Here is a 135,420-nt window from a genome sequence, read left to right as displayed (position 1 = left end):
AACGGTGCGGGGCTGTGGGCCGGGGTGCAGAACCACGTGCATTTACTTCCATAGCATCGAGGGTGGGAGGCCTACCTCTCTTCTGTCCTGACCCAAGCTAGCTGGGCGCCCCCTCTGCCGTCTGGCCTCCGGATGCATAGTCCTGTCCTTTCTCCTGTCTGCGAACTGTCCTGAATGGCCCAGAGAGATCCCTCACCCCTGGTGCTCGCCGCGAGCTTATCCCTAATGCGGGGTCTCCTTTCCAGGGAGCCAGTGGATGAGGTGCTGCAGATCCCCCCATCTCTGCTGACATGCGGCGGCTGCCAGCAAAACATCGGGGACCGCTACTTCCTGAAGGCCATCGACCAGTACTGGCACGAGGACTGCCTCAGCTGTGACCTCTGCGGGTGCCGGCTGGGCGAGGTGGGAAGGCGCCTCTACTACAAGCTGGGCCGGAAGCTCTGCCGGAGGGACTATCTCAGGTAGCCCCCCTCCACGCCCCGGGGCCCTGAGCAGGGAGGGGGACAGGCTGGGGTCGGCGAGATAGCAGGGTCTCCGTCTAGCCCTTCCGCTCCTGCCACCTGCCCAGATGTCCAGGCGGGAGGTTGCGTCTCAGCTGCCACCTGCAGAGAAGTAGTTGGCATCTCTTCCTGTATGAGAGGGCGTATTCTCAGGGACACATTCCCTTGTGGTCAAATACTAAGTTCTTAGAGATGACAGAGTGATAAACACAAAATTCAGAAGAGTAGTTGGGGGGGCAGCCACGAGGGGAGGGGGCTGGGGAGGGATACACCACTGGGCGCTCCAGAGGAACCAGGAACGTTGGAGTTGACCAGTTGGACGGTGGGTTCTTAGGTGCGCACTTAATGCTTCAAAACCTACATATAGGTTATAAAAGATTCTCTTGTAGGAATCTAATATTCTGTGATTTAAAAGGCCCAAGCTTTTGACTCTGAAGTCAGCTGTGGGTTGGAGTCCCAGCACCATAGCTTTCTTCGCTCTGTGACCTTGGGCAAATTCCTTAGCCTTCCTCAGCCTTGATTTCCTCCCCTATAAAAATGGGGTTAATAACAGCACCTGCCTCCAATGAGGAGGTGAGGGCTTGATGGGGTAACACATGGAAACTACTTGGCTTGGTGCGTTACCACCAGTTAGATGTTAGCTGCCCTTGTCACTAACCTTCCTGACATTATCATTAAGTCGTTTCCCACCTAATGAACAAGGATATGGAAGAACGGAAGGAAAAAAATAGGAATGCTACAACACCCCATGAGACAGCAGCTGAGGACATGTCTGATGCTCCGGGTCATACTGTTGGCCATGTGAATTTTCCGGCGCTCAACGAGTGCCTTTGCCCGGAATGATCTAGCATTTCCAGTTTCATATTAGCTGCTGCGGAGGTAACTCTGTGCCCTCTACTGTCAGACCTGCTCAGCTGTAGAGCTGTCAGTGTTTTGCCATCTTCCTGTGGCAGAGGGTCTGTCGAGCATGCAGCCCTAATGCATTAGGACCACCCAACCCAGGGAAGCTTGTTTAGACTTCAGTGCCCTTGGCTGCCAGGCTGCTTCTTCCTCCCAAACCTGCCCTCAGAGCATTTTTACATTAAAAAAAAAAAATGAAGGCAATTCCACGGTGAAGGAAGCTTATCTGTTTACCCAGAGACAGATAGAATACGCCTCCCCCCCCCACCAAATTCTCTGATAAAGTCCTTGCAAATTTGTTGGTTCAGAGAAAATAAGTAGAGTTTTCAATGATCATGATTATAATTTTGGTCCATTTTTTATTAAGTTACAAGAAAATGGAACTGGGATACATAGAGACCTGATTTTGCTGGCTACCAGTTTGCCAAGTCCATGCAGAAAGCAGACGGGTAAATGATTCCCATTGGGCCCCCTGACTACATCCCTGTCAAATCATTTGAATCTTATTAAATGAAGTGCAGATAGAGTAAGGTCAGAAGAGCCCGGCTTCTCCCTACCTCTATGGTTTTATATAACGTTCAGGAATAAACCCGCTGCCGCCTGGTCTTGTTCATCTTTTGCATTTTTAAAAAGAAAGAGAAAAAAATTGTCTGGGAGAACCCAGTGTTAATTAACTTGCGTCTTGGTGACATGAAATAATTCTTCTCCTTGCTACATTCCTAGGCAACATGTTAATTAACTCTGTGTTAGTGCAGGCGTTTCCAGCCATCCTTTAATATTTATATTATTGTTATTAAAATGGGCAGGAGAAAGCTTAAGACATTGACACCTCTTGACAGAGGAGAAAAACCGTTGTGTGTGTGTGTGTGTGTGTGTGTGTGTGTGTGTTGCTTCAGGGATGGTCCTTTAGCAATGGAGTTGCTTACTTACATTCTTAACATATCTGGCAGCATCTTTTAAAAAGGCGATAGTGAATAAATGGGGGGTCCTCTGATGGGGTTCAGTCCTTCTCCCCCACCCTCAGGGAACTTCTCCTGAGGATTGCCCACGGCTGACCCGCCCATTATAGTCCTTTTCAGACTCAAATATTCATGAGATCCCAGTGCAGAATCTAAAGCCTGCTGCTCACTGCTGCTGGATTGTGTTACTGGGAACCTAACAGTAGCTGTTCATGTCAGTCCAGGGCCCCCAGATTCCATCGGATCCCTTTCTACCAATTTTTGTGCGCAGTGCACCCTACCTCCCAGTGGTTTTAGTTGCAACAGCCAACACCTGCATCTGTTGGAGATGAAGTGTGCCCACTGCCCCCACACTGCCAGCGGACCTTAACATTGACCAATGACCGATGATTGGCACTGTAGGAGCACCAAAGCCTTGCAGCCTTGCCCAGAGCCAAGCGGGCTTGGAGGAGACGTAACTTACACACGCCTCCGAGGCCCTGTGCCACCCTCCCCGCGCTCCCCTCTGAGGGCCTCTGCTGCAGATGGCAACTTTGCTTGCCTTCCTCCCCTTCCATCCAGCTTCTTGCCTCTCACTGGCTTCCCCTGAGAATATATCCTTAATAATTCCTCTCTTCATGGTCTGCTTCGGGAATCTCCAGCCTACGGCACCAACTCCTGGTGCCAGAGGTGAATGCTGAAATTAGATGTCAAGCCCTGGCTGATTTTTCCCCTCAGGAGAATCTCAGGATAGTAGAGCTGGGAGGGGCTGCAGGGGGCCTTTTCTCCCAGCTTCCGTGCTGTACAGCTTACGATACAGAATCCGAAGGGAGGATGTCATTTGCTCCGGGGTACCTGGCTAGTTAGAGGGACCTGAACTTGCCCCCCAAAGTCCTTCCCCTCATTAACTGGCTGACGTGCATTGTAATTTACCCCCAACTTCTCTTTAATAAATGCTCTCCTTCCTTAAGGGTCACACACCCCATGTGTTGGCTCCAAGCCATGCACACTGTTTCATTGAGTCATTTATCCTTGCTCGGTACCAAACTCAACTTACTGAGCAGTCGGGAAACCAGAAGGGGCTTTCGCCTCTGTGACCTCCAAGGTGGCAGCTTCCTACAGCTACTCCGTCTGCTAGGTTGGGACAAAATGCCCCCCCCGCCCCAATGAGTTTGCTCCCAGGTGTTGCCTCGAAAACACTGAGAGATCCGCAAAGGCAAAGCAGGAATCAGAAATTCGCGGGCCCTGGCTCTCACTGTCAGCCCTCTATCCACAGATGGCTTCTTCTTGATTCCGTTAACTCTGCCCAGATGTTTCCAAATTTGTCAGCGGCCCCTGTCTCCCCTCCAGCCTCTCAGAATGTTCCCATCGATTCTCTGCTATCCTGAGGTGAATAAGAACTTCCAATAAGAAGCAGCATTAACCTAAAACTGTCCTAAAGGTTCGATGTGGAAGGGACGTGTTGTCAGGCACGTGTGAAAGTGCATTCCTGTAGCGAGTGCACCTGACCTGTGCTGGAACACAGCCAGTGTTGGTTAGCCTTTGATGGTCGGCGCTTTGACAATGCTCCGTTTGATCCTTCTCGTGGCCCCGTGACGTAGCTGCTATGATCACTGCCACTCCAGAAGCTCAGAGGAGCCCGAGGTCCCACCGTGCTCGCTCCGTCCTCAGGGCTAGTCCTGGTCGTGCATGATTCCACTCTGGCAAGCTGATTGCAAAACTTCAGCGTGCATTGGACTCACCTGGAAGTGCTGCTTCACACACCGGCCTCACCGCCAGAGTGTCTCAACCGGGAGGCCTGAGAATGTGCATTTCTAGCAAGCCCCCAGGTGTGCAAATGCTGCTGGTCCCAGGACCGAAGCTTAAGCACCACCGCGCTGGGCCCCACCGAGTTGCCTCTCCCACCTTGACACAGAATATTGCTTGAAATAAGTGACTGACTGAGACAGGGGATTCTTGATTTCAGTGTCAAAAGAGAACTTTCTCCTGAGACTCACGCCAATGGGGCAGCCAAGGACCTTGAAGTAAACCCTTCCGTTCAATGTGGAGAGATGCTGTTGGTCTCCCAGATCTCTGAGGCACGGTTCACGGCACCGAGTGTCTTCTGTCAAATCCCTTGTCTCCTAGAAGCTGGGGCCCCAACCAACAGTCACATGGGGGTGGCCGTTGCAGCTTGTGGAGGACTTGGAGACCAGCCCTCCCCACGGGTGGGAGCAGTGGCTGTCGCCATGATAGAATCTGGGAACCTCGGGGGCGCCTGGGTGGCACAGCGGTTAAGCATCTGCCTTCGGCTCAGGGCGTGATCCCAACGTTATGGGATCGAGCCCCACATCAGGCTCCTCTGCTATGAGCCTGCTTCTTCTTCCCCCACTTCCCCTGCTTGTGTTCCCTCTCTCGCTGGCTGTCTCTATCTCTGTCAAATAAGTAAATAAAAAATCTTAAAAAAAAAAAAAAGAATCTGGGAACCTCAGAAAGGTGCCCATTTCACCGCATTCCTGCTCAGCTCCCCCTCAGAGGGCCCCCAGAGATTTACTCCAGCTCTTCTTCTAAAATGAAAGCTCCCCTGGGAGGGGACACACAGTACATGCTTAACCTCTTAATTCACATCACTTCAGCGAAGTCACGTCTTCACAGACGAGGGGCCCCAGGGCAGCCTAGAGCAAGGAGAGCTCAGCAAAGGGGCAGGTTGTGCAAATACAGATGCCACGGGTTACGGCCTCATCCCAGAGGAGCCCCTTCCCTCTAGGAAAGATTCCGCCAGCCTCCCTGGACCCACCTCTCCCTTGTTTCCTGACAGGCTGGCAGGGAGCCTCCCTTATGGAACCCATCCTTGAGCCCTTTCTTCCAGTTTTGTTTCTGCCAATGTCTTCTTTTTTTAAAAAAAAAAAGATTATTTATTTATTTATTTGACAGAGAGAGACAGCCAGCGAGAGAGGGAACACAAGCAGGGGGAGTGGGAGAGGAAGAAGCAGTCTCCCAGCGGAGGAGCCTGATGTGGGGCTCGATCCCATAACGCCGGGATCACGCCCTGAGCCAAAGGCAGGCGCTTAACCACTGTGCCATCCAGGCGCCCCTCTGCCAATGTCTTCTTAGCTTTTCTTTCCGTTTCTCCCCCAGGCTTTTTGGCCAAGACGGTCTCTGCGCGTCCTGTGACAAGCGGATCCGGGCCTACGAGATGACGATGCGGGTGAAAGACAAAGTGTATCACCTGGAATGTTTCAAATGCGCCGCCTGTCAGAAGCATTTCTGTGTGGGCGACAGATACCTCCTCATCAACTCCGACATAGTGTGTGAACAGGACATCTACGAGTGGACTAAGATCAATGGAATGATCTAGGTCAGAGTCCCCCAGCATCTCTTGAGGGGGGGCGTATCTCACTGAAGTCAGTGTCTCCGTGGGGTCTTCACTCTTGGGCACTCTGGGGATATGAGGGTGGGATGAGGCATTTCTTAGGGGATGGTGGAACCTCCCTGGGCACCAAGACCCGGCATCCAAATGACAAAAATGCAAGGGACAAGACTTAAATCTGACAGCCTTTAGGGAGACCTTATGGACAATGGCCACAGCCTAGCCATAGTAACTGCCACAGTTCGTGAAGGAAAGGAGTGTTGGGGGGCAGGCGGGCGCTTGCCTTCATCCTAGAACCCCACATCTACAGAGAGGGACTTGTGTAAAGACCCCTTAGGACCTTGACCCTTGAAAACTAGAGATGTGCAATTGATTTCTTTTCTTCCTGGCTTTTATGACAACCCTGCTCCAATCACTGTCCTCCACACAAAGGAAGGACAGAGAGGAGAGCGGCCATCCTTTTTCCTTGGCCACCTTCCCAAGGCCTTCAGCTTTGGACCCAAGGGAAACTGCATGGAGACACATTTCAGTTGAGAATGGAAATGGCAACTTTTAACCAAACAATTATTTAAAGCAATGCTAATGAATCGCTGTTTGTAGACACCCTGGTTGGGAGGTGAGGAGTTCCACAGATTGTTTCTATACAAATGTAAATCTAAAAGCAAAAGTTGTTCAACTATTTTATTATCTTAGATTATATCAAAGTATTTGTTGTGTGTAGTTAAAAAAAAAAAAAACCCTCTGAGGACAATAAAAATGACAGACTGAAATGAAGTGTTGTTTACTTGATTAGACTCCTAATTTGGGACGGCAGGAAAATGGCTTTTTTTCATACTGTAAAGGAGAAGTAAATAAGCGATTTACTTTGAGGTCAAATAAAAGCTTCCATTTACTGCTAGGGTTTATACGAGGCAGGCACATTTCTGTATTACTAGCAATTATATAACAGGTCATCGTGTACCTCAGAGGGATGTGGAATAATTAAATTGTTATTGTAAAATGTGCATTTCACTTCTGCGTTGTATAGAATGAACGGAAGGCAAGATCATTGCCTTTGGGAAACCTGTAACCTAGAAAGGACACAAATACATAAAACAGATTCCCTTTGGGAGAGAAGGTAATTACCTAGCTTGAAATGTGGCAAAGATGCTGAGCTTGACACTTCGATTTTCCAAGACGTGTGTCTCAGGGTATTTTATGACAAGTGGTTAAGAGGACCTTACTTTGAGGATTTAAAGCAAGCCATCTTGGTTTGTGCCTTCGCCTTCCACCCTATTCGGGCCCCCATGAACTGACTCAGAGCGCCACCTGCCGCTCTCCGCTCGCTAGTTCAAGCCGGTCCCAAACCTAGATGGATATACTTCTCAATTGTTTCATAAAATTATTGGCGAGCACCAAGAAGTCTTAACGTGTTTAATTATCAAGACATCAGAAATATGCATCTTATGCTACAGTTCATTAGCCGTGGTATTCCTTTAAAACCTCCATCACTAAGGTTTGTATGGGGTTTTTTTTCTTCTAGAGAAATAATTAAGGGACGGCTCTTGGTCTATCAAATACTAAAAGTGGTTGGGAAATTTGCTTAAGGTGGCCTATTTAAAAGAAATCTAATTATATCGCATTGCAACTCAGGTGGTGGTAACTTGCTGCCGGCGAGGAGATGTTCTAAGTCAACAAAAAGGGATGTGGTTTTCGAATTGTGGTCCCTGAACCAACCGTATCAGCATCACTTGAAATGAAGTGATTTACTAAAATTTGTTTAAATTAAAAGATTAAACTTTATTAAAAGTTATTAATTAAAAACGAAGATTCACAGGTTCTGCCTCAGAAAAAGTGAATCCGAAACTTTGGAGAAAGGGCTCAGCAATCTGGGTCATTTGAAATGACCCTGGACCAGGAAGGGGGTGACAAGGCAAGAGCAAAGACTCAGAGACCTTGACCTTGCAGGGCAAGTAGGCAGGTAAGCCCCGAGTTTTTAGGGTGGTGGTAGGCTTTGTCTGGAGATGGACTGGGGCCCAAGGGGAAATAAATAGAAGAGATGAGTTTTTTTGCAATTTTGAGAACGAGTGGCAAATCAAAATCAAAACCAAGGAACCCGGGGGGGGGGGGGCGGGGAGCAAGATGGGCCTGGAACATCTCATTATGCCAGCAAGCAAGGAAGTACTAAAAAAATGGGGAGGGCGGATATAGGAAAGTCACAAGCACGAAGAAGTCAGGTGGAAGCAGCTATCAGTGGCCAAATCTGGTACAATTTGACTAACAAAATAATTAAGGACAGTAATGAGTTATAAACCACTGGGGGGAAAATAAGAATCTGTGAGTTCATACCAATAGTAAGTAAATAGAGAAAAGGGAAGACTTGCTCACAGCAGAATCTTGAGTGCCAGCTAGTAAATGTGAAGACTATATGGGAGTTGGAAGGTTCAAACAAGAATCACTAATAGTTGCTGAATTTCAACAGAGAAAGAGCAGGATATTTGCATGGTCCTGAAGTGCCTTCCCATATATTTATTAGTTGCAAGGAAAAAAACCAGTAATAACACAGTGGAGAAATTGGGTAACACCTTGACCAGGTGATCAGTGAGGGGCAGATGGACAATGTGCCTCCAGATGTGATTCTCTGTAAGGGACACATCACTCATTTTAGTATTCCGATCAAGAATGCGTAACCTGAATTAAATTATGAGACACGGGGCGCCTGGGTGGCACAGCGGTTAAGCGTCTGCCTTCGGCTCAGGGCGTGATCCCGACGTTCTGGGATCGAGCCCCACATCAGGCTCCTCCGCTAGGAGCCTGCTTCTTCCTCTCCCACTCCCCCTGCTTGTGTTCCCTCTCTCGCTGGCTGTCTCTATCTCTGTCAAATAAATAAATAAATAAAAATAAAAAATAAAAAAATAAATTATGAGACACATTATCACACAAACTCAAAATGATGAACAATGTATTTTTTTAAAAGGTGGGGGAAGAAAGGGGCGCCTGGGTGACTCAGTCGGTTAAGCATCGGACTCCTGACTGAGGCTCAAGTCTTGACCTCAGGGTTGTGAGAGGGAGCCAGCTCTGCGCGCAGCATGGAGTCTGCTTAAGAGTCTCTCCCTCTTGGGGCGCTTAGGTGATTCAATGTTAAGCGTCTGCCTTCGGCTCAGGGCGTGATCCTGGCGTTCTGGGATGGAGCCCCACATCAGGCTCCTCCGCTGGGAGCCTGCTTCTTCCTCTCCTACTCCCCTTGCTTGTGTTCCCTCTCTCACTGGCTCTCTCTCTCTCTGTCAAATAAATAAATAAATAAAGTCTTCAAAAAAAGAAAAAAGAGTCTCTCCCTCTCCCTCTGCTCCTCCCCCCTTGCTCATGCTTGCTCTCTCTCTCTCTCTAAAAAAAAGGCGGGTGCAGAGGTGGACTCTATCCTCAAAAATACCAATGTCATAAAAGACAAAGAAAGGGTGTGGCAATGTCCCAGATTCAAGAACGCTAAGGACACCTGACAACTAAATCTGATACGTGGCCCTTTACTGAATCCAGTCCTAGAGGGAAAAAACACTCTGAAGGACATCATTGGGTCAACTGATAAAAATTGGAATATGAAAGTGTAGGTTAGTTCAAAGTATTGCACAAATATTAAATTTACTCATGTGATAATTATACTGTGGTTATGTAAAAGAATACCCCTACTATTAGGAAATACACACTGAAATGTTTAGGGGTAAAGGGTGATGATGTAACTTATTCTCAAGTGATTGAGAAAAATATATATGTGCGTATGGGGGGGTGAATAAATAGTAAACCAAATGGGGTGAAATGTTAACAGGCGAATATACATAAAAGATATACATGCATAGTATTTTTGCAACTTCTCTATAAGTTTTATATTATTTACAAGTAAAAAGTTTTTTAAAAAACTCGGGAATTTAACCTTTATTTGGGGCTTTTGGTTCAATTAGGAGAATAATAGGAGAGATAAAGAGAGGAAAAAGAGATTTTAAAGTCAGTGATATACTATATCCATTTGTCACAATTTTAATGTACTTTTGACCTTAGAAATAAAGGTCGTGCGTCTCAAGCAAGCAACGACCCCAAACACACACATACAATGTGAATGATATGTGTAGAAGGATTCACTTCACGCCAATTTCGGAAACAGGTTATTTCTCAACCTTCTGAAATGAGCTTACTACAGATTCTGCATTTCCTTTGTAATTAGGATCAAGATTTAATCATCTGGCTCTGAACTGTGTGTATGATAGGACCAGGAAGCTAAGCTGTAATGTTTTGTACACAGATCTAAGAATTGAGTTAAAAGAAGTTTCAAAGCAGTAAGGTCACTTCCGTTCTCTCCCAGTAGCTATGCATTAATTCTCCCATAAAATCATCATTTCTCTGAGTTAATAGAATCTTTGAAGCTAAATCAAGTCAATTTCCATTGTCACATTGTGGAGCTTTTGAACTGCGCTCGCTGAATTATCCTATTTGATGGCTGCCTTGAAGATGGCTTTGTGGGGATCCTAAGAAAACCCCCAGCAGCAGCTTCTGTGTGTCCCAGCCTTTCCACCCCACCCCATTCATCTCATTACTTAATGGCAGCCCAAGGCAAATAAATGCCCACCCCTTAGATATATAGTAGGTAAAACAGATATCAAGGTAATATAATGCGATAGAAAGAACACAGAAATGGGACACTAAAAATCTGATTTTGCCTCTAATGAAGGGTATGTCTTTAAACAGACCTCAGTTTCCTCATTTGCACAACGAGGGACTTACTGTAGATTATCTCTCGGAAGCTGCTACTCAAGATGTGATTTACAGACTGTTAAGTATGGACATTGGGATTAAGGGTTCGGAATAGCCAGTCTCCAAAATGCCCCCCAATGACTCTCGCTTATGTTGTCTCATTCTGCATCACGTAGGGCTAACCTGTCTAACCAACAGGAGGTTGCAGAAATGACGGAGTGTGACTTCTGAGGTTACATCATAAAAGACTTTGTGACTTCTACCATGCAGTCTCTTGGTTCACTTGCTGTGGAGAAAGCCAGCTGTGATGCCGTGAAGATGTTCGAATAGCCCCACGAGCAGGTCCATGTGGTCAGAGACTGAATACTTTAAGTTTGGGAACACGTCAAGGACGCCTACTATCATAACTTCTATTTGACATTGTACTGGAGCTTCTAACCAATGATGTAAGGCAAGAGAAAAGACATAGAAAGCATATAGACCAGAAAAGAAGTAAAATTGTCTTTTCATAAATGGAATGACTGTTTACGTAGAAAATTTGAAGGAGTGTCCAGGAAAAAGAAGGAGGAGGAGGAGGAGAAGAAGAAAGGAAGAAAAAAACCCAACTAGAATTAATAAATTTAGCAAGGTAACAGAGTACAAAAATCAACAGTATTTACATACGCTAGCAAAGAGCAATGAGAAATTGACAATAATTTTAAATACCATTTAAAATAGCATAACAATATTAAACACTTGAGGATAGATTTAACAAAATGTCCAAAACCTACACTCTGAAAACTGCCAGACATTGCTGAGAATAATTAAGGAAGACGCAGGTAGATGCAGAGCGCAATACCATGTTCATGGATCTGAAGATTTAATATTGTTAAGATGTCAACTCTCCCCGAATTGGTGTATACAGTCAACACAATCCCAGTCAAGATCCCAGGAAGCTTTTCAGAGGATAGGAATTCCAAAGTAGTTCTAAAAGTTGCATAAAACGCAAAGCATCTAAATAAAAAAAGAATCCTGGGGGCGCCTGGGTGGCGCAGTCGTTAAAAGTGTCTGCCTTCGGCTCAGGGCGTGATCCTGGCGATCCAGGATCGAGTCCCACATCAGGCTCTTCCGCTGGGAGCCTGCTTCTTCCTCTCCCACTCCCCCTGCTGTGTTCCCTCTCTCGCTGGCTGTCTCTCTGTCACATAAATAAATAAAATCTTTAAAAAAAAAAAAAAGAATCCTGGAAAAAAACAAAACCGGGGACTCACCTACTCATACGTACGCACTCACCAACAGTACGATATTGGTGTAAGGATACAATGGAACAACGTAGACAGCCCAGAAATAGATATACGTATATGGTCATTTGATTTTTGACAAAAATGCCAAGGTGATTCATTAGGGTAATTCAAATGGTGGTGTAATCATTGGAAATCTATATGCAAAAAAGAGAGAGAGAGAGATGTCTCAATCCTTCATGCCATACAAACTCAAAATGAATCATAGACCTAAATGTAACCCATAAAAATATACAACTTCTGTAAGACAACATAAGAGAAAATCTTGCAATCTGGGGGTGGGCAATGATTACTTAGGTGTAATATAAACAGCATGAATCATACAATAAAAAATTGACAAATTGAATTTTATCGACATTTTAAAATTTTGCTTTGGTATCCAAAGACACCATTAAGAAAATGAAAAGGCAAGGTACACACTGGGAGCAAAATACTTGCAAAACATGTATCTGATAAAGGACTTGTATCCTGAATATATACAGAACTCTTTCAATTCAAAAATACAGGACAACTCAACTAAAATGGGAAAAAGATTTGAATAGACACTCGCTAAAGAAGGTATACAATGGAAGACGACTCAGCAGTAAGTAGTTACTGATATATGCCATGTGAATGGGTCTCAAAAGCGTTTATTTTTTCAAAAGCATTGCTTTAAGTGAGAGAAGGCAAACCCACCAATGTATTGATAAACTTTTATCCATTCGTTACCGCTTTGTGACTGTCCGATGTACAAGATAGGGGTGCCTGGATGGCTCAGCCTCCGACTCTTGACTTCCACTCAGGCCATGATCTCAGGTCTTCCGATTGAGTCTGCATTAGGCTCAGTGCTCAGCATGGATCCTGTTTGGGATTCTCTCTCTCCCTCTCCACCTCCCCCCTCCCCACCTCCCACTCTCTCTCTCAATAAATAAATAAAATCCTTAAAAAAAAAAAGAAACAAGGTATATTTTAAATTATTTCTTCCAATTGTAAAATTGGAACAATAAAATTCCCACCTAGCTACATCACGGGGCTGTGAAAATAAATTAGAACAGTACCTGTCACATAGCAAATGCTACGTAAATGGCTGCAATTATTATTTACATGTTCACATTCTGAGAACTAGTTATTAAATTAATAAACAGTCAAAATGATAAATTTGCCAAATTCATCTTAAAGGAGTATGATTTTTGTAGGTGTAGGAAATGTGGAGTCAAGATACCTGGGAACGGTCCATCCTCCTATTAGTAATAAGTGGTCAAATGAGGTACTAGGATCCGGGAACTGGGGACCTAGAGGGCAAGACCAACACTTTCCTATTCTAGATGGAGAAAAGGAAAACCAGAGAAAGAAAGGCTACAATGGCAAACCTGAAATCCTGACCAATAGCTCATGGTCGCTGTCCGGGGTTCCTCTCCAGAATGCTCAGCCATGGGTAAAAAGGCTTTTTTAAAAAGTGCTTCAGAAAAGCCAAACCCACTACACACAAGAGGCAGTGTGAGCGCTGTATTGGGGCCAATAAAGTCCGAACCTGCCGGTCGGTTCCCGGAACGGAAACGACAACGGGCACCAGCAAGATGCCTTGTGGTTTGAAAGGTAACGGGCCCCAGCTCACCAGATCGCCTGTGATTCCTGACGGAATCCTCCCAGCTATTATACGTTGGAAAGACACGAACGTGTTCAGCCAACAAAGACAGATTCAAAAGAGGCAGCAGCAAGTTCTGCTTGCACGGCCACCGATATTCAAATGTGCTCCTCGGAGCTGTGTCTAATGTCAGCATCATGTTTTTAAAGAGACATATCCGTTTCAGTCAAGGCTTTTATTTCACTTTCCCCATTCTTCAGTGCCTGGACTAGGGAAAGGGCCGGGGTGGGGGGGAGAATTACCAGCTACATGACTTTTTAATTTAATGCCCTTGAGTAAGGGCAACGGCACCGGGGCGGGACAGAGATTTCAGGACGGAGAACAGTTGTTAGCACAACATCTTCCATGAATATGGGTTGCAGCAGCTGTCTCGGCCATCATCCTGTCAAGGTAATGCCTTGCTTCCCATTGTCATTGTATCTCTGAATCAAATTATTTGAATTCCAGACACATCGACAGCACACTGAAGGGCCCCTGCCAATTTTTGCAGCTCGCTTGGAAAAGAGCATCATGAAGCATTACTCATTTATACGACTCCCAGGCTCCTGTTGTAAATTCAGCGTGCAGGACTGCCTCCAGGTGCGGCCCTTCAGCTTAGCTCTCTAATCCTGTAACCCTTTACCACCAGCTCCCTCCCATCGATGTGTGCCCCCCTCCCCCCCAAAAAAAACCCGGGCGAGGTCTTCTACCTCTTTGAGCTTCTGTTCGGGCAGATGGAGTCCGGGCTGCCAGTGCTGGTCTAGAGACCGAAGCCGGCTCTGTTGCCTGGGTCAGCCCACAGCGCACTGAACTGTCCCCACAGCCACCTTTCCAGCATTTTCATACAGATAGAATCTGGCTAAAATGAACAACTGTCCTAGAATAGTGAAGCGGCTGATGATGGCCTCATGCCTTGTTGGGATATGAGGGAGCCATTAGCAAGCGTGGGGGTTTTTTTCCTTAAAGATTGTATTTATTTATTTGTCAGAGAGAGAGAGAGAGCACAAGCAGGGGGAGCGACAGGCAGAGGGAGAAGCAGGCTTCCCGCCGAGCAAGGAGCCCCATGCGGGACTTGATTCCAGGACCCTGGGATCATGACCTGAGCCGAAGGCAGACTCTTCACCAACTGAGCCTTCCAGGCTTCCCTGTTTTTGAAAATATTTCTTTTGTGACTTAGGAAAAATCTTACAATAGAAATTCAAAAAATATAATTTGTATAATTCTGAATCTTATGTATGTTTCATATATGCATGTAGGTAGACCTACGTACGTAGTTAACTCGAAGAAAAGACATCAAAATTAACTGATTATTTTTTTCTTCTTTATCTTTTCCTACATTTTCTAAAAGAAATAGGTATGACTTTTATATTCAGGAAAATAAATGCTGCATATAGAGAACATTTCAATCAAGGGTGTTTTTTAAACAAAACGACTGTTTCCAAAAGCTTCACTGCACAGTCGGCCTGGAAGCCCCCTGCATGGAAGAGCTGCCAGGAGGGGGCTCTCCAAGCACAAGTCTGGGGTTCTAGGTCAGAAGCTGTGTCCTGCAGGACCAGCAGTGACCGCATTAGTCCCATCAGATTCTCTCCCTTGAACTGACCCATACAGAGAAAGTAGCAACAGCAGAAGAAGAAAAAGAGGAAGGAGAGAGGCAAAGAATGAGTTACTCGCATGGCTGGAGTGTGGTCGGCTGGAAAGGGAATCGAGAAACTTGATACCCGGAGCTGCCCAAGTCCCGAACTAGCTTTCCATTCTAGGATTCTATGCCATGCAGGCTCACAATTCCTATTTTCCCCATGAGGTCTTGGTGGTTGGTCTTCCTGGGTATCTGGGAGACAGACCCATGGCCAAGAATCCTGTTTCCTTCGTATCATGGGTATCCTTACGACCACCTATGTGGAGGCCAGATTATGTTTTGATTCTTTTAACTGCACAAGACCGGAATCTCAGGCTACAAAACCTTGAACCGGGCAAATGGGTTTCGCCTATTATTTTATTCTTTATTAAGTACACTGTCCAAAGCAGGGCCCCCACCTGGTCCTACGGCATTTTGTACAAGTTCGAAAAAGCTACCCCTTCTTCAAGTTCAAAAAAGTTATATTAAGGGGCACCTGGCTGTCTTAGTTGGTAGAGCATGCCACTCTTGATCTCAGGGTCATGAGTTCGATCCCCACGTTGAAGGTAGAGTTAACTTTTTAAAAAAAGTTATATTAATTATTTCTCAACAGTAACAATTACTAAAGAGAAAGTTATTCTATGTAAATTACACAAGTAAATGATTGAAGCTTAAAGTCACTTGGATCTAATAATCTGTCATAAAATAGACATCTTGCCTTGGAAGAAATAACTGTTTTTGACAGTTCCAATGATTATTTTTTTATAGCTCATATTTTATAGAAATGATCAGATGGGTAGTCATTCTTATGGAATTGTGGACTTCACCTTGGTTTTAACACATTTAATTTCGAGATGCCACTTTCTTCACCGATATTGATATTGGCAAAATTAATTGTACCTTGAAAATTTCAGTTATTTGAAAATGGATCCAGTAAATTATTGTCACAAAACATTGCAATATTTTGGTGGGAGGTAGTAGCTTTTAAAAAGGTAATTTTAGATTGTTAGTTTTTATACATTGATGAAGAATGTCTAAAATTCTTTAATAATGCTCATCAGTCAATTTCAATTACACATTTTCACCCAGCTTTGGTACTTCATATTTATAGTAATTCTCCAAATCATAGAAGAAATCTAGACCCTTGCTACTGCAAGCACCTAGGATCAGGGCATCACCAGGAGCTTGTTAAGGACGCAGAATCTCAGTTCCTACCCCAAAATTACTGAATCAGAATTTGCATGTTTATAAGATCCCTGGATGGTTTGTAAGCACATGAAAATTTGAGAAGTACTGATCTAGGATTCTGAAAGAAACATGATATTCTTTCAGCTATATAAGCCTTTTAGATAGTTTTTGTTACCAATATAGAAAAAAAAAAAGAAACAGATTTTGGATCATAGGTGGATTGATTGTGGAAATAGCATTTGAAATGAATCTTCCTCCCCTCTCTGATATTTTTACTTTGGAGAAGTTGGGGTCAATGTGAAGAAATTGCAATTTGTTTAGTATCAATAATATCTTTCTGTAATTATCTTTCTATAAATTAATTTTTCTTGAGTGATTTTGTCCATTATATGCTTTTAAGGCAATGATATTCATTGACTTTGGGTTCCTGTCTAATTTTGCTAATGTAGTAAGTAGTTCCCCTTATCCGCAGAGGGATATGTTCCAAGACCTCCCAGGGGATGCCTGAAACCGTGGATAGGACTGAACCCTATATACACTATTTTTTCCTATACATATATGCTTATGATAAAGTTTAATTTATTAATTAAGCACAGTTAAGAGATTAATAACAATGACTAATAATAGAACAATTATAACAATGTACTATAATAAAAGTTATAGAACGGTGGTCTCTCTCTCTCTAAACGTCTTACTATACCGGACTCAACCTTCCGATGATAAAATGCCTAGTGATGAGGTGAAGTGAAGGGAGTGATGAGGTGAAGTGAAGGGAGTGATGAAGGTATTGTGACACATCAGAGTTAGGCTACTGTTGACCTGGTGATGAGTCAGAAGGATCATTTGCTTCCAGATGGCAGTTGACTATGGGTAACTGAAACACAGAAAATAAAACCACGGATAAGGAGGGACTACTGTAACTTTTTTTTTTTTTAAGATTTTTATTTATTAGAGAGAGAGGCAGTGAGAGAGGGAACACAAGCAGGGGGAGTGGGAGAGGGAGAAGCAGGCTTCCCGCTGAGCAGAGAGCCCCATGCGGGGCTCGATCCCAGGACCCTGGGATCACGACCTGAGCCAAAGGCAGACGCTTAACGACTGAGCCACCCAGGTGCCCCTACTGTAACGTTAATCTTACCTTCACTCCAAATTAGTCCTGAGCAGTGCATGTTAAAGAGGATATTTTCAAAAGTACACTTTAGACTTGTATTTTTAGAATCTATGTTTTTATTCATATCATCAATATGCACTGCATACTCCCCCTAATTAAGTTTTAGTAGCAAGATGGCATCTACTCAATTTTCCCATCTCATATTCAACAATGATTTTAAATTTTATGTTCCGTAAATGCATTTTCGATATACTTCAACATTTGGTTGAAGCAAAAAGAGTAGTTATATAATTTCTTGGATGATATAAAAAATTCAGTGCTGTCAAAATAGATTTTTGCTGCATCATTTAATACCACATGTAAAGAGGATGCAAAACAAAAAATCTAGAATGCCCTAGAAAATATTGAGGATCTTCTGTAGCGACCCATTGTGTTCTCTACACATGCTTGTGGCATTGTTGTATCCAATTTTTCTTTGGAATCAGGTTTTATAAGTAGTCTTCTGAAAATACATATATGCTTTCTTTTGTCTTGTCATCTCGTTACTCTATAACTCCTTTGTCCAAATATTCATATGTTTACTTTTTGGAAGTCCACAGACCTAATCACATTATATGTTCTAAGTGGCTCATGCCAGGAGCTGTATCTAAAATAATCAAATAATATTTGCATTTCATACCTTTTTCAAAAGTAATTCATTCATTGCATCTGCCATAATTTTAATTACTTGGTTTTATGTTTCATGCCCTAAAAATGTATAATACGATTCGTTAATCGATGTGCCCTTATGTTACTAGATTTTGTATCATTTCTGCCAAAGGAAGACAATTCTCATCATTGTATTTGTAGTTTCCTGGATAATCTTCCCCCTGGTGTTGCCCTGCCAAAAGTGTGTGCTCTCGATGTGGTTTCTCATTTGCATGTATCTTCGTCTGCATCCCTCTCACTATACTGTCTCTCAAATCATATTTCAGGGGCGCCTGGGTGGCACAGCGGTTAAGCGTCTGCCTTCGGCTCAGGGCGTGATCCCGGCGTTCTGGGATCGAGCCCCACATCAGGCTCCTCCGCTATGAGCCTGCTTCTTCCTCTCCCACTCCCCCTGCTTGTGTTCCCTCTCTCGCTGGCTGTCTCTATCTCTGTCGAATAAATAAAATCTTAAAAAAAAAATCGTATTTCAACTTTGAATTCTTAACACTATTGCTGAAATGCATTTTACCTTCTGTTCATTAGTAAAAGGTGATATATATACTGCCAATCCTAGCACACGTTTTCATTCCTCAGTTGATTTTTTCCCCAACTCTGAAGAATTTGCCATACAGATAAATCACAGAAATCACTGAGATAGAATCATATGGAGTTTTTGATCATTAGTTAGAATTTATAAATAAATAATTTCTGAAAAATTCCTACATGTGCTGATGACAGTAATTTGACAAAATGTGGTGAAACCTTGATGAAATTTAATGAAAATAAATTTAAATGAAAAATTAAGTTTCTTACACAAGACAGACAAAGTTCAACCAGATTGATGTTAATATTCAAATTGTTAAAATATTCAAATTATGTAGCCAGGTACCTGGATAGGCAACATCCAGTTTAATGTTTTCTTTTTCCCTTCCACTTTTCCCCAAAATTAACCGGTTATGCTTGGCATAAATATTCATGGTAAACTCACATCCTAATCCAGCAGCCTTTGCCCCCACCCCCATCAGTCTTTTCCAAAAATGTATCCAATGATCTAAATTATTGTTTGTCATTTTCTTCTGTTTTCTGATTCTGAAACTAATTTTCAAAACTCTTCCATAGTGTCTGAGCAAAAAATCAGCAATGAGTATTTTATTTTAGAACTTTTATGTATGTAACATACAAAATACATATCTAACAAGCTGCTAAGTATTGTCAAGTGTTAACATTCTTATTAACAGAATATCCATAACAGTAAGCAATTGCTATTATGTAATTACCAGATCGTTAAATAGATATCTCTGATTTATGTGCATTAATTTATTTTGTGGATTATTTGAGCATATGTAGTTTGCTGGTGATTCATATGTAATGAAAGTCCTTGTAGATTTACACTGGGAACTCAGCAATACCTTTTGAGTACAGCAGATAAACAGCAGAGGACGTGATGCAAATGTGAAACATTAAATTAGCCGGTGTGCTAGTAACAATGGGATTTGTTTTTAAACCCTCGCCTATCAGCATATCAATTAGAAAAGCGTTTTCTTGTTTAGAAGCAGAAACCTTTTCAGATGACGTTAGATCTGTTGTTGGTTTTGATTACTGACTCATTTCTCCTTTGTGCACGGAAGCAGAACAAAATACATTAATCCTCTTAAAACAGATACTTTACTGCCATCTGCCGGGAAGTTGTAATAAACATACAAGTCGCCAATCTTGGCAATAAGCAATATTAATAAACACACAGAAATTTTCAGAATAATAAAGACGTCTGATGTGAATGGTGTCCCCTTGGACGAGTACGTGTGTGGTGCCCAATGGTAAGAATCCTACGTGGCTGCCCCAAACCCCAGTCCACCTAGATTTTATTCTTTTTGCTTTCCAACTTCTGCCAAAGGAGAAAAATTCCAATTGTAAAAACATTCTTGGGGCCCGAGCTGGTGTTGCTTGTTTGTACTATGGGCTGAAAAACACTGGAAAGGGATACAACTTACAATCTGACTTCTACAGAATGACCACTCACTCCAGCAAGTTAGGCTAGGAGTTCAGGGTTTCCGTCACTAGCCCTAGAACAGACGACAGAGTTGTACTTGGTCTCCTTGTGGCTAAAACCATTTGACCCTGTAGGGAGTGGGAGTAGAAGAAGGGCTGAGCCCAGGCAAAACATCAAAGGGAAAAACCTCTTCCTAAAATAAGGGATGAGCCAGCAGGATCCCTGAACAAAAGAACTTTAGGTGGAGGTGAGGGTGGGGAGGGAGCTTTACACGTATTAGTTGTAAGTCTTCAGTACGAACTCACAAGCATCTTGCTAGAAAAGGGTAACAGGACCTCTGGCATGCTTTGCTTAGAGACAATGGTCATGGGGTGCAGCAGTCGTTAGGCGTCTGCCTTCGGCTCAGGGCATGCTCAGGGCATGATCCCGGCATTCTGGGACCAAGCCCCACATAGGGCTTCTCTGCTAGGAGCCTGCTTCTTTCTCTCCTACTCCCCCTGCTTGTGTTCCCTCTCTCGCTGGCTGTCTCTGTCAAATAAATAAATAAAATCTTAAAAAAAAAAAAAAGAAACAATGGTCATAAATCCATTAATATTTTCTATTCTCCGAAGAAGACAATTGCTAAATGACAAGGTGATAAGAAACCCCCATTACACAATCCTATGCTCTTAAAGTAAAATACTGAGTGAGTCTACGTTCCTTGCAACTCAAACAGAAAAATTTAATATTACCAATAACTGATACAAAGCAGCAAGTAGCCCCAGTACCTGGCCCATGAGGAGCATTTATATGTTGAATGAGTAAGAAAAGTTCTACTCCAAAATTACCCAAAATGGGCCAAGTGAGCACAGAGCGTGCAGAACGGGGGGGGGGGGGGGCATGAGGAAGGATTCCAGGAGGAGGTGATAACTGAGTTGGGTCTTGACAAGGATGCAGATTGTTAGCAGGCAGAGATGAGAGAAAAGGCATTCCAGGTAGAGATTAGAGCAGCAGAGAAGCAGGAACATGAGGAGGGCATCCAGCCCGGGAGGGATTGTCAGGAGAGCATGGCGACAGTGTCTAGTGAGGAAGGAGAGTCTGGCAGGGACCACTGGGTCTGGTGACCTCTGAGGGTGGGCGTGAAAGCCAGATTGCAAGGGAGGATGGTGAGTGAGTGGAAGAGGAGGGAGGAGAGGGAATAGACGAGGAAGTTAATTAGGCTACCCTCCCGCTCTTCTTCCGTTAACATTTTATTTTACAAATATATATATATATAGTACAAATACATATATAGTAAGTATTGTATATGTATACATGTATAAATATGTATATGTAAAATGTATAAATATTGCATATTTATTGTACAAATACTTATATAGTATGTACATATGTATAGTACAAATATATATACAAATATACATACAAATATATACACAAATATATAGTACAAATATATATTATACTATATATATTTATATTTATATTGTACAAATATATATATACTTAGTATAAGTTACTATGCTCTTTTATATGTATAATACAAATACACAAATATACACAAATACAAATAATATGAATACACAAACATATATATAGTACAAATATATACACAAATATATATATACATTGTACAAATAAATATGTATTATACAACTATATATATTTATGAATATTATACAAATATATATACACTTAGTATAAGATACTATGCTCTTTTATATGTATAATGTTTATAATAAAATGTTTCCTGCTGTGATATATATCTCATATGTATATCTATATACAGCAAAGTGTACATAGGATACATTGGCAAAAAGCTGCTTTCCTGACTCTTAACAGCATTGATGAGTTTTTAGAGTTACTTTTTTTTTTTTTAAGAAGTAAAAGGAGATGGTAAAACGAGAGAAATGGGATGGTAGCTTGAGTGGTAGCGTCAATGGAAAGAGATTTTTTTAGACTAAAGGATCATTATCTTGACACCAAGGGGAACCAGGTAAGAGGGAGAGATTCGATATTTCAGAGGAAGAGGGTGCTAATGGACATGAAGGGCGTAGGCTCAAGGTAATGGATGCAGTTGATATTGAAAGTAGAGAAGAAACCTCACTCTGGGGCAGCAAGACAGAAGCAGAGGGGTCAGTGGTTGGGCGTGTGGCCCCGGGGGCCAGAGTGTCCTGGTTCCATCTCAGATCTACCATGAACATAGACAGTTAAAGGTTATTCTAGCTCCTTTTCTAAACTTGAATCATCAGGATAACGAATATAACAGCAACAAAAATAGCAGTGACCCCCCCCCCGTTGGAGTCTAATATACCTAGGACCACCCTGAAATGGGACCTGATTTCATATCAGCCTCAGCCAAGCTCCCTAGACTTCTATCCTGACATTCACCCTGTGCCATAATCTTACCAGCCCACTTCTGGTTACCCTCAGAATCTCAGGAAGCATTGTGCCAGCCTCTGGAATTCCAAAAGATATTCTAAAGTCAAGTCAGTCTGGTGTTCTAAGGATAGAAGCTGAAATCCCAGTACTTAAGGGGACCTCGGCCTCCAGGGCCTCCCTGAAGATTACATTCACTAATGGGTGATGCTGGAGGGAGAGGACGGCAGAACTCAGTTGGTCCAAAGACAGAACCTATCATCCATGTTGAGATAACCAGAGCAGAATGTGGCCAGCCAATGTATGTTGCCAAACCCCCTTTCCAAGGCCCACACCAACTTCTTCCAGGGGTCATATGTTTCCCATAGAGATAGGATTGGGTTAAGAATATCTTTGACTTCATCAAACAGTCCCTGAACTCTGACCTCCTGTTGGTCCTGATCTTGCCTGAGAAGCTCTCTCCCTAAAGAAACTGGTGTTTTATGGTTAGGAAAGACTTATAGATGAGGCTGGGCACATCTGGGGCTCTAACCCACAAGGAGTGAGAGAACACTGGATAGAAAGTGAACATAGGGGCGCCTGGGTGGCACAGCGGTTAAGCGTCTGCCTTCGGCTCAGGGCGTGATCCCGGCGTTATGGGATCGAGCCCCACATCAGGCTCCTCCGCTGTGAGCCTGCTTCTTCCTCTCCCACTCCCCCTGCTTGTGTTCCCTCTCTCGCTGGCTGTCTCTATCTCTGTCGAATAAATAAATAAAATCTTAAAAAAAAAAAAAAAAGAAAGAAAGAAAGAAAGTGAACATAAATAGCCACCACTGCAACAAAATCAAAGCCAGACTCTCTAAGGAGGGGACTGAAGGACAGACTGTGGAAGGAAGGCCAGACCACGAGCAGACCCTGGGGGCCACAGATTCCCCTCTCTTCGGGTAACCAACCACTTACTGGTTTTCCTGCCACTCATGTTCTGGCTTCATAGGGGCACTGCTCAGCGTTACTGCTCTCTTAATTCCTTGTAAGGCATCTGAGACAAGACTGGAAAGTTCAAACAGGACCTTAGCAAAGGCTGGCGTAAAATATAAACAGGAAGCAATGTGGGTTATCAATAGGGCCACAATGTTACAGAGATCACAGCATCCAGAGAGGAGGTGAAACTTGCTTCAAGATCTCTGGAATCCACATGAAGTTTCTACTGCCTCGGTTAAATCCAAAAGTTAAAGAAGAAACCCAGCAGAGAAAGAGCAGAATGTGGTGGTTAAGGGGCGAGACCCCAGAGCCAGATGGCCTGGGTTCATCCTCCAGCTCTGACAATTGGGTGACCTTTGGGAAAGATCTAATCCCTGACAGCCTCAGTTTCCCCATCTTAGAAACAAAGGTGTACTTGTGCCTAGAGCATAGAGTTTTTTATCGGGATTAAGTAAATTAATCTGTGTGAAGCACTTAGGACAGTCTTTGTCTCTCAGCAGGTATTAAGTAAGCTTGGAATTTTATTATTGTTATTATGGACATGCTCAATGTGATTAAGGGAAGAGAAGAAGTGGAACCCAGCTGGTAGTTAGGCAAGGAGGCAGGAATGAGACCCAGGAGATGATGGCTACCAGGAATGATGGAGGAAGGAGAGAAAAATGAAATCCAGGGTGGGATGGGTTGGGGGGGGGCGGTAGAGGAGACATTCAGGTAAGTAAGACTGAGATGGGAAACCCAGCAAGAGACCCACGCTTTCCAGAGCTTGGCTGTCCTCTAGACTCGCCATCCTTCCCAATGGGTAAGAAATCCTGGGGGCAAAAGAGTGAGTTCCCCTAGCCTGTGTCCTCCCTTCTGGCTGCTTAGACTCTGGAATTCCCTGTCCAAACTGCACTAACCTATTGCCAGGCTCTGCCTTCTTCTAGCCACATCATCTCCAGGATACAGACTCCCCCCACGTGAGCACACCCCTAGGCTCACAGGTGGCCTAGGGGTAGCTATTTGCAAGAGGGTATGGACCAAGCTTTAACGCAGGAGCTAAGGTGTCTGTCGTGTGTGCGCTTGGGGGGCCCTTATGGTGGTGGATGAAGCTGGGGGCAAGGGTGAGGTGTCCCTGAGGAAGGGAGGGGTCTCGCAGTGCGGGGATAATGTCCCTTGCCCTTCCTCTGAGGTCTTTCTGATAACTTTCGCGCTGACGGAGAGCCGGTGCTTGTTCCCTGTCAATACGCCCCGTCGGACGCGTCCGGAATCACTCAGACCAGTGGCGCCACGAAACCCGGCCGGGGTCTTTCTGTAGAGCTGGGAAACTAAGGGAAATGACAGCGGGGAAACCAGAATCCAAGCACACCTGATTTCCGGGGCGCAGTTTCTCCCGGAGGCTCGGGTTTGCGCGCAGGTGTCTGCGGGGCGGGGCGTCAGGGCATCCCGGGGTGTTGGCGGGGGAGGCTGGGGCCCCCTTTGCAGCACCCACCCCACCCCCGCGTCGGAAGGCCAGGCCGCCGCTCCCACCTGGTAAAACTCCCAGCTTTGCGGCTTCCTGCGGTGAGCCGCGCGGATCAGCGAGGACGCCCCGGAGGTAAGGCAGCCCCGCGCCGGGCTCTTGGGGGTGCGCTGTGGGGACTCCTGCCTGCGGCCCTGGCACTGCAGGCTCCCCGCAGCGTGGCGCTGCGGGGGGGCCGGGAGGCGCCGGCGCCCTGCGCCCTGAACTGCGGCCCCCCTGAACTGCGGCCCCCTCGGCGGCCCCCGGCGTGCAGCCCGCCCTGGACCAGCCGAGACAGCGCCGGGAGTCCGAGCGCGGCCAGCGCCACCTGCCGGATGTCGCCCGTCCCTTAGTCCCGGCGAAAGGGAGAAAGAAACAGGGACCGGAGGGCGCAGGGTGGGGGCAGCGACAAGGGAGCCTGGCTTGTCATCTGAGAGGGCCCGGGAGAGGGGTGGTGATATCACACGGTGCCCAGGAGCCAGGACTCAAGCCCGGGGAGCAGCTCTTCCTCTTTTCCTCCTCTTGTCGCCCGGGCGGCGCGCTCCGGGTGCTTTTCGGACGCCTGTCCAGTACCTCGCCGGATCCCAGGGACCGGGGTTCGCCTGGGGGCTGCTTGGGGATCCCCCAACCGGAGGGGAGGCTGCTGAGGTTGTAGCTGAAGTCTCAGCCCTGGTTTGATAATGATGATGGAAAAGATGATTAATAATAGTTATTAATAATAGTTTAGAACAGCTCCACTTTATGGGGAACTTACTGTGAGCAAATGGTCATGTTAAGCCCTTATCAAACGCGAACACTTATCTTCTCCCTGAACCCGTAAAATATCCCTGTAAGATTTATTCTGGGACTTTGAGAATTTTTTATTACACGTATAATATTTACATATAGTATTACTTACTAATTATTATATAATATATAATAATATGTATATTTGGTTGGTTGGTATTTCATAATGACTATGGAAACCCCTGCTTAGAGCTCAGCTTCCCGTTGTCTCAGGTGGGGAGGCAGCCGGGTGTATATGATCAGGCTAACATATCTGGAATATTTGGAGTCAGCTGGGGAAGCAGAAGTCATCTGAGGAGAAAACTGACAGGGAAACCGGATCCTGCAGTACAAGCTGCCTCCCTTTTGGGAGAGGAACCCGTGGATCCACCTACTTGCCTCTTAATTACATGTAGGTCTGTTGGGTTAGTCCCAGATGAGACGTACACAGAGGTCAGTGGTGTTTGAAGTGTTCAAGAAGATTGGCAGCTGAGAGGAAGAAATTTATATTTATCATATCTTTTCTTACCTATGTCTGCAAACCTCTAGCCGTATCTGCAGTGACCCTCCCCAAATCAGGCGCTATTGCAAGCTATTTTCGTGAATTTTTTTTCTCGCTCAAATATCAGAATAAACCTAAGAGGGATGTATTATACAGAGGGGGAAGCCGAAGCATTAGTTGGAAGTACCTTGCCCAAGGTGGCCCAGCCTTATGACGTAGAGCTGTCAATCAGTCCTGGGCCTCAGGCTCGTGCTATGGATGCACATGCCCCCCAGCCCAGTGGCACCCCTTCTCCTGCCCAGGGCATGCACTGTCTCACTTCCCCTGCTCTGGCAAGGACAGTGACAAGGGGAAAGTATTAGCTGGCCCTGGCAGAGACTGGGACAAATTATCACTTCTCTTTGATGCCACATGCTTTTTAATCAAAAGAGCTAGGTAAGACCAGGCTGGCCACCGGGAGCAACTAGACTAGCCAGAGATGCTCCTGGGGAAGCTGGAAGTTAAAACGAAACTCTTGGGGTGCCTGGAGAGTTCAGTCAGTGAAGCGTCTGCCTTCAGCTCGGATCATGATCCCAGGGTCCTGGGATCGAGCCCCACATTGGCTCCCTGCTCAGTAGGGAGCCTGCTTCTTCCTCTCGCACTCCCCCTGCTTGTGTTCCCTCTCTCACTGTCTCTGTCAAACAAATAAATAAACAAAATCTTTTAAAAAAATCGTCTCTCTAAATGATACATTATGTCACATAGAGAACAAACAAAAAACAGGAGTCAGTTGGATATAACCAATGTTGATATTTTGAAATATTTGCTTCAGAATTCTTTCTCTCTCAGAAATCGCATCGCAGACACAGCTACAGCTAGGTCTGTCCCAAAGAGCTACGACTTCTCCTGAGAGGAAACCACTTCAGTGGAGTTGGTGACTGACTGTTGTACTTTCCTTTTTTTTTTTTTTTAAGATTTTATTTATTTATTTGAAAGAGAGAGCGAGCATGAGCAGGGGCGGTGAGGGGATGGGCAGAGGGAGAGGGAGAAGCAGGCTCCCCGCTGAGCAGAAGCCCGATGCGGGGCTTATCCCAGGACCCCAGGATCATGACCTGAGCTAAAGGCAGACACCCAACCGACTGAGCCACCCAGGTGCCCCAATATATCCAATATATTGTACTACCCTATACAGATGTGAAACCAACAGAAATGTGTCATATGGCTTCCTGTATTTTAATTTTCATAAAGGGCATCATACTATAGATATCCTTTTCAGAATATCTTCTTAATGAACCCTAGGCTCCTTCACTTGTCTGGATATCTATTCCTAAATTGTTGCAAACATGGGCATGAGGGAAAGGATGTGGTCGATAACTAGGTCGGTGACTTATTGCAGACCAAAACCCTTTTTTTTCTTGATTTTTGTCCCCCAAGTGCATTTGGAATGGCAGACACCCAGAATTGAGCTCTCGTTTTCTGTGTCTTTTGTCCACAGTCCAGGTGGATTTTGTGGGACACCATGCAACCCAGAACAGCCTAGAAGGGACCAATCTCTTCCTTTTATCAAGAAGAAACACGCCCAGGGAGGAGAAGTTTCTTGCTTGAGGTCGGAAATCAGTCACTGGAAAAAGAGGAATATTCATCCAATCATTTATTAATTAACTTAACAAATATTAATAGAGTATCAACTGTGTGCCAGGAACATAGGTACCTGGAAAGCCTCAGGGGGTCAAAAGAATGGCATTCCTATCTTTTTGCACTTACATTCTAGTGGGCAGAAATACATAGCAAACTAAAAATATAAATCACTTAATATTCACAGGGGTAAGTGCTATGGAGAAAAGCAAAAGTTGATCACGTTTAGGGGCGGTGGGCCTGTAGGTGGGGAGAGACAGTTTGCACAATTAAATGATATGGTCAAGGTAAGCCTCACGGACATGATGGGATCTGAGCAAAGACTAAAGGAAGTGAGGAAGAGGGAAGAATATTCCAGGCAGAAAGGACCACCAGAGCAAAGGCCCTAAGGCAAGAGTTTGCTGGGAACTTGTCGGGACAACAGGGAAGCCATTGTGGCTGGAGTGGAATACCGGAGGGACTGAGTGAGTGAGAGACTAGGAGGAGAGGGGGCCAAAATGTCAGTGACGGACCACATCGTGTAAGGCCTGGTAGGCCATGAGGAAGATTTCAGGTTTTATTCTGAATGAAATGAGGAATCCTTATAGGGTTTACATAGAGCAGTGACTTGATCTCATTTATGTTGTAGTATGATCACTTTGGCAGTTTTGTTGGGAAGAGACCGTGGTAGAAGAAAGCACAAGCTGGAGGTACGTGGAAGGCGGGCTAGCAATTGAGGCCAGACATGAGGTAGCCTGTCCTGAGGATGAGCAAAGGAATGGTAAGAAGTGAGTGGGTACTGAGCCATCCCATCTACTGTTCCCTTTGCCTTGTGTGCTCTTCCCTGCATATCTGTTTTCTCATCTCATTCAGCTCTCTGCTCAAATAGCACTTGACTAGAGGGGCCTCCTTTGACCAACCTGTGTACTGTGTCAATATCATGCCTATCTATACCCTTCATCCCATCTTTATACTGTCTTTTCTCCATAGCATTTATCACCATCTGGCATATCTCTTTTTTCCCCTTAATTATCTCCCTCCCCTGAACAGAGTAAAAGCTCTGTGATAGTAAAGACTCTGTGTCCTTTGTTCACTGCTGCATTCCTGCATTCAGGATAGTACCCAACCCGACCCGTAGTAGCAGCTCAAAAGTGATGTGTCAAGTGATGGAGTGAATGAGTAGATCTCATTTTCTGTGTTAGTTGCCTACTGCTGCGTAACAAACTATCCCCAAGTCCAGGAGCTTACAGTAACACAGTTTCTGAGGGCCAAAATCTGAGGAGCAGCCTAACGAGACAGTCTGACTCCGAGCCTCTAGTGAGGCTGCCGTAAAGCAGTCAGTCAGCACTGCTGTCATCGGGAGGCTTGACTGGGGCGGGAGGACCTGCTTCAGACATGGATCACTCACAGGGTGTGGCTTTTGGCAGAAGGCCTCATTTCTGTCTGAGTGTTCTTACTTGCCTCAGAGCAAGTTATGGGGGAGAGAGAGAGGCACCCCATTGGCTTTTATAACCTCCCTTCAAAAGTGACATATGATCACTTCTGCCATATTCTCCAGTCCCTCGGACCAGCCTTGAGACAACGTGGAAGGAAACCACGCAGAGGCGTAAATACCAGAAGGCAGCGATCGGGAGGCCCATCTCGGAGGCTGAACACAACGCTCCTTTTTATCAAGACCTTTCTCCTCCCGGCTCCAGCTGATCATAGGCAGCAAACTGGTGACCCACAGCTATATTCAGAGCACGTGTGTGTGTTTTAAAGATTTTATTTATTTGACAGAGAGAGAGACAGAGACAGAGCACAAGCAGGGGGAGCAGCAGGCAGAGGGAGAGGGAGAAGCAGGCTCCCCAAGGGAGCCCAACGCGGGTCTTGATCCCAGGACCCTGAGATCATGACCTCAGCCAAAGGCAGATACTTAACCAACGGAGCTACCAAGTGCCCCAGGGCACATGTGTGTTTTTTTTTTAAAAAAAAGCAAAAATTATTACTATGTTTTAGGTTATTAGGGGCAACATTTCAAAATAAGGGAAGGGCAAGGATGCCAAGGCAACGGCTTGGTGGTGAAGAGCGGGGCTGGATGACAGTTGGGCAGTTGGAATGAAGAGGCCAGGGAGAATCTGAGACAGTTGGAAGGTGGCTCTGACCAGGGTGGAGGGATGTGGGAGACAGAGGGAAGGGATGAGGCAAGCAAAAAATTCCAGAGGCAGGAAGAAAGGATAAGGAATAGTTCTCTGCAGGGAGAGAGGGAAGTCGGGACAGAATACGATCTGAGAGAGAGTTTCATCTGTCTTCATTGTACTCGAGGCAGAGAGAGGCACCACAAGGACAGGGTCCTGCCTTCTGGGAGCTCACAGCCTGGTGAAGGAGGCAGGCATGCCACAAGAAACTAGCCTGCAAGGCTGAATGAAAGAAATTTGCCCAGAAACCTGCAAAATCAAGTCACTCAGTAGCAGAAGAAGGGGTTTGAAGTAAGTCTGGGGCTGAGATGAAGGCGGGCCATCAGGAGGGCAGTGTCTGGCAAGCTCAGACGTGGGGCTGGGATAGGACTGAGACTGGGGGAAATAAATACACAAAACTTTTTGAATAAATCAATCAGGGAAAGGGAGAGTCGCTGGAGGAGGAACAAGGAGTCCACGGCTCAGCCTGGAGCACTTGGAGAGCTGGAGACAGAATGGTGGAGGGGTTTCAAGCAAGGGGCCTGGAGCCAGACGGCTTGAATTTGAGCACCATTTCTGCCCCTGGTTGGTTGTGTCTTCTTGGGTGGTTATTATCTACTCTGGGTTTTAACACGTCCATCTGTTGACTGGCTACCCATGGTGAAAACAACATCCAGGGATGAAGTAAAATGGGGAGATGATAGCGTGGTACCAGGTAAGGGCTCAATCGATGCTAGGCGGCTCCGAGTGCATTAGAGGCGGAACAAGAGCAGCCAGAGAGGCTCCCAGCAGCACCATGGTAGTGCAACATCACTGACCTTCCGGGGAGGACAGGGCTTTAAGGAGCTTGGGGTCAGGACCGCAGCAAGGAACATCTACTGAGCACCTGAGTGCCTTATTGCACTAATTTTCGTGCAGCAACATGCGAGGAACTGTGAGGAGACTGAGGCTCATAGACGGGGAGTGGCACAAGGGCCCAGAGCGAGACAGACGTGCAGCTGGGATTTGAAAGCCCAGGCGCCCACACTGCCCTCCGGGAGCCTGCGGGGGGGCGGGGAGATTGACGGTGTGGGCGGGGCCGTGGGCGGGGCGGGAGAGAGCTGGGCGTTCAGCGCAGCGTGGGGCGGGGCTGTGGGTGTGGGGAGAAGCTTCAGGGCCCGGCAGCACCTTGCACTTTATTTGGAGCCATTAATGTCTTTTCAGTAGGGAGAGTCGTGATAGAAGTTATTTTGAGAGCTGCCTCTACTTCCTCTGTGGGATGTGACTCGAGCGTGCACACGACCGAAGGTGGGAAACCAGGACACTGCGGTGGTCGTGCAGGGGACAGATGACCTGACAGTGTCCTGAAGCAGACCGGCACACTGAAGAAATCGTCCACGGAGGGACCCAGGAGTCTTGGCAACTGTGAGGACAGTGTGTATACCTCAGTGCAAGGGGCGCGTGGGGGGAGGGATGGGGTTTGTGTGTTCAGGGGAGAGAGCACAGTTTTGAAGCCGGGCTTTGATGCGCCCGTGGGACATCTGGGTGGTCATGTCCAGCAGGAGCTGCAGTTGGGGAGCGGTGCTTTAGAAGGGCTCTGGGAAGGAGGTGATGCTTGAGAGCTGTCAGCACAAAAATGAAGTCCCGAGTCTGGGTACAGTGTGTGGGAATAAAAAGATAGCTCATAAGAAACAACAGATGAACATATGGGAAAAAAATACAGCCAAACCAGGAAACAGACTCTTAGCTATAGGGAACAAACTGAGGGTTGCTGGAGGGGAGGTTGGGGAGGAAGGGTCAAATGGGTGACAGGTTAAGGAGGGTAGGGGTTGTGATGACCACCAGGTGTCGTATGTAAGTGATAAATCACTAGATCTTACACCTGAAACTAATGTTACATTGTATGTTAACTTACTGAAATATAAATAAAAACCTAAGGAAAAAAAGAAGAAAAAAAAAAAAGGCTCAGCCTGGGAGAAATGAGGTCAAGGTTTGGTTTTGTTTTTTAAGATGGATGACACGCGAGCTGGTTTAGACACCAGTGGGGAGGGGCCAGTTGAGCAGGAGCAGGTGGGATCGCAGGAGGGAGGGGACAGGGAATGTACCGCTGTCGCTGAGAAGTCTGGAGTTGAGTGGAGTGCCAGGATCTGCCCTGGGCAGAAGAGGGCCAAGTGCAGGGACCGCAGGTCCGAGGGGAGGGGAGACAGGTTGACAGAGGTGCTCTAAACGCCAGGAGAGAGAACTGAGCTGAGAAACTTGGGAGGGAGCCCCAGTCAGCACGGAAGGCAGGGCTGGGCTTGGAGACCAGCACTCCCACCGGGGCAGATGAGGATGATCTTGGTCCGTTCTTGTCGACAGGACCCTGCAGCTCAGGCACAGGGGAGATGGACAGGAAGCTGGGCGCGGCTGGCCCCATACAAAGGAGGGGCCACAGCATCCACGCTGCATTCCAAAGGCATGGACAGAGAGGTGCGCTGCAGAAATGGTGCAGCGCCTGGGACGGAGGGACTTGGGGGCGTAAAGAGTCTCCTGGGAGAGACTTCAACAAAGCCAGCTCCTGCTCACTGGTCCTTTGACTAGAAGAGCGGAAACCTACCTAGAGGGTCCCACGGGGCAGCAGCCAAGCTCAGCCAGAGAAGTTCTGTGAGAACATCCGAGATGCTCATGCCCAGGGGAGGAGGGACCCCAGGTGGCTTTGCAGAGGAGCTGGGGAAAGTGGAGTGGCCGCAGGTGCTTGGCTCTGCTTTCCCACCCCAGCTGGTGCTGTCTGGGGGTGCTCTGTCAACAGCGTGCCCACAAACTGCCCTTCATGCCCCAGTCACACCCCTCAGCAATACCCATCGTGTCCGGGGCTTCGTGTAGGCGGGAAACAATTGCCCCCAGAGTACATCCCGTAATGCTCACAACGTCCTGGAAGGGGGGCCTTAATACAGACTTTGTGAATGAGGAAAGAGCAGATGGGGCAAGTAGAGAGATATTTTTCCTGGGGTGGAATCCAATCTCAATTCCTCCTACTGTCTTTTCACAACCAGCTTAAGTTCCGCGGTTGTTCCCTTCCCGGGGTTCATCTGGCAAGTGACAAGGCCAGTCGAGGTCAGCTCTTAGCCTGCTCAACGCCTACAGGTGTGTCGCTGGTGACATCTGGGGAAAAGTTCCCCAACCCGATGATGGAGTTCACGATCTTTAACCTCAAGTAGGCATGGGGGGGGGTGCTGTCTGGCCCACTCTTCTGCAGGACTATTTCATACCTTCTTTTCCTCTGGCCTCACACCTCCTGGGAGCAGCCTAGGGCTCAGTGAGCTCCCCGGTTGATGATGGGAGACCGAGGCAGAGCTGTGCTACAGACCCTCCCACCTTGAGTCAATGAAGTGCTGGGTCCGTCTCTGCACGTCCCACTACTCTGCCCCACCCATTGGGATCGACTCAATAAGCAGATTCCCCACAGTTTGGCAATAGCTACACGGACACTACCATATTTAATATGCTTTTGGATGAGAAGGTGTTTTGAATAGACGTTCCATTAATACTGCCTTTTTCTCTGAATGTGCCAGGTTGTGGGAACCATGACAACTGCCCTCCACGGCGAAACCGGTGCAGCTCTGTCCTGTCCTGTCTCTCTGTCTGCAGAGGGAAGAAAACGCAGCAACACAGGCCCTGAATGCACAAGCTGGCTGCATCTCACCTGGGAAGGCTGAGGTGCCTCGGGGCGGGGGGGCACGTGGGGAGGTTCATTGCAACTCCAACTTCTCCCGGAGCACACCAGGCCTGGCACCAGGCACCAGGCACCAGGAAGAAACACGGTGTCATTCGGGCAAAGTAACCTCTCAGAGCCTCAGTGCTCTGGCCCAGCCTTGTTAAGAGCGGTCCAACCAGGTTTTAGTCTCTCCTTGCCCCAGGGCCACGGTCCTTAGCTTCCCAAGCCTCTTTGAGCCAGTAATTATTTAGGTAGTTTTAAAAAATATTAGAAAAAAATTATTTAAAACATTTGATTTCTAATAAGTCTAGCTCTGTAACTATCAAGTGGCTGCTGGAAACAGCCATTTCCTTCCTTTTTTTTTTTTTTTTTTTGAGATTCTATTTATTTGTTGGCAAGGGGGAGAGAAAGAGAGCATGAGAACACAAGCAGGGGGAGCAGCTGAGGGAGAAGGAGAAGCAGACTCCCCGCTGAACAGGGAGCCCGATGCAGGACTCGATCACAGAACGCTGGGATCATGACCTGAGCCAAAGGCAGACGCATAACCGACTGAGCCCCCCAGGCATCCCCAGGCATTTCCTTCTTGGGCTGTAAGTTGAGGTGACCCTCTTTAGGGGTGAATACTGTTTTTTAAAACCACAGATTTCAGAGTTGACTCTGGCAGGTTGAGTGTCTACAGACATGTCCCCCAGAAACAGATGACCTCTGTCTCTTACCCCAAATAAGAGTCCCTTCTGGGTGAGACACAACAGCAAACAAAGTTGAAGAAGTGACAGATGTCCATAGTCCCCTCAGCGGAGGGGCTGGTTCCAATGGACAAGGTTGGAGTTGGCACCCTTCTAAGAGGGAGACCAGGCTGGGTATTTTGCTGGAAGTGGACCTGTTAGATTTCCTCGCTACCTCTATGCTTGGCAGCCCTGGAAAAACCCAAGTCCACGGGCCCTGAGCCACAGGTGGGTTTGCAGGAAGATTCAAGTGCAGGAGCTGGTAGGCCTGGGTGGGGAAGGGGAGAGAAGCCAAGATGTGCTGGGAGACTTATGCCCTGAACGTGTTTCTGAGAGCTAGGAAATAGTGCCCAGGTGAGAGCGCCCCCCTCTGCAGAGTCACTGTTGAAGGTGATGGGAAGAAAGGTCTAGAAGGAGCAGGGGGAGAGCCGTGTCTCGCCACCAAGACTTCTCCTTTAGGTCCTGGGCCCCTGCAGCTTGGCCTTGTGTGGTCTTCTTATCCCTGTGGCTACTATGCTGATTCCTGCCTCTTAGTTGTGGCCTCTTAATTCTAGTCTCAAGGGACCCTTACACGTCCCTGTGGCTGCCCTTGTCCCTCCACTCATGGAAGCCCCTCTCCCGGGCTTCCCCAGCACCACCCCCAGGCTGCTTTCTCTGGATACTATGAGCACTATGTGGGGAGCACCCCCTGCAGAGTCCTGGCTGGCTCCCGCGAAGTCTCACTTGGGCTGCTTGGCCTGGAGTTTCCATAATGGTGGTCACAAGTCTAAGATTCTAAGCTAAAACTGCTGCCCCTTCATGCTGCTTCAAAAAGACAATGATGGGGAAGAAGAATGTGGGAAAGGAGTCCCAAGGTAAATGGGGTGGGGGGTGGGGGAAGGCAGGCCCGAGGTCCATTTTTTTCTCTGAAATGACTTTTACACCCTTTCATCACGCCCCCTAATCTCGAACGCCCCACCTCTCCTCCCTCTCAGCGGCTACACTGCTTCCTGTTTAACCAAGTAAACAGATAAACTACCCCCGATTTTATCAGTAGCCGTTCCACTTAAGCCCTGGACCCTCCCCTACTTCCTAGTCAAGGACATCCCTCCTGCAATTGACCTCTATCCACCTGCACCATTGGCTGCTCCTTCTCTGGGGGATCATTTTCACGCAAGTAAAATCAGGCCGGGAGAGTCAGCGGTTCAAAGTCAGCCCTACTGAGGTATAATTTGTAGATAGAATGCACCCATGAGAAGTGCGAGGTTAGACGAGTTTTGACAAATGTAGACACCCCTGTAACCACCACCACCACCACCACGGTCAAGTTCTAAAACATCGCCATCACCCCCCTCCCCAAAAAAAGGTATCCCGTGGCTGAGCAGCGTTTTCCCTTGTATGGATACAGCACGATTCGCTCACACATTGGCCTGGTGACGTGCAACTGGGCGGTTTCCACTTTTTGGCTATTATGAATAAAAAGAGCAGTGACTTCCTGTAAAAGTCTTTGTGTGGAAACACACGTCATTTGTCCTGAGTAACTATCAAGTGGAATCGCTGGGCCACGTGATAATGTACGTTTCGTTTTACTAGAAACGACCAAACTGTTTTCACCGTGGTTGTTAACATTTGGCATTTCCATAGTGGCCCATGAAAGTTCCAGATGCTGTCTTTAGTACTGCCGGGGTCCCCCTCCGCCTAAATTTAGCCACTCGTGTCCGTGCGTGTGCACATACACGCACACGCAAAGGTGTGATCATTTTGTTTGCCATTCGTTTTTCTCTGGTGATTTCTCTGTGGTTGACCATCTTTTCCTGTCCCCACCGGCCATTCGCATGTCTTCTTTTGTGAAGTGTGTGTTCATCATTTGCCTACCGTATTAGCTTTCTACGTATCACCACGAGCTCGTCAGACTAAACTGGAAAACCGTGTGTTTATTGCCTCACAGTTACCGTGGGCCAGGCACAGCTGAGCTGGGCCTTACCTTCTGGTCTCCCGGGCTGCGGCCAAGGTGTCGGGCAGCGCCGGGGTCCCACCTGGGGCCCAGGTCTCCTTCCAAGCACGCGTGGTTGTTGGCACAGTGCGTTTCCCTGTGACTGGAGAACTCATGGTGCTTTGCTCCGAGGCCAACAGGAAAGATTTGCTGCTGCCTCATGAGCCTCATTTAAAGGTTTGCCTGATTATCTCAGGCCCACCGGGGATGATCTCCCTTTTGATTGGCCTTAATCACATCCGTCAAAATGCCTTCGTATAATCTGATGTGACCTGATCAGGGGAATGACATCCTTAATATTCACAGATCCCACCCATACTCAAGGAAGAGATGAGGGCATGGGTCGGTCCTTGGGGTCGTCATAGACTCCTCCTTACCACACCCATTTTTCATTGGGTGGTTTACCTCCTTATTGAGTTATATGAGAACTTTATAAATTTTGGGTACAAGCCCTATGCAGATCTGTGCATTGCAGATATTTTCTCCCAGTCCCTGAGTTTGCCTTCTCATTTTTTTAAGATTTATTTGGCGGTGGGGGTGGGGGCGGGGCAGAGGGAAAGGGAGAGAGAATCTCAGGCAGACTCCACAGTGAGCACGGAGCCCAACGCGGGGCTCGACCGCAGGACCCTGAGATCATGGCCCGAACCAAAACCAAGAGTTGGCGTCTTAACTGGCTGAGCCACCCAGGTGCCCTGGTTCCTCATTTAATGTTTTTGGTAGAACAGAAATTTTTAATTTTGATGAAGCCCAAGGGTCAGCTTTCATAGTTCATGCCTTTTATTCCTCCATGAGAAATCTTTGCTTACGCAAAAGTATTTTCTCCTAAGTTTTCTTTAGAAGTTTTGGGGTTTTAACTCTCATATTTAGTTCTGTGACTCTAAGTCAACTTTTGTGTGATGTGGGTTAAGACTTGAGATTCACAGAGTGCGTGGGTGGCGCAGTCAGGTGTCCCACTCCTTGGTTTCGGCTCAGGCCATGATCTCGGGGTGCTGGGATTGAGCCCTGGGTCGGGCTCTGCTCAGCATGGAGTCTGCTGGAGATTCTCTCTCCCTCTCCCTCTGCCCCTCCCACTCATGCTCTCTCTAAAATAAATAAGTCTTTAAAAAACAAAGGATTGTTTTTCCAAGCAGATATACCATTTTGCCAGCAGTATCTTCTGAAAACACTATTTCCCCCATATAATTACTTTGGTACTTTAACTGAAAATCAATAATGTGTGTGTGTGCCATGTATTACATGTATAGTATGTATTATATACACAATATGTTTCTAGACTATTCCATTGATTTCTATTTCTGTACTTAAGTGTACAGTAGGGGTGCCTGGGTGGCTCAGTCATTAAGCGTCTGCCTTTGGCTCAGGTCATGATCCCAGGGTTCTGGGATTGAGCCCCGCATAGGGCTCCCTGCTCGGCAGGAAGCCTGCTTCTCCTCCTCCCTCTCCCTGCTTGTGTTCCCTCTCAGGCTGTCTCTCTGTCAAATACATAAAATCTTTAAAAAAAAAATAAGTGTACAGTAATCTCTTGGATTACTATGTATTTACATTAAGTCCTAAAATTGGGCAGATTACATCCCTCAGCTTTGTTCTTTTCTACAATTTTTTTGGCTATTCTATGACCTTTGAATTTGTACATAAGTTTCAGCTTGCCAACTTCTAAAAAAAAAAAAACCACAAACCAAAAATGACCCTGCTAGGATTTTGATCGGGATCACTTCAAATATGTAACTCAACTTGGGGAGGAATGCCGTCTAACAATATTGAGCCTCCCATTCATAAACCCTGGTACATATCTCCTCTTATTTCCTCTCGGCATTTTTAGAGTTTTCCATGTACATGTTGTGCATCTAATTAAAGATTTCCCTCAGTATATACCATATTGTAGATGCTATTAGAAATGGTATTTTTACATTTCCTTTTCCAGTTGTTCATCGCTAGTGTATAGAAATCATACTGATAGATGTATATTGACCCTGTATTTTGTGACTTAGCTAAATTCACTTAATAGTTTAGTAGATCTCTTTTCGAGATTCCTTAGGATTTTTCTATATACATAGTCATGTCATCTGCAAATAAAGTTTTGGTTCTTTTCCAATCTGTATGCCTTTTTGCACAATGTTAAATAAAGCTGGAGACACGAGACGTTGTCGCCTTGTCGTCATTACTATAGAGAAAAGCCAGCTTTTCCTGAGCATTATCCAACAGTTTCGAATTCTCAGCCATAAGTTCTTAATCATTATTTCCTTCCGTGAAGCACGCACATACGCATAAAATTTTGTATCAATTTCAGTGGGTTGACCCCCTTGGAGGTCATAGGTGTATTTTATTTGATTCCACAGACCCCAATTTAATAAATCTTATAATAAGAGGAAGATAAAAGCAGACATCTGGCTATTGTGAAAGAAATGGAAAACAAAGGGGATTCCTCAACCCCCGAGAGTTATGACCAAACCTCCCGACTAGCGGCTAGGGTGGGCGAACGTCTGCACCCAATTCTAGGAAGATGGCAGTGCGTGGGCCCCAAGCCAAGGGGAAGACAGGTGTCATTTGGAAGACTCGGGGATCAAATCTCCCTTAAGGAAGGAGAAAGCCATGATGCCACCTTGAGAAGGTGACTTTTTCAAGAGCTGCCAAATCTTCCTCAACAGGAAAATAGACACGGAAAGGTAGACACCAAAGGGAAACGATCCAGAATCTTCAAGCACCAGCTGATTGTTTACAGCACCCCAGAGTGCACAAAGTGTGCTGGTGTCAGTAAAGCCTCAAACCTGCATGATTATTGGAATAACTCCCTCCTACTTAATAGTTTCAGTGTTCCTGTCTCATCCTATTGCCAGGTTCCAGTGTGACAAAACAACTTACCCTCTGGGCACTTCTTTAGAGAAAAGAACACCCTTTCCCTATTGGGTTGGCCGGACAGTGAGATGGGGTCATCCCTGGGTAGCAGTTTCCTTAGGAAACTCTTTACTTTGGAGAGCTCCAGGGAATGGTGAAAGAATGTTTTGAAAGGTTTGTCTTGCTTTGCAAATAGAAGACAGTATTATTTGGCTCCTCCCCACCCCCTACATAAAAACATGGATGCCTCGAAGCAAAATATTACCCACGCATCCCTGGAGAGGCCTGGTTTAACAAGGCCTCTTCCAAAGACACCCAGCATTGGGAAAGACGGAGCGTGCACCTGCGTGGCAACCAGATGTCGTGGAAGGAGGACAAGGGCGCACCCCACCAGTGCCATGTGGTATAAATACAGAATGGGGTTTCCTGGGGGGGGGGGGGATCTGACAAGCAGAGAAGTGTAGTGTACGTGACTCCTGAGCTGCCCTGAATCCCCCAGAGAAGTGGGCCAGGCTGGGTGGAAGTGGGCTGGACAACACCGTGGTCAAGAGGGCCCCTCATATCATAAAGCTCTAAAGATACATGAGGTTGGGGTGGAAGGTTAATCCTGAACTTCTAGGGCTTTCTCGAGGTGGAGTTTCTAGGGATCCCCAAGAATATCCCGACTAGAAAAGAGGAGAGGAGCCAGGGGTTCCCTCAGTCTGAACACCACTGTCTTGCACCTCTGGGGTGATGGCAGTTCTGACCCAGAAACTGTCTGAGAAGCCTCTGGATACGCAGCCCCTGCTACCCTCCAAGCGACTGCTTGTTCAGTCTGGTTCTTTCCTGCCACAACCCTCTGCTGAGGGCATTCTGCCAAACACTCTATTCAGCCAGTACTGCTAGGACAGCTTCCAAAAGTCACATCTTGCCTAAGTTCTGAGGGCCTGGAAAAGGATGATCCTAAGGGAGGCCCTGGACGGGGCCCCTACACGTGCTACCTCTGTCTTTGGGCCTCTATCCCTTCACCCCCCGGTGGCATCTTTCTGAGGCTCGGCTCACCTGTGACCCTCTCAGACTCAGACACCGTCCTAGTTTACCCACTGCTCCTAGACTGAGATCTAGAACATTGCATGAAAGGCCTTGTCTCCTCGGTTCCTCTGTCTGGATGCTCCTCTCTCCGTAGGCTGTGCCTCCCTCTCTCTCTGTAGTGGTAACTCCCACTCTCTGCAGGCCTCGCCTTTGCCTCATGCATACTGGCTCATATGGCCCCAGTAATGCCCATTATTTGCCCTGGGCCCCTACCATCCACGGGTCATTAAAATCCAGCCCATCCCCTACTCCTGCCTCATCTCCAGGAAGCTCTCCTTGACTGTAGCTGCCCTCATGTCCCACTCTCTTACTCCCCTGGTTTCCAAGAGCCCATAAGCCTTGAACCTCAGCCCACACAGAGTTGGGGTTGCTCTCCAGTTGGTTTCTGTAGATGGGTTCTGAAAGCTTCCATCAACAGAAGCTCCTTGAACCAGGGACCACACAGCCCTGAGATCAAAGAGGAGGGAAAGAGTGGTCCTTGGTGCCCCCCCGATGCCCGTGCCTAGCCAAAGCAGGGGCGGCTACGTGCTGTGGCGGAACCAGACCTGGCTGAATGTCAGGATCCTGGGTACTGTTTTCCAATGATTCCTAAGCCATTGATTTCTGGCCTCAGTTCCTGCAGCTGTGAAATGGAGCAATCAGGCTAGGCTGGGCGATTCCTAACAGCCTTCACAGTTTTCAGGATTCAGTGTTCTCCATTAGTGGTTGTCAACTCTCTTTGTAGATCCGAATCACCAGAGAAACTGAAAGGCTGTGCCCCTCTCCCAGGGATATAAGATGCAACTGGCATCAGATGCAGCCCAGGCCCCCGGGATTTTATAAAAGGTCGTCAGATGACTCTAATGTGCAGACTTCATTGGAAACCCGAGATCCTCCTTTAGCGGGGGAGCCCGCTGATTAGGACTTGCTTAATCCTCGGACAAAGCTCTGGTCTCGTGCTGCCCTCTGGTGGCCAGATCGCTCACTACAGGCAGATTTCCGCAGCGTCTAGGTTTTTGAACCTGGGGCAGGAAAAATGTAATTAGGAAGAGAAGAGGAAGAGGAAGGAGGAGAAAAAGACCTAGCTTCTCCATGACCCAAGGTACACAGGCTCACAGAGATTTCCCTCCCCGCTTTTCCCTACAACAAAGTGCCCCCAGAGACTGAGTTCTGGAGACAGTCATATCTGCATTAAATGTGAAAGCTGTCCCTCTGGGTCTGCAGGCTGGGTGTAAGGGGGATTCGGAAGGAGGAAGGTTCGAGGAGTTCCTGAGACAGCAAAGGCAAGCAGGAGACCTGAGATGATAAGACATTGTATGGAAAGGGCGTGCTCAATGTTAGCTTTATCATTATTTACTGGTCACTGTAACTTTGGGCAAGATCATTTCTCTGAGCCTTGGTGATGACTGCCCACCTCACTATTCTATTCTGTCAACGGCCCTGGAACTTTAACAGACTCCAGACTGTCCAAACTCTAGGCCCCTCTGATGTGGGCTAGGCCTTCCTGAACCTGGTTGTGAATCTGAAAAAAACTGGGTAAGTTTTCTTTTTTAATATAAAATAAAAGAATTTTTATCATCGCAATACAATCTACATATTCTTTACAAGAAAAACAAGTTTTAAAATCTGGTAGTCTTGAAGCCTACAGGTTAGTAAGGCTCAGGGAGAGTGGAGCAAAGGGGTGGGCTGCATAGCTCCCCGGAGTGTGGTAGCCCACAGGACCACGTAGGAGAGGGTACGTTTCTGTAGATGAGACCAGGCTGGGCATATATATGAAAACCCTGGGGGTCTTCGCATCAGTAGTAATTACACCACACCTCCCTGCATCAAGCCCCAGATCGGGGGAGACTATGTATTGACATGTGGATAATCTCACACATGGGCCAACCTCCTTCCCTCCTCTGGTGCCTTCCAGCACCAACCCCTGGACCTAAATAATTCCAACCCACCCTTCAGCTCTCACCTCAAACATCACTTTCTTAGGGAAGCTTTCCTTCACACGCCCATCAAGTCACATGCCCCAGTTTCGGTGTTCTCAAAGCATGCTCCGTTTCTCCTTCCAGGATCACAATTTTAATTCATTTTAAGATGAGCTGTTTGGGGTCAATATGCTCCCAATGAATGTGAGACTTTCATAGAGGGACTGAGAACCCAGGCCAGCACCTGGCCCATCACCTGGGGCTCAATACATGAATGAATGTATTGTTGAACGAATGAATTGTTGAACGAATGAATGAATGAATGAATGACTCCCATCCTGAAAATAAACACTGTCTTTTCTCCTTGTCACCCCAAATTTTCCTATCATTAATTCAAGTAGAAGGAATTCATTTCCATGTGGTCAGCATAGCTACATTTTATTTATATGAAAAAGAAATCATCGGTGTCTTAGGCTAAACGGATTATTCATACATTAGACATAGCAACAAAATTAACGCCTTAGCATATCATTGATCTCCACCTTTTTCCAGAGACACTTGAGTCTGACATCCTTCTCCTTGCTGCCCATGTGCCCATTGGCTTTTTGGCTTTGTTTTTAAGAGAAAATACATGTATTTACCCCACCACTTAAATTGTGGTGCGCTCACTGTAGAGGCCGTCATGGAACCCTATGCCTGGCCACAGACCCTCCTGGTCAGAATCACAGGTGAGGATGGTGCTTGCTTGCCTTCCCCAGGTGGGGTAACTCTATCAGGAGCATGCTACTCAAAATATGGTCCCAAGACCAGCAACGTTGGCTTCATCTCAGAGTTTGTGAGAGATCTCACAAGAGATCTCAGTTTTCACCCCAGACCAAAGAATGAGAACACGTGTTCTAAGAAGCCACGCTGGGATACACACGCATCAAAGTTCGAGGACCGCTCTTCTCGGCTGCAGGACTACCAAGCCGTTCACAGTTCCCGGGTCCTCCGAATAACTCGCGGATCTGGGTCTGGAAAGCCTTTCGCCCACAACTCTTCAAGAAATTCAATCTAGGGGCGCCTGGGTAGCGCAGTCGTTAAGCGTCTGCCTTCGGCTCAGGGCGTGATCCTGGCGTTGCAGGATGGAGTCCCACATCGGGCTCCTCGGCTGGGAGCCTGCTTCTTTCTCTCCCACTCCCCCTGCTTGTGTTCCCTCTCTCGCTGGCTGTCTCTCTGTCAAATAAATAAATAAAATCTTTAAAAAAAAAAAAGAAAAGAAATTCAATCTTACATAACTGGAAAAGGCTAAAAACGCTTGTCAATAATTCTCCAAGTTATAGTGACTGACACACGCGTATTGCTTACGAAATTTGCCTTGGCCTTATTCTGATGCTACTCCGCTTTATCTGTTCCGTGTTTACCATGGTTCAGCAAAGAGACACTGGGTCGGTCAGTATCACTGAGCTGTGGCCACGTTTAGAGGCTCATTCCTAGAAAAATCTATTACCTTTCAATTAAAATTTAACTTTCACAGCAAAAAAAAAAAAAAAAAAAAAAAACCTTTCAACCTTGATCCGTCTGGCTAACACATTACATGGAGCCGTGGGAAACTGGATGGAGGATGAGGATGGGTAAGCACGACATAGTCGCCAGGTGGAGGGGAGTGAGGATGAGAGATTACTCACTCCTTACATGGTAGGTCAGCTCACAAGAGCGCCTCATGTGATGACAGCTGCCGGCTGGAATCAGCCCCACTTTTGAAGGTCTGACGCTTTCCTCAGCAAGAAACCATGCCAATTTTTTATGGCTGTTGTTGATAGTTTCCTGTTCTAGAAAAAGTGATAAATAACTAAGTCGGGTTTCTTATAATTAACATTTTCAAGGGCTGGCTCGATAGGTACAGCATGTAACTCTTGATCTCGGGGTCGTAAGTTCGAGCCCCATGTTGGGTGTGGAGATAACTTAAAAAAATAAAATCTTTAAAACAAACAACAATAACAAAAAACATTTTCAGATGAGTTTAGGTTTCAAAAGCCAGGTTTCTGAAGATTTGACCACCATCAAAGAAGGTGAAAAGGCTTTGTAGATCAATCCCGGAATGTAGACTTGTAAGCAGAACATAAAGGCCAGCCTTTCATATCCAGTCGATTTCACCGCGTCTCAACATCAAACCAAACTCTACAGTTGGCGGAGCTCTTGAAAGTATAAAAATCTAGGGGCCCCTGGGTGGCTCAGTCAGTTAAGCATCTGCCTTCAGCTCAGGTTGTGGCCCAGGGTCCTCGGATCGAGTCCCACATCAGGCTCCGTGCTCAGTGGACAGTCTGCTTCTCCCTCTCCCTCTGCCTGCCACTCCCCCTGCTTGTGCTGTCTCTGTCAAATAAATTAAGTCTTTAAAAATAAAGTATAAATATCGAGTTTGACCATCTTATTTGTTCAGATGATACTAAGACATTCCAATGACTTATCCGAGATCATACGAACATCTTGTTCCTGTCGAAGCAAAAACTAGCATCTGGGTCTTCTGATTTGGAATCAAGTGCAATGGCTGTCTGTCCCCCTCTGCTCATGAAATGTAATGCCTCCCCTTATGATGCAAGAACAGCAACAAGACAGAAAACAAAAACACATAAGGGTGGGGATGATGTCTGCTTATTGCTTTATCCAGTCTATCATAAAATCACATATTCAGGGGTGCCTGGGTGGCTCAGTCATTAAGCATCTGCCTTTGGCTCAGGTCATGATCCCAGCGTCCTGGGATGGAGCCCAATGTTGGCCTCCCTGCTCAGCAGGAACCCTGCTTCTCCCTCTCCCACTCCCCCTGCTTGGGTTCCCTTCTCTCACTGTCTCTCTCTCTCTGTCAAAAAAATAAATAAAATCTTTTTAAAAAATCATGTAATCATAGCACTTGATAAATATTTATTGAATGAGTTGCAACAGATGACGATTTAGTAAGCATGTAGGGAGCGACCTACGATTAGCTAGGCCGTACATGGGCGCATTATTACCTTCATTCTATGCCACTTATTATCACCATTACTGTTATTATCATCAAAGTTGTAGACAGTTCACTCATAAGGTAAAGATAGAGCGTCACGATTTTCTCTCGCTTGGGAGAGAAGAAAAGAAACGTGCTGGAAATGAGTCAATGGTATTTCTTGGAACCTGTAGAAAGCAGGGTTCACCTTAGATGTAACTTGAAAATCGACAATTTCTGGAGTTTATCAACAATTGTCTTGTTTCACTAAATACATTTTTAGAGGGAATGTTATCCCTGAATTTTGCCCCAGCTTACACAATTCCCAGAGGAAGGTTGCTATCATAGGCATGAAGCGAAGGGACACAGACCATGAGTACTTTGATGGCTAGGTTTTCAGTCTTATCAGGAGTTAGTACTTATCAGTTCCTTTTTTCCTCTCCCTTTTTTCATGAGACAATCAAGAGACAGGTAGACATAGGAATACATGATTTGGAAGACATAAAAAAGAATGGCGGTTAATGTCTAACATCCTTCAAAAATAGCCACTTGGGGAGAGGACGGTCTTCCGTTGCAGTTTAGGCCTGTCCTAGGCAAGAGATACAGAAAAAACTCCTACCATAGACATCTCTTGATTTCTTGTTAAATTTCACGTTTCCCGTTGAAGCCTTCTACCTGCTAAAACTCTAAATGAAAGAGTGTGTAAGACAGAGCAAGACAGAACTCCGGGGCTGTTGGGGCCCTGCCCCTCACTGTTGGTTCCAGGGGCCCCTGGCGCGTGGTGAATGGTGGAGAAAGCTAGCAGTTACCATCCCCACCGCCCTATCTCCCCGTTACCGTTGTCATGGTTGTTCCAAGCCTTCTGCCCCATTTTGGAGGATTTTCCCAGTATCTATATATGGGTCCCCGCGGATCTACCGTATCCACTGATTCTCCCCAGATGCCAAAGAAATCGCTTCTGAACTCCTGCCCTCCAGCACTGAACTTCTTTTCTGGATGACAAAGCACCTCGCTTGGTCTTTTCCGGTCTAGTCAGTTACCAAGAATAGTTTTCAAGTTTTTCTCCTAAGACAAACGTAAAACGTTAAAAAAAAAAAATCAGCAGCATATGAGACCGAATTCTAATACAATGCTAATAAGTACTGATAATACAATAGTAATAAATCAACATGGATGTTGGCAGTAAGGACAAGACAAAGGCATGGGGAGAGAGAATGAGTATATCTGCGTGTAGGACGCAGAAGAGGGCTGCCCTGAAAGGGACTCCAGGAGGGAACGTCAAAACCAGCAAAACCAACCTTTCCAGAGGAAGATCCCTCAGTTACTGAGTCTAAGCTTGTTGGCCATGTTGAGGTCATCTTTGAAAATTATCAACCCTCTCCACAAAGAAACATTTACATACACGCTACGTTTTGAATAAATACTAGTGGTTGACCCTTGAGGGTGATGATTGGACCTTCTCTGCTTCCCTGAACCGCCTTGTCTAAGATTAGCCCCTACCTTTGGAAATAAGACAACAAAAGTGGGCCTTCGGTCTCCTGGGAGAGAAGAGGAAAACAAGGCAATCCCTGCACTATTGAAACATAAGCGCAAACCCTACCCTGAGGTAGGGACAGGTGTACTACAAAAAATGGGAGCCAGATCTCCCCTGGGAAAGGAGGCAGTTCTAATGTCCCTAAGAGAAGACGGAGCTGCTCCGTGCTGCAGAACGCCCCTAATACAGGAGTCCTACAAACTGAGGCGGGTTTTTTTCCCCCCTTTGTTTGCTACAAGAAAAAAAAAATTAATGATTCGTCCTCGCCAAGTTTTAGCACAGGTCATTCTTGGCGGAGCCCTTGGCCCACTTGGGTTAGAAGTCACCAACAGGGGTCACTATCAGGACGTTCAAGATCCCGTCCAGTTATCCCGTCCCAAGTTCACGTACAATTATAATGAAGACAAAAGAACAGACTGTTGCTAATACTAGCCACGTAAGCTCAGGGCTCCACAAAATTCAAGACCTTTGGAGCCTGCTCTCGCGGGGGAGGGAGGGGTTAGGGACTAAATCTCGGACCCAGCCCTGATTCCTGCTGGTGAGGTCTCTGTCATTGTCCGAGAGCCGGGCCAGGTTTTCCCACTGGCCCGTAAGCCTGTCAGGCGTTTTGGCAAGGAGTCCTGAACTCCACACCAGATTTTTCTATCAGCACATCTGCCGGGCTGCAAGTCTGACTGCCCCGTCTGCCTGTTCCCTCCAACCCCACCGCTGTCTCCATTCTCTTTGCTTCAACCACCCTCCTCTCTTTTCCTAGCAACGAGCAGCCTCGAGACCGGGTTTTCCCTTCTGCAGTCAATTTACTCATTTTCAAAATGCCACCCTTGCTTTGGTCTTCAGGGGCTGGCCGAGTTCCTGCTACCCCTCCACCTCCCTCCCGAACCTCAGAGCAGACCCCCAGGCAGCTAGATTCCTGCACTAGGAGGCCGCTCCACCCACTCCTGGGTTTGCAGATTCCTGAGGCCCCCGTCCCTAGCCTTCAGCCCTTCCTGAGACCCGGCACAGCTCCTAAGAAGAAACGTTTCCCACCCCTAAGGTGGCCCAGCTTGCAATGACCGCTTCTAACAATTAGAGACAAATGGGTGTGTGCCTTTGTGGTCAGAAAGGTCACGCAAGAGGACAAGGATACACAGCTCACTCGGGCCACTCAGAAGTATAAATGTGGTTCGCACAACACCTAGGAGCGGAGGAGCCGGATCACCTGTTCGCCCCTCGGCTCCCCACCGAGCGTGTGTCCAGGCTGGGCCTCGCTGGCCTGGTCACTGCAGTGGGAGCTTGCTGGTGTTGTGTCTGCCCCTAAGGGACATGCAGGAACCCAGTAACAGCAGTGTTTCCTGCCTGGGGAATGGCCTTGTTAGAAAGGAGGCCCCTCTGGAGCCCAGCCTGTCCTTCCTCTGAGCTAACTCAGACCGGCGGAACCAGGACCTTGAAAACCACTAAAAGGCAGAGGGAATGAACCTCCCGGGCGAGCTGCATTGGTCCCTCCTTATTTAAAGCATTGCCTTTCTTACCTCTGGGGTCTTAGGTGCACAAACATCACTGCATCAATCCTTAGAACCCCCTCAATACTGAGGAAGGAAAAACCAGGCCTGCCATTCACCAGGCTGGGAAAACAGACACAGAAAGACGGCCCAAAGTTCCCCGCACACATGATTTCTCCCAAGGACACACAGCCGCTGCAAAGTAGTATCGGACCCCCTCCCTAGAGGGACTACCGCGTTCTTGCTCACAGAAAAAACCTGTCCTCTAAAATCAGACTCCCAGTTACGTTGCTGTTGGAAATTAATTCAGTAAGAGTAAAATATCCCAGTCTTGCCTGGAGGAACGGAGACAGCCTGACCCAGAGAGGCGATCTGGAGGTACAACCCAGGTGCAGCGGTTCCTATAAAGGTGTCTGGACTCAAGCGTCCACGTTTATCTTAATTTAGTGGTTTGCAAGGAAATAGGATCCTGTGTCCATGTCACAGTCCGGACCTGATGATGGCCCTTTTACCCTCACCGTGTTGCCGTAAGTGCACAGAAATACTACTTCATTTGAATTTCACCCAGATTCCCATTCTTCCCCCAAACTCTGTAATAACTCTACTTTTCCCTGTTTGGAGAAGCTCCAGAGTAACTCTACACGTGGTTTTTCTCATTGCAATGGGCCAATACACTTGCCTTTGTCAAACTACCCGTTTGTCCCTGGTGGTCTTAGCCTGACTGGGCTGTGACAGTACCCAGCATGGGGACTTGCGTACAGCGGGGGACACTGCTAATGAGCCGCTCGACAGTCACTGCGGACTGTGACGAAGATGACGGTGTTGTGTCATCATACAGAAGTGGGCAGTTTTCATTACGCTGAGTGAGTGCCGTATATTATTTTTCCCGAGAAAACTGTATGAGCAAATGATCCTTTTGTTTTTAAAGTGCGCTGTTCGGTGGTTTTTAGTATGGTCACAGAATTATGCGGTTATAACCTAAGTCCAAAATATTTTCATCACCCCCAAAGAAACCGGGTACCTGTTAGCAATCAGTCTCCACTCCCTCCCTCCCCACGTTCTGGGACAACCACTCATCTGCTTTCTGCCTCCGCCGATTTGCCTATGCTGGACATTTCAGGACGTGGTCTTTTGTGATTGGTATCTTTCACTTAGCATTTTGTTTCTCAAGGTTCATCCACCTGTAGAACAGTTCTTCATTTCATCTTCTTTCTTTCTTTCCTTTCTTTTTCTTTTTTTCACCAAGTAATAATCCATTGTATGGACATACCACATTTTGTTTATCCATCAGTTGATGGAAATTTGGGTTGTTTCTACCTTTTGGCTCTTATGAATAATGCTGCTATGAACATTCATGTGTAAGTTTTGGCGTGGACATACATTTTCAACTTTCTTGGATCTATACTTAGGCATGGGATCACTAGATCACACCAAGATGATAACTCTGTATTTAACTTCTTGAGGAACTGCCGAACGGTTTGAGAGGTCTTCCAATGGAAGCTGGACCCACTATTTTGCAGGAACTCTTGCTATTATGTTATATAAACCAGTCGTTATCTGCTTGGTCCTTAATACAATTTTAATTTGCACAGATTTATTCTAGTTAAGCCTTAAGTGCCAACATATAAACTAGTTTTGATTAAAGAATTTCTTTTATCAAAAAAAGTGACTAAGCAATTTCACATTCTCACCAGCAGTATATGGGTTTCCAATTTCTTCACATCTCCATCAACACCTGTGATTAGCTATCTTTTTAAATTATAGCCCTCCTAGTAGATGGAAAGTGATATTATGGGTTTTTTTCTTTTTAAGAAATCTCTACACCCAATGTGGGGCTTGAATTCACAACCCCAAGATCAAAAGTCCCACACCCCACCAACTGAGCCAGGCAGGCATCCTGTGATATGGTTTTTGATTTGCATTTTCCTAACGCCCAATGATGTTAAACAACTTTTCATGTGCTTATTGGCCACTTACATATCTTCTTTGGAGAAATGTCTATTTATATATTTTACTCAGTTTTTTAGTTGGGTTGTCTTTTTATTATTGAGTGAGATATAGATAGATACATTCATACATACATAATTAATATGTTTTGCAAATATTTTCTCCCATTATACAGGGTGTGTTTTCGCTTTCTGCATAGAATCCATTAAAACACAAAAGTTTTTAATTTTGATGAAGTCCAATTTATCTATATTTTCTTTTGTTGCTCATAGGTTTGATGTCCTATTTAAGGATCCATTGCCAAGGTCATGAAGATTTACTTGTACACTTTCTTCTGAAAGTTTTATGGTTTTAGCTCTAATATTTAAGTCATTCACCCCTTTTGAGTTAATTTTTGTATATGGGGTGAAGTAAAGATCCAACTTCATTTTTTTTGCACGTGACTCTCCAGTTGTCCAAGCCCTGTTCGTTGAAGATATTATTCTTTCTTCATTGAAATATCTTAACATCTTTGTTGAAAATCAATTGACTTAAATGTATGGGTTTATTTCTAGACTCTTATTTTTTTCCCACTGATCTATATAATTCTCATGCCAAAGCACACTTGCTTCATTGGTGTAACTTTCTTGTAATTTTGAAATCAGGATATATGAGTCCTACAACTTTATTGTTCTTTTTCAAGATTATGTTGGTATTCTGGGTCACTTGCACTTTCATATGAATTTTAGGATCAGCTTACCAATTTCTCTGAAGAAACTATCTGGGATTTTGACAGAAATTGCACTGAATCTGCAGGGCAGCCTGGGAAATGTTGCCATTTTAACAATAAGTCTCCTAATTCATGAATATGGTATGCTTTTCCATGTATAAGGTCTTTTTAAATATCTTTTAATGACATTTTATAGTTTTCAGTGTATACATCTTGTACTACTTCTGTTAAATTTATTCCTGAGTGTTTTTATTATTTTTTTTTTAAGATTTCATTTATTTATTTGACAGAGACAGCCAGTGAGAGAGGGAACACAAGCAGGGGGAGTGGGAGAGGAAGAAGCAGGCTCATAGCGGAAGAGCCTGACGTGGGGCTCGATCCTGGGATTCCGGGATCACGCCCTGAGCCGAAGGCAGACGCTTAACGACTGCGCCACCCAGGTGCCCCTGTTTTTATTATTTTTGATGCTCTTTGAATGGAACCGTTTTGTTAATTTTCAGTTTTGGATTGTCCATTGTCAACGTATAGGAATAGAATAGATTTTTGTATATTGTCGTGCCCTGCCACTTCACTGAACTTGTTTATTAGCTATAATTTTTGTGTGTCTGGATTCCTTAGGATTTTCTATATACAAGATCATGTCATATGCAAATATAGTTTTGCTGCTTCTTCTCCAATCTGGATGACTTTTATTCCTTTTCTAGTTTAATTTCCCTGATTGGAGTCCCCACTGTAATACTGAATAACAGTGATGAGAGCAGGTATCTTTGTCTTGTTCCTGATTCTAGAGATGCAAGCTTTTAGTCACTTGCTGTTGTATGATTTTAGCTGCAGGGTTTTCACAGATGCCTCAAATGTTAACCTTATCCAGAAACACCCTCAACAGACACATCCAGACTATTAACCAAATGTCTGGACACTTCATGGTCCAGTCAAGTTGATATATAAAATTAACCATCACATCAGTTATCCCTGTAACAAAACAATACAAACGTATAAAAAGAAACAAATCATCTCCTTTCATTCCTTCCTCTCCTCACTCACCTTTTTCACAATATTCCCCTCTCCAACCTCAGGGAACCAGGGAAACTTCATATATGTTTATATATATATAAACGTTTATATATATATATATATATACACACACATATATATGAATATATACATATATATACATATATATAAAAGTTTCTCTGTGCTTTCCACACCTTTCTCTATGCTTAACAAACATACATCACACACACACACACGCTAACATTTCTTTTCCCCAAAAAAGGAATAATACTGAATTCAGAAGTTTGCATTTTGAAAATACTCATAACAAGAAAAACAATAAAAGTATATCTTTCTGGAGAAAGAGCTTCTATATACTTCATTCTTCCTATTACATTCTTAGTATATAAGATAAATAACTGAGTCACTGGACACCCAACAGATAAATTTCTAAAAATTTTAAAAAAATTTTAAAGATTTTATTTATTTATTTATTTATCAGAGAGCGCGCGCACGAGCAGGGTGCCGCAGGCAGGGGGAGAAGCAGGCTCCGCGCTGAACAAGGACCCTTATGTGGGACTCCATCCCAAGACCCTGGGATCATGACCTGAGCTGAAAGAAAGCAAATGCTTAACCAACTGAGCCACTCAGGCATCCCTAAAAATTTAAAATTAATGGAAAGATTTCCATATGGTTTTACAGATCTCTTTTCCTTGAATACACTTAGATCCATGCAACATAACCTTTTGATAGAATAAAGTAGATTTTGAATATATCTTGCATGCTCACATCATAGCTAATTACAGATAAGAAATAAAAAGACATTTAATATCTATGAAGTTCATTTTCTGCTGTAATTATTAATAATATAAAGCAGGATCTAAAAATAGGTTACCTGAATCAAAAGAATACCAGCTCTAAAGGAAAGCACACAGTTAAAAATGATAAGGCTGCATAGTTAAACGTCGCGTAGATGTCAGGAACTGATTCGGCATGGAAAAAAATTCTCGTGCCTTGAAAACAACCCCCCACACCTAGTCCTCACTTTCTCTCTACAAGCATTTTATTTGGCAGAATCCTACCCATCCTACGACTGTCAATTCAGCTGTCAAATTCTGTAAGATTCTTTCCTTCACTGACCTGCCCACCATTAAATTAGTCACTTCCACGTTTGTGCTCTCAGGGCTCTTTACTGACATTGACATTATCCCAGTTAATCCCGCTGTGAGTGTCAGTTGGGTTGAGTTTGCCTTGCCTCCTAAACCCATCAGCAAAATGTGGGAAGTTTCCCTGTGGTCCCTGCTCCTTTGAGCACACAGAAATACACACACACACACACACACACACACACACACACACAAATGCATAAACACTTATACGCACATAGAGCAAGATGGGGAACTTCTGGTCAATTCCACTATTTCTATCCCTCATTCTTTCCATTATGTCTTTCCCTTAATTTATCTATATCGGGCTTCCCCTTAGTGTATTTGGTCTTTTATAACTTGAGCAGAATGTTTTGTGTGCCTATTTGTCTTCCTTGTTTAAAAGAGAAAATATTTAGGGACACCTGGGTGGCTCAGTCGTTAAGCGTCTGCCTTGGGCTCAGGGCCTGATCCCAGGGTCCTCAGATCGAACCCTGCATCGGGCTCCCTGCTCTACTGGGAGCCTGCTTCTTCCTCCCCCTCTCCCCCTGCTTGTGTTCCCTCTCTCACTGGCTGTCTCTCTGTCAAATAAATACATAAAATCTTTTTAAAAAAGAGAAAATATTTAAGGTTTTAAATTTGCTTCTTGGTAAAGTTTTGGCAGAAAACTTAAACGTTTTATTGGCATTACTGTCAAACCATTCTCTAAATCAGTTTTCATTTCTTCTTTGACCAAAGAGGTTTTTAGAGGATACTTTTATTTATTTGCTTTTTGAGGTCAAAATGGTGGGGCTTATGAGATTATTATTCACTTGTGATTTTACCGTATTTGGGTCAGAGAATGTGGTCTGTACTAGTTCTATACCTAGAACTCAGTGTTTTGTCTGTAGCCTATTTTGAGAGCCATTTAGAAATAGGGGACAAACTAAAAAAACTTTGCAAATTTGACCCAGCAGTTCCACACCTAAAATTTATGCTACGAATGTAAGTGAAACAATTCACAAAAATGAATGTACGTGGGTATTTGTCCCAATGCTGTTTATTATGATAAAATTGGAAATTTTCTAAATATCTCCCAATAGGAGACAGGTTACCTAAAATATGGTGTACTCCTATTAAGGAGCATAAATGCAGTCATTAATAATGATAATGTAGATGAGTACTTGCCAAGAAGGAAAAGAGTTTACAATTTGTTTAAAAAGCACAAGTTCTACAAAAGTAAAAGTATAATCTTTTTAAACTGTATTAGTATTTTATTTATTATCTCTCCTTTTAGTTTTTTTATTTTTTCACCTTTACTGAGGTATAATTGACAAATCAAATTGTAATATATTTAAAGTGTACAACATGGGGGCGCCTGGGTGGCACAGCGGTTAAGCGTCTGCCTTCGGCTCAGGGCGTGATCCTGGCGTTGTGGGATCGAGTCCCACATCAGGCTCCTCCGCTATGAGCCTGCTTCTTCCTCTCCCACTCCCCCTGCTTGTGTTCCCTCTCTCGCTGGCTGTCTCTCTCTCTGTCAAATAAATAAATAAAATCTTAAAAAAAAATAAATAAAGTGTACAACATGCTGATTTGCTATACATATACATTGTAAAAGGATTCTCATAATTAAGTTCATTAACATATCTGTCGCCTCACATATGTATCTTTTTGGGGGTGCTGAGAACACTTAAGTTTGGCTGTTTAGTAAATTCCAAGTATATAGCACAGTATTATCAACTATAGTTATCATGGGTTTTCTTTTTTTTCTTTTTTTTTTTAAGAGAGAGAGAGAGCGCGCACGTGCACCCCTTTCTGAGATCATGACCTGAGCTGAAATCAAGAGTCAGGCCTTGGGTCACCTGGGTGGCTCAGTCAGTTAAGCATCTGCAATCGGCTCAGGTCATGATCCCACTGTCCTGGGATCGAGCCCAAGCCCTTAACAGACTGAGCTACCCAGGTGCCCCTAGTTATCATGTTATATATTAGATCCTCAGACACATTCATTTTATAACTGAAAGTTTGAATTCTTCTGCTAACCTCTTCCCATCCCCCAAGCCTCTGGCAGCTCCTATTCTACTCTGTTTCTATGAATTCAATGATTTTTTAAAAAGATTCCACGTATCAGTGATACGGTGCAGTACTTGTCTTTCTCTGTCTGGCTTATTTCATTTAGCACAGTTCCCTCAAGGTGGATCCATGTCTGGGATGTATCTATACTAAAAAATTATTCATTCTTTCCCTGCAATAAATTTTAACTACATAAATCACCTACCTCTTTCTTTAATTATATTTCCCTGGTGATTTGGGCCTCCCTCATGTTTTCTTGTTTTGCAGAATTTGCTGACAAAAGTCCTGGCATTTACACTCTCTGTTTTGTCTAACACTGTTAACAGTTTCTACAGTGGTCACATCCAACCGACTTTGTTCTTTCGTCCACTGAACATCCGTTAGTGAGGAAATATGCTCAACAATTGTGTGGCGAGCCACCATGCTGCCGTGTCCTGGCTGTGACTGACTGGCTCAATTTCAGAAGCTTGGGACTCATGGGACAGCTCAGGACTCAATGCAAGGCAGGACGGTCAGGTGGCAGAGTCATTCACAAAGAAAAGTCCTTTTCTTTCAGTGACATTCTCTTTTTCCAGAGTGGGCTAGTTTCAGGCTGGGCGACAGAAGGAAGTCCTCGTAGGCTTGGCTGACAAGAAAGTGGGGTGTCTCGTTTCCAAATCCTCCAATCTGCTGTGAGATTGAACGCCCAAACCTGTAATTCTGGGAGTCTGGTGGGGATAGGAAACCCAGGACCCGGTTTCCTTTCCTGATGACTGGCTTGCTTTGAACGCTTCTTGCCTTAGAAGGTGGCCCCTTCTCAGATGTGGTGGCTTGTCTGGTGTATAAAGGCTGTAGTAGAATTCCTAGGTACGAAGAGTCTTATTTCCAAAATAGGCCAAGCAGAGGATGGGCGTCCGTTCCCACTGCTAGCTGGTGGCTTCGCAGGAAGCCGCCAAGAGGTCCCATGAATGGCAGAGGCATTTCTTCTTTTCTCTTACAGCTTTATTGAGGTATTATTGATATACAAAATTTGCATATATTTAATGTGTACATTTTGATGATTTTGGATATAGGCATACTCCCGTGATACCATCACCACAATCAAGGTAAGCAAACATAGCCAGCACCTCCAGAAGTTTCCAAGCCCATCCATCTCTGGTCAACTTCTCCAAGATGGGATACAACAGATGCACGCGGTATATTCAGGACTGCGCCATCGCTGCAGTGGAATGTTCGGCCCCAAGCAGCAGTTCTCGCTGTTAGCTCAGCTCCCTGATAAAGCTCTCCTGGGCACCCTATTACAGCACTGTTTGCCTGGGTAGGCAGGGGGAGGCCAATGACATCAGGCAGGGTCCTATAAGGAAACAGACACATTTTCCAAAAGGAAATAACTGAAGAGAACTCAGTGAGGAGATGGCTTGCAGAGGTGCGAGCAGAATGAAGGAATCCACACGGGGTGTGAGGTACCTGGGGGTTAGTGAACAGAGGAGAGCTGTTTCCAATCCTGGAAGAGTAACGGGGAAAGAACAGGGTTACTGGATGGGCGGAAGATTTGAAAGGGGGCAGCAGAAGGAGTGGTTCCCACAGAGAAACACAGCCGGGCTGACACCCCAGCTGGTGGACATTCAATACCCCACTTTCTCTTTTCTCCCCTCGTCCCCAGTCTCCTACCGATGCTTCCCAGTGGCGGAACCCAACCAGAAGCCAGATGACCAGGGAATGCAGGTGAAGAAGTTCATTGAGATCAGCCTCCAGGGGCACAGAACAGAGCTCAGGTCAGAGACTGATTTTTTTCCCTTCTTTCCGGAGATCATCCACGCCCTACCCCCCCACACACACACCAAAAAAGTAAGCCTGCCTACCGAGCACATCCTGGATCAGCCACTCTTACGGTATCTGTCAGGCACCACAGGAACAACAGCCAACAGGAGGACCTGGTTAAGTGTCAAAAGGACACAGTTGGTCTCCAAATTCTAGTGGCTACTAGGAGCTTCCCCAGACCTGCAGGCTAGCGAATTGGTGGAGAGCATTACTCGGCACCCTGGCCGGTGCTGTATGAGAATACTGCACTTCCTTTGCCCGGAGTAGGAGACGGTGTTTCAATGATGGGATTACAAACCATTCTTAGCCACACCTTCAGTATTCACCATTTTAGAGTCCACCAATAGGGGTTGGATGAATGTATCCAATCACCCTGCACCCAGAAGTTTCCTATCAACTATAGAGACTGCAGGAAAACTAGAAGCGTCTACCAGATAGAACAAAAGACATTTGTTTAGCAGATTCAGGAACATTTAAAGTCTCACTTAAGGGAGGGGAAGAGGGGCCCAAGTCCCAGAGCTAGTTTATTTGACCGCGGCAACGGTGCCTTTAAATCTCTCGCATACATTCTAGACTTCTCAGACGCCAGGGGTTTGTCTGTGACTTTGCTGCCCCGGAGCAGCGAAATCCATTCCAGATTTTGCATCAACCCATTAGGCTGGTTGCCTCTCTGAGCGCAGTGGCAGCCCCTAATTTCCACACATCCCTGTAATTTTATCCTCCCTGCTTTCAGCCTAAAGCGTCGGCATACTCTTGAATTCTTCTGGGCTCTACAAAGGCAGGCCTCCTTTTGACCAATCGCCAGCAGCCTTTGAGCCAAGGTGTTTTTTTTGGGTGCCACATTGTTCGGGTCAGTCGGGGTCTGGCGGGTTTTAACCCGGTCCTCCTGCCTCCTCACCTGCCGGGCTCCCAGATGCCCAGACTGCCTTACCACCAGAGGAGAGCTGATACAGAGTTCGTGCTGTCCTCTCCAAGGCCCGCTCTGCGACTTGACAGGACCCCCTGAGAATCACCTGAGGTTTCCTGCCCCTGGGAAGCCCAACTGGACAAGGCCATTTCCAAAAACACTTAGCAAGAGACAAAGTGGAGTGTGACCTTTATGCGGCTTTTTTTTCCCTTAAGATTTTATGTATTTGACAGACAGCTAGAGAGGGAACACAAGCAGGGGGAGTGGGAGAGAGAAGTAGGCCTCCCGCTGAGCAGGGAGCACGATGCTGGCTCGATCCCAGGGTCCTGGGATCGCGCCCTGAGCCGAAGCCAGATGCTTAAGGACTGAGCCACCCAGGCACCCCTTCACGCGGCTATCTTTCAGGGACCCAGGACACACTACTAAGGCCATGCAGTATAAATACAAAAGGTTGGGGGGGGGGCTACAAGCGGAGAAGGAGGAGAGAGCACAGACCCCTCCACCCATCTCATTCCCTATCCCAGCTCCGGGCTTTCATTATCCCACTGAGCCGTGCGCTGGGCTGGGCTGGGCTGGGCGGAAGACTGGACACATCCCAGAAAGTGCTCAATAGAGAGGGCCCCTAAACTCTGGTGTTTCACATATGGGGGGTGGAGCACAGCTAGGCCACCATTCAGCAGAAGCCTCTAGAACTCAGTATCTGGTGACCACAGTCCTGCCTCCCAGCAAACGCCCATCTGCTGACCCAGCTAGCTGCTAAACCCTGACAATGTGGGAGAGAACAAGCCTCCAGAGCCCTGTGGATTGTCTCTCCCCCACCCAACAGTTAGGGGGTGTGTCTCTCACCCTCTAGAGAGTAAGGGCATCAAAGTTTGGAGCAGCAAGCACTGTGCTCATCTTGACCCCTTACAGGCCTGAGCCCAACCTTTGCCCCTGATAAGATGTGAATGAGTGTTTGAGGGATTTACTGGGTTAGCGGATGGGAACCGGGAAGCCAACGCAACTATAATTGTAATTGTCTATAGGTAGGGCATTGAGCACTAAAACTATACACTATAGACCCAAGTGACACTGGGGTTCTGAAAAAACACGTTAAGTGTATCTGTTTATTTTTTCAAAAGATTTTATATTATTTATTTGAGAGAGAATGAGAGAGAAACAATGAATCATGGAACACTACGTCAAAAACTAATGTACTGTGTATGGTGACTAATATAACATAATAAATTTTTTTAAAAAATAATTTTAAAAAAAGAGAAAGAGAGCGAGCATGAGAGGGGGCAGGGTCGGAGGAAGAAGCAGACTCCCTGCTGAGCAGGGAGCCCAATGCAGGGACTCCACCCCGGGACTCCAGGATCATGACCTGAGCCGAAGGCAGTGCTTAACCAACTGAACCACCCAGGCGCCCCAAAACATGTAAGTGTATTTATTTTTCAAGTGCTATCTATTCCTGAGAGTAGAGAAAACTTTTCTTAAAAAATTCCGCGGATGAACTCTTCTTTCAGAACCTCGTGCTTTCTTTTTTAAAAATATTTTATTTATTTATTTATCTATCTATTTATCTATCTATTTATTTATTTATTTATAGGGGCAAGGGGGGAAGGGGAGGAGCAGAGGAGGATAGAGAGAGACAGGCCGACTCTCCAGAGTCCTGAGCAGGATGTGGGGCTCATCCCAGGACCCTGAGATCAACCTGAGCCGAAACCAAGAATCGGACACTTAACTGACTGAGCCACCCAGGTGCCCCCACCTTGTGCCTTCTGACCTACCATAGGAATATGAATGGCAAGCCAATCCTATTTTAGTGAAATCCTTCTGTTCCATTTAAAGAGTAGTATTCAAAATAATTAGCAGCCTGGGAAAGAGGGGTTAGGGAGGATAGCAGGAGTTCTGAACCCCACTACTTGGGAGAGGCAAACCCTCCACCTGAGCACCTCTTCTGCCTTCTGGGGAAAAAAATAACCCTTTAAAAACACCTAAAAACACGTATTTCAGTATACATTCTTTCCTTTGGCCTTAGTGAGTAAGGGACAGGCGGGGCGAGGTGGGGAGAGATAGAAATCCCCAAAATGTAGCGGTGTGGGGAAACCAGAGATGAGGGAACAAACTGGACCACCCTGGCCTAGGCGTGGGGGTGGGTGTCTTTTTTATGATAATCACCTGTGACCAACAGAGAATAACCAGACCCTAAAAAGGAAGTAAGCCATTGAAGGTGTTATCACTAGTCCTTACTCAATGGTGATATCAATAGAGATGTTAAAAGGATTTAAGTTCCCTGGTTAGCTTTCTATAAAAGACCAATTCTAAACGCCCTCAGTGGCAACCCCGTTGGGACCCTTCTCAGTCTTCGAGCTCTTTCTGTATCTTCAGTCGGGACCCTTCTCAGTCTTCGAGCTCTTTCTGTATCTTCAGTCGGGACCCTTCTCACTCTTCCGAGCTCTTTCTGTATCTTCAGTCGGGACCCTTCTCACTCTTCCGAGCTCTTTCTGTATCTTCAGTCGGGACCCTTCTCACTCTTCCGAGCTCTTTCTGTATCTTCAGTCGGGACCCTTCTCACTCTTCCAAGCTCTTTCTGTATCTTCAGTCGGGACCCTTCTCACTCTTCCGAGCTTTTTCTGTATCTTCACTTAATGAGCTTCTATTGCTTTACTCACTCTCCTTTGTCTGAGAGATTCTTTCTTCGACTTCTTGAGACAAGAACGTAGCTCTCCCAAAACATGAGGCTACAATGTAGCTTGAACAGCACCGCGGAATCCTGTTTTTATTTTAAATTTTGGTGTTTTGTTCATCATGGATTTTTGCATTAATTTTGGTTTAAAAAAATACTGCATTAAAATATTACTCACTTTGATTACTGAAGGTTTTTTTTTGGCACTCCGTTAAATGTTGTGCCCCAGGTGAGTACGTCTCTCATCTCCCCTTAATCTCGGCCATGGCAGTAGGGGAACGTCATACTTGTGGTCTCCTCATTAGGTCATAACTGGAGCAAGTCCAAAAGGAAAAAACAATAGGGCAGCAGAAGCAAATGCAGTGTACTTAAAACTTCCCCCAACTTTTGAACTTAAACCAAGTTAAATAGCATATCTGAAGGAGAAATAGAGACAAACATGAATCAGAATCAAGTGCCTTTGTAAGCATTTACCTATAGACACAGGTATGGCTCCCTGACAAACTGAAATGTTGTTCTGTCTTCATCCACTCAGCCTGAATTTAAACTTTCTACTTGAATGCCCTGCTAGGCCCTGGAGTTACAAGGATTAACAAAACGGAGAGCTTACTGTCTGGTGAGGGAGACAAATACGGAACAACGGACCTGAATCCAACTCAATAAATGCTCTAAATTTGTGAATAGTTTGCAATTACAGAGATGTGAGCAGAGATTCTTTTGTTTTCGTTTTTGTGGTTTTTCCTAGGTGAGTGTCTCGTTCGTATCGGTGGGATTTGAATTTATGAAAGTGAGTGACAACACAGGCAAGGCCATTGCCATTGAAAGAAGATTTTTATTACATTTCCTTAGAGAAGGGGGCGCACTACACCATACAGGGCCACCGTGGAAGCCTCAGGTTTTCTCAGGATGCAGAACCAGAAGCTAGGGGAAAGTTAAGGCGAGGCGATGTGGGAAACAAAGGCAGAAGAAAAATATTAAATTTCCTTCCTACCTACAGCCTACTGACTAGTCCTTGAAACAGAGTGACGTTCCTCTAGGGACTCAACTGCCTCAATGTTAATACTTTGCTAAGGACAAAAGACAGTCCTGGCCTGACCACCCCCGCACCCCTAGGATCCTGTAAGTCTACTTTAACATATAAAAATTCCTTTGGAAATTTCCTTTATCTCTAAACCCCCCAAGATACATGTTGGCAATCATCCTCCAAGCATATGGTCCACCAATGTACATCTGAATGGTCTCATGACTAAGATTTTAGTAGACAGTAGTAAATGACCTTTTCCCAACAATAGCTAGCCCCCTCAAGGTCCTGGAAACCTTGCTTCCAAATTCCTTAGGGACTTAGGCTATCCCTAACCCCTTCCCATCTAGAAAGTATATAACGGGCCACTCTTCATGACCCTGGTACAGCTCTTTCTGCCCACGGGTCCTGTCCCTTCGCTTTGATAAAATCACCTTTTTGCACCAAAGACATCTCAAGAACTCTTTCTTGGCCATCTGGCTTCCAACCCTAACGTTCTTTCCTATATCATAGGGACTTTATTGGGGTTTCCACTGGGAAGGTGGCAGGGCAGAATAAACAGCTTAGGACTGGTTAGTTTGAACAATACTTGGTGGGCTTTGGGCTCTAAGGGTGTTCTCTAGCTGCCTGGCACCTGGCCCTTAGATGATTTAGGGCAGGGGAAATACTGGCTTGGTGTGTGAGAGTTAGATAAAAGGAGTGGTTGGCTTGCAGATGAGAGGCCATCTCCCAACCAAGTTGTTTACTATCTTTAGGAATTAGCTAGCCCTTGGAGGGCAGACTTTCCCCTGAGAGCAAGATTTTTAGGATCAAAACATCATAACATACAGAAAATAAAAAACATGATTAATACATTATGTGTGTGGTGGGGAGAAGAGTTACAAATATTAGACAAAATCATAAATATAAAGCATTAATGGTATGGTGAATTGAGGAAATGGAGTGGTTTGGGGTGGTTGGTGGAATTATTTACACTTTTCTGAATAGTTGGGAGGAAACCCTCTCCAAGATATGGAAACGTTTGGAAAACTTAGTAATGGATTTATGCATAGGCTTGGGAAATTAATATTTGTTGAATATCTAGCCAGGTACTTTACACAAACAAGGCTTCATTACCATCCATAAACCACTTTAGGGGAGGGATGGTCTTTAGAGATGAGTCCACAGGCTCATAGAATTTAGGCATAGTTAGTCCACCATTTCACTTCTAAGTAGAGTAAATGACAGATATGTGACGTCCAGGTCTCACTGGGCTCCCCAAAGTCCCTTACACCAGACTGCCTTTGGAAAAGCAAGGGAAAAAGAAGGATTCGGGTAAGTGTGTATTCCTTAGCTCCCGATCCATGACACTTCTCCCACCCGCAAAGCTAAGGATGGGCCATCACTGTGCCTCAACGACGCCCACTGGCAGGCTCTGCTCATCTCTTCACAACCAGGTTACTTAACCTGGGGGTGGGGGAGAATCCATTTACTAAATACTTTGCATTGCCCTAATAGGCTGAAAAATCACCGTGAAGACCAAATTAAGTGAGAGGAGCTGACCTTTAGATCCAGTCCCTGTGCACCTTTCACTCGGGGAAGGGGTTCAAATTATGCCCTCGACGATTTCCCCAGTTTGGGAGTGAAGCCTTGCACCTCTGGCTGATTCCCAACTCTGCCCCTACTGAGTGGACAAGGCTGAGAGCCACTTTGACCTGTGTGCTAGGGACAGGCGGGACAAGGGAGGCTGAGGGGAAAAACGAAGAGAAGAGCAGTGAAGGATCTGGGGGCCAAGGGCGGAGAGGATTTAGGGTGAGATTTGGGGCCTGGCTTCAAGCATACCGGGTGTAAAATTTCGCATTCGGGGTTAGAGAGAGCCAGGCAGATTTGGGAACAAAGACTGAAAGGGGTACGGGCTGGGCAAGTTTAAGGATCAGAATGGGAGGAGAGAGTGCGAGAGATGTGATGGGGAGCATGGGATCATCCTGCGGAGCTCGCGCAGCGCGGCAGAACAGGGCTTCCAGCTGCACCGGGCTCCCAACGCACCGGCACAGAGCCCGGGGCGGGGGCGGAGCCTTGCCGGGAGCCGCCCCCTCTGCCCGCCCCGTGGGCGGTGCTGTCCCGGCGGTTACATAACAAACCTGTAAGAGCGGCTGGGGAGCGGCTCGGGCGGTGGCGGAGGGGGCGGGGTCTGGGCGGGGCCAGGGCGGGGCCAGGCCTGCACCGGGCCAGGCAAGATGGCGGCCATGGAGACCCAGTCAGCGCCGCTGACCCTAGAATCGCTGCCTACCGATCCCCTGCTCCTCATCTTATCCTTCTTGGACTACCGGGACCTAATCAAGTAATGGGACGACTCGCATGGCAGGGGTGGGATCACGGGGCGGGGGGAGACAGTAAGGCAGGAGGGACGGAGGCCCGGTTCGCCGACAGGACCCAGACTCCCCCGTCAGCCAGAAGGTGACGCCAGGGCCGCCCTGATCCTGCCGAGCCACCCTAGGGCCTGGGCGAGACGGGGGCGGAAAGGGCCCCCCCGCCTTTGGGTCTTCCTCCGGTCCAAGGCCCAGGCCGAAGGAGCGACGAGAATCCTCTCTCCCGGGCCTTGGCGAGGCCCAGTTGTAAGGTGGGGAGGTACTGCTCCCCGCTGCCGCCCCGCCGACCCCCGTGCCCACCACACGCCGTCCCGCTCGTCTCCGCCGAATCTGGCCCAGCCCTGGACGCTTTGGAAAGCCCCGGTCCAGACCAAGCGCTCTTTTCTGCTTGGGCCCGGGCCTGCGGAATCGGGTGCCAGAGTGGGCAGGTGGGGCGCCCGAGAGAAGGAGCCAGGCGACCCCCTGACCCTCAGGTGCGACTTCCGTGGCACCCTAATATCTAGCAGGGCTCACTTTCGGACATCCATGCTTGATAATTGTTTTGCTGCCAGCCTTCCTCCTCATGGTTGCATGTTGGATTTTGTGTTTTGGTAGTGACTTCCGGTGGTGCGATACAGGTGACTGTCTTCTCTCCTGTACGCTTTGCGTTTCCCACATTACCAGCATCCGTTCCAAAAATAAACACCGGTTGCTGGTAAGGGTGGTTAAATGCCCAGTTCCTTCAGCGCTTGGGACTGTATGGTGGAAGAAATGGCGCTGTTTACACCCATGACAGCTGGTGGCATGGCTCTATCTTGTGCCACCATATATATTTGCAGAGGAGGCAAAATCGCCCGCTTAAGGATCTGTAGGCAAGATTCGTTTCCTTTTGTTTTTTGGATGACCAATTGGATTTTAACCCTTTGGTGACTGTGCCCTGTGTTACCAGAAATTCTTTTAGAAATACGGTATTCTTAGATTTATTGATATTTGTTGGTTGGCCTAGCTAAGTGGTGACAGAGGGATAACTCCAGTTTCTGGCTGCTGTCTATATAGTACCTGTAACTTTTTTTTTTTTTTTTCAAGAAAGTAAATTTTTCTCTGCCCAGGCTTGTACATAAAGCAGAGAAATAACGTTCGTCTTTTCTTTGGAAAAGGCTGTTCCAAAAGCAGACTTTTCTTCTGAAATATTTCCTTGCAGTGGCCTCTTAGGGGTCTAACACACACATATACACACATACATTGCCACCAGGGTGATTTTTCTAAGACAGATCTGGCTGTCAGTACCCTTAAAAACTTACGATGCTCCTTGTTTATAAACTATAACCTAAACTTCCAGGAGCATTTAAGGTTCTTATCAATTTGGCACAGTCCATTCTAGCCAAATCAGACCTCTGCCAGCATACCACACACTTAGTTTTTTTGTTCTATGGCTTAAGCTCTTGACCCTGTCTGGAATCCTTGCCCACCTTTTCTCACTCTGGCAGGATGGAATTTATTTAAGACCCTTCTCCTGATTCTTCTGCCTTCTTCCTTCCTCTGCAGAGTGTATTTGCCTTACCAGATAGATTGTGCACTTCTTAAAAGTAAAGACTGTCTTGTTTATCTTAGTATTCATCATTTATTCAACAGATTTTTTTTTCAGTGCCTGCTGTGTGCCAGCTGCTTAGATGTTGGGGATACAGCAGTGAACAAGACAGATAAGGCCCCTCTTAGGAAGCTTACAGTCTTGTGGGCAAGATGGGAAAACAAAGTGCATAATTGCAAGAGATGCTGTGTGCTATGAAGGAAATAAACCAGTTGCTCTGTAAAGAAATGAGAGGGAGGGATGATCAATTCAAATTGGAAGGAGTCCCCATCTATGAAGGTTGGCATAGAACAGTCCTGGCAGAGGGAATAGTGTGTTCAGAAGCTGATTGGACAGTAGCATAGCCAGGACGGGTGCTAGAATGTTGCGGGAGGGTAGGGAGTGACTCACAGGCAGAGTGCCTTGAGAAGAGACTGGTGAGATCATGCAGGACCCTGTGAGCCAAGATGAGGGGGATCAGATTTTATTTTAAATGCTTTGGGTAGGAACTTTTTTGTTCTGTTCAGGCCCTCAATGGATTAGATATTGTCCACCATTTCAAATGCTAATCCTTTCCAGAAACACCTTCACAGACACACACAGAAATAATATTTAACCCGCTGTCTGGGTATCCCTTGGCCCAGGCAAGTTGACACATAAAATTAACCATCACAAACATCATCAGATTTTATCTACAAAAAAGTTTCCAGTGGACCACAACTTCTTTCCTGCACTGAACAGCTCCACTTTGCCAAGGGTCCTGCCCATTGCTGAGCTCCAAAGTTTTTTTTTTTTTTTTTAAGATTTTATTTATTTATTGATAGAGAGGCAGCCAGCGAGAGAGGGAACACAAGCAGGGGGAGTGGGAGAGGAAGAAGCAGGCTCCCAGCGGAGGAGCCTGATGTGGGACTCAATCCCAGGACTCCAGGATCACACCCTGGGCCAAAGGCAGACGCTTAACGACTGAGCCACCCAGGCGCCCCTCCAAAGTTTTTGATACATATTTACTGACCTGGATCAGGTTGGGTTGGAGTAGTCTATTGGGATCATTGTGTAATTAATCAGCTGCACAGCATGGCTCTCACCCGTTGTAGGGTGATTTATTGTGTATTCATTCTTAACCCTTACTGTGTATCAGAATTAAATGTGACACTTTTTTAAACGTATACATGCTTGAGATACAGATCTTACCCCAAGCCAACAGAGTCAGAATGTCTAGAACAGTTGTTCTCATCCTTCATGTGCATCAAAATCTCCTTTGGTCCATATTCCAGAGATTCTTTTTTGTTGTTTACCTCTTGGGACAGTGGAGAGAGAAGGATCAAGCAAGGAGAGAATGGACTCTGAATTGACAAAACTGGAGGGATTCCTATGTTTGCAGGTGTTTGGGCACCTCCTGAGCTTGGCGGGAAAGGATGAGGATGATGTTTGTGTGAAATCTGAAAATCGAATGAAGGCTATTTTGTTTACCATCAATTGGTTTTTAACATGCCCCAATCGTGGCCTTGACAAACCCCATTAATTTAAGATCCACTTAATTGACTAGCTATTGCCCAACTGAAATCTTTGAGTATTGAATTTCTATAACTTGTGATTCCTCTTCTGAGAGGATAGAAATCCATTTTCCTAATCGTAGGTTCGTTCTTTTTGCAAATTAATTAGGTAGGGTAGGCTTTACAGGACTGGAGCACTATTGTATTTGAAATCTCTATATACAAAGAAAATTATTTCTTTCCAACGTTCCAATGATTTTGAGCAACTTGGATTACTATGGATATTGAATTAGAACTTTTATGAATCTGATGTATTTTATAAATGGGCTCTCCAGTAGTTGCTATAATTAAGATTGATTTTGGCTGCAATATTTTCTTTCCTTTAAGAAAAAATTGGGACAAGAGACAAAGGCTTATGTATTTAATATCAAATGTGTCACAGATCTTAAAAAGAAAACTGTTTTGTTTATACCTGATTAACATTTCTTCCTATATGTAGAAATACTGTCCCAATTTGAAATTAACTGCAGTGGTTTATGTGTTTTATAGACTTTCATATGAAAGTTACAGTTGCAGAGGGTTTGGGGTTTATTTGTGAACTCAAATAGTTAAGATTTCACCACTCACAAGGTAATTATACTAGCTAACATGCTAAACAGGTTTTAGAAAATACTGTTTTACAATTACAAGGGTAGATAGTGGGAAATAAGAAAAGCAAAAGGAATGAAAGAAAACAACATTGAATATTTTCATCTTTATTTCTAAATTGTTTTCTTATTTTCTTTTATACTAACCACGAATCTGGTTATTGCCAGTTGTTGCTATGTCAGTCGAAGACTTAGCCAGCTATCAAGTCATGATCCGCTGTGGAGAAGACATTGCAAAAAATACTGGCTGATATCTGAGTGAGTATTCAGGAAATAATGTAATTTTGAAATTCGGCCCTTGGCTTCCATAACACTACTCTGTCCTGATTCTCCTCTCTCATCTTCTCTCTTTATCTCCTTTGATGGTTCTTCTTGTGCCTGCCAATAAATGCTGGTGTTCTCCAAGCTTCTGTCCTTGGGCCACTGCTCTTCTCCCTCTATGAATTCTGCATGCACTGTTGCCATTTATGGTGGCTGCTTGTGTGCTCCTAACTCCCAAACCTGAATGTCCGTCCCTGGCATCCCCACCGAGATCTTACAGCCTCCTGCTGGACCTTTCCATTGGATGACCCATAAGGGCTTTCTGAGTTCAGTAAATGTTAATAAATTTGACGGAATCAAAGTGTCGTTGACAGAAGGTGGCAGTTGGGAAAGATGAAAGGAAAGGTAGGGTTGCCAATATCTTTTTCTTAGGTCGAGGGGAGTCAAGTAGTGACAAGTTGGCAAGGCAAGAAGTAGAGGTCTAAGTATATTATTTAAAGCTGCCAGCTACCTAACAGAACTAAATATAACAGGGCCATCAAACACTGGGAGGAGGAAGAATGGGGAAGAAGACATTTTAAGTATTGCCGTGAACTGATCTTTTACTTTGGGGTATCAGTAGATAGATGTAAAATTGGTAAATCAAGTCTAGAGGCATGAACGTCTAGAATTACAGAGATAACTTGCAGAAATAACTAAAGTTTCCTTTGAGGGGTTGGGCTTAGACTAGCAGACTAGTTGTTCATCATAAGTTCTTTGGTACTTTTTGGTTTTGATAATACATATATGTATTATTTTAATTAATAAAAAGATGCTTGCCTTCCAGCTCCTGCCACCCCCCCGCCTCCCAGCCAAAACAACACCCTGAATTGTTCTTTACACCATCCCTAAACCTGATCCTCCTGCATTCATAATCTTCATGGCAGTACCATCCACCTGGGCATTCAAGCCAGAAACACGAATCATCCTAGATCTCTTCTCTTTCTGTCCCGACATTCATTCAGTTACCAAGCCTTTCTGACTTTAGCCTCTGTATATTTCTTGTATTTTCCTTCTCATTTCATCTAGCTACCAGTTTTAGTTCAGTTCATCATCTCTTACCTGGACTACTCAAAACCCTCTTGACTCATCTCTTGTGCCTCTAGTTTACACACCTCCCAAACCACAGCCACAATTCTGCTTTTTCAGCTCCCCTGTTAAAACCCTTCAGTAGCTCTCCATTCCCTACAGGTAAGGTCCAACCTCATTAGGAGGATACCAGAAGGCCCTCTATCCTATACCACTTCTGACTCTTAAATTGACACTTCATTCTTTCTCCCTGATTAGAATATATATATATTTTTGAGGGCAAAAAATGTGCCTCATTTTTAATGTCCTCATTGGATGATTAGACACTCAATAAATGTTTGTGGAATTGTACCAAATAGAGACACTAAATCATGTGATTACTTTGAATGCTTTATGATTTCCTGGCTAATCCAATGTAGATAAAGTAGATTAGTAGTATTATATCATTAAATTCCAAATAATTTCTTAAAATAGAACAATTACATATGTATTTTAAAACTTTATAATTGGTGTGCTTTAAGGAATAAGTTGAAATTTCATACCTCCTATACAATTCATATTCTATTTTATTGAGGATTTGAAAACTTAAGGAAAAGAACAAGTAGAAAGTAAGAAAATATGTGACTCATAATCCCCCTATGGCAGCAGTAACTCCTGTTAAGTTTTTTGATGTATGTATCACTTTTGCTATCTAGTCTTCATTTGTAGCTAAAATAAATGAACAGGAAGGCAAAAGTAAGCACAAATCCCCAATAAAGTATGTTGGTAAGTGTTTAATTTCATTTCAAAAGATTTTTAATCTCATTTTTTAAAATCTATTTAGGGAAGAGAAAACACAGAAGAATCAGTGTTGGAAATCTCTCTTCATAGATACTTACTCTGATGTAGGAAGATACATTGACCATTATGCTGCTATTAAAAAGGCCTGGGATGATCTCAAGAAATATTTGGAGCCCAGATGTCCTCGGATGGTTTTATCTCTGAAAGGTACTGGCATTGCAGGGTCTCCCTTCATTTTAGTAACTGTAGTATAAATAGGTTAAATAAGTTGGGTTTCTATCATCTGTGCTAATCTGTGATTCACCAACATTATCTGTAATTCTCCATTCACATTTGGCCAAGGAGATCGGAAGCCTATATTTCTAAAAGGACCCTTGCTCTACTGCTTGCCCCATTTTTGCCTGCCTTGGGACCTACCTGATACATTAGAAGGGAAAGCTGAACTCCTTGTATCCTTATATTTGTTTGATAATGAGCTCACTAATGCTAAGATTGCTTGAGGATACCTATTGTGATTTCTTAATTGGAAAATGGCTTGCTTTGTTAACCCTCTTATTTTTAGTGCAAGTAAAGTTTTGTTTGATAGTCTGATGATTTAGAAAGACCAAATATTAAAGATCAGGGTCTTTCAGAGTATAAGAGCAGCATAATAAAGTAAGGAAAACTTTCATCTCTATTTTGACATTTACAGACTAGTGAAAACTAAGATTTGAACTAAGGTCTGTTTGACCCCAGAATTTGTGGTCTTACTACTATACTGTTATTGTCCAACTCTGGCAAGAAATATTAACAAGCTATTTCCCATTAATTTGAGTTGTTAATTTATGCCCAAGAAAGTACATAAACAGATTGCAGATATATTGCTACTTACCTGCTTTAGCCTCCAAGTGTTTTCACATTTCTCCACTAAAAGGAATTTTAACACGTTTTGGTTTTGCTGCACTGAAACTAGAATCAGTTCTTCTCACATGTATTCTTTTGAACCAAGGTCTCTTTGGAAACAGTATTCCTTTTGCATTTCATATTTCCACTATAACTTCCCATACAAATATGAATTTCATACAGACCAGGATCGCATGACTAGGTACTTCAAACTGAATTGCTGGGAGGTAGAGGAAAGAGTGATTTGGCAGAGAGAGTAGAGCTTTGAAGGAAAGTATCCTTGATTAATACCTTTAATAGTTTTTTTTTTTCTCGGAAAAGAATACTATCCACTTGGTATGTGGGGTTAAATAATTTCAAGAGGAAAGTAATTCCAAAAATAGGTATTTGGTGGTGATAAGTAAAATAGGTGAGGGTTTGTAATAGCTATTATTTTTTATTAGACACAAAGCAGGGCACAAAGCGAAGTACTTCATATTATTCCATTTAATTTGCCAAAATCTTAGGAGGTGTAGACAATTATTATTCTCATTATATAGGTGAAGTATCTAAGACGTAATAAACTAAGTCATTTGCCATCACAGAATAAAAGGCAGAGCCGGGATTTGAATACAGAGCTGTCACCAGAGCTATGGTCTCAACAATTGAAGGGAGAGAGGACCTATTCTGTTTTTCCAGAGTGCCTTAGGACTCTTAGAGAGCTAGTCTAATATTAGGACATTTAGAATATGAAAATGTAGGGGTGCCTGAGTGGCACAGCGGTTAAAGCGTCTGCCTTCGGCTCAGGGCGTGATCCCGGTGTTATGGGATCGAGCCCCACATCAGGCTCCTCCGCTATGAGCCTGCTTCTTCCTCTCCCACTCCCCCTGCTTGTGTTCCCTCTCTCTCTGGCTGTCTCTATCTCTGTCGAATAAATAAATAAAATCTTTAAAAAAAAAAAAAGAATATGAAAATGTAGGCATGGTTCCCCTTTTAGGCACAGAGCTACCAAGAAAGGAAGAAACTAAAGATACATAGCAGCTTCTTTTTCTTTCTTCCTCCTTTCCTCCCCCCCTCCATTTGGCATTCCCAGGTTCCCTGCTCACTGTTCTGTATCTGGTAGTTGGAGGTGAGGTTGTCAGAGACTTCCCTGATAGCCCCTGTTTTGCTCCCAGGTGCCAGTTCTCTGGGGGTTTTGCCGTGAGTTGGAACGGGGTAAAACTGTTCGATATCTAGAATGCTGGGGACTTGAGGGATGCGAGGCCTCTGAGTTGCAGGGCTGAGTCAGGAACTAGCTGCCCACCTCAGGGGCCACAGTCGCTGACTCAATCTCAAGGTTAGGGAGATGGCAGAGTTAGAAAGGAAACTTGGAAAGCAAATAGGCATTGGACTTGGGGAAAGTTTTACAGAGTACCTTGGAATTATCTAATGGTATATATCACATGTCTTCGAATTTCATATTTACCTTACGTGTGAACTTTAGAGTTGAAAGGAGCCTTTGAAACCATTTCGACCAAGGGTTGGCAAACTTTTTCTTTAAATGGCCAGATAGTAAATACTTTATCTTTGAGAGAGAGAGATTGTCTCCGTCACAACTGTTCAACTCTCCTGTTATTGTGGGGAAGCAGCCATAGACAATACCTAAACAAATGGGCATGGCAGTATTCCAGGAAAACTTTATTTACAGAAACGGGTGGCAGGCCGGGATTTGATCTGCAGGCTGTAGTTTGCCAATCCCTGATTTATACCAGTTCCCTTGTCTTATGGGTGAAGGAACAGGCTCAGAGAGTTTTAGGTGACTTACACAAGGTCCCGTAACTAGTAAGTGACAGAGATAGAAGTTTAATCTAGGTTTCTTGGCTCCTGGTAACCTCTTCCCTACTTTTTCACAGAACTTTGTTAAGGGGCAAGGAAAGTAAATGAATATTTATTGAGTGCCAGGAAAGCACTTTATTAAGCAGAGGGAGCTTATTTAATCCTCACGATAATTATCTCAAGTAGATAGTATTATCCCCTATTTTGCAGATGAAACAGGGTTAAAGAGGTGAAATAACTTGCCAGAGGTCACAGAGCTAGTAAGTGGTAGAGCTGAGATTTGAACGTGGTCTGATTGGCTCCCAAGTTCTCCTATAACAGGATGTCCCTCTAAACCTTGATTTTGCTGTATTGTAAACATGGATTTCCTTATATTTTTCTCTTGTTGTTGTTTTACTTTTTTCTGTCCAGCTATCTCTTCAAGAAATTCTTAGTTTCTTAGTGTTATATGTTAAATGTCCAACATGTAGCACTAACCATACCAATATTAATTCTTTCCTCATCGATATCTGGCTCAGGCAGCTATTCAGCTTGTTTTCTTTTGTCCTAAACTTTTTTATTTTTTATTTATTTTTTATTTATTTATTTTTTTTTAAGATTTTATTTATTTATTCGACAGAGATAAAGACAGCCAGCGAGAGAGGGAACACAAGCAGGGGGAGTGGGAGAGGAAGAAGCAGGCTCATAGCGGAGGAGCCTGATGTGGGGCTCGATCCCAGAACGCCGGGATCACGCCCTGAGCCGAAGGCAGACACTTAACTGCTGTGCCACCCAGGCGCCCCTGTCCTAAACTTTTTTATACATAAACTTTTTATTTTGGAGTAATGATAGATTACAGAAAAGTTGCAAAGACGGTACAGAGAGTTCTTGTACACCCCTCACCCAGTTTCAGTTTCCCCTAACATATCTCCCTGTGGGACGTTTGTCAAAGCTGCAGTCTTTATTGGCACATTACTATTAACGAAACCCCAGACTTCGTTTGGATTTCACCACATTTTCCATTAATATCCTTTTTGGATTCCAGAATTCAATCCAGAATACCACATTGCATTTAATTGTCATGTCTCCATAGTGTCTTCTGGTGTGTGGCAGTTTCTCAGTCTTTCCTTGTCTTTCATGATCTTGACAGTTTGAAGGAGTACTCCTCACATATTTTGTAGAATATTCTCTAGTTGGCTTTGTCTGAAGTATTACTTATGATTACATTGGAGTAATGGGTTTTTAGAAAGATTACCACAGAGGTGAAGTGCCCCTCTTATCACCTTATACCTAGGGACACGTGATATTCACATGTATCGTTAGTGATGTTAACTAACATACAGAAATGTGTGTGGGGGCGCCTGGGTGGCTCAGTTGTTAAGCGTCTGCCTTCGGCTCAGGGTGTGATCCCAGGGTCCGGGGATCGAGCCCCACATCAGGCTCCTCCGCTGGGAGTCTGCTTCTTCCTCTCCCACTCCCCCTGCTTGTGTTCCGTCTCTCGCTGGCTGTCTCTCTCTCTGTCAAATAAATAAATAAATAAAATCTTTAAAAAAAAAAAAAAGAAAAAGAAAAAAAAAAAGAAATGTGTGTGGATTCTAAGTATACAACTTGATAAATTATCACAACATAAACATGACCGTTGTTTAACACCCTCCAAGTCAAGAAGTAGAATAATTTTCTGTACCTAGAATCTTCCTTCTTTCTCAGAAGTAACCACTGTCCTGATTGCTAATGCTGCTGAGTAGTTTTCTCTTTTTGAACTTTATCTAATTTGCATGATTAAGTATATATTTTGTGTGAATTTTTTCTATTTTGTTTGTGAGATTCAGCTCTGTTGTGCATAGCAGTAGCTTGAAAGTTTACCATTCTATGGGTCGATCATAATTTATAGATTCATTCTACTGTTGATGGATATTGGGTTATTTCTAGTTTTTTGGCTATTATAAATAATGTTGCAAATAATTTTTGATGTACATATGAGCATACTTACATCAGGTAAATATCTAGGATTGAGTTTCCTGGGTTGTAGAGTGTGCTTATATTAAACTTCGAAAGATACTCTTCATTTTCCAAAGTGGTTCTAAAACTTTACATTCCCACCAGCACTTTAATGTTGTCATTCTTTTATTTTTTTTAAAGCCTTTCCAGTGGATATGTAGTGGTGGTTTTAATTTGCATTTCCCTAAGGGTATTGAATAATGACAGTTTTATTTCTAGCTTTCCAATCTTCATGTCATTTTTTTTCCTGCGTTATTGCAGTGGCTAGGGCCTTCAGTACAGTGTTGGATAGAAGTGCTTATAATGAGTGTCCTTATCTTTCTGATCACAGAGAAAAAGCTTTCAACATTTCTCCTTTAAAAATGATGCTTTTGATCCTAGTTTGTGGAGAGGATTTTTGTTTTTGTGTTTTAAATGGATACTCGAATTTTTGTCAAGTGACTTCTCAACCTTGTGATTATCACATGATTTTCCTACTTCATTCTTTTAATGTACTGAATTGCATTAATTGATTTTCTGAATATCAAAGCAACTTTGCATTTCTGGAATAAACTTACTTTGGCTGTAATATCCTTTTTGAATGTTGGATTTGATATGCTAGTATTTGATTGGGATTTTTACATCTATGTTCATGAGAAACTTTGGCCTGTAATTTTTCCTTCTTGAAATGTTCTTGTCAGCTTTTGCTATCAAGATGATGCTGGCCTTATAAAACAAGTCAGGAAGTTTTACTTCTTTTTCTGTTCTCTGGAAGAGTTTATGTAAGCTTGGTATTATTTCTTGCTTAAATTATTCGTAGACTGCACCAGTGAAGCCATTCAATCCTGGAGTTTTCATTGTGGGAAGGTTTTAAGTTAAAGATGCATTTTTTTTTTAAGATTTTATTTATTTATTTGACAGAAAGAGACACAGCGAAAGAGGGAACACCAGCAGAGGGAATGGGAGAGGGAGAAGCTGGCTTCCCGCTAACGGGGTTCTATCCCAGGACCCTGGGATCATGACCTGAGCCGAAAGCAGACGCTTAACGACTGAGCCACCCAGGCACCCCAAAGATGAAATTTCTTTATTAGATATAGGACTGTTCAGATTTTTTACTTATTCTTATGTCAGTCTTGGGTATTTTTCTAGGAGATTGTCCACTTCATTTACGTATTCCAATTAATTGCTATAAAGTTTTTTATAATATCCTTTTACCTTTTCAGTGCTTGTTGGATCTGTAGTGATTTCACCTTTCCATTTCTGATATTGTTTGTGCTTTTTCTGTTATTTTTTTATCAGTCTTACTAGATAGGGGTTAATCTTATTAGCCTTTTCAAAGAACTGGCTTTAGCCTTTGTCAGTTCTTTCTATATTCACTTCTTATTATTTCATTAATTTCTCTGATTCCTTTCTGAGTTTACTGTGGCATTTTCCTTGAGATGATTAAATCATAAAATTTCAGGCTTTCTTGTTTTCTTCAAATACTTTTGCTATAAATTTCCTGCTAAGCATAGCTTTAGCTTCATCTCATAAGTTTTAATATGTTATATTTTCATTAATATGCAGTTCACAATATTTTCTGATTTCTTTTGATTTCTTCTTTGACCCACAGGTTTATATGGAGGTGTATTGCTTGATTTCCAAAATTTGGGTGTTTTTTTTTTGTTTGTTTGTTTTTTTTAGTAATTTTCTTAATATAATTTAGTTCTGCTCTGATCAGAGAATATGCTCATATGAGTTCAGTCATTCGATATTTGTTGTGATTTGTTCTCTGGTCCAGCATGTAATCTCTCTTGGTAAATGTTCCATATACACTTGAAAAGAATGTATATTTTGCAATTGTTGGATTCAGTGCTATGTATATAATAGACAAAAAATGTTAATCTTGTTAAAATCTTTGGCACTCTTACTGATTTTATTTAATTTATTTATTGTTGTCTGCTTGTTCTTTTAGTTACTGAGAGAGGTATTTTAGAATTTATCAGTGTGGTGGGCAGAATTCTGAGATGTCTCTAAAGATTCCTGCCCCTGCTGTACATTCCTGGTATAATAATGGCCTCCCTTTGAATGTGAGTGGTACTGTGGATATAATTGATTTCAGTCCTGTTATTAGGTAATAGATGACAAAGGTGAATGGGCTTTGCAGATGTAATTAAGGTCCCAAATTAGTTGAATTTGAGTTAATCGTTAGTCAAAAGGGAAATTATCCTCAACAGGCCTGACCTAATCAGGTGAGCCCTTAAAAACTGGGCCCTTCCTGAAGGCAGAGGGATTTGAAGCATAGGTATCTCCTGTTGGCTTTGAGTAAGCAAGCTGGCATGTTGTGATGAGGGCCAGGTGATAGAGAATGGCAGGTAGCCTCTAGTTGCTGAGGGCCCCAGTCATGCGACTGCAAGGAAATGAATTTGGACAATGATCAGTGAACTTGGATGAGGACCCCAAGCATATAACCTGAGATAGCAGCCACAGTTGACATAATGATTTCAGCCTGTGGGACCTGAGCAGAGGATCCAATTCAGTCATGCCCAGACTTCTTACCTTCAGAAACTATGGGATAATGAATGCATGTTGTTTGAAGCTGCTAATAGTATAGCAATAGAAAACGAATAACTATGGTTGTGGATATCTCTTTTTTCCATTTTAATTCTGTTTTAAAAAATAAAATTTTGAAGTTGGGTTATTAGGTGCACCTTTTCTGCCATTTCAAAAAGCCTTCCATTACCTCTGATAATGCCGTGTGCCTTAAGGCTTATTTTGTGTGATTTTAGTACAGCCATTTTAACTTTCCTTTGTGTATCTACATCTCTAAGATGGGCCTCTTATACATGATTGTGTTTTTTATCTGGTCTGTCAGTCTTTTAATTATTAGATTATTTCATTTATTTATATTTAATGTAATTACTTATGTATTTGAGTTTAAGTATACTGTGTTCCTGTTTTTTTATTTGTGCTCCTGAGCAAGTGTTCCTTTTTTTCTGTTCTTAATTATCTTTTATTCTGTACCTCCCTCCTTGTTTATCATTTTTAGTGATTTACCCTAGAGATTAAAGGGTGCATCTCTGACTTAATGAAGTAAATTAGTATTTTTACCACTTCCTGTCAGTAAAAAAACCTTAGAAGACTCTAACTCCAGTTATCACGATACCCCTTGCCTTTCATACTATAGTTTTTGTGATTTTAATTTTGAACATACTTTCTATCCCTGAAAACATTATTTTATATATTCAATTTTATTTTAGATTTACCTCCATTTTTACCTTTTCTCGTTGTTCTTCATTTCTTCCTGCATCTTCATGCTTTCATCTGGGATCATTTTTCTTCTACCTGAAGAATTCCTTATAGTATTTTTTTTAAATGAGGGATTACTACTGCTGAGTTTTTTCAGACTTTGTTTTTTGTTCAAAAATATATTTATTTTATCTACTCTTTTGAAGTATATATTCAGTGGATATAGAATTCTAGTCAATAGGTTTGGTTGGTTTTTTGTTTTTTTTTTACCACTTTGAAGCGATCATTCTTCTGGCTTCTATGGTTTCTGTTGAGAATGTAGCTATTAGTCTTGTTGTTGTTCCTTTTAAAGTGACAGTATGGCTTTTCCCCTTCTTTGGCTGCTTTTAAGATTTCTCTTTGTCTTTGATTTTCAGCAGTTTCCCAGTAATGTGCCTAGATAGGATTTTCTTTATTACTGTTCTCCATGGGGTTTATAGTGCTTCTTGAGTCTATGGTTTGATGTTTTCATCAGTTGTGGAAAATTCTGTCCATACTGCTGCTTTAAGTTTGCTCTGCTTCTCAGGCACGGGTCCACTTTCAGAATTGGCAGTTGCCTCCAAAACAGGCTTGCTCCAAAGGCTGGGCTCACCTTTCAGTTTCCCTGTTCTTCTGACTGCCTCTCTCTCTGGTTCTCACTGTTTTTGAGGTTCTCCGAAAGCCTTGAAACCAATTTTCTGTTGTTCCGCTTTTCTAGTTCTCAGCAAGAGATTTGCTCCAACCACCAGATAAACTATTACTGAGTAGGAGTGAATCTCTTCTTTTGTTATTTGTAATCACGTCCTGCTTTTTAAAGCTGGAAGCAAGCTGACAAATGTGCAAAATTGTATTTAAGTTAGTGGCTTCCCCACAGTATGAACCTATACCTACCTGTGTCCTATATTTCTCATTAAGAGACAGTGTCAAGGCTCTTGAACAACATCAGTTTAGAGAACTTCTGGAGAGGTTTGTTTTTTGTTTTTTGTTTTAAATAGAGAGTGTGTTTTAAATGTGAGTGTTTAGATTAAGAAAAATGAGGTATACCCTAAAGTTTGCATCGTAATGTGAAATAATTAAAATGGATCTCCCTGCTGCATACCTTTCCGTATTTCACTGAGTGCCAGTGTTTTCCCTGTTTTTATTTTAAGATTATTTATTTATTTATTTGACAGAGAGAGAGACAGCCAGCGAGAGAGAGAACAGAAGCAGGGGGAGTGGGAGAGGAAAAAGCAGGCTCCCAGCAGAGCAGGGAGCCCGATGTGGGGCTCCATCCTGGGACTCTGGGATCACCCCCTGAGCCGAAGGCAGACGCTTAACAACAGCTGAGCCACCCAGGCGCCCCCAGTGTTTTCCCTGTTGAGAGGAAACTGAGGAATTTCCTTCTCAGTGCTTCAAATGTCAGAGCCAAGCCAAAGTGAAATAATGTTGCTCTGATTTCAGTTTATTTCCCTGTATTTCAGCAGTGCAGTTTGGACAGAGTTCCCTTGCTCTAAGATTGTTCCACTGGCTAGCAGCAGATTGATTGTGTTTCTCCTTAGATATAAAGCTTATTGTTTCTTCATAATTTGCTTTTTTTTGTGCATTTGCAGAGGGTGCTCGAGAGGAAGACCTAGATGCCGTGGAAGCTCAGATTGGTTGCAAGCTTCCTGATGATTATCGATGTTCGTATCGTATCCACAATGGGCAGAAGCTAGTGGTTCCCGGGTAAGAGTGTTTGGCATTCGGGTTATTTTTAATGACACACGTCATTTCCTAGAATGAAAATAAACAAATACAATTTGTAGTTACTCTTAACAGATTAAAGGAGTATAGGAATTTCCTCTTCTTCCTTGTAAGAATCCAAAGGACAGAATCTATTGCTTGAATTTGATTTTCCCAAAATAAGTATGTCTCATAAAAACAACATTTCTATCAATGCATCCTTATACTCAAAATGAAGTTGAGGTTAGGGTGGGTGCTGTGGTACATAGAGTGGATGTGCGTGAGAGTATATATTAACTAAAACTGTTCAGAACACTTGAGGTCTTTATCCTATTATAGGTCAGGTAAATTGTTTTGGAGAGCTTGATGTAAATTCTGTATGCCATCCATGTAAAAAGCAATTATTTATTCAGGGCTACATACACTAAAGAAAATAATTTTGTCCTATTCAGGCATAGCCTATAATTGAGTGACCTATTTTTAAGAGAAAATAATCATTGTCGAACCTTCTGGCGAAAGCAGACATGCAGTAGGTGTCAAATTCATTCACAGTGTTAAAAGCTATATGCTTTGGGCCTACTCCTTTTGTTCTTTTATGAAATTAAGCTATATCAGAGACGTTGCACTTATGTTCCTAAGAACTTAGGGAGAACTTTGTATTGTTCCTAACGGAACGTGGCGTCTCTTTGTGTGCAAAGAATCATATGAGGCCCTGTTACCATTTTAGATCAGAGTTGAGTGACTACGCGGTGATCATACTGAGATCAGAAGGTCGGGTGCAGAAATCAAATATTGGGCAGTTAGGATGAAATAAGCCTAAATTACTGGCTGTTTTTTTCTAGTCTTTTTTCTCTATTGAACTGAAACTTGACAAAAATTGAAAAATTGTCATATTTCAAGAGCAAATAAGAGAGAACTTTATTAAAAGAGTTGCCCAGAATTGACATGACAAACGGATCATAATTTCTACACAGAGATTTCTATCTACCCACAGTCCAAACAGTGAGACTTAGGATAGGAATCCTATCATCGAGGATTCCTTCCATCAAGGGCCAGTACATCTATTCTCATGAATATGCAGTGAGATCAGTTTAGACCCCAGGCATCCCAAGTTTATGAAAATTTGGGCAAGGTTTAGATTGATTTACATTGATATTGCCTGAGAGGATAGGATAAGCTAAAAGTTGTATCAAGATAAAGGTATTAGGGTTTTCCCCCTTTCAACTTTAAAGTCGTCACACACGCATATATAGCAAAACACTAGCAAATCAGTATATCACAGCAAGATAGTCTTGAAAGCAATAAAACTATTTTTCTTTTAAGAAGGCTTTTTAGACATTTTAGACATTTTAGACTTTTACTTTAAATCAGAATCTTTCCACTCAGGAGTTTGAATGTAAAGAAATTGCAATGTTTTTGGTGATTGACATGTTAGTCCGTTCTTACAAAGCTGTCGGTAGGAAATTATCATACATCAAAAAGATGAAGCACAGCTGTTTGTTTCGCACTGGAATTGATTAAATTTTTGTCTGTGCTCTCAGATTGTTGGGAAGTATGGCGCTGTCCAATCACTATCGTTCGGAGGATCTGTTAGACGTCGATACAGCCGCCGGAGGCTTCCAGCAGAGACAGGGACTGAAATACTGTCTCCCTTTAACTTTTTGCATACATACTGGTTTGAGTCAGTACATAGCAGTGGAAGCTGCAGAGGGCCGAAACAAAAATGAAGTTTTCTACCAATGTCCAGTAAGTAGGACGTGTGTTTAAGTGCGGCTGTAAGATGTGTTCTGATGAGTGTCCAGGTGTGTGCAGTAGGAGTTTCCAGGGCTGTAGAATGGGTACAGAGCATTATACAATTTGATTTTAGGCCCATGTAATTAAAGGGCTAATATTCGGCCATAATATTCTGACATTATGGAATGCCAAGGAAAATTTTAGCTGTGGACAAACAGTGCAAACCATTGTGCATATAGAGAGAAGGCTGTGATACATGTTAAGGCAATTTAAGTTTAAGAAAAACTAATGCAATTTGTTGAAGTAATTATAATATACATTTCAAACTTAATTTCTAACTTAAAAATTTAGCTTTTGAACATCATTTGACTCAAGTTCTGAGTTTAATAGAAACTTTTTGAACTCTTCATTAGATAGGTGAGTTGTTGAGAAGTGTGGATTCTTTTTTAGAAGGCTTTTGTTATGATTTAAATACGATCACAGAAAGTGTGGTATTTGGTTTCATTCTTATTTCTTCAGTTCTTTGTAATTTCTCAGATCTTCTGGCTTCATTTTTGCCAAACTATGGACTTTTAACTTAAAAGAAGAATTTAAAATAGAAAATTATAGGGGCGCCAGGGTAGCTTAGTCGTAGGGCATCTGCCTTTGGCCCAGGGCCTGATCCTAGGGTCCTGGGATCGAGCCCCGCATCAGGCTCCCTGCTCTGCTGGGAGCCTGCTTCTTCCTCTCCCACTCCCTCTGCTTGTGTTCCCTCTCTCGCTGGCTGTCTCTCTCTGTGTGTCAAATAAATAAATAAAATCTTTAAAAAAATAAAAAAAATAAAAAATAGAAAATTATAGATACCTGAGACATGTGACTCCATATAACATTGACAGTATTTAAAGAGCTTTCATAGTTTTATTTCTTTCCTAAATATTTTCATGTATCATCTCATTTTTGACTTGTTACCTCTGTATGTTGTAGGATGATGGCTTGGTCCCTCCATTTACTGACACCAGTAACCAATCTAGAACTAACTGTTCAGGTCTCTTGACTCTGAATCTAAAGCCCTTTCTTCATAGGCTGTATATCTTCTTACCTTAACTTCCTAACTTAAAGGATAATTTTTTAGTTTGCTGTAACAGTCATGGCAGTACATAAGCATTTTAACTGTTATTGAGAAGTGCCTGGCACTCTTCTAAGGACTTTCGAGAAAGGACCTAAATATAGAAATCGTAAGAGCAGGGACTGAAAAGTATGAGTAACGTCTGATGTTGGTTAAAGCACTTGTTATTTTTATCTATTGTGGCTTGTCTCCAGGGAAAGATACAGATAATGAACAATGAGAAATTAAGTAAAATGTCATTTTCTCAATTATAATGTTCTTTTTCTCACCTAGGACCAAATGGCTCGGAACCCAGCCGCTATTGACATGTTTATCATAGGTAGGTGTAAGAATAGTCTTCCGTTTCCTTTCTTCTTCCTGCTCAAAAAAACGAAGTTGGTAAAAACTTTGCAGTTACTTGATCAGCTGGCAGTTTATACTTGGCTTTCTTAAAGCTTTCTGGTTTATAAAGTACTTTATCTAGGCTCTCATTCGAAGAGCCCTTGTACTTTGTGTGAATTTGTTTTCTATTTGGAGAAAAGCCATACTCTATATAATCTTGTGCTCTTGGGACTCTGCTGTAGAACAGGGAAATGAATAGAATTGCTACGAGTATGTATGTAGTTACCTTACGCATGCATGCATTTTCCATCAAACGTGTTAATACATAATTGGAGACAGATAGATAAAACAACTTTACACCTATGCAGTTTGTGGTGCCAATTATGGTAAAATACTGATAAATCACACTAGAGATCTCAGAACAGCAGTCCTCAGAGACCAGTATAAACTGGGTTCCATAGACTCTTTGGCACAGCTACTTTTTCTTGGCCTTCAAAGGTATTTCTCATAGGATTTTGAGAACAATCGGTTTGTATGCAATTGCAGCTCACCCCTTTGCTGTTCATCCAGTCCTGTTTTGCTTAGATTTTGCTCAAGAGATGCTTCCTGACTATGCATTCTGTTTTTCAAAGGCACACTTTAAACATCCCTATATATTAATAGTAAAGGGGCCTTGTAGGTGGGGGTGTCTGCATTTAATTGTATCTCCTAATTGGAACCTTGAACAGAATATTAGTCTCCATTCGTTCCATACTGTGACACGTTCCAAGTTTATGGTATATTTCACAATATCGGGAAGCTCTCCCTACGTAGTGCGTTATAAAAAGCTGTTTAACGTAGCCTCTAGCTTTTAGCTCCCCGATTCGTGTTGGTCTATGGTTTCCAAATTAAGTGCCCCCTGGGGGTTATGGCCCTGCTTACTGCCCTCTTTGGCATCTTTGCACATGCCTTCAGAGATGATCACCATGGCTCTAGAACAGTGGTGCTACTCGTTTACAAACTAAAGGCTCCTTGAGCTCTAAGGTAAGTGCCAGCTAAGCTCTGTGAGTTTCTCACTCTTGCTTTGGTGCTGGTCTCTGATGGTGCGGAAGGCCCCGCCACTACAGCAGAGTACTAAGATCTGAGTACTGTGCTGGTAGCTGGGGTTTCTCCTGGAATAAGAGCAAAGCAAAAGATTTGAGAATGTGCTGAGGGAGGAGAGATGAGATGGGATGTTAGTGCTGGGAGGAGAGACAAGAAAGCGGCTTCCTTTAAGCTGCCTTGATAAAACCCCAGTGCTACCAAAGAGATGCGAAGATATAGGCTTACTTGAAAAGGTAAACTACCTTGGAATGTATAAAAATACATCTTGATTCAACTAAGTTTGACACTCTTGGAATTTTTGGTAAAACACAAGGTGGATGGGGCGCCTGGGTGGCTCGGTCGTTAAGTGTCTGCCTTTGGCTCAGGGCGTGATCCCAGGGTCCTGGGATCGAGCCCCGCACCAGGCTCCCTGCTCTGCTGGGGAAACCTGCTTCTTCCTCTCCCACTCCCCCTGCTTGTGTTCCCTCTCTCGCTGGCTGTCTCTCTCTGTCAAATAAATAAATAAAATCTTAAAAAAAACAAACAGAAAAACCACACACACACACAAGATGGAATCTCCTGGTGTTCAGTGAATTATTAATAGATATTTCAAAAAAACTAGACTCTGTGTTCAGGTAAGTTGAGTGGTGAAGACCGCATAGAATAGACTGTCCTCATTTTAAAGAACACACCTGGGTGTGTATTACTATAAATTAAGGTACCTTAAAACATATCATGCCAATTTCATTTTTATGTAGACCATGAAAAATTGGTGTTTTTTTACTGTAACATTTTATTCCATGAAATATACAAAATGATGTTTTAAACTTTATAGGGAAATCACTAGTTCTAAAAACGAAATTATAGCTTCAATGAATTTTAATGACGTTATTCATATGCCTCCTTAGTATCTTGTTCAGAGGGCTTCGATGGTAGGTGATCATTTAAATAGAACATTCAGTAATTAAAGGGTTAGAATTGGCCATTCATTAGTGGATGTTGAGAAAAGAGCCAACTATTATAGCTTACCTTTTCTCAATTGATGCCTTTAGAATTTTAAAGCTATAAACCCTGAGACCCAAGCTTAAACTGTATCTTTCTTTTATTCCCTAAATAGAGTAGTAAGTAAATACTATAAGTTTAGCTCCGATGTTCAGCATGGCAGAGTGTGAGAACTGTCTTAATAGAAACAAGATTACAGAGAAATTCATTGAATAACATTGATTCAGGGACTAATATTGCTGGGCACTGAGATGTATTAGTAATAGATGTGGGGGTCTGAGAAAGTTACGTTGTATTACATAGAAGGGGCAAACATAATTCATGTAAATACTTGTCATTGATCCGCTCACTAGATCATGGATGTGTGGTCTGGTCTGGACTGGACTTTGAGCTGGTCACTGGGAATATGGAGGACCACTATGCATCGGAATCTCTAGTGGTACAGCTAGACTACTTTGGGATTGGTCTGATGCCCAGAACTGTACAGTGCCATACCCCTGTTAGATGCCTGGGCTGAGCCTGGCTTCTGCCAGAAGTTTGTGCATGAGTCAGGAGGTACCTGGGCCAAAAGTATATACCTTGATCGTCTGAGGGTTGGTGCTGATATTTTTCCTGTAGTTTCTTCCTAGACATAGCTGTATCTCTATTTTCTCTGTTCCATATGCTCTAGAAATTATAGACAGAAGAAGGCTTTTCATTCTTGTACCAACACAAGATAAAGTTTAAAAATCTGTTATTTAATTGTAAGTGTAAAAAGTAGTTTGAGGGGCGCCTGGGTGGCACAGCGGTTAAGCGTCTGCCTTCGGCTGAGGGCGTGATCCCGGCGTTATGAGATCGAGCCCCACATCAGGCTTCTCTGCTATGAGCCTGCTTCTTCCTCTCCCACTCCCCCTGCTTGTGTTCCCTCTCTCGCTGGCTGTCTCTATCTCTGTCAAATAAATAAATAAAATCTTTAAAAAAAAAAAACAGTAGTTTGAAGGTAGATGGAGGGTTCCCTAGCAAGGCAGGTGGGAATGAGATGGATAGAATTGAGAATAGAAATTGACCTGATAATGGACTAGTACAATTGTAAGTGTTTCTAGTTTTGAACTCATATCTTAAGCATAGAGAAATTACCATTGTTTCCAATATAGATTTTACAAAAATTATTTGTCCTTTTCCTCCCCTGGTTTATAGGTGCTACTTTTACTGACTGGTTTACTTCTTATGTCAACAACGTTGTATCGGGTGGCTTCCCAATCATCAGAGACCAAATTTTCAGGTATTTCACTCAGGACTTTTTGAATTAAAATGATTGTAAGTCAGAAAAAAACCATTAGTTACACATCTTGAGATGAAGTTTCAAAAGAAGGCAAATAACAGGAACCTCTCGTTATCTTAAATGCCACTGTGTTATTCCCACTTTAAAGCCACATTCAAATACTTGAATAGCCGGTATTTTTCTTATCTTGAAGGATCCAGAGGAAAAACTGGTTTTGATTTCGAAGTTACGGCTTTATGGTACAGTTTCTTTTTATACATAGTTTCTTTTGTGGGGGGGGGATGACAGGCTGTTTGCCAGTTAATGGATTTATCATGGATAGCAAGTCAGTAACTGTGAACTCTTGGCAGATATTATTTATCATCTGTAAATGAAACATCCTGGTATTATAGATAGTACTAGAGGTAATATTGGTTCATAGTAGCCTGGTTGGCAAAAATGATAGATTAACTATAAATTAGAGGTCTCTAGAATAACATACCAACACACTTTATTGTCAGTGCCACTGTCGATAGGACTCTCAGATGTCCCAAAAGTTTCCTGGCTCTGAAAACTGAGATAAGCTCTTTTTAGTTTCCAGTTTAATTGTTGAATCATTATTTGAACCACAGATCATTGAGCCTTGATGCTATCATTACTGATCTGAAGTCTTCAAGCTTTTCTAGTTTTCTTGTAATTTATAATTTTCTTCTAAGCTTCCTAGGACTTTATCTTTTAAGTTCCCAAATATGGTTTAAATTTTTGATTGTAAGGTGAAGTATAAGCTATTTTGCATTGTCTCTTGAAATCTCTTACAGTCTTGAAGTTAGTTGATTAAAAAATGTTTAATGTTTTAAAATTACCTAGATATGTTCATGATCCAGAGTGTGTGGCAACAACTGGGGACATCACGGTTTCAGTTTCTACATCGTTTCTGCCGGAACTCAGCTCTGTCCATCCTCCCCACTACTTCTTCACATACCGAATCAGGTGAGAGATGTAAACGGGGTACAGCCTGTGGCTGTGTCATTATTGCCCCCTTTGACATGGTCATCAAACACGTTTTGAAAAACAGCTTTTTGCTGAGGTGTGGAGGAAGGTGGATAACAAAATTTTTTATCATCTAGTATAATAATATATACTTTTATAAAGTGTAATTTTATGATCTAGTATAATCTGGTACCTTGAGTTTATAGTAACCTCCAAGTTACTTAAGTTATGTCTTGCAAATGTACTGTGTTTAAAGAATTGTGCCTGGTACTTTGTGAGGTGGACAGTAAGTTAGAATCATCAGGAAAGCTCTCTATGAGAGTTGTATTTAGAAGCTATCAAATTGTTCAAGATAAAACCATGCATTTTCAATTTCATTTAGGCTGCCTGGATTCAATAAAAGCTCTAGTAAATATTTGTCAGGTGCTGCCTTTGTATCAGCATTGGATTTGGTTAAATAAAAAACAGATATTAAATTTGCTTTAATTAGAAGTACTCTGTGCTGTGACATAAAGATAACTCATTCCTTTAAGGAATTAAGGATACTTTGTTTTTAGATATATTTTTATGTATTTTATGATATATTACAGACATTTTAGAAATACGTATACATGCATATGTACATACTGCAAATATTTTTGCTGTGTATTCTAACCATGGAGCATCCTAGGAATTCGGTATTATATGCTGCCTTTGATATGTCCAGTTACACACGTGCAGATATTTGTTATTTTAATTGTTTAATTCAGGTCCTGTCTAAGAGTGACACATGCTTAGAGTAGTAACACCGACACTTGCTTATAGGGTACTCCAAATGAAAACAAGACAGCAGATTCCTAGAGAAAGGGGGAAATAACAGTACTGGGAAAGAGTTAAGTTATAATTCTAGTAACTGACTGGTGACATTTTTCTCTGAGCTTTCTAGAAGTTAATGGAAAAAAGGGAAATGTCTTCAGAGTCAGTTTTTTAATAACAAATTAAAAAAAACCAGAATTTTATTTTTAAAGATTTTATTTATTCATTTGAGACAGAAAGTTACAGAGAGCATGAGCAGGGGGAGAGGCAGAGACAGAGGGAGAGGGAGAAGCAGACTCCCTGCTGAGCTGGGAGCCCAATGCAGGGCTTGATCCCAGGACCTAGAGATCATGACCTGATGCCCAACCATCTGAGCCACCCAGGGACCCCAAAACAGAATTTTTTATTGCACTGTATTCTAGAAAGCATTTCGTACGTTGATCTTTACTTGAAGAGCAAAAAATTATTATCACCAATGTGTTCATAAATTTTTATGTTCCCCATTCTATTGTTGATTCTCACGGCAAGTCAGGTGTACAATTGAGTAAGGCATTTCTGTGCGAGAGCCAAGCTAATCAGGCCCATATCTTTGAGAACTTACAGAAATAGATGGTTAACACAGTCTTTAGTCCAAATATTATAGCTCTTAAGCAAAAGAAACCAACTCAGGCCAGATTTGTGTCTCTGCCACCCCATTCCTTCTCCAGGATTGAAATGTCAAAGGATGCGCTTCCTGAGAAGGCTTGTCAGCTGGACAGTCGCTATTGGAGAATAACAAATGCTAAAGGTGATGTAGAAGAAGTTCAAGGACCTGGAGTAGTTGGTATGTATGTAACTCAGGGTTTGTGTTTATAGGGCAGTCGCCTCTAAGACATTTTGGAGCGCATGTATGTGACCTTCTGCTGGGAAAAGGCACGACGTAGTTAGTGGATGAGACTGTATTTTTTTTTTTTTTAAGATCTATTTATTTATTAGAGCATGAGTGGGGTGAGGGGCAGAGGGAGAGGGAGAGAGAGAATCTCAAGCAGACGTCCCGCTGAGTCTGGAGCCTGACACGGGGCTCGATTTCACCACCTGTGAGATCGTGACCTGAGCCGAAATCATGAGTTGGATGCTTAACCCACTGAGCCACCCAGGCGCTCCAAGACTGTGTCTTTTAATAGCTGTGTTTACAGTGTGAGAGATATCATAGATTCTGGGCTTCTTGTAACTCCAATACTTTGCTTCATAAATATAATGTGTAAAGATCGTTATTCTATTAGTTTAGTACCTTAAACATGAACTTTTCTAAAATTATCGCAAACAGTTATTCAGGGATCGATTTTCCGTTCTGTGGATCACCTGAGTTCCTTGTTCGCTTCTTAAGTTCGTCATCTTTTTTAGCTGGATAATTATTCACTGTCGTACTCTGCAGGGTTAGCAGGCATAGGGCAGAAAGGGAAAATAAATTTCATATTGGTCATGTTTTTGAAATTTGGGGGAAATGTTAAAATCAGTGGCACAGATTCTTACTTGTGGATTTCAATCATCATTAGCTCTGATTGTCATTGACCATCAGCTTTTTAAAAGATTTTGATTATCAGGGCACTTTAGATTTTTTTTCTAATTGTGCATTTACTTTAACATAGTTTACGTAATCTCATAGAGGACATTCCTTATTTACTGTAATGAAGAACTGAATTTTATACTTTGGTTTCTTATTACTGTTTTCTCTGCAGGTGAATTTCCAATCATCAGCCCAGGTCGGGTATATGAATACACAAGTTGTACCACATTTTCTACAACATCAGGATATATGGAAGGATATTATACCTTCCATTTTCTTTACTTTAAAGACAAGATCTTTAATGTTGCTATTCCCCGATTCCATATGGCTTGTCCAACATTCAGGGTGTCTATAGCCCGATTGGTGAGTTAAATTTTCCTCTGGGACTGATTTCCATGACTTTGTAGAATTAACTCCACAGAGGGATTTTGTTGATTAGCCAGACAAATGGTTTATAAATGGTGTTCCAGAGAACCCTAGAGATTCTGAGGAAATATCGTGGGGGGGGCCATGTGAATATGTGGGAGTGGTGGATAATAAGTAAGCTAGACTCCATACACTTCAATCAGAGTAACTCTACTATTAGCTGTTTTTGTTTGTTTCGTTTCTAATAGATGTCATTTTTTTTGAGCAGTTTTAGATTCACAGAAAATTGAGCAGAAGGTACAGAAATTTTCCAAATACCCCCTGCCCCCTGCACACACAGACTTCCTCTTCATCAATCTCCCACCAGAGTGGTGTTTTTGTTACGGTTGATGAACCTACATTGGGACATCATAATCACCCCATATCTATAGCTATAATCACCCTATAGCATTAAGGGTTCACTCTTGGTGTTGTATGTTTTTTTTGGTTTGGACAAGTGTATAATGCCACGTATCCACCATCATAGTATCATGTAGAAAGGTATTGGTTTTAAAGGTTCAGCCTCTTTTCCACCATTTCCAAAAAAAGTTCTGTGGCCTAATGAGAAACACTAGACCAGTTAGAATAGGCTTTATTTTATTTCATTAAGATTAGAAAAGCAATTTCTTTGCAGTGTTTTTGCTAAAAATCCCAATTTTGTAGAATAATATAACTATCCTAGAAAGAGACTACTAAAAGTGCAAGTCTACCCTTTAAATCCTCTTTGTAGTCATCTCTCTTTGGGATCATTTCCTAAGGCAACTTAGGTATAATTTTTAAATCTCACTTTGAGGATTGCTTTATGATAGTGTCAGTCCCCCAGTCTTACGGATTATAAAATGATTACAAGAGACTTATGAGGCTCCAGCTATTCAATAGGAATAAAATATGGCTCGTATACCCAGAGTGTGACTGAGTGGTAGGTGTTGAATGTTCAGAAAGGGCCCTCTGGCTCCTGGGAAGATGGACATAGGATTAGTCTGACCCAGAGCTGACACATTCCCAACCCCCGTTTGGAAAGAGAAGAATGATACGAGACTTTAGGCCACTTTGCTTGCATGTCTAGTAAAAAGGATCTACGGTCTGGGTTTGGAAGTGAAGTTTAGCTTCCCTCCCAGTGCAGGAATGCTTTCTACTGTGTATTTCCAGTACCAGGAATTTGTACTTCTTGTAACAGTCTCCTGTTTTTGACCGGTCCAGTTTCTGTCTGAGATTGGTATCATCCATGAATGTTTGATACAGCTCATTAGTGAAGCCATCTGGGACTAGAGTTCTCTGTGGGAAAGTTTGAAATAGGAGTTTCATGTATTTCCTACTTCGACTTATTTCACTTTTGGTCATTTATGTCTTTCAAGGAATTTGTCCATTTTGTCTAAATGTTGAATTTATTAGCATAAAATTATTTATAATTTTCCCTTGATATCCTTTTAATGGCCGCAAGAACTATAGTCATATGTCCTTTTTTGCTCCTAATAATGGTAATTTATATCTTCCATTGATGAGTTTACCTAAGGGGTTATCTCTTTTGTTAGTCATTTGAAAGAACAACTTGGGGTTTCACTGGTTTTCTCTATTGTTTGCTCATTTTCTATTTCATTGATTTCTGCGGTTTTCTTTATTTCTCTCCTCCTACTTACTTTGGGGTTCATTTGCTTTTTTATCAAGCTTCTTAAGGTAGAAGTTTAGGTTATTGATTTTAGGCCTTTCTTTTCTCTAAAGCACTGTTTTAGCTGTATTTTATAAATTTTGATATGTTGTTTTCATTAACATTTAATTCAGGATATTCTGGAATTTCCCTTGTAATTTAATTTTGATCTGTAACTTTTCTAGAAATGTGTTAATTTTCAAACATTTGGAGCTTTTCCAGTTAACTTTTGTTTACTGATTTCTAATTTTGTTATGGTTAGAGAACTCACTGTGTAATTTCAATCCTTTTAAAGGTTTTATGTCCCAGCATTATGGTCTATCTTGGTAACTAATCCCTGTGTATTTGAAAAGAATGTATACTCTGCCAATTGTGGGAATATTATCCTATAAATGAAAGTTCAAATTGGTTGACTGTTTTCCAAGTCTTCTATATATTAACTGACTTTTTTTTTTTGTCCTTGTTCTCTGAAAGATGATTGTTGAAATCTCCAGCCATAATTACAGTTTTGTTTATTTCTCTTTTTAATTTTATCAGATGTGCTTCATGTATTTTGAAGCTCTCTAATTATATGCAGATATGCTTAGGATGATTATGTCTTTTTAATGAAGTGCTTTCTTTTATTATTATGAAGTCTCTCTCTTTGATAATATTTCTTGTCCTAAAATTGCTAATATTCCTGACCTAAAGTGAGAAGAATGTTGAGGTTTGTTTGGGCAGGCAGTTAAGTTACTATGGGGTCAGCTTGATCTGTTGAGACTTGTTTTTAATGTTTGTTAGGGTGGGTATAAAGTAGTCTTTAATTTAGGACAGCAGTTCTCAAACTTTTTGGTCTCATGGCTCCCTTAAGCTTTTAAAAGTTATTGAGGACTCCAAAGAACTCTTGTTGATGTGGGTTATATCAATATTTATCACGTTAGAGATGAAAACTGAGAAATTTTATAGTATTTACTTACTCTTTTTTTAAAGTTTACAATTTTTAAATTTATAATTTTAAATTATAATAATAAACTCATGACATGTTCAACCCTCTTAACTATGTTCTTACTTATTTAGAGTTTTAATTTCCTCCCAACCACAAATAAGCATATAAAATCTTGACCTGCCTTGTGGAAAATGTTTCTCCCTCTCAAGGATGAGATATCAATAAAAAGAAATGAGAATTCTGGACTTACTTCTAATCAACATGAAAGAGGCAGTGGGGATTGTATTTGTATGGTGTTGTATTTGTATTGTACCTTTCCTGTTGAAATATTAGTTTTCTTGATATGGAAACTGAATTGTTCTCCTTTTTTGTGCCCTAATGGTATGAGAATCATTGTACTTAATACTTCCTTCTGCTTTATACTTTGAATGTCACTACAAGGTATGCTTTGGTTGGTCGCAAGCCTTTTGTTGCTCTAGGTGGTTCGTTGTTTGCTCGTGGACACTTCAGAGGTTCCTGCTGCTTATTTATTTCCGTTCTTCTCTGTGTGTGCCTCTTTCTGTCCGCTGCTTCTGTATGTACACTTTTATCTGAGATCATCAGCGGTCTTGCTCTTGAGCCACACTGACTTCTTTAACATTTTTTTCTGTTTTCTTCTTCAATAAGATGGCTAATGATCATACTACCTGAATTTAATGTTTTAGGATTTCCTGAGCCTTCCCCCTTGCCCCTTTTGAGCCTTCTACTGAATTTTAAAGTCTTCATTCCCTAGATTAAAAAAAATCAAACAATAAAAATAATGGAATATCATGTCATATTTATGTATATTTTCTCTGATTGTTGTTAATGTTGTTGTTATTAGTGTTAAAATAAATCCTAAGTGACAATCCTTTGACAGCTCCTAAAGAACAATTTTTTTCTCCCACATTAATTAATTTGCTTGCTCAACAAATATTTATTGAGTCCCTGCGAGGTGCTGGGGGAAACGCAGTGAACAGTACAGCCAGAGTCTGCCTTCGGGGACGTACCGTACAGCGTGCTGAGTATAGTGACGACTGCACTGCATATGTGAAAGTTGCTAAGAGAATAAATGTTAAAAGTTCTCATCACGAAAAAACATTCTGTAACTATGTGCGGTGACAGATATTAAGTGGACTTACTGTGGTGATCATTTTGTAATATATACGAATATCAAATAATTATGTTGTACACCTGGAATGAATGAATGTAATGTTGTATGTCAATTATACCTCAATAAAAGAAAAGAAGAAAGTTGAGGAAATTAAAAAACAAAACAAAACAAAAAAAACCTCTGCCTTGAAATTTACATTCTAGTTGGAAGAGACAAGGGTAGCAAGTAAACACTACCTAGTTACACCAAGTAGTAGTAAGTGCTCTGGAGAAAAATCAGAGTAAAGGATACGTAAGGAGTGTCCTGTTGGGTTGTTCTAATATAAAGATGTGTCGGGAAAGGCCTCGGCGACATTTGAGTTGAGACTTGAAAGAAGTAGAGGGAGCCAGGTGGATATATGTGGCAGAAGGATATTCCACACAGAAGAACAGCAGGTGTGAAGGCCCTGAAACACTTAACATTACATAAACATGCTAATGCTTGGCATGTGTGAAGAGCAGCGAGGAGGCCAGGGTAGCTGGAGTGCAGCAGCCAGGGGAGAGTGGTTAGAGATGAGATCAGAGGGGTAGTGAGTGCTGGATACGGGATGCTGTAAAGGCCTCCAGAAAAGGACTTGTGCTGACAAACATATCCCATGTTTCCCAGTAGTTCCCACATCACCAGCTAGGCGCTCCTTGCTGCTCAGAACTCTCTCCAATATAGCGACTCCTCTCATTGAGTCTTCAAATGTATGAGAGAGAAGAATTGACAGCAGTGTAAGTCAAGACTTAGAGACACTGCTTAAGCAGAACTGAAGTTCCCACGAGACGTTGAGATACTGCACGTTGCACCTCCCTGGTGCCCTAATTCTGAGAGCCTTCAGCAACGTAATTTCCAAGTAGAGGCTGCCCCTGGTGGTTGAATTGAAATGATGTGTCTTTATAGGAGTTCAGTAGAAGTCTATTAGACCTCCAGACAGTACATAAAAGTTACCAGTAGAGGTCATACCTTAGTAATATTTTTGAGTCCTCTTTTCTGTTGGCGTGTAGATTAATAAAGAATTGATACTTAATACCCTAAAATAAATCCAGTAAAATTTTATCTCGGGTTGTTAGAAGTGGTCTGTAGGCTGCCTTGTACAAATTACCAACTACCATGTAAAATAGAAGTACGGTATTAATGAAATAGATTTACCATTAAAACCACATTGAGCCTTTTAAAATGTGATATATGTTATATACACTGTAGAATCTTGCATCAGCATGTGGATTTAGGAAAATACACGGTTCAACTGTATAAAAATTCCTATTTGGCATGTCCAGTTGTTATATTCTAGGTAAATGAGAATTTGCATAAAATAAGTATAAAAAAACTGATGGAAGTTCTTATCAAAAGATTGTTTTCTCTTTCAAGGAGATGGGTCCTGATGAGTATGAAGAGATGGAAGAGGAAGAAGAGGAGGAGGAGGAGGAAGACGATGATGACTCGGCGGATATGGACGAGTCTGACGAAGACGATGAGGAAGAGAGACGGAGGAGAGTCTTTGATGTCCCCATTCGCAGACGCCGCTGCTCTCGCCTTTTTTAGGGAGGCCATGCTGATGGAAGCGCTGGCATGAATCCAGTTGTTAAATAGATTTCCCAATAATGTAAATAACGAAATTGTTCTCCGCATATAGCAGGAAAGCTAGCATGAAATATTGTTCCGGGCCCTGGGTTCTATGCGACACCTCGTTACGAATTGGATTGTTTTGGTTTGCTTTGTGTTTTTGAGGTAGAGGAGGAAATGGGAATCTTTTTTTTCTTTCTCTCTCTTCTAGAAGTCAGTGGGAGAATAGTTCTCTAGCTAAAGAACAGACATTTCTTTGTTTCAAAATATTTTATACTTACACAAATATGGAAATGGGAGGGAATTGTTTTGAATAAGGATTGAAAACTGTAGCAGAAATACCTACAGAAGGATAGAGAGCAACTACGTGACTGAATGATTCTGTGAAAAGACTTCTTGCAGTTGCGAAGTATTTAGAAATTAACAGAATTTGTAATTAGGCTAATCCATTTAGTGATTCCTATATATTTTGTACTCACAGGAAACTAACTGATTAAATAGCTTGAATGCTAGTTGTTTGTCCTTTCTTAGACAATCTATCCTTGAATTTAAAGTTTTCATCACTACAACCTTGGACTTCATCACTATGACCTTGGCCTTGCATTTAGCCTTCAACTCTACCAACCTTTAATTTAAAATCTTCAACATGACAACCTTGAATTTAATTTAAAGTCTTTAACGCTATGACCTTTATCGTATTGTTCACAGATGCATCATTTTTGAAATGTAGTGTGTAAAAGTATGTATTGTATTGTTTATTAACAAGTCTTCACAATGTCTCATGTAGTCTAAATTTGTAAATACTGCTTCAGTTTTGTTTCTCCTTTATACACTTGACTGTCTAACTTTGTGATAAGTGACATGAATTTTATGTTAAGATTAAGTATGTTTTCCTGAAACATGGATTTTTTTGTAATTATATAATTGAGAGTTTGGAATGAAATCCTCCAAGTGGCAAAAAACTCACATTTTAAAAACGAATTTTGGTTCTGGTCCTGTATTTTGTGTAATTGCCTATTTTCCATAAACTAATATTAATCAGCCTTTGTTGTTAGGTTGGAAGATGAAATTGAAATTCACTGTCCTGTTACAAGAGGCCCATTCAAAGTTATTTCCTGGCTTTGACTATATCCTGTCATATGCTTTACCTTCCATTTTCCCCAAGAATACTTTTTTTTTTGAGATTTTATTTACTTATTGCAGTAAGTAATGCCCGACATGGGGCTTCATCCCAGGACACTGGGATCACGACTTGAGCCAAAGGCAGACGCCCAACCAACTGAGCCACTCAGGCGCCCCAAGAATACGCTTTTGTAGGGAAAACTGTAGGAAGAGGGAAGGGTATATGGGGTCAAGCAGCTGCCCCCAGGGACCATGAAGACCCTTTCCTATTGGCACATGTCAAAATGTTCTGAAATGGAGTAAGTAGTTTTTCCTGTTTATTTTTTATTTTATTTTATCATCAGGCTACCAAATCCTTCTATTATTGCTTCTCTCGCCTTTAAAAAAAAAAAAACACCTGAATTTTTAAAAAATAATCTTTCCCAATAAAACAATAATTTAAAACTAGCTAATGTTGAAAGTTAAAGCTATTCCCAGGATCCCTTGCCGTTTTTGCTTCTTTGTTTTTTCTGGTTGACCTCTCCTCTCACTTCCCAGAGTACTCCTGATGCCCCAAATCTCCCCTGCAACCCCATCCAATTCTTGCTCCTTAGAATAACTTCAGGCTTATGTATCCTCTCATCTAAATTCACATTCTTTTAGTATGTTGAATGACCTGTCGTTCGTACCAAGGTGTGATTGGTTAGTTGATAACACGCTCAAATGTTATTTCATCAGTAAGAATGCATATTCACACATAGAAGAGATCTAACAGTTTGCCAGGCTATGCTTTTGTAAAGTGAAGGCCATTTCTGGTTCTGAGGTCCCTTGAGACCACCTCCGATCTTGGACTCATTGGTCTAAAGCTTGATGTATCAGTTAGGATGAGACAGATACCTAAATAGCAAATAGCCAAGGGTTATTTTTCTCTTGTGCAAAGCCAAAGGTAACTAGTTGAGGACTGATACAGTGGCCCAGTGGTGTCTTCATTCCAGATTCCTTCCAAATTTCTGTTCTGCCATCCTTAGCACAAGGCTTTAATCATAAAGGTTACCTTGTGGCTACAAGATGGCAGCTGCAGTCATATTCTATTCCAGGAATAGATGGATGAGAAAGGATAATGAGAAAACTGATAAATTAAATGGAAAGTAAAGTCAAACATGGCTGGAAGGGTAAACCAACCAGGTCTCCAGCAGTCATGTGGAGGATAAATGGAGACAGGGATGGGGGGGAGGTTGATGCAGGAATTAACACAGGCAGCATGGAGACCTGGTGTAAAGGACTTGTAATTCTGCAAGTAAGACACGCTTATGGGCCTTAGGGCAGTAGCAGTGGGAGTGGAGTGAAAAGAGGATGAAACAGTTATCTATAAGAGAAAGTGCATAGGAGTTGGTGATTAGATGCGAGAGAGTAAAAGAAATCAAAGGTGATTCCCAGGTTTCTGGCTTCATTTATGGAAAAAAATGCAGGAACTACAGTTGGACATTGGAGATGAGATTTGGACACATTTTGAACTCAAGATGCCTGTAGGACATACAGGTTCCAGCAATCAATTGGGTATGAATATGAAGATTGAGAGAGAGGTCAGGGATGGAGAATAAAGATTTGCAAATTATCTGCGAACATAAATATCCCCAAGGCAAAACTAAGCGGATACAGTGTCCTCTCCCAGGGAGCGCACGGTAACGGTCTCAGTCCAACACAGGCAACACTGGATTTATCAGAGGTAGTGGAAAAGACTTAAGACTGAAAGATGAAGAAGCTGGAAGCAAAACTAGGAGAGGGTGGCATCTCAGAACCAAGAGCTCCATGGAGGGAAGAGCTAATAGGATGTGTATGAGCTAATGCATGTGAAAGAGTTTTGTAAACGAGGGAATACATGTATTCACTGTTTCAAGCAGATACATTTTATTTTTTTTTTCATTTTTCATTTTTATTTATTTTTATTTTTTTATAATAATTTTTATTATGTTATGTTAGTCACCATACAGTACATCCTTAGTTTTTGATGTAGTGTTCCATGATTCATTATTTGTGTACAACACCCAGTGCTCCATGCGATATATGCCCTCTTTAATACCCATCACCCGCCTATCCCAATCCCGCCCCGCCTCTGAAGCCCCCAGAGTTTTTTTCCCAGAGTCCATAGTCTCTCGTGGTTCATTCCCCCTTCTGTTTACCCCCCTTCATTCTTCCCTTTCTTCTACAACCGATCTTCCTATTTCTTAAGTTCAATAAATGAGTGAAACCATATGATAATTGTCTTTCTCTGTTTGACTTATTTCGCTTAGCATAATGTTAAGCAGATACATTTTAAATATCAAAGCAAGTCCTGATTTGAGACTCCCATTTCTACAGAGGAAAACCAAGATTTGGGCACCACCAACTGAAACTCATTCTCTGACATCCCAAAGCCACCAGAGGATCATGGTACAAGGCACATGTCATAATCGGTTATCATATGATTTCCCTGCATAAAATGTATCTCATGCATTCATGCAAAAAAAAGGAGACTCTGGCTCCAAGCAGGGTTGGAGAACCGGACAGCCCCTTCAAGTTCCAGTTTGGCAGGGGCTCGAGAAAGTTTTTTGAAATATTTTGATATATGTATTTTTTTAACGCAGGGAAAATCAGAAGTCATGGGGTTTCATATTTTTGTTTCGTGTGGCAAATCGGAGGAAGACACTGTAAATTTTCCGTTTGAGGGATTTTAAAGGTCTTAATCTATTCTTGGTCACGGTCTTTTTCTGAACCTGGGCGGGGAGCCTGAGTCACCCTGCGAGGAGTGGCTGCCCGGCTGCCTGGCCAGCTCTGGTTGCCTGGCCGTCGCTCGGGTGTTCTGGGAGCGTGCGGTGAGTGCCAAGGGTCTGCACACCGAGCTAGGACGGCGGTGACCTTGGACTCCGAGACCGCGGCCCTCGGGTCTGGGCCGGAGCCTTGGCGGAGGTGGGGCCTGCGGGAGGGGGCGGAGCCCGGCCCACCCAGGCTATAAAGACGCGCGGGGCGGAGCACGCGAGCCGCGCGGTGTTAGCAGCGGGACCCTGGGTGCGGGCAGGTAAGGTCCGTGGCTGGGCAGGGGCCGAGCCGCACCCCGGGCCTGCGGCCGCCGCGAGCTTAGGCCGGCTTGTGCGCTCATCGGCGTCTGGGCTCCGGAGCGGCCGGCGGAGATCCCGGACGGAGGGAGGTGCTGCGGACGTCCTCCCCAGGCCCCTCCGTGCCGCCCGCGGCCCGCACCATCCCGGAGCCGGAGGCCCCTGGTGGCCTGCCTGGGACTCCCCGGGGAGCCCGGGGGAACGCTGGCTTCCTTTGTTAACAAAAAGAGAAGGCGGGGGTGGGGGGCGGCGGGAGAGGGCGCTCTTTCCGAAACACCCCAAATTCCGCGCGCCGAGCCCTCCATTGCGTCGGGAGTATCTTCCCGGAGCCCCCACCACTTGCCCTCGTCTCACTCTGAAGGGAAGCTGTTGGAACTTAGGGAAGAGAAATCGCGCCTTGAAAGGAGGTTAGCCCGCTTCCCCCTTTCCCGCCGAGCGGTAATGGACCCGGTGTGGACGTACCAATTTGGAATTGGGGAAAAGGGGGGGCCGAAAGGTAGACATTTTAAATCCAAGTCTGGTGTGACGTTTCGTTTGCAGGGGCTGCACACCTCTCGGAGTCGGATGGTGGGATTTTTATTTTATTTATTTTTTAAAAAGATTTTATTTATTTATTTGGCAGAGAGAGACAGCGAGAGAGGGAACACAAGGGGGGGGCAGCTGGAGAGGGAGCCCGAGGCGGGGCTCGATGCCAGGACTCTGGGATCATGACCTGAGCCAAAGGCAGACGCTAAACTACTGAGCCACGCAGGCGCCGTGGCAGCGGGATTTTAAAGAAATGTTGAGTGGTGATTTGTGTGGTTGTTAGTGAGAAGCAGGCCCTCCCCGGATCCTAGCAATGTGCCGACGTGCCGTTTCTCCGCTGGCGACGCACATGCAGGTGTCCGGGCAGTGGCGTCCGGCCGGCGGCAGCGCGCACGGAGAGCGCGGGCACCTGGGACCCACGCTGGCTCCTGCGCGTCCGCCCGCGCCGGGCCCGGTTAGGGCAATAGCGCGCTTCTCTGCCGGCCTCCCTGTGAAGGCGCTGGCCCCGCGGCTTCCTCCGCCTTTCCTTTTCGAGGGTGTTTCCCTACTCTTCTGTTCCCCGCTGTGTCCATTTTGAAGGCGCCGCCTGCTGTGACCAGCTGATTCTTTTAAACATCGCCTTCTTTCTTGGTGGTGACTTTCCTAAAGGGGTTAGGGGGCCCCAGCGGAGACCTGGCTCCCCACGCCTCGCAGTGCAGTACTTCAACTTCATTCTAAACAAATCAGCCCATACATTTTACAGATCTAGAGACCCGGTCACGTTAGCTTGTGATAATAACCAATTTTTGAAATGGAGGGAGAGACTTCAAACACGGTAGTTAACCCAGAGAGGACTTGGTGTTCAGGTCTCAGGGAAACTCCTCTTTTCTACCACTGTGCCCTGCCTTGTCTGGCTTAATCTGTTGGCTCAAGGATCCACCTGGAATCAGGTACAGTTTGAAGCCTGGTGTGCGTGAGGAGAAGTGAATTTGCACTTCCCTACCAAGTTCATGTGCCCCAGTGTCGTGGTCAGGGGCCCTGGCAACAGACCAGGGTTGGAACCTTGGCTCTGCTGTTTACTGGCTGGGTAATCCTGAATGAGCTATTTAACCTCACCTTCTTATCAGTAAAATAATAGGCCTTACTTCATAGGGTGTTATAAGAACTAATGGAGATAATTCGTGGAAATCAGTTTGACACCTGTTTGTGGAGAACAATGGTGGCTCTTAATGTTTTGCATACCGTTAGTGTGACCCCACAGCAGCTGTTCTGTTCTCCATGGGAGCATCTCACTCCCAGGCCTCCAAGGAAGCCACACAGAGCTCAGAATGTTCATTGAGGGGGGTGGCAACATTTCTCAAACTGGTTATTTACTCTGGTGGAAAATGTGTAAGCCCAGGGTAGGTAGGAAGTAGCCTCCGGGAGGACCACCCATGCCCGCAACTTGCCACTTCTGTATTTTCAAAACAATAACAGGAAACCTTTTGCTGAACCTTGATGTAAGGAAAACCGTCCATTATGCTGAGTGGTTTGGAAGATAGAAGCCGACATACGAAGGGCTTTAGAATGAGGGGAGCAGGTGTGTCATGGAATTCATCCTTCACAGCTACAGACACAAGCTCTTGAAAAGAAGCAGATTAAAAATTCGGGGCCAGCTCTTGAATTTGGCCAGGCTGCCACAAACAAAGCCAAGCCTGGAGGCGCTTGAGGTTTTCCAAAGGGGAAGACGTATTTTTACCCAAGCCCCAGATCTTTGTGAAAGTCTTCCCGGAACCATCGGCTGTGCATGCATCATCTCAAAGGGCAGGGCCATGAAGAGGATCTCTCAGAAGAGGCTCTCTTTGGAAAGCTCCCCAGCTCTTGGGCTCCTGGAACAAAGGGCAGAGAAGGCCCTGGTAAGGGAAGCTGCCGACTTAATGTGGTTTAGAGAGTTTTGGGGTGGTTGTCTCTGGCAGCAGGACCTCAGGGTGGCTGGCAGGGGCTGGCCATTATGATGGTGGCTTTCTGTTTGTCTCTACCTTCTGATGTAATGACTTCCCTGAACTGAGTAACTGATTTCTGTCGAGGCGTCTCTGCACGCATGGCCGCAGCAGGGGCGGTGTGTGTCCAGGGTCATAAGGAGGCAAAGCTTCAGGCCTCCCACAGTAATGCTGAGCCACGTGTGAGTTACCAGCCCCTGGTGGATGGAAGTGGATCCCCCCAGTGTGGCTCTGCAGCAGCGTGTTGCCTTGGGACAGGTAACTTCATTCCCTGGGCCTCCAAGAATTTCCTATAAAGTGAGCACATTGGGTTTTATTTTGGAGGACACATCTAGCCTTCAAGTTCATCAGCCTCTAAGGCGCCACGCTCCTCCTCGGAGCAGTGACTATGAACTGGCGGGTCTCTGTGAATATCTTGGAACTAGTGCTGATGTAAAGTCTCTTCTCTGTGGCCTCAGCTTAACTAATTTATTTCAGAAGCTGAATTCACAGGAAGTCTCTCCTCCAGAGAACTGAACTGTGTTTAAGACCTCCGGTCTGGGTTTAAATGCTGCCCTATGTACCAGTGTTCTACTGCTGCTGAAACAGATCACCACAAAGGTAGTGGCTTAACACAGATTTATGGGTTTACAGTTTTGTATGTCCGAAGTCTGTCACGGGCCTCTCCAGGGCTGCGTTCCTTTCTGGAGGCTCTGTGGGAGAATCCATTTCTTGCTCATTCAGGTTATTGGCACAATAGAATCCTTGTGGTAGGAGGACTGAGGTCCCGTTTCCTGGCCCCGTGTCAGTTGAGGACTGTTCCAGAGGCCACCTGTGTGCCTCGGCGGTGGACTCCCTTCATTCATCTGCAAAATCAGTAGGAGGAGGAGAGTTCCATCCTCCTCCTTGAATCTCTTGTCTCTTCTTTTTTTTTTTTAAGATTTTTTTTTTCTTTTTTAGAGAGAGAGTGCGTGAGCAGGGTGGGTAGGGGCAGAGGGAGAAGGAGAGAGAATCTTAAGCAGGCTTCATGCCCAGCGTGGAGCCCAATGAGGGGCTCAGTCTCACAACCTTGAGATCAGGACCTGAGTCAAAATCAAGAGTCAGACGCTTAACCAACTGAGCCACCCAGACAGACACCCCAAGATTTTATTTTTAAGTAATCTCTACACCCAGCATGGGACTCGAACTTACAACCCTGAGGTCAAGAGTCACGTGCTCCACAGACTGAGGCAGCCAGGCGCCCCTCTTGCTGCTTCTGTTTTCACATCTTTGACACGCTGCTGCCTTCCTCATCCTCTTCATTGTAATCGCCCTTGTGATTCTGGATATTCCAGAACCATCCGTGACCTTAATCTCCTCTACAAAGTCACTTGCCACCTAAGGTTGCCGGTATTCACAGGCACCCGGAATTAGGATGTGGACAACTCTCAGGGGAGAGGCGTTATTTATCCTACCTACCGCTGTTGCCTTAGTTCCTTCCCCTCCTCAACCCTCAGTTCCCTCCTTTGATAAACGGAGGCAGGGATTAAATTTACTTCACAGCATTGTGTGAGGTTTCAATGCAGTTAACACGTCAGGCAGCAGCATAGCAACTGGCCATAACTTTTGCTCACTGAAAGAAAGAAGTGTTTGCTTACGGCTGGCATTCGGTGACATCCGACCCAGTGTAATCACACGGCCCGTAACAGGAGAGGCCTTTAATTATTTAATCAGAAGGGACAGCTTCTCTCACAGCATTGTTAGAGACACTTCCAGCCCTATCTAAAGTAGCCTCACCCTCCTCCCAGGTCACTCGCTAACCCAGTGGTTCTCAGTGTGTGCCTGGTTAGAAATGCAGAGTCTTGGGCCCCTGAGACCTGGAGACCCAGAACCTCTAGATGGGGCTCAGCATCTGTGCTTCACCATCCCCAGATGATTCTTCGGCCACTCATGTTTTAGAACCAGTGCCCTTATTTTAGTTTCTTCCTAGTCTTTAGCACGAGCTGCTGTCTGCCTCTGCTAGGTTGTTAAGAGCGGGGCCTTGCCTGGCCCGGCGGTCACTGTAACGTCACGCCTGGCAGGACACCTGCTCACAGCAGGTTCACAGACAATTGTCGCGGGCTGAATGGGGCGTAGGTGTCGAGCCTGAACCGACTTCACAGTTATGTCATTAAATAGTGGGGGTGTTAAATGCTTCATGTGTAAATTCCTGTGCATCGTTCAGATACATAGGTCCTTGGAAGGACTGGCTGGGGTTTTTGGATGGACAGTAACATGGTTTTGTTTTCCTTTTAAAGTAATGGAATCTAGGGGGGAAACATGGAATATAGGCTCACACAGTCCATAAATTTGCTACCCAGAACATTTTCAGGAACTGGATCGGGAATGCCTGTGTTTGTGAATCACCTTGCGATGTTTTAGCTCCCTTGTAACGTCTCAGGGGGACGTGAATGAATAAACAGTGGTCAGGTTGGTGTGTATTTGTCTGCTTGCTGCTTCCTTATCCTGCCGTGTTTTAGTCCATATTGAGCTATAAACGTCTCAAGTCTTATTCTTATGTTTTATCATTATATAAAATCATTATTACCCCTTCACAAGTGAGGAATGGAAGTAAAGGAATTGACTGTTTTATTTTTTTATTTTATTTTTTTTTAAAGATTTTATTTATTTATTCGACAGAGATAGAGACAGCCAGCGAGAGAGGGAACACAAGCAGGGGGAGTGGGAGAGGAAGAAGCAGGCTCATAGCGGAGGAGCCTGATGTGGGGCTCGATCCCATCACGCCGGGATCACGCCCTGAGCCGAAGGCAGACACTTTTTTAACCGCTGTGCCACCCAGGCGCCCCGTGGAATTGACTGTTTTAAGGTTGTGTGAGTTGGCAGCAATATGGGATTAGAATATGGGTCTCTGTCTCAGGACTGCTAGAAAATCACGCAAGTGTCATATTTTACAAATACCGAGTATGACTCAAATTATTGCTATCAGACAGACACAGGAGAGCATATGTACATGAAACCTTTTTTACGTCAAAGAAGCCAGTTTTGAAAGGTGGTATATATGTCTTATACATCATAAGGTTCAGTAGCAGAAAAATAAAAAGTTAAGCTATAAGTGAAGTGGTTCATAAGTACATTAAAGTATCCTGCTAGCGTGTTGAGGCCTCTTTCTATAAAAATGTTTATTGTTAAGAGAATATATCTCAGCATGAATAAGCTACGGATAATTCTACCATTCTGTCAACCACGGGTTCCACAGATGTTCAGAAAAGTTGATACGGTATTCCAAGCACTGTATCTTTAAGAAAAAGGAATAAGATTATAGCTATTTTTAGACTGGCTTTTTCCTTAATACACTGTGAGCAGCCTTCCCTGGCTGGCTTTCCTCATGGCTGCGCACTCCCCCCCCACCCCATGGAATCGCGGGCTCATTTACTTCTAGCCACGTCTGTTGCCAGATTTTTGCTATTTTAAACAGTGGGTATGTATCCTTGAGTGAGTAATAAGTATTTACCTCATCCTGATGAAAAGCCTGTTTGGAGCACCCCTGAACCTCTGAGTCAAGTTAGAACCTCCCAGGAAAACCTGTCCGAACTCCCTAAGGCTGGCTTCGAGTGCCTTTTACAACTCCAGAATGACGTTTTCCAATAGACTCACCCATCTTTATTCTGTGGACCTTATTCACAGTGACTTTGGTCTGTTTCCAGTCGTTAATTTCACCATCGGCTGTTCAAATGAGTTCGGAGGTCTGGAAAAGAGAGTGTGGAGGCGCTCTGGGTGCAGCTTGCACGGAAGCGTTCGGCTTGGGTGCATTGGAGGGGTCGTGCCAGCTCTTCTGTCTCAGCCACCCTCCGATGTACACTTGCTTATGGGCATCATTTTCAAGTGCCCGGTGGAGGCTCTTTGAAACCGGGAGAAGCGTTTGAAATCATCAGGCTCAGTTAGTTTGTGTTTTCATTCAGAAAAAGATTTGCCAAAAGGCAGGTGATAGATACATTTGTTATGTGTGGATTTCCCCAGTATTTCTGATTATGAAGGTAATGCCTGGTTCATTGGAGAACAGTTGAGGAAAGTGTGGCAGAAAGCAAAGGGTCGGGAAGAGAAATAAATCGTAAAGAAACCTGCTTAGCATTCATTACTGTCAGCATCTTGGGGACATTTATAAAATCGCTTGAAAACAACCAGGTCTTTCCCATGCTCCCTAGCCCCCTACTCCATAACGACATTTTGCCCTTCAAAACGTGTATTTTAGTCGTGGTTATCGGTGAAGACCTGGTCTTGCCTCAGTTTGAACAGCTTCACCTTGGCATCCGCATGCACGCTGGCCGGTTCCTTCCTCTGCGATCCTTGCCTTCCCACAGCCAAGTCACAGAAGTGGCTACTGTGACCCCCAGCCAGCTGGGTGACATGTTGAAACCAAGACCTGACACTTCCCTTCCAACCCAAAAAGCTGGAGGCTGCTCTACGTTTGGGTTCTGAGATGTCCCCAGCTCATCCATTTCGAGGTGTTTGTCTGGCTTCTTCACCTACAGCTCCGTACTCCCCACTCTCACCCCCCCCCAACACCTCCTCCCTACCCAGTTGCTTCCTCCTGGTAACCTCACGACTTTTCAGTGAGACTGCAGTGGCAATGGCTTTTTGAGTACCTTCTGGAGTGCCAGGCATTGTCCCCTGTGGTCTGTGTCATTATGCCCACGCTGGCTGAAGGAAGAGTGAAGCTCAGAGGTTGAGTTTACTGCGGAAGTGGCAGTGGTGGAGCCAGAGCTGCCCGAGGCCTTGTTTGAACTCTCCAGACCAGACCAGGAAGCCCGTCCCCAGTTCGGGCTTCTTTCTTGCTTTTGTTAAGAGATGAGCCTTTCTTAGGAGAGGTTCTTTCTCATGCACTCCAGGCGGGAACCCTTCTCCGTGTGGCACCCTGTTTGTCCTGGTGTCAGTTATGCTAAGGGCCATTCCCGGGGAAGCCTGGAACCAGCAGTTCCTGCCAGCTCGATGTCTTGCCGGTTCCTGAGCCGGCTCAGCAGCTCCCTCCCGTCTCCGCCGGTGGGGACACTGGATGTGGCAGCCGTTCTTGTCTGGTAGCTCCTGCCCCTGGGGTGGGGGGGTGGGAGGCTCTCTCATGGATACCTTCCTCTCCTTGCTCACTCGAGGGCAGCTGTTCTTCACAGGCCTGAGCCGGGCTCATTGGCGTGTGTGAATCATTCTCTCTACCCAGAAACTCCCGAGCCCCGAGAAGCCAGGCAGGGAGCTGGCAGGGCACCGAGGCCCGGGCCACTCTCTGGCCAAGGGAGAGTGGATGGGGCTCTTGGGGTCCCTCATCTGGCTCCAGACAGAGGGCACGGGGTGCCGGCAGGAGGCACTGAGGCCTCTTCCTCATCCTTTAGGGTACAGAGAGCTCAGGGCCCCCACCTCTCAGGGTCAGGGGCCAGGAAGAGAGATCCAGGGACACGCCGACCCTCTGGGCAGGAGGTGTGGGAGCCGTGCCTGGCTGAGTCAGGGCGGGAGGGCTGTGCGTGTGCTTGGGTCACATCCGCCACTGGCCTGTGCTCGGTTCACTTGTTTCATCTCAGTGAATCCTCACGGTGTTGGGAAGCGCCTCGCCGGCCTCTGGTTACAGATGAGGGGAACGTGGCCTCTGGTTACAGATGAAGGGAATGTGGCCTCTGGTTACAGATGAGGGGAACGTGGCCTCTGGTTACAGATGAGGGGAATGTGGCCTCTGGTTACAGATGAGGGAAATGTGGCCGGGGCAGTGACCGAGCCAACTTGACGGCCAGGCCCCTGCCCCGCCGGCTCGCCACCGCTGCCCTTGGGCACCTCCCGTCCTCCCTGGGCGGGAGTTGCTGAGAGCAGCTCACGCCCTGCAAGGTCAGCGTGGGGGGTGGTGGTCATTCGTAGGCTGTTGTAGATTTTGAAGACGCCAAGGGAAGTGGGGGTTGCTCAACTTGTAAAGAAAGGCCAGGCTCTGTGTGATTTTCTTTCTGGTTCCCCACGCATCAGAAGGGCATGGCCTACTGGGTGTTTTCGTCTTTGGGCAGTGCCAGAACCTGTTCTTTCTGCTTCTCAACCCTCCCCTGACCTTGAACAGTCCATTTCTCAGCAGCAGATGACCTTCAGAGGCATAGGGATGACCTTCCTCACTGAGAGGAGGGTGGGGGCTCGCCCAGCATGAGCCCCGGCCCTCTGCGGGTGCAAGTCCCGGCCTGTGGGGCTGAGAGGAGGAGAGCGTGGAGCACCCTGGTTCAGGGGCACTCTTGCCTCCTTGTCTCAGGGTGGGGTCTGCGAAGTAGCGGCGGGATTGGGAGACTTCTTAGACCTGCTGCTCATGGTTTAGACTTAGACAATGAGAAACTTCTCTGTGTTTTGGCTTCCTCGTCAGGTGAAGGAGGGTTTGAGGCATGTCAGCCCTGCCGTTTCCTCCCCTGTTGCTCCCTGCTACACACGTAGGCAGTAATGTAAGGGGACTAGTCATCAAAGTTACCGGGACCCCTCTTCTCTTCCCCGGAGGGACAAGGCCTGCCGGAGCCCTCCACACTCGCTCCTTTGGTCTGACACACTTAGTGGCATGGCCTGGAGACACGGCCCTTGCTAGGGGTCCCCGGCTCAGCCAGCAGCTTGGGGCGGGGCCAGCAGAGTGGAAATGTAATTGCTGTATTAAGTATTTTTCTCACGTTCTCATTTGACTCAACAACCCTTCTGGGGAAGAGAGTGCTATCCCCACTGCACGATCATGACCACTGCGGCTTGGAGGGACTGAGGTTTAGTCAGACGTAACTGTTTATTCCTGGCCACTGTAGGTGAGAGCTGGGCAGGGCCCGGGGGTTGCCGACACTTGGCCCGGTGGGCATTGACTCCCCATAGCTGCCCCTCTCACCAGGACGGGGAGCATTCCTTCAGTAACCTGAGGTCTGGGGGCAAGAGGAGGGACCAGGAGAGTACCTGGGTTCCTGGCACCCCAGGCCATTTCTTGCTCCGCTGACTCCTTCCCCATGTTTCCTGAAGGCTCCAGGCCTTCCACCTGTTGGCTTCTGAAATAACCAGCAGTCCTTTGCTGGTGCATGACGACCCTCTGTGTCCCTTCCTTCCAGATTCTGTGGACAATCACAATGGGGAGCAAAGGAGGCTTCACCCTGCTCCTGCTCGTCCTGGCTGTCCTCTGCCGTTCAGGTGAGTGGTCAAAGGGGACTTGGATCTAGACCACCGAGGTCACCGTGATCGTAAGCTTCCTTTTCCTTAGGCCTCAGAAAGACGGAGGCGATGCCACTGGCCTCGGACCTGGCTTGGCTGCTTTTGCCTTCCGGTATTATAGGTCCAGGGCCATGTGACAGCTCCTTCCTGCATTACAGCCTTGCCCTCCTTGGAGCACCTTCCTGAGTGACACCCGTCCTGGATGACAGAGTAGCTTTGGGGGGGGAGCAGGGCACGGGGGCGGGGGTACACGCAGCAGCTGAAGTGGTCCCCAGCTGTTGGGGACCCCAGGGGGCGCCAGCTTTAAAGTGCTGAGCTCCGTCGTTCTGCGCGGGGGCGTCCGCTTTGTGACGGTGACGATGACGATCCCAGGAGCCGCAGCAGCTAGCTCACGGCATTCGTGTGCCGACCGCTGTTCTCAGCATTTTGTGTGCACGCACGTACTGAACCCTCATGTCAGCTCTATGGAGTAGGTCCTGTGTTTGCCATCATTTTATAAACGATCAGACTAAGGCGCAAAGAGATGGACTAATTTGTAAAATGTCACACAGGAGTGGTGCAGCCAGAATTTGAGCCCAAACGGACTCGCACCAGGGTGTCTGCTCTGAACTCCTTCCCCAGCCACCCCTCCCTGGTTCCTGCAAGTGGTTGTGTGTTCCTGAGTCTTAGTTCTGTCACAGTAGAAACTCCTCTGTTACTGGGGCGCCTGGGTGGCTCAGTCAGTTAGACGTTCAACTCTTGATTTTGGGATCAAGTTGTGGGATCAAGCCCTGCATAGGGCTCCACACGCAGTGGGGAGTCTGCTTCTCCCTCCCCCTCTGCCCCACTTCTGCTCACTCACTCTCTCTCAAATAAATAAATTAAAAAAAAAAGAAGAAGAAGAAAAACACTTGCGTTACTTGCTTTGCTTCATGATAAGGATCAGAGGTTATTTTCTGCCTCTGTCCGGTTAGTTCTGCCAGTTTTTCAGGGTTGTTTTCGGGGGGGAGAGGCAGAAAGGGAAGTAGCAATGCAGGGAGCAATGAAGAGATCTCTGCCGGGTCAGAGCGTGTCTTACATCCTTTTAGCTTTCGCAGCTACCACATACTGAATTCTTTCTGTGTCCTAGGGACCGGGCCGAGCCCAGTCTCACTTAGCCCTTCCGGCCACCCCCTGAGGGATCGTTGTTGTTATTCCCATTTTATAGTTGAGGGAACTGAGGCAAAGAAGGAACTAGCCCAAGGACACATTCGAAGACGCTCTCGCTTTCTGAGAAAAGAGAGCCGTCGTGAGTCTCCCTCCGCACCTCTGACTGCCAGCCGCGGCAGGTGGTGATGCGGCTCACCGGGTGGTGATGCGGCTCACCGCTGTGGCAGCGCGACGCGATCGTCTCTGTGCTGCCTGGTGTATTTCCTGTGATTGGAATCGCCTGGTTATGCCCGATCGCCAGCCGTCGGCGTCCGTTTACGGAGCAGGCTTGGGTTTGGGGCCGGCAGCTGTTCTGTGACAGGTCCCCGGCCCTTCCACAGAGAGTCAGGGTCCGTCCGGAGCACGAGCACCCAGGGGAGACGCTTCCTTGGCTGCTGCCCAGGCTTGGAGGGAGATGCAGGGGAGCCTTCCTCTCACCTCGTTAGCTCAGAATCGGATCGCCCTCCCCAGTCTGTGCTCTTTCCTTCTCTTTCCCGCTCTGGGCCATTAGAACAACATCATGGTTAAGCAAGCTTGGGTTTCAGAACCCATGGCCTGGATTTGAGTCCCGGCTCTCACTTTGTAACATGGGACTTCGGACAAGTTAGTCAACCATCGGGGCCAGAGGTCACCGCGCCTACCTCTCCTCACAATTCTACAAAGGTCAAGAGCTTAGCATGGAGGTACACGGGATCTCTGCACACCCAATGAACACGTTAGCTGTATTTCTGCCCCATACAAGTTCTAAGTGTGAGCTTTGGTTCCTCTGTTTAATGATTTGTCTAGAAGCCAAATGAGGTCTGGCTATAGCCAGGAGAAGAGCCTTTCCAGATGGCCCTCCCAAGTATCCAGGCTAGAACATTCTTCCCTCTTACATCCTCCCCTCCCACGCATGTGTACACATCTGGAACAGGGAGGGGACTGCAGGAAAGTTACATCGTTGTCCCTTCTCATGGGGGCTCCCCTCTCACACAGGCATGACTAACGCTAACATTGGGAGGGGGAAGGCAGAGTGGGCTAATGGACCCCAACCCCTGGGTGTGGGGGCTGGCTCCAGACCTGCTGCTTTGGGTGTCCTTGGGTGAGCCCCTTCACTTCTCCAGGTATCTGTCTTGTCATCTGCAACAAAGTGGATGGTGGCAGGGTTGGGGGGGGGCATTTTTTTGGACTGACATTTTAAAGGTTAATCTGGAACCTTCACAAAGCAGAGGGTCCACTTCTGGGTGGGGTTTCACACCAGTGAAGGCAAGCACAGCCATTTTATATGTTATAGAAAGCTTGACTCCTATGGTGCTCAGATAGTGAGGAGCCACCTTCTTCTGGCCTTCTGGAAAATTCCCCTTCCCTGTATGATGAATGTAGGCTTTGGCCTTAGAACTACAAGTGAGCTCTTGGGTTCTAAAACCCACACTTGGTCTGGGTTTAACCACGACATTCTTTTATGAGATTTTACATATTTCATCTTTGAAAATGTCTTTTCACACAGACAGGTACTGCGAAATAACTGAATATCAGTCTACGAGAATGCGAGCAAACAGAGTGTTGTCGTGGCCTGGAAGGCATTTATAGAATTCTGGTAGTTTTTTCTCTTGATAGTTTCCTTTCAATATGTCATTACATTGCAGATTAAGCGCTTTTTTTTTTTAAATCACTTCTAATTGAAAGTAAGAGGAAACTTCTCAATTGCTTGGTTATGTGGATTTTGTTTTTTGGGTTTTTTAAAAATTTTATTCATTTATTTGTCAGAGAGAGGGGGCACCACAAGGGGGGGCAGCAGGCTGTTTGCTGAGCAGGGAGCCCGACGTGGGACTTGATCCCAGGACCCCGGGATCATGACCTGAGCCGAAGGCAGACACTTAACCAACTGAGCCACCCAGGCGTCCCAGTTATGTGGATTTTGAAATATGGAAATTTCTTTTGCACTTGTATCAGGGTCCAAAAAATGTTGCTGGGATTGTAGTTTGAGGTTGGGAAAATACGTCCGCTGCAGGCATGTGTGGGAACGGAAGCCCGCTCTGAGTCGCCGACCTTGGCGCCATACCAGTGGCGGTGGTGGGCTCCCTTCTGCAGCTAGGAGGACACGTCAGTGGTGATCTTACAAGTACTGACAGGGTTTCTTCCTGATTCTAGGTGGGAGCCTGACCTGCTACACCTGTGTTGACAACAAAGCCTGCAATAAGACCACCGTGTGCTCGGTTAATTTCGATACATGTCTTTGGGTCAAAGCTGGTAAGAGCCTGCCCTTGCCCTGTCTCCTCAAGGTGCTGGGATGAGGAGGGCCTGGGAGGAAATGTGTGCCATGCTCATTCTCCTGAGACTTGTATTCAACAAGTAATGGTTATCATCTAAGAAATAAAAATAAAAGCCCCCTTCAAGGTTATTCTGTTTTTCTGCCCTCTACCACAAAGTCCTTCCGGTGGCATCGTCCCGGAATGCTGAACGTGTCCGGTAAACTCATAAAAGGCTTGGGAGACGCACAGGTTCAGAAAAACCCGATAGAAAGAAGGAGAAAATTCATTTCCCCAGAAAGGAGAAATCCCTCAATAAGTAAGGACACATCGGAATTATCCTGTCAGACTGGATGATCTGATCATTTTGAAGTAAAGCCCTGGAATGTGGGTAAGATTCCGAGCCCTACATGCGAGGTCCTTGATTCTGTAGGGGGACAGGTCCTCTGCCTCCAGGAGACCACGATCATTCATTGTTAATGTGGGAAACACAGTAATGCCCCTGGAGAGAACGTAGCCATTTATTCCATAAATATTTGAAGACCAATTATGTGTGAGCACATACGTCAGGTTAACCTTGATCATCTGTGTCTCTTGGACCCCCCCCACTACAAAAAGTGTAATTTCCAAATGAGAGAATGAAGGCAATATTATGTGTAGAGTAAGAATCAGATTCGCATTTAGGAGTTCTGAGAGCCGGTCTTTGTCCTGCCTCCGGTAAGTGCTCTCTGCCTGTGTTTTTGGGTTTATGAAATGTGTGTGTTGGATGGTAGAGGTGAGGAGGAGAGGGAAGGAGAGTAGAGCCAGAATCTTTTTTCCAGCTCTCGAATCCCACTGTTTCTTATCAGATTGTTAAACTTTTATTGAAAAATGTCCCAGCTTTATTGAAGTATAAGTGACAGCTCAAACGCGGGTCTACTTGAGGCATATAGTGCGATGATCTGATATTTGTATACATTGGGAGATGATTACCGCAGTGGTCTAACTAACACATCCGACAGCTCACATAGTTACCCCTTTTGTGTGTGATGAGATCGCTAAGGTCTCCTCTCCTAGCAAATTTCAAGAATGTAATACAGTATTAGTAACCAGCTCACCACGCTATAGATTAGATACCCAAAACTTATCATCTTATGATGAATTGTGCAGCTTTTATAAGTGGCAAATAACAAGACACACCTATTAGGAGTGGCCAAAATCCCAAATGCTGGCAGCAGCAAATGCTGGCAAGGTTGTGGAGCAACGGGAGCTCTTGTTCATTGCTCCTGGGAATGCAAAATGGTACAGCTTGGAAGTTTCTTAATAAGCTGAACATACTCTCACCATATGATTCAGCAGTCACTGAATATTTACCCGAAGGGATTGAAAACCTATGTCCACACAAAAACCTGCACACCGATGTTTGTAGCAGCCTTATTTATAGTTGCCAACATTTGGAAGCAACCAGGATGTCCTTCAGTAAGTGAATGGACAAATGACCTGTACATTATAGTGCATCCAGATAATGGATTAAAAAGAAATGAGCTATTAAGCCGTGAAAAGACATGAAGGAAATTTAAATACATATTGCTAAGTGAAACAAGCCAATCTGAAAAGGCTACATCGTGGATCATTCCAGCTATAGAACACTTTGGAAGAGGCAAAACTAAGGAGACCATAAAGAGGTCAGTGGTTTCCAGGGATTAGCAGGAAAGAGGGAGGGATGAAAAGGTGGAACAGAGGGTTTTAGGGCAATGAAACTACTCTGTATGATACTATATTGGCGGATATTTGTCCTGCATTTGTCAAACCCCATACGACACCCAGAGTGAGCCCAGTGTAAATCACGGCCTTTGAATGGTCATGGCGAATCCACGTAGGTTCATCAGTTGTAACAAGTGGACCACTCTGGTGGGGACGCTAAGAACAGGTCTTCAGGTTAGGGCTGGGGGTTCCAGGGGGCGAAATGAGAACTCTGTACTTTCTGCTCAATTTTGCTGTGAATCGAAAACTCCTCTAAAGAATAAAATCTATTTTTTAAAGGATAATTTGAATCTTAAATATTTTTCTTCTTATGAACTTAAGTCCCAAAACTTCAGCTTGACATGTGATGATAGCAGTTCTTGAAATATAGAAATTCTGACCTTACAGTCGGACAGATACCACCAGAGCACCTCAATCCCCCTCCAGCTCGGACGGACGTCTCCTGGGAGAGGCAGAACACGCTGTCATAAACATGAGTCAAAGGTCAGGTGCTCCAGTGGAGAAGTCATTCAGTGACTCTAGCTACATCCTACCCCCTCCCTCGCTGTCCAGTAGGAATATTTCTCTCCCAGGGTCAGTGGGACAGATAGAGGAGAAAGTGGGTATGTTGGGGCTGTACAGGTGGGGTCTAGAAGAGAGGAGGGACGTGCTGGGTGTTCATTCAGCTACCGGTCCCAGAACTAGAAACCATGTACTTAGACTCTGGCATAAGCCTTCGGTGACAGCACCAAGTGATTGGTGCCGTAATGACCCTCTGCATAAGGGGCACACTCGGAGGTGCCAGGGACAATGAGGGACTGCTGCTTGGCGAAGTTAGACTCCAATTAAGTCTTCAAAGAGATCAGGGATGATGGGCCAAGCAGAGAGACACTCTAACCAACTGGGACGCAGATAATCCCCTTTATTTGGGTAATTCTGCTAGTGGCTGGGTGAGAAGCTCACCATCTTAGGTGGTTATGCAAATGAGATCACTAAGTAGAGCGCTTGGCTCACTGCAGGCCACGTAGGAAATGATTAATTGGTAGCAATTGTTAATAAACTACTATCTGCTTTCTCCAGGCTGTTAGGCTCCCCCAATTAAAATTCTGGTAACTTTTAGGATTCCATAAAGCATCCTCTAGTTCAGTATTAGAAGCATCGACTTCAATACTCATGACCCAAGAAAGTAGAGTCACTAGAACAGTCTGTGGCCTCTGCCACTTGACCAAACCTCATTAAACGCCAGCCCTCGCACTCATCCCCCCTGAGGGGGAGGATGGAACAGTTACACCCGCAGTTATAAATGTAGTTTTGTTCCCAGCTATGAATGAATAAGTTAGTTACAACAAGCCCTTAATAAGGAAATAGGCATCTGTATGGGGTTTTTTTCTTTCCAGCAGGGAGGATAAGAGAGTGACTTGACCCCAGGGCCAGAACCATACCTTCTCTGTCGGGGTGTCTCCAGCAGCTAGCCTGCAGTCTTGGCACAGTGATTTTTGGATAGGAAAATCGACCATAATGCCTCTCAACCAGCATAGTTTTTCCCTTAACATAATTTTTCTGAATATTCAAAAACCATAATAAGATACTTGGCATAGATATTTTGGGCCTTTATTTTTCTATGTGTACAAAAATTGGGACCATAATGGCATGGTGTTTTTTTGTTTTGTTTTGTTTTTTAAACTCTCCCTGCATTAGTGAATAGTCTAATGATTTTTAAATGAAGTTTAAACTATTTTGAAAGTAAATCCATCCAATGACTTAAAAAAAAAACTCAATCCATACAGAAATGTATAAATGAAGGATAGTCTTCTGGGAAGGCAACACTGTTAAACTCCTTGGGAATCTTTCCAGAGAAAATGAATGCATTTACCCACAGACATACACTTCATTTATGCATATGGCCCCCATTCTACATTCTGGTCTGCATCCATTCTATTGGAATAAAGTTCACATACCAGAAAATGTATATTTTACAATGTACAATTCAGTGGCTTTTGGTATATTCACAGGGTTGAGTCACTGTCTAACTCCAGAATATTTTTATCCCAGAAAGAAAGCCCGTACCCCTTAGCAGTCACTCCCCACCCCTTCCTCCCACATAGCTTAGCAGTTATCAATCTGCTTGCGGTCTCCACGGATTTGCCTGTTCCGGACATTGTGACCTGAATCATACAGTGGACGTGGCCCCTGTGACTGGCTTCTTCCACCGAGCAGGGTACTTTTAAGGTTCACCCGTGGCATGGCATATGTCAGTACCTCCGGACCCTTTTGTGGCTGAATCACACTCGGTTGCATGGAGAGGCCACGTTTTGTGGATCCGTTCACCCGTCAGTGGACATCTGGTTTCCCACGTCCTAGCTGTTCTGAATAATGCTGCTCTGAACATTCGTGTACAAGCTTTTGTGTGAACGTAGTTTTCAGTTCTCCTGGGTGTACATACCTAGAAGTGGAATTGCTAGGTCATAAGGTAGCTTTTTTTTTGGAGTTTGGTTGACACCAATGTTACAGTAGTTTCAGGCGTAAAACTTAGGGATTTGATAAGTGTGTGCGCGATGCTGTGTTCGCAGTGTACCTATCACGTGTCCCGTCATTCCGCTGTTACAGTAGCATTGACTGTATTCCCCGCACCTTCTCGTCTTCCCGTGACATGCGTTCCGTAACTAGAGGCCTGTGTTTCCCTGTATTTTCCCAACGCCCCCCTCCTGGTAACCACCAGTTTAGTCTCCGTATTGATAAGTCTGATTCTGCTTTCTATTTGTTTATTCGTTTGTTTGTTTTTTAGATTCCACTTATGAGTGGAATCATATAGGATTTGTCTTTTTCGGTCTGACTTATTTCACTCAGCGTAGTACCCTCTAAGTCTATCCATGTTGTCTCAAGGGGCACGGACTCATCCTTTTTTATGGTCACATAATATTCCAGTGTGTGTGTATGTGTGTGTGTGTACGTACACGTGTGTGTACCACATCTTTATTCACTCATCTGTCAGTGGACACTTGTGCTGCTTCCATTTCTTGGCTATTGTAAATAACGCTGCTATAAACATAGGGGTGCATGTATCTTTTCGAATTAGTGTTTTTGTTTTCTTTGGGTAAATACCCAGCGGTGGAATTACTGGATCATATGGTATTTATTACTCTATTTTTAACTTTTTGAGTAATTGCCAGACTTTTCCAGAGTATCAACACCATTTTGCCTTCCTGCCTGTGGTGGGAACGGTTTCCAGTTTCTCCACTTCCTTGTTCTTTCCCTGTTTCTTGGTTATAGCCATCCTACTGGGTGTGAAGGGAAGCTCACTGTGGTTTTAATTTCTATTTTCCTAATGACTAATGATATCGAACATTTTTTCATGTGTTAATTGGCCATTTGTGTATCTTTTTTGAGGAAATCTCTGCATTCTTTGCTCATGTTTGTATTTTTATTATTGAGTTGTAAGAATGTTTTCTATATTCTGGATACTAGACTCATCAGATATATGATTTGCAAACATTTTCCCCCTTTTTGTGAGTTGCCTTATGTTTTTTTATAGTGCCCATTGACGCCCAAAAGTTTTTAATTTTGATGGAGTCCAATTTATCCATTTTTCTACATTTTTTTTTAAAGATTTTATTTATTTGACAGAGAGAGACACAGCGAGAGAGGGAACACAAGCAGGGGGAGTGGGAGAGGGAGAAGCAGGCTTCCTGCTGGGCAGGGAGCCCGATACGGGGTTCGATCCCAGGACCCCGGGATCATGACCCGAGCTGAAGGCAGACGCTTAACAACTGAGCCACCCAGTCACCCCTCTACATTTTTTTTAAACTCAGACTCCACTTCAACACGTGCAGGCCTGTGTCCTTCCTTATCTACCTGGACTTCCATTGTATGGAACTCTACCCCGGTTTCTTCAGATGTTTCTTTAGTAATGAACTGCTTTTTGTCTTTTAGTTTCTTGCTGTGACAGATGGTGATGCAGTGACCATTCCTGAGCATCTATCTTAACGTTTTTCACAAGTAACTCCATGGAGTAAATTCTAGAAGAGTGTTGGATGAAAGGGAATATGGTTTTAAAAATCTTAGCAAACCTCTAAAACATCGGTGTGACTGGCTGCTGCAGCATGAGCTCTGCGGGCTCTGGTGAAACTTTGGTTCTAGGGACAAGGTCCATCCTGAGCCGTGTCATCATTTGCTTACTCGTTCCCTTTTACAGCCCAACTAGGACACTAGTCTTGCCCAGATGTCTCTCCTGCCGTGTGTAGCTAAGTTCCAGGAAATAGAATTGAGGGGTCAGAGGCAGGTACAGCACTGAACCCGCTTGCTCGCTCACCCTTGTGTGTGTGTTTCCCTCACAGAGCCAGAAATTTTTCAACACCAGTGTTGGAAGTTTGATGATTGCAATTACAACTACATTTCAAAGGCCCTCGGGCTGAGGAAGCTGGAGTACCACTGCTGTCAGCAGGACCTGTGTAACAGGAACGCGGCGGCGAGCGTCTCCGGGAAGACGGCTCTGCTGCTGGCCCCTCTGCTGGCGGCAGCCTGGACCCTTGGTCTCTGAAGCGACAGCGGGAGGCCTTCTCCTAACCTTTCCGCTTCTGTATCTTCCTTATTTCCGTGCCTGCTGCATTCCAAAGGCTATTTTTCCCCTGGGTCCTGCTGGGAAAGACTAAAACTAGCTCAAGCAACTTGGTTAAGAGAGAGACTCTGAGACACTTTGAAGACCAGTCCTGTCGGCAGTGAAGACCCGTCGGAGGGACAGAACGCAGACGCGCAGCACGTGCGACGGGAGCTAGATCACGTGCTTCTTCCCCGGCTTTCTGCAGGAGCCGCTTTGCGGTGACAGCTTGAGCACCCTACATTCTCGGCATGCCTGGTCATTTCCCCTCCGATTGCTTGGATGTAGTTATTAAATACTCTAATCAGTGCTTTTTGGGGTTCGGGGCAGGGGATTCTTTTCAACAGCCTCTCCCAGGGGATGCTTCCATCCTCTCCCTTTATGGCCCCCATGCTGCTGCGCAGGCCCGACCAAGCGCCCACGTGTGGGCTGCCAGGGGCCGTGAGACTCTCCGCGCAGGGCGATCGCAATGGCCTTTGTATTCTCAACGAGCGGGTGTCTGGCAGGGAAGGAGGGGAGCTTCCCACATGGCAAGGCGTGGAGCCCCCAGGTCTGTCTTCCTAGAGGTGGCTTGGCTAAAATCCGAGTTTTCCTCTGTCCCTCAGTTGTGAATGGGCTTTGCTGTCTTCACTAGAAAAATTTAACATCATATATTAATGACATGTTAAAGCTATCCCCCCAACTTTTGTATTGGGTTGGTGGGGTATCTTGAATTTGTCACGCACAGTTAAAGACTGAACGTTTGTTATTTTAAGTAGTACTGGTAGCAGATCTCTTTATCTGTGTCTGTATGCCGTGTGAACCCAAAGGGAAGAGACTCTGGGGCTGCAGCTTGGGGCCTCCAGATGTCCTCATGAACAGCATCGGGGGTGTGTTTTACCTGCCCACCCCCGGCCTGTTGAGCCCTGGCTGACCTAACACAGTTTGCAGAGAAGACATTTGTCAGGGTTATTAACATAATCACAAATGTTGAGGCTTTTGGAGGTTCTCCCGGTTTCCTAAAAAGTGATATACCTTTTTAGGAGGGCAGAGTTTTGCGTTTTTCTTGTGGGTGTTGCTGAATAATTCTCAAGATCCAGTAGACATAAGGACACTTGTTTTCTTATCATCTTGACTGTCTTTACAGCATAGCTTGACTTCTTGCAGATGAAGGTGGGATTTCATGATTAACATTTTTTTAAACCCCTTGATCATATAATCTGTGGGACAAACTGGAATGACTGATGCCTTTCCAAAAATCAAATGTAATCAAGTGCATGAGTTGTGGTTATTGGCCCAGTTCTTTTTTTTTTTTAATTTTATATAGTCACTGTTTATTTCATGAAAACTGAAGTTATACTGACGGCTGAGCAGCACTGGCATTGAAAAAATATATAATCATCATAAAGTCTGTGTCTGGACATCTCCTTTGGGAGCTGAAAGGGGAGGTGGTGGTGTACCAGCTGGACTAGGCTCCAGCTCTAGGCCTCCTGGCTCATTCGACATGCCTCCCTACCCCATGTCCCAGCCGCACGCCTCGAAGCGTGGGAGCAGGAGTGGGGTAGAGAATGGGGAAGGAAAGAGAAGACAGGAGGTGATACTGAATGACTCCACTTTCACCTGTGTTGCCCTTTGCCCAAGCCAGAAGCAAGCCAAGGGGAAGGGGCTGCAGGGTACATGATTTATTTTCACTTGAACATGGAAGGGAAGTCTCACACTCCCCCTTCCCCTTCTCAGGGGGAGTGTATTTTAATCAGCACCCCCTTCTCCGTCCACCCTGTTGGGAGGAAAAAGAGAGCCTGCGCGGTGTCAGCTGTCCTACTGATGCCATTGCTCGAACAGAGACACATTGCGGCTTCCTCGTCAAAGACTAGCATTGCCTTTTGGTGCCCTGGGGTCCTCAGTGGCTCAGTGTCTTCCCTCACATCGTCATCCATTCTCTTGTCCAAGACAAAATACCACGTGTAACTCTCTTCAGTAGGCCTTTTTCTGCCCAAGGAAGTACTGACCGTGCCCACGGCCGCTGGCTGAGCAGAGTAGCTCCGTTCATATAGGCCTTTAGGAAACAACCAGTTTTGACTCACTTATGCAGAAAATCTGGGGGAACTCTTGAGGGAGACTCCAATTAGACTACAAAAAGCCAGGATTTGGGCAATTCCAGAATGTTCTCTCAACATTCGGATTCCAGGGTGTGACTACCTGACTGCTGTCTTGGGTCATGTGCCCCATTGGGGCCACAGCGCACAAAGAAAGGGATAATTCTCTAAAGCAGAATCTGAGTGTTGCCACGTGGGGAGATGGGGAGAGGGATCCAGGGAGTTGAAATCAGCCAGGGTCAAGTTTGGCCTTAAGCTTTGAGGTTTCGTTCTGCAGGAAGTTACTGTGACTCATGCCATGGATTGAGCATTGGGTGTCCTGACCCAAAGGCAGTCCTGCAAAGACCAGGGGAGTGGAGAGTCAATAGCCTTTGTATGGCTTTACAGGAACTTTCATATTGGGTTTAGCATTGGGTGGTGATAACCCATCGGATCTTCTCTCTTGGGCAATGAGGTATGGATGCAAGATGCACCAAGGGGGTAGTAAGCAGAACGCCTAGTGTGTCCCAAGGATGCTAACCCTTCATCCAACTTAGTCTTGAAGGTACTGAGCCTCAAGGTATGCGTATATTTCCCCTGTGTCCATGTAGTGGGCTCCACAACTTAACATGTAGTGTGTGTCCTGATAAGAGCCTGTCTAGCCCACGTTTTGGACTTTGAGCTTCCTGAGGGCATGAACCTTGCTTTATATGTCTGAATCCTGCTTGGGACCAGATGATTCATCTTGCACATTGTTTATTCCCTCATCGGCAAAGTCCGCTAGCTCGTGTTGGGTCTGTTTGCTTGCAAACAGATCTGAACTGATGCTAACATTTCTAAGAGATTCGCGGTGTGCTGGGAAGGCACAGAGCTGACCGGAAGTAGTACGGACCCGACATCCCCTCTGACGAGGGGAACTTGATGGTATGGGGTTCTCTGCTCCGTGTTTTACAAGTATTTCCATCAGTGCTGCATCCTCTCACTTTGCTTAAGAGGAAACTACATTTGGACGAATTAGGTGAATTGCTTCCCGTCACCCAGGTAACACATTGGCAAGTCTGGGGTTCATGCTCAGCTCCCTAAGTCAGCCACCCCACTGCCCTGCACCCTTCGCACATGGCCTTTAGGACACCGACCACCAGCGTGACTTTGAGGAAAAGCCTGGAAGGAGAGCCGGGTGCTTTTTTTGCTTTGAAGCGATTGATTCCTGCCTCTTCTTAGAAACAAAAACATGAAGTACAGTTGTTTTTCACTGAACAGTTAGGTTAGCCAACGGGGTGTTTTATAGGACCCAGATAGGCCTGGAAACGTGATATACTTCCAAAATATTGTGTTCGCCACAGTCTGTTTCCAAGGCCCACTGCCTCTAGTAATTATTTTGTTTCCAGATAGTGGCAGCTGAGTGGGTGGATTTTGTGGTTGGAGGCCCGGGTTCCGATCCTGTCTCCGCCACGAATTGGCTATGTCTCTAGACAAGTTTTCGGACCCTCTCTGAACCTGGCTTCCTGCCCCTAGCCCAAAGAATTGCTGTGAGGCTTGTGATCTCACATTTGTAAGGTGCATTTGTAAAGTGTCTGGCAGGTAGGAATAAAACGCAGGTTACACAGAGTCCAGGGCGGTTAAACGAAAGCGATCTGAGAACCTCCCGTGAGCCGCGTTGTTGCTTCTCTCCACTGGCCTTGGCGTAAGTAGAAATTGACCAGAGATGATTTTTTCATATTGCTTGTTACAGGTTTGTTCACCGTAAGATTTTTGTTTAAGCTCAAGCTTCCTATTTATACACACATTATTTTGGAGTAAGGGAGATGACCACAGTACTTCTAGGTGGGTGCCTACAAGGCTCCATTGTAGGTAAGGCTGCTGTCCTTTTCCCCAGCAGCCATGTAGGTTCATAGCCTCTGGGAGACGTGGGGCAGGGGCAGGGGGTGCAGGGACAGCACAGACCCTGCACGGGGCAGGTGCACAGAACTGGGAGACACAATTCCTATATCGTGGAGCGAGGACCTTCATTTCTGCAATCAGCTTCCCCGAGGGGCTGCTGTCCCCATCCTCGCCATCATCGGCTCTATGCAAGTTAGCCGCCCCCACTATGCCGAGGCCATATACAGATCTTACTCATGCTGGCTCAACTAACACCACCCAATCTGGCTGTGGGTTTTAGATATAAGTCAGGCAACCTATAATGTCGGTGCTGATAAGATGGGGTGGCCTCACGGCAAAGTAAACAGCTCTCGTGTGTTGGTGAGACGTGGTGTTACGGCCAGAGCTGGAACTTGGTGTTACAGTTCATATACTCTACTGCCGTAGACAAAATGGGACCTGGCACTAAGTGCTTAGCCCTGGAGTGTCGTGGTCCCCACTTGAAGGCTTACCATGTGCTGGGCATTATTCCAAGCACTCTGTGTACGAGCTTACTGAATTTTCCTCAGTAACTATGAATAGTATTTACTGTCTGTACCCAAAGTCAGGTCTCTGCACACCATAGCTCCCTCTGTCCTTTTTGGGTGCTTGAATTAGTTTGAGAAAGTTTCTGTCCTTTGCAGCCAAATATCCCTCACCCAGACATCTACTAGTGAAAAGGGTTAACTGACCGTTGCTAACTAAACCACCCTCTTCCCTGAGCTATGGGAAGCAGTTAAAAGAACTGCTTGGGATGGAAATAACATGTATATAAGGTAAATGGTGTAGCTTTGACCCTTTTTTAAGAGGCGGGTTTATGATAAAATCCCACTGTGACAGTCCTTTGTGTAAATACAGTCCAGTTGCAGCACAGTCATCCAGGGTCCGTTTCCGTGCCTCTGAGACTGACTAGCTGGGAGGCTTTGAGCTTACGACGTCCCCACCCTGAGCCTCTGTGTCATCACCAGCTGTAACCATGGTACCTATCCCAATGACTGGGTTTGACTTTCAGCCTCCCAGCCTCTGTTCCCCGCCCGCCCTTCACCCCCAGTGGCCCCACTGAACAGGCTAATGATTCCTCCCAGCTACCTGGATCCTGACGTTGTCCTGCTTTTTGCTCTTCCTACACCTAATTCGCAAGCTTTCACATCCATGAGCTGTCTCGCAGTCCGTGTAAATTCTCAGCGTCAACTTCGCTGCTTGTGCTCAGAAAATTCTGACAGACCTACCCTCTAAGTGTTGCTGTCAGGATAACATGAGAACGTGTAATAGTAAGTGGTCAATAAGTGTTAGCCGCAATTATGTGACCCACGGTCGCACAGCTAGTTGAAGCTGGTTGGCCTTCCGAGCCCCTGCACGTTCCATTCCACTAAAACGCCTCTCAGACTCCAGTTTATTAAACGATTTGCTTACCCTGCAAAGTATAGAGGAACACATCGACCCAGGGAAAAAGAATAAGGGCTGAACTGTATTTTCTAGAAACTTTTATAAATAGTGGGCGTTGTGAAGGCAAGTGGGCATGCCTGGGCCCCCAGGTCGAGACCAGCACAACGGTTAATTCAGATGAGTAATAAAGGAAAGGCTGTTCCCAGAATAGCTGGGCGCTTGAATTGTGGCACGGACAACTTCCCAGTGGAGCCAGGCCCCTGCCAGGAAGAGGACAGGGGGCCAGACGACCGGCTGTGGGCCGCCCTGAGGGCTGGGGGTGCGTGGGAGGCTGGAGGCGGCGGCAGTGGGGCCCGCCCCCCTGTTCGGAATGCCAGCTCTGATGCTAACCAGCCACGGGACCTCAGGCAAGGTGCTTAACCTAACATGCCTCAGTTTCTCATCTGGAAAATGGGGATAATGACACCTATTGATTGGGTCGTTAGGAAGATCAGTGGAGTTCAGACAAGTGCGTGGCATGCAGTAGCCTCTCTCCGTCAGTTTGCTGTTACTGTCCTCAGCAGGACAGCCAGGAAGCGGTTTCCAGGGTTTAGGCCTTGCTAAATTATCCAGGGTGGGTTTGGTTTTCTAGAAGTGACATCCTCCCTTCCCCACTCCATTTTCCTCACCAGTTTACCAGGGCCTAGTGGTGAACTAAGGAATCCACCTATGACTGTATAATCATAGCCGCTCTCTATTGAGCGCCCACTGTGTGTCCCAGGTAGGGGACACATGCTCATACATATTTTCATCAACTACACCAATCCTGGGGCATAGAGATTGTCTTCATTTTATCAACCAGAGAACTGAAGTTCAGAGAGCTGACATGATTTTCACCAACTTCCAGAGTCCTGGGTTCAAACATCCGTTCAGGCTCCGATAACGAAATACCGTAGCCTGGGGGACTTGAGCAACCTTGTTTCTCACAGGTCTGGAGGGTGGAAAGTGTTAAGATCAAGTCTCTAGCATATTCTAGAGTGTCTGATGACAACTCACTGCCTGGTTCACAGACACCCATCTTCTTCCTGTGTCCTCACGTGGCGGACGGGGCAAAGGAGATCCCTGGGGTCTCTTTTCTAAGGGCACTAATCCCATTCGTGGCGCCTCCATCCTCATGAGCTCATCACCTCCCAAGGACCCCACCTCCTGACACCTTCCTCTGGGGGGTAGGATACCAAAATAGGAATTTGGGGGGACACAAACATGTACTCCATAACAACCCTGCTGTATTCCAAGCCACAGGCACTACACGTCCCTAAAAGCCACCTGCGAGCCAAGGCAGGCATGGCAAATGGAGATGTGCCCCTAATGAGGCTGGGAACCCGGATAGGATGTGACCGCCGGCGGCGTGCCTAGACGCAGAGCTAAGGTGCTGAAGGGCAGCGGGACTCGCAGGGGAGCAAACCCAGAAGAAGCCTTCTTACCTCCAGCAGGCTAGGACGAGGGGACCAGCAAGCCCGTACTCCCGGGAGCTCCTGGCTGAACAGGGCGTGGGCGAGGGGAAATCATAGACCCCAACCGCAGTGCGACGGCCTAGGTGAGAGAGTTTAAGTCAGAGTGTTGGGAGGAACCCCCACCCCACTGTGTCACGTGTCTTAAGGGTGACACTCCTGCCGCCCTTCTCCTGAGACGGGAGAACACCTTCCTTGGTAGAGAAGTCTGGAGAAAGGACCAGGCCTGTCTTTGGCCCGCTCTCCTCTGTGCCAGTAAAGGCCCTTCCCCTGCGGATGCGGCCTGTGGTGTTCCCGCCGGGCGTGGCGCTGGGTAGGTGAGCTCAGCTCAGGGGTGCGGTCCTGGCAAACCCACCTGGTTTCCAGACCTAAAGCCACGTCCTCCAACAGACCTTTATCTGCAAAGGGGGACCTGGGTGAACGTCTCTCTTGGTTGGTTCCAAGTGCCGGCGCCGAGCTTGGGTGTCAGAAATTGAATCCCTCCAGCCCCAAGAGGATGGCACTTCATGGGGAATTTGAGTAGCAAGGCAAGTGCTGTAAGAGCTTTCGAGCCCAGGAGGGAAGTTTCTGTTTAAAATGGACATGAGCCTCTCTGTCTCTTCATCGCCGGCTTGACTTGACCAGACACTGTCTACGGAACGAATTTGGAGCGTTTTGCCTGAACCACTGTGGTTTGTTAGTAGCCATATGGACTTCGCCTCCCTGGGGTTCACCTCAGGGCGTGTTTGTCGTAGTTGTGTGGTTGTTAGAGGAAACTATCTTTCTTTTAATCTACACTCGTAACATCACGATTATCTTATAATTAAGCCGCCCGGTATAAACATCTATTCAGATTACCTTGAAGTGAAGGCAAAAGGTCTGTAAGCTTTTTCCCTTTGAATGGATATATATGAATAAAAATGTGATTAGATTACATCATTTAAAAAACATAATGTAAAATCTCTTTCGCTTCTAAGGCTCTTCAATATATAATAATAAGAGTTAACATGACGGAGCGTGTTCTATGGCCAGGTACTTAGATGGTCTCATTTGATCTTGCCAATTTCGTGAGGAAGTACCGTTGCTATTCCCATTATATAGATTGAAAAAAACAAGGTTCAGAAAGGTTTATCCACACAGCTGAGTACATAGTAGATCCGGGGGTTGGCCTCAGGTCTGGGTCCAAAACTCTGGTTCTTACCACTTCTGTGGTTTTGTAGAGGTGGGAAAAAATCTTTTCCTCTACTCTCTTAGGTTCAGTAGCTGGGTCATGTGAATTAAACTGACAAAAGACAGATTAACAGTAAAAAAGATTTATTATCCCTGCACATGGGGCCTCACAGAAAAGATATGAAAACCTAAAGAAGCATTTAGGCTTGAAAGCTTATAAGCCTTTTTAACGAAGGGTGATAAATTGTGGACAAGGGACAAGACAAAGAAAAAGGGGGTTGGGCTTCTAGAAATCATAAATTGTGGGAAGGTAGATACATGGGGGAAACTCACTGAAGATAAGGGTCGTGTAGTAAGATTTGTTTAAGCAGAGGCAAGTCAGTGCCATCTCCAGTGAGAACTATCATCTCTTCTTCCTGGCATGGGAGAGGGGAGAAGGATACCTTCACAAAGGGAAATTTATACCATGCTTTTAGGCAGAAAGGGAGAGGACAGAACTTCTCCTGTATCTGCCATTTCTCAGTTGCCATCAGCTTATAATAATCCTTATCCCAAAGTGGCATATTTTGATGTGCTGTATTCTGGTCCCCTTCAATTCCCCAAACACACAACATTTATTTTATTTTATTTTTAAGATTTTATTTATTTATTTGACACAGAAGGAGTATAAGCAGGGGAAGCAGCTGGCAGAGGGAAAGGGAGGAACAGACTTCTCGCTGAGCAGGGAGCCGGATGCGGGGCTCGATCCCAGGACCCCGGGGTCGTGACCTGAGCAGAAGGCAGATGCTTAACTGACTGAGCCACCCAGGTGCCCCAGTTTAGGGGTTCCTATGAGCTCTTTTGTGGAGCTATCTTAAGTAATCAGAGTGTGCTGAGTCATGCCAATCAGGGCTTTGGTCATGTATCTGCCTACCTATTAGGTTAATGTCTCTGTGCTGATGATCTTTTTTTGCTGACATCTGGGGGCTTATGTCTTAACTATCTCTTGCCTGTGATATTGACAAGTGCTTTGTGGTTGATTGTCTTATTGTAGGACGTTTTGCAGAAGTCATTTCCTCAAAGGCTGCAAAGCAAAATGTTAGTGTGGTCCTTTCTGAGCTTCAAAACAGGACGTTAGTGCTGTTTCATTTTAGCTATCCTGGCTCCATATTTTCTTGTGGGGACCCTGGTCCTGACTACCTAACTGTCCAGCTCATGCCTAACATCTATACACACACATATACATACATGTACACACACACAGACCCCTATATGAAGCATATGTATATACATATATGTAGCATTTGCCAATGGAGCTGGTACTGACTTGGATCTTGGCTGGCCAACAGCCTAAACTGGCCCCTACCCACCTTTGTCCTTTCACACCAACAGTCACTGGGGGAGAGGCCTTCAAGGAAATTTACTCCCCCTCAGTCTGTGGCTAATACAGGCTACTCATTTAAAATGAGCTGGACAAGCCCCTGGGGCAGTATGTATAGGTCCCTCTTAAAGAATGGGTGAGCTCTTCCAGGTGGGTTCAGCAGGATTTCTTTATAGTGGCTTGTTTTCCTGTTAGCGCCTAATAATGTGTCTGGAAATGAACTAAAGTAAACTGCATGTCATTGAAGACTTCTACTTCAGATCTATTACAAATCCATACCAGGGTCCCGTTCTCCAGACTCTTCCACAACACTGGGAAATTTGGCAGAAACATGGGTTGGCTCTAACAGCCGATCCTAATCAACCCTCTTCTCCTTTGCCTCCCGTTGTAGAGAATGAAAACTCATTTCCCCCAGATACTTTGCGGCGAGAGGTGCTAAGGGAAGTTGGCTGTGGCAGGGGGCAGGTGTCTAGGAAATATTTTTCTCCCTGTGAAAGGAGAGGAAGACTGAAAAATGTATTCTTGCAGTTCTGGCCAGCTCCCTGCTTCCTGTTTTTGTCTGAGGTTCTTCTGGGATGGGAGATGTGAGATGGAAGCTTGGGGCCAGGGGCGCAACAGCGGCGGAGCGAGGTTAGAGGAAATGTAGGGGCGGTGGGAAGAGTCGAGGGGTGGGACCGGATCGGAGGCTGGAGGACAGTGGATGTAAGGCGATCGCCGGGCGTCGCGGAAAACCATGAGTGCCGACAGGGAGGACGAGGGCGCGCCTGCGACACTTCCCGTCCCTGCCGCTCCCCCAGCCTCTCCCACTGCGGGGACACTGCCTGACGTCAATGGGCGGGGCACGTTCTGGGGCGTGGCCGGGGGGACCATAGAATACCGCCGGTTCCGGGCGGGGCTGGCCGAAGGGGCGGGACCGCGCTCCTTCGGGGCGTGGCCTGTGGAACCTCAGAATCCCGGAGACTCGGGGCTGAGGCGCGCGTCTCCCGGCGCGGGGATCCTCCCACGCAGCCTCCCATTCAAAAGATGCCGAAGGGGCGGCGCGGCAGCCAGAGCCCCACCATGAGCCAGCGGCCGGCCCCGCCCCTCTACTTCCCTTCCCTCTATGACCGCGGCATCTCCTCGTCCCCGCTCAGCGACTTCAACATCTGGAAGAAGCTCTTCGTGCCGCTGAAGGCGGGCGGGGCGGCGGCGGGCGGGGCGGTGGCGGGGCGGCCCCTGCCCCAGGAGCCCCAGGTTCCGGCGCCCCCGCCGCCGCCACCCGGCCTGGGGCCTCCCAGCGAGCGCCCCTGGCCCCCGCCCTGGCCCTCCGGCCTGGCCTCCATCCCCTACGAGCCTCTGCGCTTCTTCTACTCGCCACCGCCGGGGCCCGAGGTGGCTGCCTCGCCCCTGGCCCCCGGCCCCACGACCCCCCGGCTCGCCTCCGGCTCCCACCCCGAGGAGTTATGCGAGCTGGAGATCCGGATTAAGGAGCTGGAGCTGCTCACCATCACTGGGGATGGCTTCGACTCCCAGCGCTGTGCGTGACTTGCCCGAGTCCCCCCTTAGCCCGCCTTGGCTCGCTCCTTGGCTCCTTCCTTGGCTCCATGCCTTCCTAATCCCGTCCCCCGCAGTGTGGCCTGGGGTTCAAAATCCAGCCCCCAGGAATCCTACACCCCAGATCAAGCCCTCCAGCACCCAGTCACACCTCCCAGCACCCCCGACTCCCCCATTCTGGATTTCAAACGACGCCTTCCACAGTCAGGATTTCATGAACACTTTTGGCCCAAACTCCACCCTCCCTCCATCCTGAGCCCGGTAATCTGGACTCTGAGCCTCCAAACCTAGAACTTCATCCACCCCAGCCCCAAATCTGCACTTTAAACTTCCGACACCGTGACACCCCCACCCCCACCCCTGTGGTAGTAATATTACTATCACCCACCACACACGACCCCTACCTCTACAGACCTGAGCTTTAGTGTTTCTCTTCAACTGCGGTCCTGAATGGGAGGAAGGGGAAGCAAACGTCAGTTGGAGTCTGTAGGTCTGTAGGTAGGCGGGAATTGTGTAAGACTCAGGAAGCCCAAAGACAGTTCAGTTCACTGAGGGCCTTTGGAGCCCTCCACTTCTCACTGCTGGAAGGAAACCTCCCTGTGAACCCTGGCCTTGGTCCTAGTAGCCCTCTCAGAGTCCTGAACTCTGCCCTCTGATCTTAGGTTTAGAGTCTTAGGAATCTGGACCAGGTGTGCTGTTGTGGGCAGGATTCCTCTAGCATGCAAGCTAAACTGATCTTTCCCATTGGAGGGTGAAGTTAAATCTGACTCTACTCCCATAAGGACCTATCACACTGTAGAATATTCAGTAGCCATTGGCTGTTCTGCAGACTTTGTCTTCCCATCACCTGTTCTAAGGCTTGCAGTGTACCGGTGGAGGAGGGCACATTGTTCTAGAAAGACCATCCCCACTATTGTAAAACAAAGCAAAACAAAAACAACAGGTTAAATCAGCTCCCCTGCCACACAGGGAAGGGGAATATGAAATAACCTAAATGTTTAGGTTAATGTGGCTGTGAGAATGGTCCCCAACTCATCAGACACCCTGTAAGGTCCTTTTCCCCACAGCCATGGAAAGAATCCCTAGATGACAGGCTTTTCTAAGTCCTGGATTTCTTTACTGCATATTCTCCACGTAAACAGGTTTTGGCTTTTAGGGTTTTTTCTCCTAACCAGGTTGGGTTTTGGGTTCATGCAGGGAACACACAATTGCCTCCCAGAAGCTTACTTTGCAAGTGTTAGAAAAGCCCTTATCTTCACTACAGCTGTGTTTGTTTTGCTCTCCTGCAGACAAATTCCTGAAGGCACTGAAAGATGAAAAGTTACAAGGACTGAAGACAAGGCAGCCTGGAAAGAAGTCGGCCTCTCTCTCCTGAGGAGCTGCCCGCCAGCGCCTGGGCAGCCGCCTCCTTCCGTGTTAGTGCTTAGATAATGTGTCCCGTTTGTTGTCATTTCAAAGATCGTTATTTTCTGTTCTGTATTTACTGCTGTTCTCATTGCTCCCAGCATGTACTCCACATACAGTGCCCACTTGTGGGGTAAATCTCATGGTCTGTCTCCTCTCTGTGCTGCTGCTGGGGGAGCTCTCTCACAGGGTTTGGAAGCTGCTGCCCAGCTGGCATCCAGGGTCTCCTGAGACCACAGGAGGGGACGCCCAATACTGCCAAGTGGAGGGAATTGGGAAAACCCAAGGACAATATCTATTTGGTTGCTGTGTCCCTGCTCAGAAAGGTTCTTTGAGGACTGGAACAAATGGTTCGTTTTCAAACAGCTTTAGCCCTGGGAAGTGTTTTGTTTAATAGTTTTTGGGCCAAAAAACTCTTTGATAATCTGATCAAAGCTATGGTCCTTCCTAGAAAATCACATATTCAAGAAATACCAAGGGCTGGTTATGTGTCCTCCCAGACTCAGGACTGGGAGTGGGGGAGACCCAGACAATAAATCCTGTAAGTAAGTGCATCCTAATACAGTATCATAGATGACCTGCTAAGGGGAAAACAAAAACAGTAGGGCAGGTTGGTCAGGGGGGTCAGAGGAAAGCAGGGTGGCATTTCAAAGAAGGTTCCTGGAAGAGGTAACGTGTAAACAAGGTGTGGAGGAAGTTGAGGGTGATAGCCATGTGGCACCTTGGGGAACTTCCAGGCACAGGGGGGCCAGTGCAAAGGCTGAAGGTGGGAGCATCCTGGAATGTTTGAGGGCCAGCAAGAGCCCAGATGGCTGGAGCAGGAGGAGTGAGGGGAGCATGGCAGGGGTGAGTGCAGAGGGTCCTTCCCCGGGGGGACTCTGGGTTTTACTCTGAGCAGAGTATGGAGTGGTTACAGGGTTTTCAGCCGAGTGATAGTATCTGACCTGTGCTTCTAAGTTGAGACTAGACGAAGGAAGGAAGGCGGGAAAGCAGGTAGCAGGCCGTCATAATTAATACTCCAGCTGAGTGAGAAGCGGTGGTACTGCTTAGCACGGCCCAGGACCGGCCGCCCTTTCCCGCGTGCTGGGTCGGAGGTGCCTATGGCCTGTGGGGTCCCCTCCACTGCCACCAACCCTGCCGCCAGGTGCTGTCTCTCTGGCAAGACGGAGCAAGAGCTCAGCAACACAAGGCCACAAATACAGGAGAAAGTATTTTAGGAAACAGGTCTTCAATCGAGTGTAACATTTTGTTGCTGGGCATCTGGATTTTCCTGTGCCCTCACTATGCCCTCACTAGCCACTGTAGATCATAGCCGAAGAATTTGTGACGTTTGCGTTTCCTGCAAAAAAGAACGGAAAGGAGTGACCCGTGACTCAGGCGGCTTAGAATCCAAGTGGAGGAGGAGTTTGGGGGGGCGTGGTCAGCTCTGACCAATAGCACCGGTAGGCCCTGCACCGCGAGCCTGGGATGCGCTCCTGCACTCGGGGGTGATCTTGTCAAGAGTAGTCTTGGTTGCGTGTGAGGGGTTTAACGCCTGACTAGAGTCGTTTTAAGAGAGAGTGGGGTGGCGGTGAACTGGAGACCATGGGTGGAGGACTCTTTAGAGGCGTTTAGCTGCCAAACAGAGCAGAGAACTAGAGCAGCAACCCGCAGGGCAGACGGGGTTGAGAGGTCTTTATCAAGGGAGAAATGCTTGTGTGTGGTCGGGCAGAGGGAGAAAAAGGGATGATGTCGATGAGGCATGGCTCGTTGGTGTCCTCGAGTGGACAAGAGAGGTGGGACCTACTTTACAGTGGAGCGATCGGCGTTACGTGGGAGCAGAGACGGTTCCTCCGCCATCACAGGAGGTTCGTCTGCGGTGTGAACGTGCAGATGCTGGGAGATGGGGAAATGGGTGCCAGGAGCCCCGGGAAGTTGCATACCCATGCCCCAGAGTTTGTGCAGCGACCCGCAAATGCGCATGCCTCGGGGAGCCAGGTGGAGACTGGCCAGCTGTAGCCCGATGCCAGCCCGCCAGGCAGCTGACCCTGACACTTCTAGCTGCTTGTTGCCCAGCCAGGAGTGGAGCACGCTGGCAGGCGAAAGCTCCTGGTTTCTAAATCCTAGCAATGGTTTCAGATATTTCCAGAACACAATTTGGACCAAATAAAATAAAGGTTCGACAGTCCCGTGGAGTTCGTAGCCTCTGCTCTACCCATAGGCGTTCTCTCACCCTGGGCAGGGATTCCAGGCCCGTCTCCCCTTCCCAGGAAGAAGGCAGATTCCTAGTGCCCAGGCTGGTTGCTAGTGGAGAAGCTCCCTTGTTCACCCTGAAAAACCTCAGGCTGGCAAGGCCAAGTGAGAGGGGCTGGAGAATTTTAATGAGAGGGTGGGGAAAACCAGGGGCAGTATACCCATTGGGGGCCTGTTTCCCATTCTCTCCCCAGTCCCCATAGCTCCGGCCTCCTGCTAACCCCTGACCCCCCCCCCCCCAAGCCCCCATGCGCCCAAGATTGTGCACCCGGCGCCAGGCGCAGAGGGAGACAACTGATAGAAACGATCTCATTTAATCCTCACCATCACCTTGTGGACTAGGCCCTGCTCTTGGCGTGTTTTATAAATGAGGGAAGAGAGGCTCCTCCAGACCAAAATGGAATGGAAGAGGCTGTTTGCCGAAGAAAAGCATGTTGACAGATGAAAATGATAGGAGTCCTGACTGAGAGAAGAGCGTAAGCAAAGAACAGTAGCTGAAAGCACGGTGTGCCGGAGCGGCTGGAACAGCCCGTGAGCGCCAACTGCTAGAACTCAGGAATTTTGTCACCTGGTGGTTAAATACAGCCATTATTAAAAATCAAACTGTAACAACTCACAATTAAACTATATTTACAACTAAGTTAAGAAATACTCAAAATCCATCACTTCCTGTTTTGCTACATTTTACAATTACCTGTGATCTTGAGGTGATGTCGATGGCACCTTTGTAGCTGGTGAGAATACTATATAATGGTGTACTAACGGGCATTACTTCCTAAGACTGTCACGTTGGTATTTGATATTGGCCATCGTGAGACTGTTTACACCATGGAAATTGGCGAATGTACAAATCCCGTTTGGTCCTGCCCACCTCCACGCCTGCAAAAAGTTGGTTGGTAAACGTTTACTAGCACACCACCAGATAAACGAGAAACAAAAATGCCACTTTATTAGTAACGGAGCAAAAGAGAAAGCTGCTTTGGAGCGTTTGAAGTTGGGCTGAAGGTACAAATGAGGCCCGTTTCTTCCTCTGGCCCTATTTGCCCCCTCTGCTGTAGACCATGAGGAGGCAGGAAAGAACTCGATCGGGCCTGCCCCCAAAGGCAGGCTTTACCTTGAAATAAATAGGCTTTCATGGAGCACATGCGTACTGACTTTTAAGATGTAGTAAGCCTGCCCACTGGTAATATGGGGCCCAAGGAATATTCTGGACTCTGGCCAGATTAGCAACTTCTACTTCCGGGTAATTAAGGTATAAGGGAGTACAGAGGTGACAGCCTGCAGGTGGGGGACGGAAGTCCCTCCTCTCCAGTGGTAACTGAGCAAGATGGAACATGAAACTCGATTAAACATGAAACTGTTTATATCACATCCCCTTCACCACAGATCTCTTAGTCCTGAGAGAAACAGAAAATTCAAGTGAAATGGGAAAACCTCCTTCTACTTTATGCAAGTAATCTGTGCCCCCTCTATGGCCAAAGGAATCAGACAGGATCCAGCGCCTGCAGGAACCTGGTTTCTCAGAAGAGAAGAGAGATCCAGTCATAGCCCTACAGCTTTCCCTGGAGGTGAACACCACAGGGTGCCTCACTGGCAAGACACTGGCATTTTCAACAGTGTCTTGATTCCATCTCCAACCAGATATGTGACCTCGAGAAAGTCACCTAACCTCTCTGAGCCTGTTTCCTCAGCTGTAAAATGGAGACACTGCTCTCACAGGATGGTTGGGTGGGGGACAAGAAATAAGGTGACAGGTGTGAAACCGACCCAGTTGGGAATCATTAGTATCATTTTCTGGTGCATTTAGAACAGTGTCTTCCTGTTGGGCTGTGGGTGCAGGGAATGGAGGGATGGAGGTGGCCGTGGGCTCTGAGCTGGGAGGAGGCCTGGCCTGCAGGAGGCAGAAGCTTTGAGTTTGCAGGGCCCCCAGGGCTCAGCCCTACAAAGTGAGGAGGTGAGCCCGGCTGGGGGGCAGTTTGGGAGGAGGACTGAGTCGTTTCTAGAGAGGGCCAACCGCGTTTCTCCCAGACAGCAGCACATCTCCTGCAGCAAAGCCAAGAGCTGGCCCTCTCTGCAGGTGGGCCCCCAAGGGAGGGCTGTGGTCCCCACCCAGCGCTTTCATCTGTCCACACCGGGGCGACAGCTCACACCGAAGGTATTTGTGCGGCGGGTGGCCGGGGGAAACAGGACTAGAGGGGAATCCGGGAAATGTACCCGCGGGCTGGGTTTCTTCTGGTTGCGGGGAAACGGAGGGCCACTCAAACTAGCTTACTTAAATAACCAGAGGGGCTGACAGGAAGTTCTCTGGTTACAAGCAACAGAAACAAACATAAGAAAAATGTTAAAAAAAAAAAAAAAAGAGGAGGCATCAGGCCTTTGGAAGGAAAGGAATGAGGGTGCCGCGCAGGACAGCTGCGCGCCGGCCTCCAGCCCTTGGAGAGGCGGTGCGATTGGCCTCCACCCCCACCCGCGTCCACCTCCGGCCACGTCGCGGAGGGAGGGGGAGGCAGGGTCCTGTGCCGGCAACCCCCTCGGCCGCACTGGGGTGGGGGGGGGAGCCGCTGCATGCCGGGACGCCTCAAGCCCCCTCCCGGGCCTCCTGCCCTCTGAGCTCCCGCTCCACACTCCCCCCCTCTGCCCTCCCGCCCTCCCGCCTCTCCCCCTGCCCTTCCTCCTCACTTCACTCCTCCGTGACTCCCAGGAGCCACGTCGGGCTCCACGTTCACAGGGCCGCCCACAGTGAGCCGGTTCCTATCCCAGTTCCTCAGGGAAGAGTGAGAGAGAGGGGGGAATGGCTGGCGTGGAGCGAGGTCACCAGCTGGGGGAGAGGAGAGACCGAGCGGTGAAGGTCACAGTCCGCGGGTGATTCAGCGCGGGCGGAAGGAGGATTCCTCTCGAGGGAGGAGGAAGCATCAGCTACCCCATCTATCCATTCACAGACTCGCCCAGGATAATTTCTGTCATCTGAGAGCTTATTTGAATGCAGCACATTCTATAACTCTGGAAACACTGCCCGTAAATTAAGCCGGCGTTCATTTGCCTCATTCGTTCATTCATTTATTCATCCAAGCCTCTTTCAATGAAGCAGGTGCTTAATTTCTCTGAGCCTCTTCTC

General features: G+C 45.3%; 4 protein-coding genes and 1 long non-coding RNA gene across 7 annotated transcripts in view; 4 read left to right on the top strand and 1 right to left on the bottom strand.

Moving 5' to 3' along the window:
- The window catches only part of LMO2 (LIM domain only 2), an 11,108-nt gene extending 4,421 nt beyond the window's left edge, over nucleotides 1–6,687 (top strand). The window contains exons 3-4 of the mRNA XM_057317455.1: nucleotides 246–461; nucleotides 5,456–6,687. Of these exons, the coding sequence (XP_057173438.1) occupies nucleotides 246–461; nucleotides 5,456–5,675 (436 nt within the window). The 3' untranslated portion in view covers nucleotides 5,676–6,687. The remainder of the gene's footprint in view (nucleotides 1–245; nucleotides 462–5,455) is intronic.
- A 56,544-nt stretch (nucleotides 6,688–63,231) lies between these two features.
- FBXO3 (F-box protein 3) lies at nucleotides 63,232–95,252 on the top strand. The gene is made up of 11 exons (XM_026512147.4): nucleotides 63,232–63,380; nucleotides 67,263–67,352; nucleotides 69,247–69,410; nucleotides 78,671–78,785; nucleotides 80,324–80,528; nucleotides 81,895–81,940; nucleotides 85,183–85,267; nucleotides 86,114–86,236; nucleotides 87,739–87,854; nucleotides 88,750–88,940; nucleotides 94,077–95,252. The coding sequence occupies exons 1-11, from the start codon at nucleotides 63,277–63,279 to the stop codon at nucleotides 94,248–94,250; spliced, it is 1,413 nt and encodes a 470-aa protein (XP_026367932.1). The 5' UTR covers nucleotides 63,232–63,276; the 3' UTR covers nucleotides 94,251–95,252.
- A 2,898-nt stretch (nucleotides 95,253–98,150) lies between these two features.
- CD59 (CD59 molecule (CD59 blood group)) lies at nucleotides 98,151–119,185 on the top strand. Of its 3 annotated transcripts, none has more exons than XM_057317272.1 (4): nucleotides 98,151–98,224; nucleotides 107,988–108,066; nucleotides 111,385–111,483; nucleotides 117,539–119,185. In XM_057317272.1, the coding sequence occupies exons 2-4, from the start codon at nucleotides 108,006–108,008 to the stop codon at nucleotides 117,739–117,741; spliced, it is 363 nt and encodes a 120-aa protein (XP_057173255.1). In that variant the 5' UTR covers nucleotides 98,151–98,224; nucleotides 107,988–108,005; the 3' UTR covers nucleotides 117,742–119,185. The 3 variants fall into 3 exon arrangements, with proteins under 3 accessions (XP_057173255.1, XP_026367933.1, XP_057173254.1); XM_026512148.4 differs by lacking the exon at nucleotides 98,151–98,224 and adding an exon at nucleotides 98,249–98,427; XM_057317271.1 differs by lacking the exon at nucleotides 98,151–98,224 and adding an exon at nucleotides 98,721–98,871.
- An 8,974-nt stretch (nucleotides 119,186–128,159) lies between these two features.
- CUNH11orf91 (chromosome unknown C11orf91 homolog) lies at nucleotides 128,160–130,211 on the top strand. The gene is made up of 2 exons (XM_026511865.4): nucleotides 128,160–128,652; nucleotides 129,959–130,211. The coding sequence occupies exons 1-2, from the start codon at nucleotides 128,160–128,162 to the stop codon at nucleotides 130,042–130,044; spliced, it is 579 nt and encodes a 192-aa protein (XP_026367650.1). The 3' UTR covers nucleotides 130,045–130,211.
- Nucleotides 130,212–131,051: 840 nt separating this feature from the next.
- On the bottom strand, nucleotides 131,052–135,085 carry LOC130544639 (uncharacterized). Its single transcript, XR_008961050.1, has 3 exons — nucleotides 134,985–135,085; nucleotides 133,000–133,184; nucleotides 131,052–131,412 (listed from the first exon to the last, which is right to left on the bottom strand). It is a non-coding gene; the product is annotated as an uncharacterized LOC130544639 (long non-coding RNA).
- Nucleotides 135,086–135,420: the final 335 nt, after the last annotated feature.

This window comes from Ursus arctos, unplaced genomic scaffold (genome assembly GCF_023065955.2).
Source record: "Ursus arctos isolate Adak ecotype North America unplaced genomic scaffold, UrsArc2.0 scaffold_23, whole genome shotgun sequence".
Taxonomy (NCBI): domain Eukaryota; kingdom Metazoa; phylum Chordata; class Mammalia; order Carnivora; family Ursidae; genus Ursus; species Ursus arctos.
The sequence above is the reverse complement of the archived record's forward strand: the minus strand, read 5'-3'. Positions and strand labels throughout refer to the sequence as shown.

What these genes read in the sequence shown, in the direction of transcription:
- CD59 (XM_057317272.1), top strand. Translation starts at nt 108,006, where the DNA reads ATGGGGAGCAAAGGAGGCTTCACCCTGCTCCTGCTCGTCCTGGCTGTC. An exon ending in GGCTGTCCTCTGCCGTTCAG is followed by an intron (nt 108,067 to 111,384) that starts GTGAGTGGTCAA and finishes TCCTGATTCTAG; the next exon opens with GTGGGAGCCTGACCTGCTAC. An exon ending in ATGTCTTTGGGTCAAAGCTG is followed by an intron (nt 111,484 to 117,538) that starts GTAAGAGCCTGC and finishes TTTCCCTCACAG; the next exon opens with AGCCAGAAATTTTTCAACAC.
- CUNH11orf91 (XM_026511865.4), top strand. Translation starts at nt 128,160, where the DNA reads ATGCCGAAGGGGCGGCGCGGCAGCCAGAGCCCCACCATGAGCCAGCGG. An exon ending in TGGCTTCGACTCCCAGCGCT is followed by an intron (nt 128,653 to 129,958) that starts GTGCGTGACTTG and finishes GCTCTCCTGCAG; the next exon opens with ACAAATTCCTGAAGGCACTG.
- FBXO3 (XM_026512147.4), top strand. Translation starts at nt 63,277, where the DNA reads ATGGCGGCCATGGAGACCCAGTCAGCGCCGCTGACCCTAGAATCGCTG. An exon ending in AAGTTTTCTACCAATGTCCA is followed by an intron (nt 80,529 to 81,894) that starts GTAAGTAGGACG and finishes TTTCTCACCTAG; the next exon opens with GACCAAATGGCTCGGAACCC. An exon ending in GGGTGTCTATAGCCCGATTG is followed by an intron (nt 88,941 to 94,076) that starts GTGAGTTAAATT and finishes TTCTCTTTCAAG; the next exon opens with GAGATGGGTCCTGATGAGTA.